The sequence below is a fragment of the Artemia sp. Qi Xiang Cuo genome, chromosome 4 (assembly GCF_049724085.1).
Source record: "Artemia sp. Qi Xiang Cuo chromosome 4, ASM4972408v1, whole genome shotgun sequence".
NCBI lineage: Eukaryota > Metazoa > Arthropoda > Branchiopoda > Anostraca > Artemiidae > Artemia > Artemia sp. Qi Xiang Cuo.
Window position 1 is genome coordinate 70,422,703 of NC_142797.1, and position 144,179 is coordinate 70,566,881.

Genomic DNA, 144,179 nt, shown 5'->3' on the forward strand with positions numbered 1-144,179 from the left:
TGACTTATAGTGTAAAAATTTATCGGAAAAATATTTTCTTTTAGCATATCTTATAATAGAATTCAGTTTATTTCTATAAGTTCTATATTCCTCATAAAATACATCAGATTGTGCAGCCAGATACTGTCGATGTTTTTTCCTTTTCATCTTAAGTGACGTCAAAATACCATCCGTAGTCCACGGGTAAAATTTTTTGAAAAATTTCCGCGCAAAAATCTTGTCGATGTTGCTTGATCTCGGAGTTGCGTCATGTCATGAATAAATTTTGAAAAAGCATCATTAACATCATTTGAATCAAAAATGGGGGTCCAGTCTTTTTATCAATCAGTTCACGCAAAAGCTTAAGATCAATCATTTTTTCTGTCGGTAAGAATTTTTATTTCCATGTTTTTTAAATGGTTGAGTTAACCTTTGGGCTAAATCTAAAACAACACTAACTGGAAAATGATCAGACATGTCAAATATACTAACAGAAGACTAACAGAAACACCAGAAAAGAAAATATTATCCAGCAAAGTTGCAGTAGTATTTGTTACTCTCGTAGGTAGCGAAATACTTGAAAAAAGGCCTGAACACAGCTTAATGTTGAGAAACTCTTTATGAAAAGCCACATCTAAATTCAACAAATCAAAAGTGAAATCACCTGCAAATTATTAGTGTTTTTTTTACATCACCAAGTTTTACAACTAGGGGCTCAAAAATCTCAGGAAAACTCTTTGGGGTTACTGGATGGCGGTCTATATACTGACCCAAAAATATAAGGTTTATTGCCAATGGGATTTAATTCAATAAAACGAGGATCACCTAAAGCTTCGTCCCAACCTGAAAAATCGTCAAGTAGGTTAACAGGATAATCCTATGAGACATGAATTAATTGATCACCTTTTACACTCTCAGACCTACACTTTGAAACAGATTTCATACCTGAAAGGGACAGCATAGACATTGGAGACTTTTGCGCAAAAAAAGTTTAACATACAGTTGCAATATCTTTAGGACTAGAATTTAATAAAAACTCACGTTTTTCAAGCTTGGACTCATTTTGAACAATTTTTACTCGTAAATCCTTGAGAGCCTTTCCAACCTGCTCAAACTTTGACTGAAACTGCATCTCAATTGCTTTATAAACCGCTTGCGTAATCGTGTCTAAAAAATCTTTTTTAAACTGCGACGGAGATATATCTAATTTGGAAAACTCTTCGTCCACTATACGCACTCTACAACCCTTGCGCATTAACATGTAATACCCTTATCGGGAATTCACAGCACTCAACTTCATTAGTTAAAGGGTCATCCAAAAAATCACAATCCCGTAGATTTTTGACATACTGTACATCTTTATCATTCCCAGTCGAATCGTATAGTATCGCTCTAAGTTTACGGGATTCCAAAAACGACTGAAATCTATCCATATCACAAATAAACAAAATGAAAACTAAATCAAACTCCAATTATTCAAAGTGAAGGTTCATTACCCAGATTGAGGATCTGAGCCACATCGGTTAATGTTTTGCATTGTATAATTTGCGAGCCATTTTTCACAAAAATCATGCCTCTCATCGTCCACAAATTCTTATTTTAAAATCTGTTGCGAGCAAGCTTGAAAACCTCCTGCCTCTCCCTAGTTAACGCTTCATTAACAAAGACTCGAGAAGCCTTCAACATTTTTCGATTTCGAAGTATTTCGACTGCTGCAGCTTCTGAGATAAATGTAAGTTCGATAGGGGCTAGAGCTTGATCATTAGCTCCTAGACGTTTAGCCCCCTTAATGATCGATTTTTCAAGCTGAAGTCCCATTTGCAAACTTAACGATCAAGAAATTTCTCACCTAGTACCGGGAGATCACGGACAGTTGTCTCGACACCAGCAACAATGGCTTTATTTAGAAGGGCAGACTGACCTAAGTCGTCCAACTTCGACTCACGTTTTTCAAGCTTGGGCTCATTTTGAACAATTTTTACTCGTAAATCCTTGAGAGCCTTTCTAACCTGCTCAAACTTTGACTGAAACTGCATCTCAATTGCTTTATAAACCGCTTGCGTAATCGTGTCTAAAAAATCTTTTTTAAACTGCGACGGAGATATATCTAATTTGGAAAACTCTTCGTCCACTTTTTTTCCGGATCTTGTCTTTTACATCGCCTCGCAATTCCCCCAGATCAGTCTGTATAGATAGCACGAATTCAGAAAAGTGAGCTGGCAGTCCATCCGAATCTTCGATACAAAGCTTAATCGCTCTTTGTAAATTTTTTCTCCCATCTTTTATTGCTTCAGAATACTTTATTGGGTAGCACCAAATATTATCAGACGTCACAACCTTGCTTTTGTCCGTAATTCTGGAAAACATTCATTCAAGGTCAATTTCTTCCTTGTCGTGCTAGACACTGCATTATCCTCACTAAAGGAGAGATTTGAGCTAATAGAGAACCATAGTGAAAGTTTTAAATTTCCCTAGGACATTCAAAACTTGCAGAATTTCGCGGATAAAGAAGAATTGAAGAAATCCTGTAAACATCTTCAAATCGTTTTGAGTGAAGGAGAAGACTGCGATGTGAACGGCGACGAGTTGTTTGAGGAGTTACAAATTTTCGCAGAAATGCTGCCTTTAAGAGCCCCAATCTCAAGCTTTGTCGCATATAAAAAAAACATGGTTATATGGACACATTTCCAAACATTTTCATAACACTGAGAATTGTATTAACGCTTCCAGTATCAGTTGCCTGTGGAGAAAGGAGTTCCTCCAAGTTAAAGTTAATAAAAACTTAGTTAAAATCTACGTTGAGTCAGGATCGACTGAGTGGGCTTGCATCCATGGCCAGTGAAATGACGTTCTAAGTGAATTCAATAGGGACAGACTGCTCAATGAGTTTTCAAACATTAAAGCTAAAAAATATTGTTTTTGATCATAAGAAGTTGTATGTTGGATTGTTTTATAAGTAGTATGTTCAACCGATAAATTGTGAATCATATTTTAACTCTCCATTTTGAATAAATCACCTTGTTGTTTATCGACATATTCCAGTTTAATATTGAAGTTTAAATTACGATACAAAATAAAAGTTTATTTATTTGTATTGTTATAGTTTTTACTAGAAAACCCTTAACACCTTACTTTAAGGGCATATAATTATATTTTGGTCTACCAGAGATGGGGGGGGGGGGCAAAAAATAGTCCGCTTACCCCCAAAAAACGTCTGAGCCGGCCCTGCTCAGAACCATCATACACGTGAACAGTAAATCATACTCGTATTACTATAAAAATAATATGAATATTCAATGGAATCAAATAATACATCATATATGAAACATATACAGGATTATTCACTATTCACTGAGAGGGTAGAGAACTTCGAATGATTTTTTCTCACAATTCGGGCCGAAGCCAACATTTGATAACAGGTAGCTCGGACAACCATAATTGGTAAGACTTTGGCGAAAATTAGAAATAATTAAGCAAATTTAGAACACATTCTATTGCTTGTTTTAAGACGGTCTTATTAGAATTTTTGTATGATAAACGTCAGAAGCCCAAATTTGAACTACGGTAAAACTTTGAAACCATCCCTAATTCATGATATCCCGAAATTAGATGGAGCGGGACTAAGAGCATGTTAATACTTCATGTTTGAAAATTTCCTGACTTGTATGTTTCCTTTTAAAGTTGTAGAAATCATGAGTAGAACTTGTTCACTGTAATGTATATAAGCAACTTCAAGTCCTGGTTATTGTTTCAATTGGTAAATTGTTTCAAGTTCCAGATCTTTTTCTTTATTTTTTTTTTTTTTTTTAGCGCTTAAGAAAGAACTAATATATAATAAGAATAGTCGTATTAGGAATATGTAAAAAAATAGCATTAACAAAAACTGAAGAAAACCAAAAAAAAAATTGTAGCGGATACTTTTTTGCGAAGATTGGAGAGAATTTGCTTCCCCCCCCCTTCAGTAAAAGCGTCCCTAGAATTTTCAATTCGACCCCATAGTCTTGAGACAAAACTGGTTAGACTCATAAAAATTATGTCTTTGGAAATGATCGCTTATGAGGAGAGAAAACCCACACCCCCTTAAATTGAATCTTTTCTATCTGGACGTGAGGAATCGTCCAATATCGGTATGCACAACCCCAAGATAGATAGTCTAATACTCTACACTCTGGGATACTAAGCCCACACTCTGGGCTTGCTTGTAAGCTTTACACCCATAGCTCATGCAATAATATTTTCAAATAAGTGTGTTTCCCAAAGATGTTTTTTTTTTAAAGAGTTATACGCATATACCAATAATACTAAGTACTAGCAGTGACCTCTGTCGGATGAAAGGGATAATAAAGAAATAAATGTATCGTAGACTCTTTAGGGAGGATTAGAAAAAAAAATTATTCCCCTAGCACACAATTTTTATTTGCCTTGTTCCGTCCCCAATCAAAACTGCTCCTGAAAGTTTCAATTCAATTCCCAAGCGATATGACAAAACACGGTAGTGGTAGTGTAACAAGATCTGCAACTTTGGAAATTTTCATTTACAAAAGAGAAAGACCTACTCCCCCGCCCCTCCATTCGAATTCTTTATCCTGCTTCGTGCATAAAATGTCTGACCACCAAAAAAAGGCCTGCTTAACAGTTATTTGTCATCTATCGTATCGTCAAACTTGTACTTCTTACATTTAAGTTCTCATTTGACTTGATTTCGTCTTTCAGAGAGAAGGAAACTGTAGAAGTAAACCTGTATTTCGGAATTAGTTGAAGAGAAAAGAACTGGAATATTGTGACAAATAAAAGACAATTTTAAGAATTATATTTTTGCGAGGGCGTGTCTGACTTAAGTTGATTCGGAGGAATTTTCACGTACATAGACAGTTTTGCTTATTCATTCATTTCAGAATTTAGAGAAAAAGATGCTGAAAGAATGTCAACTACTCTTTGAAGACCCAATAATAATATTTGTATGAGCCTCGTTAAACTTTTCTAGGAATAGGCCCTCTAAAATGACAACATATTAAATTTAGTTTCAATTTTTTAAGCGTCCGGTCCTAACTTCGCTTAATTTTTTTATTTCTGAGAAGGAAAATTGAAAGGAAAACGCTTGTTTTGCGCTTAAATATAGTAAATCTTCCTATAGTATATACGTATTTTGCAACCCATTTTTCGATAAGCCATAATTACAGGCTTCCACAGGTTCAATGAGTCAAACATTGGATTTTGTTTTGCGGAAAAAGGGAAATTCCCGACACCAAAATCTAAGTACTTTCAACAGCTGCTGATTTCTTTTCTGTTCGTTGTGCAATAATAGGGACCCATCCAACATGGTTTGGGCGAGCTGAATTTCAATCATGTATTTCCTCTCAATGCCCATTTTAAGCCGATTTTTGGCTTCTTCAAACATCCTCTCCATAGCATACTCTTTGTACCCAGCGGCTTATTTTTTTTCTTGTAATGAATTTTCAAGAGCCTTTATTCTTTGCTTGCTGTATAAAAGTTCAATGAGCATTTACTTTTTCTTCAAGCTTCCATCGTTCTTCTTCACTCTTTTTTTCCAGCTCCCTCTGGTTCTCAAGATAACTTTTGTCAATTGGAACGACTTTCGTGTTTCACAGTCGCTGTTTTGATTGGTGACGGGGAGAGTGCTTTACTGCTGAAGAGAATAGGTTGCCCATGTCCTACTTGCTTTGACCCCATTTGCAAAAAAATTCCGAGACTTGAATTCAAGACCTCACACTTATTAGTCTAGGCCCAGAGCAATATACCATGAGGCACTTTATAAGCATACCACTATAATACTACCTAAGTGCCTGGGGATGAAAATTGGAAACATAAGGATGCCGTCGGTTCGGGCTACAAACCTCTAATGAAGGATTTTCGTCCATGGCGATACCAGCGGTGTACTTTTCGATCTGAGGCCATTTTCGAGAGTACTCAGGCGTGTTTTTTTTTTTTTTGCATTATGAATGAAAAATTTCGGGACTATAACTTAATGTTGAGTTAAAAGTAAATAACAGTTACCACCCCTGGATTTCTTTTAATTGAGTATTTTTAGCATTAACTTTTTCTTAATTTTCAGTTACTATGGCCCGAGGATTGTTTTTTACTAGGCCACAGCTACCACTGCAATAATGATATAAAGGTTAGGTACGCAAGAGTTTGACATAAATGGCTACTTTAGTGACGTTATTAGTCAATTAAGAGCAAGCTGAGAAAAAATGTCGAATTTCCATGAATACATATCTAAAAGAACGAATACAAAATAGCCCGGCAGCTAAGTGACTCCAGAGGCAAAGGACGTCAAATCTATTCGTCCATCAATATAAAGAGGACGACACTGTAGCTTTGAAATTATTCTGCAGTCTTCAAGATTCTACAGGTCACTAACGCACTAAAAAGACTTCTTAGCTGAAGTATTGTCATGGCTTGACCTTGTAAAGAGGGACTTGAGAGTTGTTTTAAGGATTTTTAGGGACCTTCTCCAATTTTAGGGACCTTGTGGCTGCCCTGTAATTAAGGCTTAGCAGTAAGTAATATTTTAACTTTTAATGTTTCGTATGCTACTTCGCAAAAAAGTGTTACGGGAATCACTTTTGATCTTGGACAACTGTATATTCCAATCTTAATCTTAGATTTGTAATCAACAACCTCAGAAATCCTTCAATCGAACTATTGTTTTAGAAACTAAATTAGAAGTCATCAGAGCAATATGTAGGCGACATAGTAAAACGGTCTACATCAAACAGCACTTACAAGGCATCAGAACAAACTATAGTCGTGCAAATATTGTATGAACAGTTTTGCAAAATTTTTGTGCACCATTTCGTTAGTGCATTTAACCGATGACCCCTTTTTCTATGATTCTTTGTAGTTATAAAGAATACATAATTTACTAATTTTTTTAGCGCTACGATAGCTGGTTAATTAAACCTATACAAAATATACTAGTTGCTCCTTAATTGTCAGTGACTTCATTAAAAATACTCGTATTGCGTATGACTCCTAATAGAAGTCAATCTAACTGTAGAGCGCTAAGACGACTTTATGCTGCTTTTTGTGACCCTCTGGTATTTTATGCGTGTGGATATTCTCATCTCTTCAGGAAAAGAGATTGACAGAAGTTAAGAGGTAATTACTTCAGGTGTGCCAGGTTTCTTAAGCAAATTTCCCGACGAATCCCTAATCCATAACACATTAATTGTTGATTTTTTATTTATGCACCGCACATTAATGGTTGGTATAATGTGTGCACCAACACCACATACTAATGGTTACATGTGCACCAATGGCTATGCACAAATGCACCGCACATTAATGGTTGGTATAATGTGTGCACCAACAGCACCCACTAATGGTTACATGTGCACCAATGGCTATGCACCAATGCACCGCGCATTAATGGTTGGTATAATGTGTGCACCAACACCACACATCAATTGTTACATGTGCACCAATGGCTATGCACGAATGCACCGCACATTAATGGTTGGTATAATGTGTGCACCAACACCACACATTAATGGTTACATGTGCACCAATGGCTATGCACTAATGCACCGCGCATTAATGGTTGGTATAATGTGTGCACCAACACCACACATTAATGGTTACATGTGCACCAATGGCTATGCACTAATGCACTGCACATTAATGGTTGGTATAATGTGTGCACCAACACCACACAATAATGGTTACATGTGCACCAATGGCTATGCACCAATGCACCGCGCATTAATGGTTGGTATAATGTGTGCACCAAAACCACACATTAATGGTTACATTTGCACCAATGGCTATGCACTAATGCACAGCACATTAATGGTTGGTATAATGTGTGCACCAACACCACACAGTAATGGTTACATGTGCACCAATGGCTATGCACCAATGCACCGCACATTAATGGTTGGTATAATGTGTGCACCAACACCACACATTAATGGTTACATGTGCACCAATGGCTATGCACTACTGCACCACACATTAATGGTTGGTATAATGTGTGCACCAACACCACACATCAATTGTTACATGTGCACCAATGGCTATGCACTAATGCACCGCACATTAATGGTTGGTATAATGTGTGCACCAACAGCACACATTAATGGTTACATGTGCACCAATGGCTATGCACCAATGCACCGCGCATTAATGGTTGGTATTATGTGTGCACCAACACCACACATTAATGGTTACATGTGCACCAATGGCTATGCATTAATGCACCGCACATTAATGGTTACATGTGCACCAATGGCTATGCACTAATGCACCGCACATTAATGGTTGGTATAATGTGTGCACCAACACCACACAATAATGGTTACATGTGCACCAATGGCTATGAACTAATGCACCCCACATTAATGGTTGGTATAATGTGTGCACCAACACCACACATTAATGGTTACATGTGCACCAATGGCTATGCACTAATGCACCACACATTAATGGTTGGTATAATGTGTGCACCAACACCACACATCAATGGTTACATGTGCACCAATGGCTATGCACTAATGCACCGCACATTAATGGTTGGTATAATGTGTGCACCAACACCACCCATTAATGGTTACATGAGCACCAATGGCTATGCACCAATGCACCGCACATTAATGGTTGGTATTATGTGTGCACCAAAACCACAAATTAATGGTTACATGTGCACCAATGGCTATGCAATAATGCACCGCACATTAATGGTTGGTATAATGTGTGCACCAAAACCACACATTAATGGTTACATTTGCACCAATGGCTATGCATCACTGCACCGCACATTAATGGTTGGTATAATGTGTGCACCAACACCACACACGAATGGTTACATTTGCACCAATGGCTATGCACCAATGCACCGCACATTAATGGTTGGTTATGCACCAATGGCTTTATTTAACCACCCAGTGAAGATGATGCATTAAACGTTGAAAAGCTTACTCTATTAACTTACTGTCTAATTTTTCCCCGGTTCGTTTGTTTCCTGTCTAAATGATTTAGTTTTTTCTTTTTTTCTGTCTGTGCAGTGTTAAAATCGGAGTGTTGCTCGTTAAGTCCGTTTGCTGTGTTTTTTTTCCATTTATTTTATTCATATTGTTTTTTTTTTCCAATTGGGGAATATGTAGGCTTCATGTTTAGTTTTGGCTACAAACGAAACAATCAGGTTTGTTATAACAGCCAAGTTAGAACTGGGCTAATATAGTCTCTACCAAAGAGTTTGAGAAGCTTATAAGAGTGGATACTGGCGCTAGTGCCGAAAAGAAAAACTTCGTCGCCATCTAGCATTTGGTGTTTCTCATTTATCAAACCTCATAATTGTTTTTTTTTCTTTTTTTAGAAACTGTGATCAGACACTCATTAATTAACTAATTTTGCCTTTTTTTTGTGCTAAAAAATGCTAAGAAGCCCCACACGCCAGAATGCTAGTGTTTTTTTCGAAACCAGCGCCAATTTCCATTCTTGAGAGTTAAGCCATATCTTCATTGTGGCTTTGGCAGACGAAGTCGACTTTTCTGGCAACTCCCGTCTTCGTTCGTGATTTTGAAGGTTGAAAAGGCAAATCAGGTGCAATTGGAACTTTTTTTCTTTTTTTTTTTAAGGAAAAGTCAAATCGGGTGAACGATAGCTGTTTTCCCTCGACGTAATTCGCCTGCTAAAGCCACAATGAAGACCTGACTTTAACCTTACCCTTTCCCCTGGCCATGAGACCTTCAAACATAGGGGTTCAAGAGTCTCCAGGAAGTTCTATAAGTCTTTTCAACAACTGACTCCAAATAAGTTATTTTCAAGCATCAATTGACTTTTTAATGATTGTTTTCTTTTCTCAACAAACTCTCTTAAAGCTTGATTCCGTGAACTGTCGTTTAAGGTAAAAAACTCACGGCTCGTGAACCTAGAATCTCTGTCTAATTGGTTTAGTTAATTTGAATAAAAAAAAACTGAAGTCTAGACCTAAAAATTTACTACTCTTAAATCGAGAACTGTCTGACATTTCTAGAAAAAAAAGAGGAAAAAGGGATGATCCTCACTCCAGACGAATATACTCTCCCGCAGGCGGGGAAGAGAGGGGGCTACATTTTAACAAATAGGTGAACAATTATTTTTCAACAGAAATAGTGAAGATCTCGGGGTTTGGAAGGGAGAGAAAAACCAGTCCCATAAGGCAGTTTACAGTGATACTATATTGTCTAATTCACCAGTGTCAGTTCTGAACACCAACAGACATAGATTAACGGAGGGGAGGGGGTCTATGGTGTAGTTTTTACTTGATAGTAATACAGTGAATTGAAAAAGAAGTTTAAATTATTTTGAAGGCATCTGAAAATCGTCTGAATCCTTCTGTGGTATCGTCATCTGTCCAAAACTCGTAATTTGTCTAAAAAACACGAATGATTAATTCAAAACAAACGTTTTGTATTCAAAACGAGCGACTGAAGATACATCTAACCAAATCATTCTTCATTTTCAGCAGATTTCTTCTTTTTCTTCTTCTTTTTAACTGGTTCATCTACTCCTCTTTGTTGCATACTTTCATCTAAGAAAAGAAGAAAATTAAAAAAAAGACCTGTTGCGCATGAGAAAAAACAAGTTAAACAGAATATAACATCACCTTAAAGATAAAGACACAAAAACGAAATGGGCATGTAAAAGTAGAGAAGTGGAGTGTTACGAAAGTAGAAAACTGTCAGATATGGATCTATAGTCCCAATTCTTGTTCGAGGATGTATTCTTTAAACTTTTTCTAGAAAAATTAGGATTAAAATATTGTACATTGAAGGGATTTTTTTTGTCTTATTAGCATATCTTTCACAAAATCTCTGATAAGAGATTATCATAAAAACGGGTTGTGTGTTGCAATTCTAACCTCATTCAAGTGAACATGACTCTGGATGAACAATCAAGGATGAACATTCTGCCTTTTTTTACGTGGTTCTATCTTTATTTTCTTATTAATTCCCGCATAAATTCGGCATCCTGGGAGGGCTGTTGCTGAAATTAGTAAGGCCCCACTACTGGTAAGGGTTTTCCCTCAAGAGAATGCTCTAGATTAGTTTCTCATGACAAAATTCACATTGATTTCCGTGAAAAGCAACTATATGCAACTTTTATCACACCTTGACATCTGGGTTGACTTCTTGAACCTTGCATCAAAGAAATTTGTCAGTTAGTGTATGTTGCCAACAAGTTGAGTATGTTTCCATTACTTTTTCGCTGTTGTTGTTACGAAATTTTTGTTATTTATCGTGTGATATTATCGTTTATAATTATTTGCTTTTTAGGTAGTTCAAAACTGGTTTTTCAAATAGTTCGTGGTAGAGAACTGTAAGTAAACCGCAATGCAGCTCAATAGTAACCAAAACTCTAAAAATGTAGTTTTAATATCAATAGACGAAATCCGTGGTTTACTCTCTGATACATACAACCGCCCCCCTCCCCCCTCGCAGCTGGTTGGTCTCCAATCACTTTCGATTTAAAAAAGAAGGACTAGAACTCTCAATTTCTGATGCAATGAGCGCCCTCCGAAGTCTCTGCGACCACGAAGTGAAGGTGGGGATTAGGAAGGGACATCCCAAATTTAGTGTTTCAAAAGCTGTGCCCCCCCCCCATAAAAAATTCGTACCTTTAGTTTCTCGACACATACGCAGCACATTAACTACCAAAGCTAAATGAAAGTACCCCCCCCCCCAAATCAGCAAAGTTTACAGTTTCATATTTTTAGTATTTTTAAGCTTATAATTAACTATGAAGAAGAAAGAGTTCCACAGCATCGTCTTATCGATATGCATATTGACTTTTTCCCTGATAAAAAATAAATAATGAAATATAAACATGCTTTAATAATTAATATACTTAAGCAAGGTAAAACATCCTAAGATAACTCGCTGCGCAAACACATAGAAAAAGAAATACGTAAATGTGCTTCTTCATAACACAAATATAAAATCAAGGATTTGTTTTCTACTAAGTCAAAACAGTGGTAAAAAAGGATAAAAAAGTAAATGTGAGAAGACCCGAAACAGTAATTTCCATCTCTAGCCCTTAGATACACCCAACAAACCAGAAAAATTTATTTCCTCCTTAGTACATATCCTCCCTCTCCTCTCTCTAGACCCGTGATTCCAAACGTGGGGCACATGCCCCACAGGTGGCGCATGGCAATACATCGGCGGGTCATGAACAGGACGTGCAAACTTCGGCTAGCTACACTTTAGAGCCTTAATTTTGAAAAAAAAGATGTTCATGTGAATGACAGTGCAGCACTTTCCCATTTGACATTCTGTTAAAATAACGTATAAAAAGGTTGTTCAGGGAACGTACATATTAACTCAAATTCTATTTTTATTTTTCATTTTTCTTTACTTTTTGCGCATAGATGCACCTATTTTGGTTCATTTAAGGTGGCTGGTTTATCTAATATGTTGCATGTAACAAACCTTACGACAAGCATATGTACCGTATTCAGAAAAAACAGCTAGCTCTCTCTTAACTCAAAATTCTCACGTTATTTCTTGATGATTTGATGCAAAATTAAAAAACTAACTTATCAATAGAAAAGCCAAACTAAAAAGTTCTATTTTATCTTAAAGTTTTAAGTTTTTCTCTCCCATGGTTTGAAACAACAAGTAAAAAATTGAACTAAAAAGCTCTAAATTATCTTAAATTTTCCCCTTTTCCTCCCCAGTGATTTAATTTTTTTTTAATAAGCTCAACTATTTCTTCCCATGGTTTGAAATATCCAAAAGTCCCCAGCTTTAAATAATTTAAGTACGTACACGAAAACATCATCCATTTTATATCTACACTGAGAAGCAGGATTTCTGAAAAAACACTACTTCAGTAAGTTTAGTGCAATTAATTTAAACTGGGATGCTTTAACTTCAAGCCAACGTTCCAACAGAGACCCTCCAAGGAAACTGAAAACACTCGGCCTAAAATGCAAATTTCTGAATCACCGTGTATTTCTGAATCCCATGTTAATCGTTAACGAATTTAACTTCATTATGGGCAATTAGCCAATTGATTGACGCCAGCAGACCTAAAATGCATTTTTGGTTGCAACAACCATTTAGCATTATCTTTTTATGTTAGAAGTCCCTGCTGTTGGATTTATTTTCTCGACATAAGCAAGTAACATTTGAGTTCACTTGTAATCTTAGTACTACCCTATTTAAGAGGGTAGTAGTGACGCTTGTAGGGGGTAGTAGGATGATTTATTATCCTCTAAAAATACGCTACAACCTTCAAATAGATTCTCAGGCTCCGCACCTCCTAACACCACGTTTTTTTAGTATAGGAGGATTGTATGGGTAATTATGTTGTTTAACTCCCTACTAAAAATATGCATAAGTATTCGCAAAGATTCTAAGTATCTTATAATAACATCATACCACCACGATTTTTTAGGATCGAAGGATGATTGGATGGGAGTAAATGTTTTACTAGCCTCTAAAGTATGCTACAACCTTCCAAAAGACTCTCAGTATCTTCTAAGAACATCCAACCACCACATTTTTGGGATAGAAGGATGTTTAGGGGTAGTAGGATGTTTTACTAACTTCTAAAAATATGCTACAGCACTTTACAAGTTTATAAGTATCTTCGTCGAACAACACCCAATAACATTTTTTTAGGATAGAAGTTGAGATGTTTGGGGAATTGGAATGTATTAATAGCCTCTCGAAGTGTACAAAAGTCCTCACAAAGATAATATGTATAGTCTAAGAACCACAAAACACAATGAATTTTGAGGATATAAGGATGTTTTACTACCTTCTAAAAATATGCTAATACCTTCAAAAATATTCTCAGTATCTTCTAAGAACATCCAACCACCACATTTTTTGAGGGTAGTAGGATGTTTTACTAGCCTCTAAAAGTATGCTACAACCTTCAAAAAGATTCTCAGTATCTTCTAAGAACATCCAACCACCACATTTTTTGAGGATAGGATGTTTGTAGGGGGCAGTAGGATGTTTTACTAACTTCTAAAAATATCCTACAACCATCAAAAAGATTCTCAGTATCTTCTAAGAACATCCAACCACCACATTTTTTGAGGATAGAAGTATGTTTGTGGAGCTGGATGTTTTACTACTCTAAAAGTATCCTACAACCTTCAAAAAGATTCTCTGTATCTCCTAAAAACATCCAACCACCACATTTTTTGAGGGTAGTAGGATGTTTTACTAACCTCTAAAGTATCCTACAACCTTCAAAAAGATCCTCATTATCTTCTAAGAAAATCCAACCACCACATTTTTTGAGGGTAGTTGGATGTTTTACTAGCCTCTAAAATATGCAACAACCTTCACAATTATTCTCAGTATCTTCTAAGAATATACAGCTACCACATTTTTTGATTTTAGAAGGAGGCTTGTATGGAGTAGTAGGATAATATACTATCCTCTAAAATATACTAAAGTCATAACTTAAAATAAAAGTATTTTCTAATAACATCCAACCACCACATTTTTTGAAGATAGAAGGATGTTTTACTAACTTCTAAAAGTATCCTACTACGTTACAAAATACTTTCAGTATCCTAATCTAACATCCTACCACCACATTTTTTGAGGATAGAAAGATGCTTTACTACCCTCTAAAAATATCCTACTACCTTCAAAAAGATTCTCAGTATTCCCTAAGCAAATCCTACCACCGCATTTTTTGAGGTGTGAGTAGGATGTTTTACTAACCTCTAAAGTATCCTACAACCTTCAAAAAGATTCTCAGTATCCTCTAAGAACATCCAACCACCACATTTTTGAGGGTAGTAGGATGTTTTACTAACCTCTAAAGATATCCTACAACCTTCAAAAAGATTCTCAGTATCTTCAAAGAACATCCAACCACCACATTTTTGAGGATGAGGATGTTTGTAGGGGTAGGATGTTTTACTAACCTCTAAAAGTATCCTACAACCTTCAAAAAGATTCTCAGTATCTTCTAAGAACATCCAACCACCACATTTTTTGAGGGTAGTAGGATGTTTTACTAACCTCTAAAAGTATCCTACTACCTTCAAAAAGATTTTCAGTATCCTCAAAGAACATCCAACCACCACATTTTTTTAGGGTAGTAGGATGTTTTACTAACCTCTAAAAGTATCCTACTACCTTCAAAAATATTCTCAGTATCCTCTAAGAACATCCTACCACCACATTTTTTGAGGATAGAAGGATGTTTTACTACCCTCTAAAAATATGCAACAGCCTTCAAAAAGATTCTCAGCATCGACAGTAACATCCTAAATTAAAGATATCTGATTATAGAAGGAGGGTTGTTTGGGGAATTTTTTATTGAAAATCGACTGTCACAAAATGCAAAAGCATTCAAAAAGTTAATAAGTCAATACGAAGAACATCATACCACCAAATATGTTGAGTATAGAAGGATGTTGGTATGGGTAATTAGGTTGTTTTTCTCCCCAGTAAAAAATTTCACACGCATTCTCAAAGATTCTCAGTATCTTCTAAGAACATGATACAACCCTATTTTTTGATTACCGAGGGTGGTTTGTAGGTGGTAGTGGGATTTTTTACAAGCAACTAAAAATATGATACAAACTTCAAAAAGGTTCTCAGTATCTTCTAAGAACATGCAACCACCACATTTTTTGAGGGTAGTAGGATGTTTTACTAACTTCTAAAAGTACCCTACAACCTTCAAAAAGATTCTCAGTATCTTCTAAGAACATCCAACCACCACATTTTTTGAGGGTAGTAGGATGTTTTACTAACCTCTAAAAGTATCCTACAACCTTCAAAAAGATTCTCAGTATCCTCTAAGAACATCCAACCACCACATTTTTTGAGGGTAGTAGGATGTTTTACTAACCTCTAAAGTATCCAACAACCTTCAAAAAGATTCTCAGTATCTTCTAAGAACATCCAACCACAACATTTTTTGAGGATAGAAGGATGTTTTACTAACCTGTAAAGTATCCTACAACCTTCAAAAAGATTCTCAGTATCATCTAAGAACATCCAACCACCAAATTTTTTGAGGGTAGTAGGATGTTTTACTAACCTCTAAAAGTATCCAACTACCTTCAACAAGATTCTCAGTATCTTCTAAGAACATCCAACCACCAAATTTTTTGAGGATAGAAGGATGTTTTACTAACCTCTAAAGTATCCTACAACCTTCAAAAAGATTCTCAGTATCCTCTAAGAACATCCAACCACCACATTTTTTGAGGGTAGTAGGATGTTTTACTAACCTCTAAAGTATCCTACAACCTTCAAAAAGATTATCAGTATCCTCTAAGAACATCCAACCACCACATTTTTTGAGGGTAGTAGGATGTTTTACTAACCTCTAAAGTATGCTAATGCCTTCAAAAATATTATAATTCTATTCTAAGCAGATCCAACCACCAAATTTTTTGAGGATAGAAGGATGTTTTACTAACCTCTAAAGTATCCTACTAACTTCAAAAAGATTCTCAGTATCCTCTAAGAACATCCAACCACCACATTTTTGAGGGTAGTAGGATGTTTTACTAACCTCTAAAGTATCCTACAACCTTCAAAAAGATTCTCAGTATCTTCAAAGAACATCCAACCACCACATTTTTTGAGGGTAGTAGGATGTTTTACTAACCTCAAAAGTATCCTACAAACTTCAAAAAGATCCTCAGTATCTTCAAAGAACATCCAACCACCACATTTTTTGAGGGTAGTAGGATGTTTTACTAACCTCTAAAGTATCCTACTACCTTCAAAAAGATTATCAGTATCTTCTAAGAACATCCAACCACCACATTTTTTGAGGATAGAAGGATGTTTTACTAACCTCTAAAAGTATCCTAATACCTTCAAAAAGATTCTCAGTATCTTCTAAGAACATCCAACCACCACATTTTTTGAGGGTAGTAGGATGTTTTACTAACCTCAAAAGTATCCTACAACCTTCCAAAAGACTCTCAGTATCTTCTAAGAACATCCAACCACCACATTTTTTGAGGGTAGTAGGATGTTTTACTAACCTCTAAAGTATCCTACAACCTTCAAAAGACTTTCAGTATCTTCTACGAACATCCAACCACCACATTTTTTTGGGAAAGTTTTATGTAGGTATAGCTACAGAAAATATGCTACAGTATACACACAGATAATAATTATCTTCTAAGAACAAGATACTACCACGATATTTTAGGTCAGGATGTTTGTATGGGCAAGTATGAGGTTTTAATACCTACTAAAATATGCACAAGCCTTCAAAAAGATTCTCAGTATCTTATAATAACAACAAGACACCACATTTTTTGAGGATAGGATGTTTGTAGGGGGCAGTAGGATGTTTTACTAGCCTCTAAAGTATCCTACAACCTTCAAAAAGATTCTCAGTATCCTCTAAGAACATCCAACCACCATAATATTTTATTAGAGGATGTGTGGCTGGGGATTTTTTTATAAGGAATAACTACATACAATATGCTAACGCATTCCAAAAGATTCTCAGCAATGACTAAGAGCTTCATGAAACACCGAAATTTTAGGACCGAAGGAGGTTTATCTGGAGAAGTTTGATGTTTTAATAACTTCTAAAGTATCCTACTACCTTCAAAAAGATTCTCAGTATCTTCTAGTAACATCTAACCACCACATTTTTTGAGGATAGAAGGATGTTTTACTAACCTCTAAAAGTATCCTACAACCTTCAAAAAGATTCTCAGTATCTTCTAAGAACATCCAACCACCACATTTTTTGAGGATAGTAGGATGTTTTACTAACCTCTAAAGTATCCTACAACCTTCAAAAAGATTCTCAGTATCTTCTAATAACATCTAACCACCACATTTTTTGGGGGAAGTATGATACTTTACTACCTTTTTAAAAATATGCTAAAGCATTCAAAGTATCTTATAAGAACATCCAACCACCACATTTTTTGAGGATAGAAGGATGTTTTACTAACCTCTAAAGTATCCTACAACCTTCCAAAAGACTCTCAGTATCTTCTAAGAACATCCTATCACCAAGTTTTTTGAGGATAGAAGGATGTTTGTAGGGGGAAGTAGGATGTTTTACTAACCTCTAAAAATATGCTACAGCCTTCAAAAAGATTCTCAGTATTTTCTAAGAACATCAAACAACCTCATTTTTTGATGACTGGATGTTTGTTGGGGGTAGTTTGTTGTTTTAATAGCTTCTAAAATATGCTACTGCCTTCAAAAAGATTCTCATTATTTTCTAAGAACATCCAACCACCACATTGTTTGTAGGGGTAGTGTGATTAATTTCGAGCTTTTTAATATATGCTAATGTAAACAAATAAATTCTAAGTATCTTGTAATAAAATCATACCACCACATTTTTTGAGGTGAGAAGGTTAAGGGTATGGGGAATTAGGATGTTTTAACAGCTTCAAAAAATATGTAACAACCTTCAAAAAGATTCTCAGTATCCACGAATTACATCAAACCATCCCGTTAGGTTAGGATAGAAGGAGAGTATTAGGGGGTAGTAGATATTGTAATCCATTCAGAAAATATGCAACAATCAACACAAGGGATAAAAGCATTTACTATTAATATGATAATATCGCATTTTTTGAGGACAGGAGGTTTGTATGGGGGAAGTTTGATGTTTTAATAACTTCTAAAATATCCTACAACCTTCGAAAAGATTTTCAGTATCTTCTAAGAACATCCAACCACCTCATTTTTTGAGGATAGAGGATGTTTGTAGGGGTATGATGATTTACTAACCACTTAAAATATGCTACAGCATTCACAAAGATACACATTATTCTCTAAGTACAACCTAACAAAACATTTTTTGAGGATAGAGGGCTGGGTTTCTGGGGAAGTTTGATGTTTTACCAACCTCTAAAGTATCCTACTACCTTCAAAAAGATTCTCAGTATCTTCTACGAACATCCAACCACCACATTTTTTGAGGGTATGTAGGATGTTTTACTAACTTCTAAAAATACCCTACAACCTTCAAAAAGATTCTCAGTATCCTCTAAGAACATCCTACCACCGCATTTTTTGAGGATAGTAGTAGGATGTTTGTAGGGGGTAGTAGGATGATTTACTAACCTCTATACACATCCTACGCTAATTTCTAAATTTTAAAGAATTTTAATTTCTATCGAACACATGAACTCGTTGTTGATCCTAAACGAATAGGAAGAAGACACTAATGGTGGAATTTTATTTGAGTTTCCTCGACACGAGCATGAGACATTTAGGAGTTTTCCGCTCAGCTTACCCTAAAGACGATAGATATATTCCAGTGAAAGAGCCTGAGAGGGATTGAAGGTAGGCAGTGGTTTGACTTTGTGAGTAACGAGAAGCTGCTGCAGCTCGCCAAACAGTCTCGGCTTCTGACCCGAGTAACTTACGACGGTTTACACACTTACTTCGAAAGCCCCTGCATTTATCTGCAAAGACGATCTTTGACTTTGACCCCACAAAAGTCGGTTAGAAGCAGGGCCGTATCCAGGGGGGGGGGGTTTACCCGAATTGAACCCCCCCCCCCGAAATTTTTGACCGAGTCGAAAATAAGTCAAAAATTAGTAAAACTTAGGTAAAAATCAGTATAATTAGTCGAAAACTGAGTAAAAAATTTGTAACCCCCCGAAAAAATCCTGGATCCGCCCTTGGTTAGAAGTGACCTCGTGGCCGACCGAAGAAACGATGAGTTGACAGCCTGTCCGGGTTCCTGACGATGGCAAACATCGGACCAAGTGAAAGGCGCAAATGCTCTCCATAGACCGAAGCGGATGGAAGGGGCAGAAGTGACTCTTTACGCCCAGCAGCACCCGGCAGGAGACATAAGTCAAGTAAGTCAAATCAAGTGCTCAGCTTACACGAACAGGAAGAGGATATTTTTCAACAATGCTGAAAGCTTGTTTAAAATTCAGGTACATGTTCACTCTCAGACAAGCGATTTTGCAACAAGCCTGCAGCTATAAATTCCATCAAAAGGACAAGAAACTTGTATCATTGTATTTTTTAGTCTCAATCTATCCTCTCACAGTCACAATTTTGATATTCCTTCTTGTGGGAGGACCTATACATGCTTAAAAACTAGAAAAATCGTCTCTTTTCAAGCGAATTTTCAATCGCATATTTTCACTTTCAAAGTGAAAATATTTTTCCTACTTATACGGTAGGTTTTCCAACTTAAAAAATAGAAAAATCGTCCCCTTATCAAGCGTATTTTCACTTTTGAGGTAAAAATATTCTTTTCTACCTAAAAGGTAGGTTTTCCTACTTAAAAAGTAGGAAAATCGTCCCATTTTCAAGTGTATTTTCAATCACATATTTCATTTTTCAAGGGTATTTTCATTCCAAAAACCATGTACACTAAATTTCAAGCAAATTACTCGGTAGATGGATAGAGCTGAATCTCAGCCATGGAACAATAGTATAATGGCTGTCTATTGTTGATTTACTAGAATCTTAGGAGGATAGAAGAACATAGCAAAAATTACACAGGGAACATTAACCCTTAAGTTTAAGACGTTACCTGCTATAATGGATTCATCGGCTTCCTCTACTCTCTTCTTTTTCTTCTTCTTTTTTCCAGGAGTTTCGTCTGCTTCTACACCATTTTCAACAGGTTCTTCTTCTCCTTCCATTTTTTGCTTTTTCTTCTTCTTCCCAGGTGTTTCCGCTGCTACAGACTCATCGTGAGTTGTTTCCAATGTTCCATTCAAGCCAGCTTCACTCTCGCGCTTCTTTTTCTTCTTCTTTTTGGACAATGATTTGAATACCTCCTAAAAATAACAAGGAAGAATGAAGAAAATGAATACGGAAATTTGTAAGCGATAGATTAAAATTCCAATCAAGACATTGAATAAAATAACCGAAAAGCCCAAACATTTCGGCTTTACACAGTGGCATCAAGTAAGGAGTGGGGGGGGGGCCTTAGATTTTTGAAAATACCATGTAACAAGGTGTGATTTGTATGTTTGCTGTTTTAGGTATGTTTCCTCATTCTTGCTCAGTTTTTTTGCTGCATCTTCAATTAAAAGAATCCCCCTTCCCGCATTTTTCTCGAAAACTGCTCAATATTTGTTCTGAAATTTCGCACAATAACATTTTTCTGGCGTGAGAAAACGACATAGATAGATCACGACTAAAGAAAATCCTTTTTCCCAACCCCCATACCAGGGCCGTATCCAGGATTTTTGTTCGGGGGGGGGGGGGTTTACCCGATTTTTTCCCATGGACGATGTATAACATCCCCGCGCACCATTACGTTTGCTCGAGACCGTTATGCTGCACCGGGCGAACGAGGACGCGTCCACTAGTCATACTTTCGTATATAAAAGGGGAATTTTTTTTTTTTTTTTTTTTTTTTTTTTAGTAACGTAAACACAATACAATTATTTAAATACATTTAAATAATACAAGCTTTTTTTTTTTTTTTTTTTGCGCAAAAAGAAGCCAAATAGTAGGCTAGAAGTAGTCTATATATTTTTTATTTTATTTTTTTTTTTTTTAGCTAAAAGTAAGGGCGAATATCTATAAAACGAAATCCAGGCGACGATTTTTCTTCCCTGCAAAAATGTCGATGACCTTGTCAGGCCAGATGTCAACGTCCCTATGAACTACAAGGAAGGCTAAGCCACTCAATCGTTCTTCTCCTGTTGAATTTCTCAGCCAGGTTTTGAGCCTTCTGAGCGTTGAGAAACTTCTTTCCGGAGTAGCAGAGCTAACAGGTAACGTCGCAAGAACAGCCAGAAGCAGAAAAATATTTGGAAAAAAGGTAGCGTCGCATGCCTGATACGAAGACACAGCACAAGTAGCCCTCTCTGATACCGGAACATTCTCCCACTTGATGCGCCATAGCTCAATTTCTTGCTTCAGACAGTCTGGCTTGGGAAGAATATCGCCATACAATTCAACCAATAACTCCAGGTTTAATGCCTTCAGATCGACAGAAACAATTTTGGCAGGAGAAAGGACGCTGAGATTTGACAAATTTGGAAGTTTCTGGTAAAGTACAAATCGTTGTTTCAGCTGGGAAGTGAAGTGGTCCAGGAAAGGAATAAAGAGCGAGGTTCTATAGTGGTTGAGAAGGTCTGGATCGTCTGCGTGCATACTCCGGCCACCTCTCGTCCTTGGACGAGTCATCTCCAGTCCTAAGTCGCTGGCAAAACGCTGAGCTTCATGGAAAATAGCCGTGAAAGCAGTAGCAGTATTTCCTCGCATTTCCTTTGTTTTTGAAAGGACAGTTTCCACGTGCCTGCATGCAGCTGCCAAATCATAGTCAACTGACTGAAGAGTCTTGCACAATGGAAGCGTAAGGAGAAAAGCCCTTTGACCACACGGAGACACACAACAAATCGCGACTGGTTCATCGTGTCCAGCAACTGCGCCGCTTTTGCAGAAGTTTCTGCATTTCCGTTATCTTCTAGAGCTTCCAGGGATTGCTGGAATGGTCGGTAAAGCTCCAGAAAACGCACGACTGAATCGTGGCTCTCCACCCATCTTGCTTCGCAGAGTCTGATTAAAGTATGTTTCCTCGAATCCGGTAGTATTTCGTTGATCTTCTCTTTTAAATTCTGTGTCCTAAGTGGGGAAGTATGGTATAAACTGTAAACTTGTGCCAAGATACCGTAGAAATGCTTAAACGCCAGAATAGAGCATACAGAATAGTTGACCAAGTTGAAACTGTGCGCACTACAATGGACGTAAAGCGCCTTCGGATGCTTTTCACGTATAACAGCCTAGAAACCCCTAAGATGCCCACTCATCGTTGCTGCACCATCATATGCCTGACCAACCATCTTGTTCAAATTAAGACCAAGGCTTTCGAGAAATTGCAGGATTGATGAAGCCAGATCTTGCCCAGTCAAATCAGAAACTGGGCTAAAACCAAGGAAGTCCTCATGCAGGTTCCCTTTGAAAGTGTAGCGGATGCAAACAGACAGCTGCTCGGTATTCGAAACGTCCGCTGTTTCATCGGCAAGCACCGAAAAGCGTGGACTTGCGTTTACTCTTTCCACAATAGACTGCTGAAGAAGCTCCCCGGATGCGGCGATAATACCATTCTGGATGATGGGAGAAAGATATGTGGCATTTCCGGCCGCAGAAAGTAGGTGGTTCTTCAGAACATCGTCACCGTGTCTCGCCCTCAGCCGCAGTAGTGCTCGGAAGTTGCCATCATTGTGAGAAGGTTCTGGATCCGAGACTGAAATTGGGCCGGGATCGTTGGTACCACGAAGGGCAAGTTGTTGCCGCCCACAAAATATCACCGTCTCAACAATTGGTCGCCCTATTTAATAATACGCCCTATTATTAACCCTAATTTACTATGCAAGGTCAGGTGAACATAGGGTTACCTAATTGCGTAAGCTGATCAGAGCGCATATTATTAACCCTAATTTACTATGCAAGGTCAGGTGAACATGGGGTTACCTACGGTTACCTAATTGCGTAAGCTGATCAGAACCGTTAACCCACAAAATGCAATAGGATTTAGTGTGGGAGCATATTTTTTTTTGGTAAGGTTTTGTCTTTACAGGTTTTTTAGACTAATTTTCGACTCGGTCAAAAATTTCGGGGGGGGGGGAAGGGGGGTTCAAAGCGGGTACCCCCCCCCTGGATACGGCCTTGCCCCATACCCTTAATATATTTTCCTTAAATCCTTTTGCAAAGTGAAAGAAAGAGACCAAAATACCGGAAAGGACTGTCAAAATGAAGTTTGACATAATTCCTGTTACGCATATCAACCTCTGACGAAATTAGGTTCTCTGACGAAATGTAATTTTGCATGGATTGATTTTTTACATCGATTGCATAAAATGATCCGGTTCTAAGCGTCTACCCCCCACGGAAAATACCCCCCCTCCAGGAAAATACATCCTCGTTGAAAGGAAATTATTTCCGAAAATTTACTCCCCACTGAAAATTCCCCTGCGGAAAATGTTCCTATGTTTCCAATGGACAAATTACAATGGACAATGGTCATATGTAAAGCAATGGACAAATTAAAAAAAAAACTTAAAAAGGCACTTAGACTTCTACAATGGTGTTCTCTGATGGTTTTTTAGATTGGGAGGGAAGGAGATACGTTAAAGGGTGCATTTTAAAGCAAAACATCCCAGCTCTCATTAAGCCATCAGATAAATACAGAATTAGTTCGAAGGGAGAGACGAGAAGAGGACTGAAGGCAGAAATTGATATATAATCCCCAGGACCGTAACCAAGTTTTTTTTTGAGGGTGGGAGGAGGGTTTCAGGGGGTTGGGTGAGTGTTTTCCAAGAAAGCATTTTTGGCGGGGGGGGGGTATTTTCCAGGGGAAGGGGGTAAGTGCCGGCCACACAATAATCCAAACTTATAACTGTGCCCGATTGATGATTAAAAATCAATCTTTTTAATTGACAAAAAAGAGAGCAAGTACAAAACGAAAAAGACCACATTTTCTTTCCACAACACAAATAAAAAAAGGTAAAGCGACGAAAAAATTATTTTAAGACAATGAAAATTTTACTAAATGAATATTTCGGCTCAATATCCAAGTTGCCGTTATTAGCAAACACAAACAGATAAAGTTAGACTTGCGATAGAATACTTGACCCTTAAAACTAAAAACAAAAGTTAAAACAGTTCCAGCATCATCACTTAAAGGAAGTTCAACCAGACCTGAAAAACAAATACGAAACCAGATAATTCATTCAGAAAAAAAAAAAAATAAGAAGCAAGTCCACAAAGCAATTCTTGCTTTTTATACAGCTCACTAAAAATGTCTTTTAATGCAGGTTCATTCGTATTAACTATTGGTTTTACTATGTAATATATCAGGTTATTTTTGATGTAAATTTGTGTATTCTTAAGTAATTCACTGAGACTCTCCCAAATTTCTATTTAACGAAGTATTACTGCATAACTTAAAAATTTCTATTGCCCCCCGAACAAACTGCTTAATACCCAAATTATCAAACAGTTCGTGGTAACGAACTGTAAGTAAGGAGCGACCCGGCTCAATGGTAACCGAAACTCTAAAAAACGGAATTTTGATACCAATAGATACATCAAAAGAACCAGATTTTAATGCTGATTTCAAATATAAAAGTTTCATCAAGTTTAGTCTTACCCATCAAAGTTACCCGCCTGAGAAAATTTGGCTGATTTTAGAAAAAAGGGGAAAGACCCCCTAAAAGCTAAAGGTTCTATAATATAAATTATAGAACCTTAATGAAAATCACACCATCACATTCAGCGTATAATAGAACCCTACTGTAGAGGTTTCAAGCACCTATCTACAAAAATTTGGAATTTTGCATTTTTTACCAGAAAAAAGATCACGGATGCGTGTTTATTTGTTTTTCCCCAGGGGTGATCGTATCGATCCAGTGGTCCTGGAATATCGTTGGAGGGCTCATTGGAACGGAAATTAAAAGTTCTAGTGCCCTTTTTAAGTGACCAAAAAATGAAGGGCAACTAGGCCCCCTCCCACGCTCATTTCCCCCCAAAGTCACCCGATCAAAATTTTCAGATAGCCATTTTGTTCAGCATGGTCGAAAATAAGATAAATATGTCTTTTAGGATGACTTAATCCCCCGAAGCCCTCAGGGGGAGGGCTGAAAGTTATGAACTTTACACAATGTTAACATATAAAATTGGTTATTGGGAAGTATACAGACGTTTTCAGGGGGGATTTTTTCTGGTAGGTGGGGGTAGGGGGGGTCGGGGACTATATGGGAGGATCTTTCCATAAAGAAAGTTTTCATGGGGGAAGGGACATTGCTATGAACGGGGCGCCCAATTTCCCAGCATTATTAAAGAAAAAGATCAGAAATTAAATAAAAAAAAACAAGTTTTTCAACTGAAAGTAAGGAGCAACATCAAAACTTAAAACGAACAGAAAATATTACGCATAATATTGGGTTCACCCCCTAGTAAATACCTCGCTCTTTAAGCCAAAGATTTTTTAGTACTTTCATAAGAGCTATATATTCTAATTAACGGCCTTTGTGATTAAGGGGTCATTTTTAATGAATTGGGACAAAATTCGAACTTTAGCTTAAAGAGCAAGGTATTGACTAGGGGTGAGCCCCCAAATATACGTATTAAAAATCTATGAATATAGAAGTTCGTTACGTAATTTAATTCGTAAGTTACGTATATTTATTACTAATAAAAACGTTCGTAAACAAAATTAAACAAGTTTCGAGAAAGCCATTTAACCAAATAAAAGTAAAATTAATATGCAATTTTTTTTTAATTATTCGTGTACGGTGAGCCAAAACCAAAACCTACATTAATTCAAAAACGTTCAAAAATTAAATAAAAAAAAAGTCTTTTTTAACTAAAAGTAAGGAACGACGTTAAAACTTAAAACGAACAGAAATTATCCCGTATATGAAAGGGGCTGTCCCTTCCTCAACGCCTCGCTCTTTACGCTAAAGTTTGACTTTCTCACAGCTGTATTTTTTTTAAGCAATAAAAAACTTTAGCGTAAAGAGCGAGGCGTTGAGGAGGGGACAGCCCCTTCATATACGGAATAATTTCTGTTCGTTTAAGTTTTAACGTCGTTCCTTACTTTCAGTTAAAAAAACTTGTTTTTTTATATTTAATTACTAATGAGGGCGGTGTTTTCAAAAAGTGATGCATGGTTAGTTTCCGAAAATATAGCTGCTTCGAGCCGAATCAAAAGAATCAAGTCGATAGTCTAGTTATATAATCCTTATATTTTTGCAACTTTTTTCCGAATTTTGGTGGGTTCTATCCACATAATAATTACCGCAGTCACAAGATACGGTACATAGATACACCCCTCTTTGACGAGCAACTGGGGTCTTATCTTTACCAGAGTTAAAGAAATTCGTGATTTTTAAATTACAAGTAGAAACTACATACACCCTTTTTTCAATTCCTCAATAATTGTTGGTATGTAAGGAAGTTAAATTATATTTGAATGTTTATTATAAGCTCTTAACACATCTAAAAATGGCATTTTACTTCCATTTCTAGAATAAACTGCAAGTATCTATCGTAAGTCTTAAAGCAGACTTATCTTTTGATCTTGACACTTATCTTGTGATCTAAAAAGCACACAAGTTAATCTTCACTTTGAAACAGGATTTGCCAATTATTGCGAATTCGCAAACAAAAAATCTACAGACATGAGCGAATCGTAAAAGACATAAGCCTTTAGGGCGGAGATAAATTTTTTCCCTCCAAAGTTCCCTTTCTCCGTATCTGCCTACTAAGAAACTCTTTGCACCTAATTAAGAGGAACTATTGACCGAATTCAGCCAAGAATTTCTCCCTTGGCATTTTTCAAGACGGGTAAAACATTAAAAAAAAATCTTTCACTCCTTATGTTGGTCCATATATGTTACCGTGAATATCCGAAATGCCTTTTTTTCACCTTGGATTTAGTCAGCGCTGCCAGTCAACTTTTCATTTAATACAAGGCTTGATGATAACAGGCTAGGTTAGATTAGGTTAAGTTTTTAACCCATTTCTGATATTTACAACCAAATTTAACCTAACATAATCTAATCTAACCTAGCTTTTACCAACGTAGCTTGCGACACTGACTCGCAAAGCTAATTGAATTCAAGCAGAGAAAAAGGAATTTCGGACATTCACCAGTGAAAGTCGACATTAGCCAGATTTCGAACTTTCACTGTAATATATATATACACATATTTAAATATACGATCTATCATTGAAGGTTTTGTGTCATATTCGATAGCAATAATATCTTTTTTGAATTACCGATCTGTTGACGCATTTTCGGACAAATTTTAGTAGAACTCACGCTTAAGCCACTCTCCTCCATTATTATCCAGTGCTTCCAAACCAAGCGTTCCCTAGTGCTTGGAAGAGAGCGTACGTTCGCGTCACACCGAAAGTGAAAGGTCCCAAATCTTTCGACCAACTCCGACCTATCTCAATAACCCCGAACCTGTCTAAGGTGACAAAAACGTTTATATACTGCCAGCTGATGTCACAGATTTCTCTTTCTCTTGACCTATATCAGTACGGATGCTTGAAAGGAAAAAACACAACTGTTTACTTAGTGAGAATGTATCACCTTATTGTCGAGTGACCAAGGAAGTGCGATTGTCGATTTGCTCCTAGTGGATTACCACTAGGCCTTTGACTTTATTCGCCATTTCATAGATGTGACAAATTTACGCGCAATAGGTGCACGCGAGTATATTCTACTTTTAGTGATTCATTTATTGCAAGACTATTTCCAGTGCGTCTACAGCCTTTTCCCTGAAGACACCAACTCCAAATGGGCTGAGCTCACGTATGGTGCTCCGCAAGGCAAGAAACTAGCAGCGCTGTTGTTTTCAGCAGTTATAAACTTTGTCCTTTCTGATTTTGAGGACAGGTTTAAGTACGTAGACGACTTGTCAGTTCTTCTGAAATATCTTACTGAAAACTCTGAGGCAGCTCCCCAGTTCAGCGATGCAATAATGAGCAACCTTAAAGACCAATGTACTATCAACAGCCTTCAAATCAACGAAGGAAAAACCCAAATTCCTTCGCTTTAATCCTTTTAAAAGGGACTTTGTCAGTCATCCTCCACCGTATCCAAGTGCTATTCTCGGTGTCACATATAGCGTTGACTGCTCGTTTAGTGATCATGTTGATACAATGACCATAATTATCTTGCTACGTCGTTTCGGTTTTTCTAAAAGCCAATAACAACGTAAGCCAACAACACAAGTTACCTAGGCGATCAACTTGAGTCACTACAAAAAAGAGCCTTTAAAACTATTCTTTCCGATAAATATGTAAGTTATGGATTGGCATTATCTGTCCTAAAACTACCGTCCCTCCACGAACGTCATTTGGGTTTGATCTACAAATTTGGCCAATTTATTCTTAGCAGTGAAAAATAGAGATTCTACGACCAGTCATGAGGAATAAAATAAACACAAGGTCAGCTAACAAAGTGAGACTGCAATTGCCTACTCCGAGAACAAATCGTTTCGCCAATTCGTTCATTCCTTTTTACATGTCAGTGTTTAATAAGTTATAGTCTCGCGTTTTTCTTGTTTTCGTTGTAAGTACTTGCGCCATTTAGTTGGAATTTTTATTCTAAACTATGATTGCCTGTATAAATAAAACTATTCTATTCTATACCAATAGAAAAACTACAAAATAGATCCGATAGGAATGAAATTAAAAAAAGGAAACAACAGATAGGGGGAGAGGCAGAGAGAATGGGCGAGGGAAAGAGACAGAAAGAGAGGGGGGGTGAGAGAGAGGAAAAGAGATAGAGAGCAATTTCTGTTTCCTGACCTCAGCTTCTTTCACTGCTTCACACATGACATCAACATTCTTTCTTGGAAGCTCACCGTCCTCATAAAATTTCAGCCTTTCTTCAACTTGGTCTCTGGGAATTGAAGAAGAAATGAATTATAATCTAAGAACAAACTTGACATAATAAGGATACTTTTCTATATATATATATATATATATATATATATATATATATATATATATATATATATATATATATATATATATATATATATATATATATATATATATATATATATATATATATATATATATATATATATATATATATATATTTATCAGCATCACATAAATAGAAGGGATGAAGGGTTTCATCTCCAATAGGAAATATGCGCTTGCATAATTTGCTTTAATAAAGCAGAAAGGAATGATTTTAAGCAATACGAAAGAATATAAATATGCTAATTTCATTAAAAATGTATATTAAAACCTCGTAACTACCTTTTTAATCAAGTAATTTGCTGCTTGTAGTCACTGTAATTTTACCCAACAGAAAAAGATTTATGAACATAAAAAAAATAAAAACAGATAAAAAATAAAATAAACAAAAAGCAAACGATGAAGAAAATAAACAACAAAAGAAGGGTCAGGTATAAACAGGTCCTAGTCTTTGGAGGAGAAACGAGGTGCCAGACACAGTAACTGCTTTGTTAGGCCAAAAACTAATATCCCTCTACGGTTCCCTGTTCAGTTTTCAAAAAGTCTGTTGTAACATACCGTAAGTAAGAGCGATACGGCTCAATAGTAACCAAAACATTAAAAATAGAATTTTGATATCAATAGACATATCAAAAGGATCAGCCTATTATACTGATTTCAAATGTGTAAGATTCGTTAAGTTTAGTTTTGCCAATCAAAAGCTACGAACTTGAGAAAATTCGCCTGATTTTTGGGAAGGGGAGGGGACACCCCTTAAAGGCCAACGAATCTTGATGAAATTCACACCATAAAATTCAGCGGTTCAGATTACTGTGGAGGTTTCAAGCTCCCGTCTTCAAAAATGTGGAATTTTACATTTTATAGGCAGCGCAATAGCACTGCCTAAGTAAAGAACGATGTTGGCACAATGTATTATTTTTTTTTTTGGTTCTCCATAGCCGGGCACTTCGTATCGAAGGAGATGTCGTAGAAACTTCAAAAAGGACTCATTTAATTAGAAATTGGGGTGACTAGTGTCCTTTTTAATAGTCGAAAGTGATTGGAGGGCAACTAGCCCCCCCACGCCCATCATTCCCCCAAACACATCCAATCAAAACTTTGAGATAGCCACTTTGTTCAGCGTAGATTTCCAGATAGAAAATATGTTTTTGAGGAGGACACTCCACCAAAACCCTCGGGGCAAGGGTTGTAAGTTATGCCCTGAGGGCATATAAGAACGATGTTGGCACAATGTATTATTTATTATCTTTTCCTTTAGAGCAGGGCACTTCGTATCGAAGAAGTTGCCATAGAAACTTCGAAAAGGGCTCATTCAATTAGAAATTGGAGTGGCTTGTGCCCTTTTTAATAGTCGAAAGTGATTGGAAGGCAAATAACACCCCTTCCACGCACGCCGTTTCCCAAAACACATCCAATCAAAATTTTTAGATAGCCATTTTGTTCAGCGTAGTTGATTTCCAGATAGAAATTATATTTTTGAGGAGGACACTCCCCCACAGCCTTCAGGGCAAGGAAGGGTTGTAAGTTATGCCCTGGGGGGCATATAAGGTTTTTTTTTAGAAAGCGTTGTCGTAAAAACTTCAAAAAAGGCTAATTCGATTGGAAATTCAAAGGGCTAGTGCCCTTTTTAATAGTCGAAAGTGATCGGAGGGCAACAAGCCTCACTTCCACGCCCACCATTTCCCAAAACATATCCAATCGGAATTTTTAGATAGCCATTTTGTCTCACGCAGTTTAAAGTTCAGGAAATTATACCTTTGAGCAGGACACTCCCCCCATAGTCTTCAGATCAAAGGTTATAAGTTATGCCCTGGGGGCATATAAGGTTTTTATTAAAATCTTTGTTGTAGATACTAGTAAAAAAGCTCTTTTGACTCGGAATTCAAAGGGCTAGTGCCCTTTTTAACAGTTGAAAGTGATTTGAGGGCAACTAACTCCCTTCTTATGCCCACCTTTTTCCCAAACCCATCCAATGAAAATGTCTAGATGTCAATTTTATTCAACGTATTTTAAAGTTTTGGAAATTAGGTATTTAAGGATGACAACACCTCCTCCCCCACAACCCTCAGGGCAAGGGTCTTAAGTTATGCCCTACGGGTATATAAGGTTTTTATAGAAAGCGATGTTGTAAAAACTTGCACTTTTAATAGTCGAAAGTGATTGAAGGGCAACTAACCCCCCTCTCACGCCCAACATGTCCCCAAACACATCCAATCAAAGTTTAGAGATATCCATTTTTTTCAACGTAGTAGAAAGTTCTGGAAATTAGGTATTTTAGGATGATAACCCCCCCCTCAGAGCCCTCAGTGCAAGGGTTGTAAGTTATATCCTGGGGCATATAAGGTTTATATAGAAAATTGTTGTAAAAATATCAAAAAGGGTTCATTTGTTTGGAAATTGAAATTGCCCTTTTTAATAGTCGAAAGTGAGTGGAGAGTAATTGAGCCCCCCCCCCTCTCACGCCCACCATTTTCCCAAACACATCCAATCAAAATTTTGATTAACGTAGTTGAAATTTCTGGAAATTATGTCTTAGATGATTACAACCACCCTCACAGCCCTTAGGGTATGGGTTGTAATTTATGCCCTGGGGGCATATAAGCTGTTTATAGAAAGCGTTGTCGTACAAACTCAAAAAGGGCTCATTCGATTGGAAATCAAAAGGCCTAGTGCCCTTTTTATTAGTCAAAAGTGATTGGAAGGCTTGCAATTTTTATAGTAAAGATCGATGTGGGTATAATGTGTGATTTTTTGTTGTTGTTGTTTAGATCAGGGCACTTCGTATCGAAGGAGTTGTCGTAGGAAAGTGTATCCACGCTATCAAAGAAAGTAAGCAGATTTTTTTGCGAATGGTATCAAGTTTTCCATTTCAAGTCAACTGGAGGAGGTATGAAACGAAATTAAACACAACTATTTGTGTCCAGATTTTTAAAAGGGTGTATGTTGTTAAAAATTGCAAAAAATTTTCTCCAGCATACAAATAGCAGACCAAACTATAAAGTCTTAAAAAAACCAAAAGATTTAAAGCATTATTTTCTTCTTTCCTGAAAAGACTATGTCAATATAAAACGTACAGAAATTAATTACAAAAACTTTTTCCACAGAAATTATAATGAATAACCGAGTCAAACTCAAAACGAGCAGAAATTAACATAAGTTGGGCGTAAAACCCCTATGCCTTCCCAAGGCCAGGACACAATTTGCACTTTACTGAAAAAAATATAAGTGTTTTTACTTTTACAACTTTAATAAATCAAATAATATTAACATTGTGATTACTAAATATCAGTATATGTATATTAAACTGACAATGCACATTCATTTGTATTTTTTTCAGTAAATATTGCTTAGCATATTGCTCAGCATAGTTGAAAGATCCAATAACTATGCATTTGGAGATAAAATGACACTCCACAGCCCCTTGGGAAAGGTTTTTTGAGTTATGAAATTTGCCCGTGGTTTACGTATAGTATTTATTATTGGAAATAATGCATACATCTTTCGGGTGGAGGACGGTAAATTTCCTGCAGGGGATTTTCCACAGGAGGAACTTTTGCCAAAATGCCTATGCGACATTCTTTTTATTTGTCTTACTTTCTTTTTGCCTACTCAATTTTACATGTTGAGATGTTAATGGTAATTATACAGGGGAAATTTTCACCGGGATTGTATTACCTAGAGTTTTTTTTTTGTGGAGAGGGAGCCGGATATCCCTGCATTATTTAAAAAATTATCAGGAATGAAATAAAAATGTAAGAAGCAGTAACGAGCAACATTAAAACTTAAAAGAAGAGAAATTATTACGTATATGAGGAGTATAACATTTTGTCCCAATTCTTTAAGAATCCCAATTTGTCCCAATAATTTTTTGTCCCACTCCTAAAACACAAGGGTCGTTTAATTAAAACAATAAGAAGCTTGTTTGAAAGTACGAAAAAACCTTAAACTTTTAAGTACAAAAAAAAATAAACTACTAGATTATGTTGCCATGGCTAGCGTCATCCAAAAAGCAAAAACATTTAAGGAACATAATATGATAGCATCACACCAACAAAAATCTCTATCGTTTCAAACTAGAATCAGGTTATGATAAGAATGGTTACCTTCTTAAGGAGATTAAGGAAATGATTTTTCGCTGAAACGAGACTTGTTCGCTCACAGATGTAACAACAATTGCAAAAAAAAAAAAAAACTTACCTCAGGGCTTTACCAAAGACATCAGTTTGAGCTTCATTGAAACAATCAATCCTGGTTGCAATTGAACACTTATTTGCCAAGTACCGACTGATTCGTCCCTTGTTCTTAGCACCGGCTCGTCCAATAAAAGTGGAATGGAAAATCAAGCCATATTTTGGAGTATTGCCACGTGTTTTCAAAGCTCTAGAAATAGGTCAAAGAAATTATATAAGAGAGGAGAGAGAAGACAGAGAAAGAGAAAGAAGGAGAAAGAGTGAAAACAAGAAAGGGGGAAAAAGCTTCATTGAAACAATCAATCCTGGGTGCAATTGAACACTTATTTGCCAAGTACCGACTGATTCGTCCCTTGTTCTTAGCACCGGCTCGTCCAATAAAAGTGGAATGGAAAATCAAGCCATATTTTGGAGTATTGCCACGTGTTTTCAAAGCTCTAGAAATGGGTCAAAGAAATTCTATAAGAGAGGAGAGAGAAGACAGAGAAAGAGAAAGAAGGAGAAATAGAGTGAAAACAAGAAAGGGGGGAAAAGCTTCATTGAAACAATCAATCCTGGTTGCAATTGAACACTTATTTGCCAAGTACCGACTGGTTCGTCCCTTGTTCTTAGCACCGGCTCGTCCAATAAAAGTGGAATGGAAAATCAAGCCATATTTTGGAGTATTGCCACGTGTTTTCAAAGCTCTAGAAATGGGTCAAAGAAATTCTATAAGAGAGGAGAGAGAAGACAGAGAAAGAGAAAGAAGGAGAAATAGAGTGAAAACAAGAAAGGGGGAAAAGCTTCATTGAAACAATCAATCCTGGTTGCAATTGAACACTTATTTGCCAAGTACCGACTGATTCGTCCCTTGTTCTTAGCACCGGCTCGTCCAATAAAAGTGGAATGGAAAATCAAGCCATATTTTGGAGTATTGCCACGTGTTTTCAAAGCTCTAGAAATGGGTCAAAGAAATTCTATAAGAGAGGAGAGAGAAGACAGAGAAAGAGAAAGAAGGAGAAATAGAGTGAAAACAAGAAAGGGGGAAAAAGTTAGACAGTCTCAAACATCTGATTAAGACAGCGAAATTCCAGACTGAAGACTTTTTTTTTCAAAAAAAGGTCTCATAATAAAAAACGAAGAAGGTAGATAGAAGGATAAAGGAGGTTTAAAGAAGGGGGACAAAAATGAATTGGAAAAAAAACTGAGCATTTCCCATTTACATTCCATCTTATTGCTGTGCGACGTCCGCTGCTAGCTGTCGGCATTTATGCCGATAAAAGCAATTATTATTATTTCTATCCAATCAGTAACTGTTCTTTTTTCATAACTTATAGGGCAGATTGGCTGCTAAAACGCAGAAGAATGACTGCTAGCATCATTTCTTAGCAAGATAGGTCTTTATAATTCCATTATTATGTCTTTTATTAAAAATGTAAATTAGATATTGGAATCACTAAGGAGCAAAAGGGCAATGAAAAAGAAAACGAGAAGCTTTCCTTAACGCTAATGTTTCTCAATGGTGGTATCTATGGCTTTTTTAAGTCTAAGCTTATTTGTATCCAGCCTATTTTTTTGGAAGGAAGCGTATTGAATTATTTTAAAGAAATTATTATTAATTATGAAGATCATGTTATTTCACGTACGTTAAGTTCTTTCGTTTTTGGGCCTAATGTAAAGCAAAACAAGATTTATTAACTCTATGATTTTGCTGAGTAATGCCAGATAAAAATATGTTTTTTCTCTCTTAGACCTAAATTTCCCCTCCATTACTCTTACTATGGAGATACGGCTACTGTAAAGCCATTTGTCTCCAATATAAACGTAAAATAGTATCACCAAAAAAATCATAAGCACATAGTTTTTGGTAGGGAGAGGGGGGGGGCGGAGCTCAGTGATCTTTTTCTAAGTATTTATATTATAATTTCCCAACTCTGTGAGCAAGCGTGTAAATACTATTTTCGTTTTTTTTTTTTTTTTTTTTATTTGTTGTTTTGTATATTTATTTTTACATTCATCAGCATACGTTGCCCCTTATTCCTTCAGCACTCCGTCACTATTTCTCCAACAGTTAGCATAAATTGTTAGTATGTCTACGAATTTATATTTCTAATATGGTATAAAATTGCAGAGCAACACTAGGTAGTTCGGTTCTTAGCAATTCGTAAAGATACGAATTGCAATTTGTAAAAATTTGCAATTTGTAATTCGGTTCTTTGCAACAAGTTGTTAATTTTCTTTCAAAAGAATCTAGTTCAATCTGTCTTAGAATAATGACATTTTTTTCCATTATATCCCGAAAGTCAGTTTTATAAAGAACAGAGACTATCAGAAAGTGTCAAAAGTTAGAGCTGTGATACCAATGCCAAGAGTTTTTATTAAAAAAAAAAAAAAAAAAAAAAAAAAAACAAAATGGAAATACCAAAAAAGCATTTTTCAGAGTCTAACGAGCGGGGACAAAAAATCACGGGGAGAGAATAAGTGTCACCTGCCCAAAACCGTATACTTAACGAAGATGTGGGGGGGGGGGATTTTTTTTTTTTTTCAAATAAAAATACCAAAAAGTGATATAAGAAAGTTGTAAAAGTAATAGGTGGTGTATCAATGGTGTATGTTGGACCATCGCAAAGATTCTTGACTAATACCGAATGACAGTAGCCCCTTCGTCATTATTTTAATATACATCCAAAGAAAAGGAGAAAGTCACAAGAGATGGGGCTTCGGCGGTTCAACATGTCAAGATATGACTTCTAGCACCAAACGCAGTGTAGAGTCTGGCGAGTATAATCAAAAATAAAAAATTCAAAGGAAATTGAGCATTTGGTACGATTAATCTGAAAGGCAATAGGACTAAAGTTGCAATTTCTCTGTAAGTGATAACTAACCAGCATCTTATATTTAAACGAATTACTTAAAGTCAAGATCCATTCTGCACAAGTTAGGCCATGGGAAAGTCTAGGCGGGTTAAGTAGGGTTGGCTTTAGGTTTATTGGCCAAGTGGAAACACAATTACGCTTTCAGTAGCCTCCCCCTCCTTTTAAATTACCCAAAAAGACAAGTATACAACAGTTTTGTGTCAAACAAATTCCCCAAATCCTAGATGACGTAGTGGTATTTCTCTTCGACACTAGCAACGGTTTCGACTCTCAGAAGTTTCCCATACGCTTTGGTCGACACCAATAACACTTCAGTTCGATTTACAGTGTTTTGGAAGCACATGATTAAGTAATAGATTTTAGGACAAAGGCAATAAATAAACATAACTAATATTTCTATTGCTTGAGGGAAACCATATTGTTTAATCATGTACTTCCATTAATATTTTTGGCCAAGAAAGTCATTTTAATAGTGTCTGACCATTTTTAATATGTTGATGCTAGAACCTATTGAAAATATAAAAGGTACATAACCCCCAAAAATGGGAATAATTCAATCCAAAACTAGTTTAATGGATAGCCCTATACATTTCATCAAGTCTTTCCAGTCCCCATTGGACTTTTTAAATATTTCAGTGTAAAACAAACTAACCCCTCTCCCCTCAGAACAAAAAACCAGACGATGACCTCTGTGCATTTATGGTTGCTACTACAGGCTCATCGTAGTGTTAGGCCACCAGAGACCAACACACTGGCCAACGCTCATCCTTCCTCTCATCCCCTTCAAAGTCTATGCTTCAAATTCCATCTAAAACGGATTCAAATATTTTTATAGGCTCTTAGTCTCATTCTAGCCTAACCTGGGGTATCCAGCCTTTCTTATATTCTCTTCCCGGCTCTTACATTCAGACGGCCTTATCTTTTTCAACCCCCCACGGCTTGAAATGCTAATGCGTGGTCAAAGTTACGTGATGGATCCCGATTCGGTCTTAGCGTTGCTGCATCGCCAAAACAGTTTTTGCCAAAAATACTCCTCCAAAATTTCTAAATATATATATATGTATATGTATTGTATATGTATTGTATATGTATTGGCTCAATTTGAAAATGTGTATTAAGATTTAAAACTAAATTTTTTCAAAGACTTGGACCTATTAATTTTTTTTTTCATATATTGAATTTTGGCCATCAAACAGAACTAAGTTGCCTTTGCGAAAGTTTCATAATGAAAACCAATAAAGGCATTCAGCACTAGTGATAAAAACGAAGTGATATACAGCTAATTTAAAATGTTGTGTATAAGAAAAAAAAAGGAAGACAAGCAGCTTACCTGAAGAGCGCCTTTTCAGCCCCAAGGATTTGAACTGTTGAGGCCGGATACTTTGCCAAATTAGTCAATGAGCCAGCATGGGAAATGAGGCGAGCACCAACTTGTTCACCTATCAGTGTTGCCAAGTTAGGAGCAACCTGGTGCATTTTCGATTTCAAATATTCTGCCAGCTCCAAGCGATATTCAGCCAAACCAATAACACGCTTTGCAAATCTTTCTATATTAATCAAATCAATCGGAGATATGTCCATTCCTAAAAAAAGCATAATGCTTATAAACAATCGTTCATTCAGAATCCTGAAAGCCCAAATTCTGCCATACAGTGAAGAGCATTGGTTATTGACTTCACAAAAACACAGTAATTTAATAACAATTATAAGTTTAATAGGAACTGCATTACAATAAAAAATAATAGCTTTTTGGTTGACCTTAATCAAACAATATCACTGAAAAAGCCTTGTTTAAGGATGTAGCATTTCCTATTTCCAAAGTTCCAAGAGGTTCTTATTCATTTGTGGAAAAAGGGCAATTAGATTTAATATGGAGAGGTAAATAAACAATCGCCGATCAATATATCAAGAAAGAAAAGGAGCTTCACTCCCCAGATTTATGACGAAATTCAAACATCAATAGATTCAGAAATACTCTCACTGCTAACTATGAACAATTATTACTATGGTCAAATCAAATGCAGTTTATTTTTCATTTTAAGCTTTCATATTTCATTTGATAATCTTCCAATTGCGTAATCGGTAATTATTTCGTAAGCAAAGCTTTTTTAAATTCTAATTTTTAATTTAAAACTTGTTTTTGTCCATGACTAGTAATGCCTCCTTCATTCAGTAGGTTTAAAGCTTACTACTACTACTAACACCTAACAGCAGCACAAAGCAGCCCGAGGCCAACACAGCTACGCACACCCCATCCTCCAGCCTAATGTAATTCTTTATATTTGCTCTTTCTAGCTTTCTTTTTACTGTTTTCTGTTATTTTAACTGTTACTTTTTATCACTTCGCTCTTGTGCAACAACACTCATTTCTGAAAGCACCGAGGAAAAAAGTAACTATAACATCAAAAGTCGGGGCTGAAGGGGGCTTCAGACAGAGTACAAGTTTTTTTTCTCTAGACCAGCCATTTTGACGTCTTTCACTACCATACAAGTAAACGGAAGGAGAGGCCACAGTTCTTACCCACCCCAACCAATCCCAAAATGTATCCCCCATAACATGTGAGGTCGGAAGAAAATATTTAAGGGAAGTTGGAACTTCATAGAGGGTGTAAAGAGGGAGGTTTTAAATAGATTGGGATGCAAGAGGAGTGTGCGTAGCTGTGTTGGCCTTAGGCGACTTGGTACTGCAGTTAATTGTTAGTATTAGTAGTATAACACTCTAAGTTTTTCATATAACTTGTAAGTTTCGTTGTCCAGAATTGCCTGATACCCCTCTCCCCCTGAAATTCATGCACGTGAGCCAGCAGACGTCTGCCTAATTAACATAGAATCTTATAGGGTAACACACACAAACACACATCCTAACGATCATGGTAGTGCTATAACACTGCCTAAGTAAAGAGCAAAGTGAGCTCTATGTACTGTTTTTTCTTTCCCCAGGTAATTTCGAATGGAAGAAGTTGTCATGGACATTTCGGGGGGGGGGGACATTCCATTGGAGATTGAAAGTTCAAGTACCCTTTCCAGGAATCCAAAAGTGAGTGGAGGGCAACCAGACCCCTTGTCCCCCCCCCCCCCCCAAGAAAAAAGATCAAAATTTTATAATTTTATGTAGGCATCCCCCAGCCCAAGGCAGCAGATGTAAATTATACAATTTGCCCATTGTTTACATAAAGTTTTTATAATTGGGAAAGGGTGAATGTTTCATCCCAAGCTTGTCCGAAAAGGCCAATTGTATTAAGGTGAAACTCCAGGGAATGTTGAGGAAAATCTCAAGACACTACCTGCATCCTGTTTATCAAAAGAGTTCAGGGAATGTTGGGCAAAATCTCAAGACACTATATTGTATATCTACAATATCTTAGGAGCAGCTAAGAGTATTAAGTTGAAACTTTCGCGGCTACTACTACTAAGACTACTTGCGCAAGTGATGTTGTGCTCTTTCTCGTTTTGGTCTCATTTATTAATTGATAGTGATTTTAATTAATCATAGACTGCGCAATGGCGCTGCCTAAGTAAAGAGCGAAGTGGACACAATTTATTATTATTTTTCATAAGAAAAAAGGGACTTTGTACAGTATATCAAGCTTAGGAGAAAATATATAAAAGCAAGAATTAAAAAAAATACCCATAGACATTTTAGCTGCGTCAACAATAGCCACTGCTCTGCTAGAATCCATAAGGAACTCTTCTAATTCAGGTACTTTCTCTGCTGTTAGTTGTTTCCTATCACCAATCATTTGAGCACATCGAGCGTAGGCATAATTATCGGGAACTATTTTCACAAGCTCCGGAAAATGATACGAATACCATTCCCTGTAACGAAAACGAGAAGCATAGAAAATACTAGAAATAAAATCCCAAAATTACGACTGTACAACAAAAACTGACAAATATCTGTTTTTTCTTGCTGTTTTAAGTTAGGTGTGGCTGGTTCTACCCCTTCCCCCTTAGCGTGTGAGATAGTTCTCGGCTGTTCAAAATTGAATCGGTTTTATTAATGGGTGTTCTTTATGCAACTAAAGAAAAAATCACGCTTCTGAATCGATACTAACAAATGGATATAAAAACATTCTAACATATTCTAAAAAATGGGTTTAATATCTCTGGAGAATAACTGACTAACTTCTTAAGCTTTGTCATTCATATTATGTCAAATAAAATATGTAAAGACGGTTTTGCCTCATAAAATGACCTAAAAAAAACACACCTGAAATCCTTTTAACTAGGTTATGGACAAAAATAGTATAAACAAAGAACTCGTTTCGATGGACCATAAAACGTTCCAAAATCTTACCTGTTTTCCCTCTAAAAGCGCTGTCAAGTTTAACCAATTAGTTTTACCTATTTATTTTCACAGTTCGATGTAACAATGCTAACGAAAATGTGCTACTGTCTTAAAAACTTCTAAATTATGAAACAAACAAAAGTAAAATCTACGAAAACCCCGGCTTTAATGAACGAATAGACCTAAATCCAGAGAACTAACATAATATTTTTATTTTGATGCCCTTGATACTTTAACCAGGACTGTGGGACTTTTTTTTTTACCAGGACTGAGGAGTCGGTTATAAGTTATAACCAATGTCTCTACAGCCCTGTTTCAAGGCTCCATTTAACTAGATTTTATATCTTATAACCAGATCCAGACATTTTCAATATACCCACTCCAACTCCATGCATCAAAAATTTACTAGAACTCCGACTCCATAGCCCTGTTTTTTACGCGGCGATAGTATGACTACAGCATTAAAATTAAAGCCTTCAGGATGATTGATCCATGATTAATTTTTACACTTCAAAGTCATCCTTAATTAGTTAAATCCAGATGTCTCGTTTAATATTCTATAGAATTTTCCTAGTTTTTATACGCTTGTTTAAGTTATTTTCTTTCCACTATTACATTTCTTATACTGAATAATCTGACCAGACTACACAAAAAAACAAAAATAGTCTGACTTTTTCTTTATTTGAACACAAATAGCTTATGAGTTGATGACTAAATAGCTGGTGACTTAACCTAAAAGCATTCTCTTGCTTCCTGTTTGATACATAAAAAAGAACATGGTTATGTTGTGTTGAAATAAGGATCAAGTGAGGCGAAGACTAATGATGTTTCATATTACCTATAAGTATATTTTACTCACCCGGGGTTCAATAGATTACTGCAATGACCTACATTGAACGCAGGATAGTTAAAAAAAGAGTTAAGAATGAAAAATCAAATAATAAAATTAAAAACAGGTTTCGCAATTGACTTAAGGCCTGTTTCCACCATCCCAATTGTTAGTAACAATTTCCTGTTAGCTCAAAGGAGAAAATTCACTAGTAAATTTTTACCCACATTTATTTTGCAATGACAACAGAAACAGACCTTGCATAAAAATTTTTACCCATATTTATTTTGCAAGGACAACAGAAACAGACCTTGCATAAAAAATTTTACCCACATTTATTTTGCAAGGACAACAGAAACAGACATTGCATAAAAAGAGGAAGAACAACGTAACATTTATAAGGTATTAAAAACAAAACAATAGCTTTGTTGATTTACAAAATCACACAGCTAATCAAAACAGAAACAAAATTATTATATTAAAGAAAAAATCTACAATTTCAAATAGGTAATGAACGGTGCCTTATTTAATGCATAATTACCGTTGCAAAACAGCTATTTATTATATAATATATTTAGCACATCCTAAACAATTATTAGACACAGAAACGATTGCCTCCTTGTCTCTGCTGGAATTTCCATACTTCTTATACTATAGAATTTCAATACCTTTTTTAAACAATTAAAATGCAATGGTATATAAAAAATAACTTAGTAAAAGTTTAACAAAGTGTAAACAGTGAAAACATTTCTGAAATGTCCAATGTTTCTAAGAGATCGGGGTTGCCAAAGAATTCTTCCTGGAAAAAGAAAGCTTCAAGAAAAAAAAAGTAAAAAATATAAACGTTTTGTTTACAAATTTCATTAACGACATACTCCTAATCTCAGTAAAAGAAATACACCCAAACGAGCATTGTAAACCATAAAAAAATCTATAGTCTGCTTGGACTTTTCATCTAAGACCACCTAGCAAACTCCTGAAAAATGAAAAATTAGGGAAAGAAAGAGAAAATTAACAACCCTGCCTACAAAGAGAGAGGCGAGGCTGATATTTCAGAAAGTGCTATCACACTATTGACTTTCATTCAGTTCAACCTGGCTTTCTCAAAATTTTCTGAAACTCATGTATCTCACAATGAGATGAGCATCATCACTTTCAACCAATCTATATTCCCTTTCCCTTTTAAAAGTAGCCCTGATAGTCTAAAACCCCTGTAAACTGGTATGATGCTTTAACTGTACAATCCTATGAAGTCGGAATTTAGAACAACCAATTTACACTAAATGCAGCCATCTAAGATCTCAATCCCAAAATTTAAATGAAATAAAAAAATAATACTTTTCCATTCTTAAAATACCTCTACACAGAATGAGGGAGGGAACGACTCTGTCCAGAAACATGGAAAGTTGGCTGAAATTGCACTTTTTTTATTTTTGAATTTATTGTCCCTTGCCGTATAAAAAGCTCCGAGGGTCCATAACAATTTTAGCTGAATCCTTAAACCATTAACTTTTTTTTATGTATATTCTATATCATAAGCAAGATTTAATATTGTCAATAAATTAAAAAGGGTTCAAAAATAAACTCAACAATTATGGTTCCCTATTGAGCACTATACACAGGAAAGAAACACACAGATTCAATCTTTAGAAAGAATAGGGACTGTCAAAGGATTTTCCTTGGGGTAGTTTGAACGAATGTTGCCCCCCTCCCACTATGTGCAACCTTGATTTACAGGACGAAACTGATTGACATTTTAGAACTTTTTCAATTGATGTTCCAAAGGAATGATGTCAAGACTTCCAAATAAAACCTATTTATTTAGAAAGCGCAAGAGAGAGAGAGAGAGAGAGAGAGAGAGAGAGAGAGAGAGAGAGAGAGAGAGAGAGAGAGAGAGAGAGAGAGAGAGAGAGAGAGAGAGAGAGAGAGAGAGAGATGATTACCCCAAAGCTCAATAGCACCCTAATTATAAAACAAATATAATTCATACACGAACTTACCTAATCCTCATGGCAAATGTGTTGATATCTTTATCCAGTTGATCTAATAGGGCAATTGACTGTATAATCATATTGTCTGCCCTGTGGACATTAAACTTCACTTTAGCACGTGAATAACTATGGCCCAGACCAAGCTGAGCAACAGAAGCTGATTGTGGAGTAAATCCTTTGATCATAGAAGCAAAATGACACCTAATACCTCTTACGACTTCTGGGACAACCCCTGTGTGCTGGCAATTGATGTTCACCATTTCATTAATTGCTGCACCAAGCTTAGGCTCAATAACACCAAGGACTACATCATCCTTTGGTAAATTTGTCTCAAGAAACAAGCGGAGATCGTCTGTCAGGACACCTATAATTATATGATTAAATATTTAGGTACTTATGCATCAGCTGGTACCCACGCGAGAATTGGATAATGCTAATGAAATAAAATATGATGAAAACAAATTGGGGCTATATATTTGCACATTAGGGGGGGGATAAAGCATAGCATATATTAAATACGTAACCTAATCTAACCTAGGTACCTTACCCCCCCCAAACCCCAAAAACCAATAGTCTAAATATTATAAACGCAATGCCAAACCATGGTTTGCAATCCAATTCTCTATTGACAGATACCCGTTTGACTAGTTTCCTATAGCACAATATTTATTAATTAAAACTGTGATTATTATTAATCATCTATTATTATTAAAGAATATAAACATAATGGCTATGGAAAGTACAGACATGAGAGGAAAAATAATAAACTGAGAGATATACTGTATTATAACTCTAGCTGACAGGTATATCAGTGAAAACTTTCCTATTAAATTAAGCATAACAACCAAGGTTACTAACCTTACATATTTCCTGCAGAAACTACATTAAGGATTCCTAATTTTGCTTTTAGATACACGTCAGTTTTCACTTTTAACAGCTGGTTATTTGAACAAAGCTTTTCAGAAATTCAGCATGAAAATCCTACAAATAAATCTACAAATATAAAATCTAGACTCCAGAGAAAACAATGAGTTGCTTATAGAAACAATAAACATAGATGGATACTTTTCATAACAAAATGATGGCGGCCTTAATACCGAATTTGTTAATTGAATATGTTTACGACTGAAAATATGATGGACTTTGAAACTAATAAACAGGCATGCAGTGCCAGTAAACATGCATCCATCAAAAAGTAATGGCTGACCTGAATAAAAATCCAAACTGTTACATGGAAACTGCTGCTAGCCTTGGAATTGAGAAGGAACTACGGCTTGAGATTTCTGAACTAAGAACGGAAATTTCGCAGGCTAATGACTCAATTAGTGATCTTGTTAAGCAAAATATAGCGACGGAGCTCGGTAAGGTCAAACTCTCACAAGATGCCCTTGAGAAAATAACACAAACTGTTTATTCATCCATTATATGGGAACTTAAAAGTAGCCACGAAAAATTGGTGGACGGAATCGCAGCAACGGAATCAATTTGGACAAGTGTTCAAAGATTTCGAAGTGTTCAAGATTTGAGTAAGAAGTGTCCATTACTTTAATCCTAATTCATCACTCTCTAGTGTCAATAACTATTTATCATTATACTTATAATATATATGTTATATATATATATATATATATATATATATATATATATATATATATATATATATATATATATATATATATATATATATATATATATATATGTAATGCTTTGATTATATGATTACGTTTGCTAATTATTCCTGTTGGTTTGTTATTAATATTCTTAGGTTTAGTGAGAAATGTTTGATTGATAGTTCATTATTTTTTTTATGTACTTGTACCACATACTTACTAATAGTTTAAGTTCTACTATTTTCTATTATTAAGTTCTCCATTCTATATTCTAATAGTGTATCGTTTTTACTACTGAACAAAACAATTACAGTAGTTGCAAAGGCATATGTATTAATTTTTTACAGAGGTAGGTGGGGAGGTTAAGATTTTTAAAATATTATGTTTTACCAATGCTATAATGAAGAGAATTCCACTCTCTGGATCAATGTGGATATATGTAAACAATAAATACAACATTGCTTTTTTTTTGCTTGTGCTATATACTGACTATTCAAATTAGTAAGTGATACTTTCTTTCCTACGACTGAGTAATGTTAAGGTATCTGCAAAAGCAACTACAAAAATTAGTCAATTGAAGGGAGAAGGCAAACAAGACACTTTTGGGGGGAGCTAAGACTTTAAAATTGTTTTCATTTGATAATGGGCAAAGGGTACCTCTTTCTCTTAATCAATGTGGATAATTATATGGATAGGATAGTGTGATATAGACATGCTTTTATACAGCCATAAATGACAGCTTCAACTAGAAAGAATCTTGAAAAGGTATTGGAAATCAACCAAATAAATGCTGCAGATGTAACAGAAGCACAGTTCCACAAACTGGGGCCATCGTTTTGTCAAATTATTTCCTGTTTATTAAGCTATGTCCCAAATGACCCACTTGAAAAAAGATGGTGGTTTCCCCAGATGACCCACTTGAAAAAAGATGGTGGTATTCAGCAGCGCCAATTGAGCAGGGGTGGCATCTGCTCCCATACTAGATTTTAAAAATGACCATTGAATTTTTACAGAAAAAATGGCCTTTTTGGAAGATTTTCATTGAAAAAATGAAAACAACAGCAAAATCCCCCCCCCCTCTCCCCAGATTTATACAAATTAATTTTTGCTGCATCCCTCTATATCTCTGGGATTCAAATTCCTGTCAATCTACAAAAAACACTTGTCATGTCAATCACAATCAATCAGTTGGGAAGAATTCTCTCCAAGGCCCCCTCCTATTTTGTGATTCGAATTATTTAGCAACCTTACTAACAATTGGATGGAAATGTATGATGACACAGAAGCCATAGAAACCTGTTACCAAAACGTAATGGGCAACCATCAATCAATCAACTGTAGTCAATCGAGGCATGCGTCCTGAAAATCAGATCATTGGCCCCTCTTCTTTCTGAGTTGGGTTGACAATGTATCCCAATCTTTGAATATTTCTTCTTCTTCTTCTTCTTCTATTTCACAACAGGTGGGCTTTTCAGTTGATGCTATTTAGCCCTTTTCCTTTTGCTTCACTCTGTGGGCTACAGAGCTACTGGCTTGGTTGTCTCTTATTTATTAGATATTCTCAGATATCTTTCAGTAGATCTTTCGACTCAAGGAGTTCAAATATAAGATGATAGATATCAATTTCTCTGCTCTGTGTGCAGGTATAGTCAGCTAGGCTCTTGGCTGTTAGTGAGATTTTGTGGTGTTTGAAGCACTTTAACAGTTTACAATGCAAGGAATGCTGTGCAGACGTCAGCATATCAGAGGCAACGCTGTAGCGTTGCCTATAGTAAAGGCCAGACGGCTCCAATGTTTTATTATTATTATTTTTTTTTTCAGAGGCACTTCATATGGAAGGGTTCGTCGTAGAAGCTTCAAAGGGGGCTCATTCAATTGGAAATTGAGAGTTCTAGTGCCCTTTCTTATAGCCAAAAGTGATCTGAGGTTAACTAGCCCCCCCACACCCACCATTCCGCCAAAAACATCCATAAAAAATTTTGAGACAGGTATTTTCTTCTGCGTAGTTGATTTCTAAACAGAAAATATGTTTTTAAGGAGGACGTTCCACCCCAACCCTCATGACAAGGGTTTTAAGTTATACCCTGGGGGCATATAAGGTTTTTATAGAAGGCGTGGTCCTAGAAACTTCAAAAAAGGCTCATTCGATTGAAAATTCAAAAAGATACTGCCCTTTTTAATAGTCGAAAGTGATTTGAGGGCAACTAGCCCCCCCCCACGCCCATGATTCCCCAAAAAACCTGCAATCATACTTTTGAGATAGCCATATTGTTCAGCGTAGTTGATTTCCAAATAGAAAATATATTTTTTAGAAGGACACTCCCCCACTACCGTAAGGGCAAGGGTTTTATGTTATGGCCTGGGGGTATATATGTTGTTTTTAGAAGGCCCAGTCGTAGAAACTTCAAAACAGGCTCATTCATTTAGAAATTAAAGGGCTAGGTCCCTTTTTAATAGTCAAAAATGTTTGTAGGGTAACTAGCTCACCCCCCCCCCACGCCCATCATTTCTCCAAACACATCCAATGAAAATTTTGAGATAACCATTTTGATCAGCGTAGGTGATTTCCAGATAGAAAATATACTTTTGAGGATGATACTCCCCCAAAAACCCTCAGGGCAAGGGTTTTAAGTTATACCCCGGGGGCATATAAGGTTATTATAGAAGGCGTTGTCTTAGAAACTTCAATAAAGGCTCATTAGATTGGAAATTCAAAAAGCTAGTGCCCTTTTCAATAGTCGAAAGTGATTGTAGGGCAACTAGCCCCCCACGCCCATTATTCCCCCAAACGCATCCAATCAAAATTTTGAGATAGCCATTTTGTTCAGCGTAGTTGATTTCCAGATAGAATATACGTTTTTGACGAGGACACTCCCCTAGAACCTCCAGGGCAAGGGTTTTAAGATATGCCCTTGGGGCATATAAGGTTTTTTTATAGAAGGTGTTGTCGTAGAAACTTCAAAAAGGCTCATTCGATTGGAAATTCAAAGGTTGATTTCCAGATAGAAAATATACTTTTGAGGAGGATACTCCCCAACAACCCTCAGGGCAAGGGTTTTAAGTTATGCCCTTGGGGCATATAAGGTTTTTATAGAAGGCGTTGTAGTATAAACTTCAAAACAGGCTCATTCGATTGGAAATTAAAGATCTAGTGCCCTTTTAAATAGTCGAAAGTGATTGGTTTGTAACTAGCCCCCTCCCCCCCCCCCCACGCCTATCATTCCCCCAAACACATCCAATCAAAATTTTCAGATAGCCATTTTGTTCAGCGTAGTTTATTTCCAGATATAAAATATATTTTTGAGGTGGAAACTCCGCCACAACCTTCAGGGCAAGGGTTATAAGTTATGCCCTGGGGACATATAAGGTTTTTTAAAGAAGGCGTTGTCGTAGAAACTTCAAAACAGGCTCATTCGATTGGAAATTAAAGGGCTAGTGCCCTTTTTAATAGACGAAAATGATCGGAAGGCAACTAGCCCCCCCCCCACGTCCATCATTCCCCCAAATACATTCAATCAAAATTTTGAGATAGCCATTTTGTTCAGCGCAGTTGATTTCCTGATAGAAAATATATTTTGAGGAGAATACTCCCTCACAACCCTCAGGGCAAGGGTTTTAAGTTATGCCCTGGGGGCATATAAGGTTTTTATTGAAGGCGTTGTCGTAGAAACTTAAAAACAGGCTCATTCGATTGGAAATTCAAAGGGCTAGTGCCCTTTTTAATAGTCGAAAGTGATTGGAGGGCAACTAGCCCCCCCCCCCACGCCCATCATTCCCCCAAACACATCCAATCAAAATTTTGAGATAGCCATTTTGTTCAGCGTAGTTGATTTCCAGATAGAAAATATATTTTTGAGGAGGATACTCTCCCACAACCCTCAGGGTAAGGGTTTTAAGTTATGCCCTGGGGGCATATGAGGTTTTTTATAGAAGGCGTTGTCGTAGAAACTTCAGAACAGGCTCATTCAATTGGAAATTAAAGGGCTAGTGCCCTTTTTAATAGTCAAAAGTGATTGGAGTATAACTAGCCCCCCTCCCCCCCTCCACACCGATCATTTCTCCAAACACATCCAATCAAAATTTTGAGATAGCCATTTTGTTCAGCGTAGTGGATTTCCAGATAGAAAATATATTTTTGAGGAGGACACTCCCCCACAACCCTCAGGGCAAGGGTTTTAAATTATGCCCTGGGGGCATATAAGGTTTTTATAGAAGGCGTTGTCGTACAAACTTCAAAACAGGCTCATTCGATTGAAAATTAAAGGGCTAGTGCGGTTTTTAATAGTCGAAAGTGATTGGAGTGCAACAAGCTCCCCCCCCCCCCCGACGCCCATCATTTCCCCAAAAACATCCAAAAAAAATTTTCAGATAGCCATTTTGTTCAGCGTAGTTGATTCCCAGATAGAGACTATATTTTTAAGGACGAAAATCCCCTATAACCCACAGGGCCAGTGTTTTAAGTTATGCCCTGGGGACAGATAAGGTTTTTGTAGAAGGCGTTGTCGGAGAAACTTCATAACAAGCACAGTCGATTGGAAATTAAAGGGCTAGTGCCCTTTTTAATAGTCGAAAGTGATTTGAGGGCAACTAGCCCCCCCCCCCCACGCCCATCAGACCCCCAAACACATCCAATCAAAATTTTGAGATACCCATTTTGTTCAGCATAGTTGATTTCCAGATAGAAAATATGTTTTTGAGGAGGAAACTCTCCCACAACCCTCAGGGCAAGGGTTTTAAGTTATGCCCTGGGGGCATATAAGGTTTATATAGAAGGTGTTGACGTAGAAACCTCAAAACAGGCTCATTCGATTGGAAATTAAAGGGCTAGTGCCCTTTTTAATAGTCAAAAGTGATTAGAGTGTAAGTAGCCAACCCCCCCTCCCCCCCACACCCATCATTTCCCTAAACACATCCAATCAAAATTTTGAGATAGCCATTTTGTTCAGCGTAGTTGATTTCCAGATAGAAAATATGTTTTTGACGAGGACACTCCCCACAACCCTCAGAGCAAGGGTTTTAAGTTATGCACTGGGGGTATATAAGGTTTTTATAGAAGGCTTTGTCGTAGAAACTTCAAAACAGGCTCATTCAATTGGAAATTAAAGGGCTAGTGCCCTTTTTAATAGTCAAAAGTGATTGGAGTGCAACTAGCCCCCCCCCCCGACGCCCATCATTTCCCCAAACACATCCAATCAAAATTTTTGAGATAGCCATTTTGTTCAGCGTAGTTGATTTCCAGATAGAAAATACGTTTTTGAGGAGGACACTCCCCCACAACCTTCAGGGCAAAGTTTTTAAGATATGACCTGGGGCATATAAGGTCTTTATGGAAGGCGTTGTCGTAGAAACTTTAAAAAAGGCTCATTCAATTGGAAATTCAAAGGGATAGTGCCGTTTTCAATAGTAAAAAGTGATTTGAGGGCAACTAACCCCCCTCTCACGCCCACCTTTTCCCCAAACTCATCCAATCAAAATTTTAGACAGCCATTTTATTAAACGTAGTTTTAAATTCTGGAAATTATGTCTTTGAGGATGACAAATCCCCCACAGCCCTCAGGGCAAGAGTTGTAATTTAAGGATTCTCCGAATCCTTCCCATTATTTCTTATGGAAGGGATGCTTGTATAAACTTAGGAGATGTCTCATTTGACTGAAAACTGAAAGTTCTTGTTCACTTTTTAAGAGTCAAAAGAGTTTGGAGGGTAAATAGCCCCCCCCCTCCTACACGCCCTAAAAGCATAAAAATTTTGAGATAGACATTTTGTTAAAATAGTTCAAAGTTCTGATAACAAAAACTCCGGTGTCGACACAGCCCTACCAGGGCCCGGGGGTGGGCGTTGTAAGTTATGCCCTGGGGCATAACTTATTAAAGAGGGTTTATAACTTATGGGAAGGGGTTTTGTATGGGAAGAACACATAGGAAATCTATTATAATTATCCAATTATAAGGTTAAAATACATACTCTGAGATATATGAAAAATTGCCTTGGCACACAAAATACTATTAAGGTCAATTCAAAACAGTCGTGATCCCTTTGTGTCAGCAATTGAAATAGTCTAAACCCCCTTATTGGGGCTATTTTCCAATCCATTCATTGTTGTCAATCGCTGTCCACAAGTTATGCAAGCTGTTTATTGTTCATATATAAGGTTTTTATCAAAGAGGTAATCGTACAGACTTTGAAAAAAGCCTCATTCGATTTAAACCGAAATTTCTAGATCCGTTTTTTAAAGTCAAGAATTATCGGACAGTAAGCATTCCCCCCATGCCACAAAAACTTAAAATTTTTTGCAATCAATAACGAACAAAAATTAATTAAAAAAAACTTTCCGAAAAATAAGTTTTTCAAAGAAAAGTAAAGGCCATTTTAAACTTAAGCTCAGGAGATACAAATACTTGTTAAAATTCAAGCTCAAAACGACCAGAAATTACTACTAAAGAATAAATGAAACCCAAAACGAACAGAAATTAAATAAACAATCATAGCAAAAAACATACAACAAGTAATAATATAAATGAATAAATAGATCATAAAGTGAGTAATGCTTAGATTGAATATGAAAATCAAGCTTAAAACGAAAACAAATATTTTGATATTAAAGTATAAATGAAACTTAAAACGAACAGAAATTAAATAACAATCAATTCGAACAAACATATAGTATATATTAATGTAAATGAATAACTAAATCTTAAAACGAGTGAAACTTAAATTGACTATACAAAGCCAGTTTGGATCGAATAAGAATAACTACAAATATGAGTTTGGTTATTGCTTCAATGCAAAAGCCTAAATCCATCCGCGTTATTGGCGGCGCATTAAAAACGAATTATATTACAAATGTTTTCTATTGTACTTAAAAATTAAAATAAGTGTTTCAACTACAGTAAAATTCTGAAATAATAAGCTTTCATCAATTAATATCATTATGCATCAAACATTCAGTTTAATTTAATAGTTCTTTTCAAGATTAGTCAAGACAAATATAATTTCACTACAAACAAAATTTGGATACTGCCCCCTTCTCTAACTGTAAAAACCTAAAGCCTTCTGCGTTATTGGTGCTTCACTGAAAACGAATTACTCGTATATTATAAATTTATTATTTTCCAGTTCTTACAGCATTGAAAATGAAAATAAAATTACAGTGAAAAAAAAATCTTGAACTGATGGATCTTTCAACAATTAATATCATTATATATCTAATATTAAATTTGATTTTGTTTATACTTTCCAAGACTGTTCAAGACTCATATAGTTTTGCCATTTTTTTTAATTCTGCCATTTTTTCTAACTAATCGTGTTGGTTTGTTATGAAAACATTCTATGGCTTCTAGGCATTTCTATTTGAGCGGAAAACTGCACCTCAAACTTTGTGGAACGTGCATTTTCTTGCATGAAACACCAAAATATAACAAAATGTCAAGTTTCGGAGTGTTCCACCACTCCCAAGCAAGTGCCATTGGTATTTTTCAATCCGCATGGTCAATTTAGGGGGTGGAGGGTAGGCTAATTCTCGTAGCAGCCCCATTCCGTCGTGGTATGGTTCACATTTTCAACACCTGGCGTCAGGACTATCATATAATCTACCAAGCATATAACTACCCCAAATCAGTATCAATAAATAAATGAAACCCAAAACGAACAAAAATTAAAATAAATATTAGAGTCAAACCCAAAACGAGCATAAATTAATATGAGTAGGGTTCAAAACCCCTATGCTTTCTAAAAGCCAGAATATAATTTGTACTTAACTGAAAAACAAATTCAAATGAGTTAACTGAAAAAAAAACTAGTATTTTCAACTTGATATAAATATTTTGATATTTATTCCCTAAAATCTTAATTAATAAAAAAATTTTTTTCATTATAATGGCAATGACGCAGTAGGTCTCAAGCTTCTGCAGTGAGAAGATACCCAAACTCTTGTTTGTAGTTATTTTTATTCGATTCAAACTTGATTTGCATATTCAGTTTAAGTTTCACTCGTTTTAAGATTTATTTATTCATTTATATTAATATATATTGTATGTTTGTTCGCATTGATTGTTTATTTAATTTCTGTTCTTTTTAAGTTTCATTTATACTTTAATAGCAAAATATTTGTTTTCGTTTTAAGCTTGATTTTCATATTCAATCTAAACATTACTCGCTTTAAGATCTATTTATTAATTTATATTATTACTTGTTGTATGTTTTTTGCTATGATTGTTTATTGAATTTCTGTTCGTTTTGGGTTTCATTTATTCTTTAATAGTAATTTATGGTCGTTTTGAGTTTGAAATTTAATACGTATTTGTATCTCCTGAGCTTAAGTTTAAAATGGCCTTTACTTTTCTTTGAAAAACTTATTTTTCGGAAAGTTTTTTTTAATTAATTACATTCAAATAGGCAGTGGTCAATTGTTTCATTATTCCTAATACAATACCTGCGAAGAGGGGACAGGAGAACTGAAGCAATTGAATTAGGAAACTGATACGAGAATGCAAGAAAATGTAGTTCATTTGTACCAAAATAAATTCTACGATAAATTTTAGAAAAGTATTTATTGGGAAAGGGGGAAAGAGTAGAAGTTTTCTTATTGAACATAATAACTGATATTCTCCATCGGTAAATATCTCTAATGGTGATTGGTCTCCCACTTGGCTGGTCAATATTTATAGCATTTTTTGCTATTTCATCAACCTGATGATTTCCACTTATACCAGAGTGGCTGGGAATGTGCTGAAAATAAGTTCTTATGCCACTTGAAGCAAGATTATCTATAATACTGAGACAATGATAAGTGTCAATGTCCAACTTATATTGAGGAGCTGAGGCCAGCAACTCAAGGCTTGATAAAGAGTCGGAATATACAATAATATTATTTGAATTTGCAATCAAAGGTTTATTTTCCTTAAGATGTTCTAAAGCCATGAATTTGACATTTAACTCAGCAGACATTATAAATACGCTATTATATAAACTCTCTCCCAGTGCTATTTTCAGATGAGGACGGATAGCACTAGATGCGACGTCCTCATTCATTTTTTCCACATCGAACATGATTTGGAAGTGGTTTTATAGGTAATTGTATTAAATTCAGCAAATTTTTTCTGGACAAAAGCAATGAGGGTTAAATCTTTATTTCACTTTGAGAAATCAGTATTTATTATGGGAATTGACCCATTCCATGGAGGGGATTGGGGGAAAGTAGGTGCAATAGACTTTGCCGGTACGGGGAACTTCTTCTGAATATTGGCATATTCATCTGCAATGCCTCTATACATGGCTGGAGTTCCTAACCAATTATGTAGAGTGTGTGAGCTATTTGATTCAATTTTTGTAAGACGTTTTATCAAGAGAAAGCTACGTCTCACCCTTTTTGTTGTTAATTCACTCTCCATAAGCAGAAACTTGATACTTGTGGGTTTTTTAAAACCAAATATGTCGTGTATTATATACTTTTGTATTTTTTAAATTTTTTGCCTCCCTACCTTTGCACATACACAATGTATGATGAGCCCGATGTCATGGTGGGGTCGAGTGTGTAATTTATGAAGATCGAGTAAGGTTGTCTCCACACAGCCCCAGGGCGTGAAAAGAAGTGTGGAGGTGGAAATTGAGTTTTTGGTCAAGCATGAGACCAAGGTAATGATTAGGGTTGTTTATTAAATGGTTTGTTCAATTTGGAGTTGGTCTTACAATCTTATGGTTCGCATTTAAAGGAACTGAATTATTTTGGACTTGCTAGGTGTAATGAATAAATCTGATCGTTTTGAGAATTTTTCCAATTGGAAGTGACTTTTGCAGATTTGACTGTGCTATCTCGAAGGTGTTGCCAGATGACCATAGCACCAGATCGTCAGCATATTGTAGATTCGTGTGGGGGAGGTTCATGTCCCAGAGATATAGGGCAAAGAGGAGGCAACTGAGGACTGCTCCCTGAGGTAGGCCTTTGGTTATTGTCTTTTGGGGTGAAGAGGCTGAACCAACACAAACAATGAAACTTCGCACTTCTATAAAGGATTTTATAAAAGATACTAGCGTGGGGGGAAGTCCAAGGTTTGCAAGTTTGTTTAAAAGAATTTGGTGGTTCAAATCGTCATATGCCCCTTCAAAATCTAGGAAAGTTGCAACTAGGATATTATTTTTTGAGAATGATTCATTTATTGCATTTGTTAGCAAAATGAAAGCATCTGTTGAGGAGTGGTGTTTCCTGAATCGAGTTTGAGTGTGAGGGATCATATTATTTTTTTTTCAACAAACCAGAGGAGTCGGTAATAGATCATTTTCTCCATTATTTTCCCCATCACAGGAGTAATCATTATGGGCCTATAGGACTCAGGGTTATCTTCGGGTTTATTTTTCTTTAGGATTGGTAGAAGGGACGAACATTTCCATATACTGGGGGACATAGAAGATGCCAAACCGTGACTATAACACTTTATCAGTTCCTGTTTGCATGAAAGGGTGAGTTTCTTTATCCATATAGGCTGCATACTGTCATAGCTGCGTCTAGTTTTAGTTCTAACATGATGTTTTTCATTATTCGTTTCCTGGATTGAAAATGGACTAGTTATATACTCGGATCCTGGGCGTGGTTGGTAACTTGAGTTCATAGGAATTGGGGACATTTTGCTTCGATTATTTGATGTTAGTTTATTAACAAAAAGAGTGGCAAATAGCTTAGCTTTTTCATTATCATTATCATAATGAGTATTATTATGTATAAGCTCATACAGGAGTGGGTTGGGAGAAGTCTTTTTCCCACAGATATGGCTTATGAATTTGTGTATAATTGGCTCTTGTGTTTCTCTGAAGAGATTATTTGCAAAATTATTCCGGTAGTTATATTTAGCATCTATTATAGTCCTTTTTAGATTAGATTCTGCTTGTAATTTTTTTAAATACGCAGTAGGTGATGGTTTTTTTTATGAATGCTCTCCTAGCTGCCTTTTTTGTTCTCAATTTATGTGAGCACTAATTTCTCCACCATGCTTTAGGAATGTGATTAGGGAAGGTTTTCTCGGGTGTTGTCCTGGGGATAGTATGATTAGCTGTATTTATTAGTAAAGATGCCAAGACTTCAGGATGTGTGTCAACTGTTGTGTTTGAAATGCATGAATTTTGGGTGAAACTTGTAATTTCATCATTTAGCTTATTTTGGAACATAGACCAATTTGCTTTAGTGTTGATATATTTGGAGGTATGTGATAGAGTTTCAGCAGGTTCATTTAGGGAGCAAACTATAGCAAAGTGGTCAGTACATAGACTATCAATTTTATTTATATAAACTTTATTCAAAATGTTTAATGACACAATTTGTAGATCAATTGTGGAGAATCTGCCACTTTTGGGGTTGAAATATGTATTCAGGTTTGGAGGGGTAGCAACAGCTAATTCAGTATTATTTGAAGTCATATGCTCAATCAATTTACCAGCTTTATTTGCTGGTTTATTCCCCCACAAAAGGCTGTGGGCATTGAGATCTCCACAAATAATGATATTTTTTAACATATTAGAATTATTTGTATATTTCAAGAAATCCATGGCATCTGTAGTTTGGCCATTAGGGTTATAAAAGCTTATTATGTAGGTTTTTGTATTATTCAGCAAAACACTGATACCTATTGCATAAACATAATTTGCAAAATCCGGAAAATTGATGCCACAGAATTTTATATTATTTTTAACTATTAAAGCTACACCACCTCCTTTTCTCTCTGATGATCTATCCTTTCACGGGATAGTGTATCCCAGAGACTTAATTTGTTGATTTTGGGTTAAATGAGTTTCCTGGAGGCAAGCAATATTAATGGAATTATTATTCATAAAAGATATTAGTTCATTTAGCTTATTTTCTGTGAGTGATCTTACGTTCCACTGGAGTATTGATATGTGTTGTCTTGTTGATTTATTTTTCATATGACTGTGTATCAGTGTTCAGCTTTGTTAAAAGTAAAGCAAGATCTTTTTTTGCTTGAATGAGCATATCATCAAGGATGTAGATTTTGGCCAATTCTGCAATGATTTTTGTTTTCTGTAGTTGATGTATGTTCATGGCCTGAACTGCATTACAGTTTAGAATGAATAAGCATATATTTGGGAATTGCATGTTTGGTTGTGCATCCTGTTTGTCAGTTAAGGGAAAAATTCCTGGCAGTGTTTCTGGTTTGTTTCTTCTTGGGAGGGGGGGGGGGGGCAGGCGGACCACATCTCACAAGACAAGGAGGCTTGTTTACTTGGTGATTCCTTCTGTTAGGGATGTGAGCTAGGGGGCTTAGAGGATGGTGTTTTATACGGGGTACTTGATACATTGGGGGCGTTTGACTTGGGGGTTTTGTTTGGTTTCATTACGGGCTTTATTTGGTATTGTTGGGCAGCATTTGCTTCCATTGCTGCAAAGGTGTATGGAATGGCCTTCTCTGTTGCTATTTGGTGTTAATGATCTTTTCTTATCTGCAGGGCATGATAATTTGCGTGTAGATTCCTGTAGGCCTTTGCAATTGATACACATAAGCTAAGTGTTACTGCAATTGGCCAACTCTTTGGGATGGATTGGTTTATAATCGCTATACATCCTGAGACACTCAATGCATTTGTTTGTTGTGTACTCCGGCTTGAAGCACTTTTGACGCTGGATTGGCTTTGGTTTCTATTCCTTGTGTGATTTCATTTGCCCAAATAGGAATAACTTTTCTGGGATGTTAATATTTTCCTTCAGTGTAAATAAGAAGGATCTGCTTGTTTTTAAGCCATTAGAGTTAGGTTTACCAAGTTGGGTAACATTTTCAACTGGGATTTTGTTTACAGCCCTATCTGAGAGCCCTTCTTTTAACTCCTGAATGGGTATTTCTGGGGGAACATTATAAACTACTATTTTTGTTGGGGATTGTTTTGGGTTCCATTTAGATGCAGTGAGCTTGACCAGCCAAGATAGGTATCAATTTCACTGGTATTTGGGGTGGAATCTGGGGGCACATTTTTTTGGAGGACTTCTAAGCATTGTCTATTGGAATAAGCTTTAAACTAAAACAAGAAAAGATATTACAATGATAACAGACCTTCTGCACTCTACTGAGGGGAAATTTTCACCATCCACAAAAGAAACACCACAGTATGGCCCTGAGGGAGGATTTGAGCACGATTGGTTCGGTACAACTACTGATTAATTGAGATAATAATTCACAAGAAATTTATTTTAAATTTCTTAAAATGTTGCTGCTGGGGGGCAACATTTCTTAAAATGTTGCTTATTTTAAATGTTGCTGCATGTTATTGTAAAAATTTTGGTGTATGCTCTTCTTCTTCATAAACATTTCTACCAGTATGGCATAGTGGTCTATTAGTAGGTGAGGGACTGTACTTATTTCTGAGTATCTAAATAGTTTATTTGGCATTAGTTGTAGGTCGATGGTGGAAAAAAAGGTTAGTTTTGCAGTCATAATAGGTATTCATACCATGTGGTGTAGCTATTGACATTTCTAGGGATTCATTTAAAAGGTTTTCTAAAAATTGGCCTGCCTTGTTGGTTTTCTTTCCTCCCCAAGTAGGGCTATGAGCATTGAAGTCTCCTGCTATTATTACTTTCTGATGAATCATCTTAGGTGCAATTTCTGTAAGGTATTCCTTAGCTTCCTGGTTACCATTGGGATTGTAAAAGGAGCCTATTGTTAGTGTTCCTCTATCTTTAATACTTATTTTTCCTCCAACTACATCAACCTCGTTAGGGTATTCCTTTGGTATTATGAAGTTGTGTTTAACATCTTTCCTTACAAGAATAACCACACCCCCTCCTTTCCTTCCTGATGATCTTTCTTTCCTGTAGAGCTCATATCCTTCTACCCATAATGTACTTTCTTGGTCAAGAAGGGTTTCCTGGAGATATATAACATGTGTATCTTCTACTTTGATTAATTTAAGAAACTTTCCACAAAATAAGTTTTTCAAAGAAAAGTAAAGCACTCCAATTTTTTCTGGCCTTGGGAAGGAATAGGGGTTTTGAGACCAACTTATGTTAATTTCTGCTCGTTTTGAGTTTGACTTGGTTAATTATTGTAATTTCTGTTCGTTTTGGGTTTCATTTATTTGTCGATGCTGATTTGGGGCAGTTTTACGCTTGGTAGATTACTTCATTTTATTTTTGCTCATTTTTTGTTTAAAGGAGTGCTTTACTTTTCTTTGAAAAACTTATTTTGTGGAAAAAGTTTTTTTTTAAATTAATTTCTGTTCGTTTTATATTGACATAGTCTTTTCAGAAAAAAAGAAAATAATACTTTAATTCTTTTCGTTTTTTAACACTTTATAGTTTGGCCTGCTATATGTATGCTGGAGAAAAATTTTCAGCAATTTTTAACAACATACACCCTTTTAAAAACCTGGACACAAATAGTACTGTTTAATTTAGTTTCATACCTCGTATGGTTGACCTCAAATGGAAAACTTGACACCATTCGCAAAAAAATTACTTTCTTTGATAGCTTGGGTACCCTTACGCTATTTTGATTTGGTTAAACTTTAAGAGCAGAAATGGGAGGGTGGGCGTGGGAGGGTGGGAGTGGAAGGGGGATTAGTTGCCCTTAAATCACTTTCGACTATTAAAAAGGGCACTAGCCTTTCCAATTTCCAATCGAATAAGTCCTTTTCGAAGTTTCTACAACAGCTCCTTCAATGCGAAGTGCCTGGGTATGGAGAAAAAACCAAAAACACATTGTGCCCACATCGTTCTTTACTTAGGCGGTGCTAGCGCGCTGCCTATGATATGCATAAACAGCTGGTCTAGCTTCTCTTTTGATAGTGAGCGTGTGTTCCATTGGAGGATCTTTAGTGTTGCATCCTCAACGGAGGATCCATATAAGCATCCTCAATGACAATCATCTGATTCCTCAGACTTATGGACAAGTCAATTGCTGTAAATTAAATACAGAACCAAAGCGTTTTCTCAAATCATTATGCCTTTTTATTACTTCTGTTTCTTCTTGAACTTACCTAGGCATTGCACTATCTCCTAATATAAAGTGAAATATCCATACTAACAGCATCATTCTCAAAGCTAACGATTTTGTTTTCCTCCTTAAGCTTCTTGATAAACTAGGCGCCCCCTTCTCACTCTTTAAAGATTTATACCTCCTTTGTTCGAATATGCTTGCTCATTTCAGAATGATTGGCATTACACAGGAGGAGTAGAATAAAATTTATTCCATCTAAACATGAACCCTGTCAATAGATTTAAAGAGTTGGAAGTCCCATAAACTCTGCCCAGATAATCATCCAGTCATAAATAGTCCATACTGTCTGCCCAAATAAAAAAAAAATTATATTAATAATAGTAAAAAAAAAACAAAAAAAAAAAATCAGAATTGGGAATATGAACTATCGACAATTCTAGATTAGAAAGCAGAGTATGACTTTTTTAAATCATTATTACTCAGGTTCATGCATAAAGATTTAATTTTAAACATTGGAATTTCAGTGGGAGTTTACTGGAAAAAACTCTAGCTTAACTTTTTATTATTATCAATAATTAAGCCAAAAATGATAGCTTCCATTAATCTGCATATTAATATTATCAGTTTTTTGTTACTACAAATTACCATTTAAAAAAATGGGATTGAATACCATTTCCATTCTATGCTATTACAAAAAAAATGGTATATCTTCCAATACACATGAATTGAGTCTACAGAAAAAAGCATTACACTAGTACATCAAGGTTTTACTGCATGTAGCAGTTTAGCTAGGTGTGTACAAAAAGGTGCTAACATCACCTGGCAAAATTAGAAAATATTCCACAATCTCAACATATGCCATTTTAATCCTAATGTTGCTGATAATGGAATAATTCATGGACTGGCTTCTCAATATATTTTCTTTCTTGGCATTATATTAAACAGCAACCTTATGTTTGAGTAATATGCTAAACTTGAACATCTAGAACATTAGGCATACTTGAAAGTCAAAGCATATTTTTAGAGGAGAAATTCGAAAAAAAAATTTATTCATTGATTCAACAGTTTCTGTAGCTACTTTTTTTTACATAAACTGAACCACATTCTTTGCAAGGATATGCAGCAGAGTGAAGGGACTAAGGGATTAAGGTCCACAAGTTTCTTTACACCTTTGAATATGGACAAATCAGTTGCTCTATACAAAATAGTGAATTAGAATGCTTGTTTTCAAGTTTAGCCCCCATCTGCCTCTTCAAAAAAGAAATACCCTGGTCCTGCTGTGGAAAAAGTGGGGTAGCTTAGTAGCAATGCTACTTGGCAGTTTCCATGGCCTAGTGAAATTTGTTGAGAGATTTGGCAGCTTTCGGAATTCTGTTGAATTATGCTACTGGCAGCTTTGGAACTTTTTTCATACCTGCCCTGGTCCTATACGCTCTCTTCTCTTTAAAAAAAAGTCAATATTAAAATTTGTCTTGGTTCTAATAATTTATCTGAATCAAAAGCCTTGTCAAAGTCTTAGAATGTAAAAACATATTGTGCAGCACCAACATGAGCATTTCAATTTTCAACATTTTTTTTTCCTTTATCTAATGATCAAATAACCCTACCTTCTGAGACAGCATTCATATTTTCCAATGCATGTGCAGCTGATTTGAAAGGGCTAAAACCCATAAGTTTCACTACACTGTTGAATCTGGACAAATCAGTAACTGACTGTTCCACTTGGGGAAGGAATGCACCAGCCTCTTCAAACTCACGAACTTTGAACAGAGCATATCCAGCTGCATGCTCATAGAGCACATACAAGTTTGACTAAAAATGGAATATTGTCATTCCTTGTGTAAGCACAGTGGCATCAATTCACAAAAATATAGAGGGGGGGGGCAAGCCATTTATTCAAACTCAGGGGGAGATTTGTTTTTGTTTTTCAATTTATTCAAAAATTGGAAGTACCAAAAAAAAAGAGAATACCAAAAAACTGTTTTTAAAGAAAATGCCAAAAAGGGTATTTTATTAATATGGAGCAGGAGGGAAGCCAAGAAAACCAACACAATTCCCCCTTTGATTGACATGCTGATTAAACAGTCACTCCAGAACATAGTGTTAAAATGAAACAGCTAATATTTAAGAATACAAACAAAACATAAACACTTCAAGGAACAAAGAGAGCAAAAATTAAATCTGACGTTTTGAATAGGTTAAATAGAAACTTACATAACCATACATATCTTTGAAAATTTTGGAAAAAAACAAGCCCTTAACAAAATATCTTTTATGCAATTAGGCAGTTTTTGATAGTAGTGGGTGCTGAATAAAACTGAAACAGATGTGAAAAGTCAGAAAAAAGAGATTAAAAACATATGGCATTAAACAGCATTAGAAGTTTTTGTATTCCTTTGAAGTTAGAACTGTCTTCAGAAATCATCAGAAAGCCAATATTTGAATTTTTACACACAAAAAACGTTGTCAAATTTAACTAATTAGTTGCAACTATATATCTTCATGGTTAAACAAGGCAACACTGACAGAAATGTGACACTGCACTAGAAACTTCATACTTTTGAATGGACCAAACAAAAAGACTTAACAGACTTTTATGGTGTGAATTTCCTTAAATGGGTCTCAGGGATAATTTTCTTTATTCTTTATGTCCTTTGCATTTTACAATAAAATAAAAACATTTACGATTATGGATTATCTGAATTAAAAATGTAGGTAGAACATATAGTTCTTCTGATCCCTTACTGGAAGAGGGAGATGTTTCTAATATTCTACTTAATATTAACATCATAGATGTAGACAGTTGATATTAACTAACTTGATATTAACTCCCATTTGAAAAGTTGAAAAAGAGTGACCTAAAAATGAATTTACTATTCCCCCTAGCTGTGTCAAGGCACAGCCCCAGCTCACAAAAATGAAAAATTTCGTTTTTCATTATGCTGAGGTGCAGTTTCATTTTTTTCTATTGACTGAAGAATTCATTGTCAGATCTTTTACGACTTTCTTCAATCACATAGAAAAGTTAGTATTATTGAATCCTAGAGCACACGATCATTACCATATTTACATTTAATCACCAAAGTTGCTTTTTTCATAAACAGAACTGCTTATGAAATAAAATATGGCTACCAAAACCAAGTTTTTGAAAATTTGGAGACCAAGGTGGACTAGTATACCTGTTACCAGCATACTAAATTTTCAAATCAATGTCTTATTGGCATGCTACCTATGACCAGGGAATTGACATTTTACAACCTTGGTGCTTGCAGATGGCAGTTTACTATAAAAGTGAACCATTGAGAAATAGATGCACTGCTCAAATGAAGACAAGGGAAGTGTTTTGAGTCTCATACCTTTGCTCAATCCGTGATTTTTAAGGTTTTATATATTTCAAAACTTGACATTTTAAGCCTTAGATTTAGGAAAAAGCCTAAATATAGCTTTAAATCATGTTGAAACAATAGGGTTGCATTTTCAAAAACTACAGCCAATGAAAATGAGACTGAAACCAATGACTAAGGTAAATTACTTTTTGTAAAAATTTTGATAAATATAAACCTGCCATTTATGCAATCTTCAAAGCCCTAGAAATAAAGTAAGGGCAGATTGTAGCTTGACAGCACCTTCAATGGGTATATTTTAAAAGAAGCCCCTCAACTAGAACTTAACCTGAGATCTTAAAGTTAGAACGAAGTTTCTAAATCAAAAGACAGACTCTCATCACAAATATATTCAATCCAAGGCAAGTGTTGTGAAACAGAACAATTGTATTTAAATAAATCAGTTTGTTTAAATCTTTCCTTATGATTTTCTCTGACCCCATTTGGGAACAACCTGTCATTCTTCATCCATAGAACTTTTCCTATCACTCTCAACATTTCTCTCTTCGGGTTTGTAGTTCATTTTTAAATTCTAGTGCCAATTACTATGAACCCTTGTGTTTGAACTTGGTACTAAAACAGGTTCCAGATTTGAGAAACCTGGGTTTGAACACGATGGCTGAAAACAATTGATAGCAGACTCGTGTAGAACCCAGACTTCTGAAAACGACTGATGCAGAGCTGAGCCTTAACCCATGTTGGAACCTGGTGCCCGAAAACGCCGCTCAGGACTGGTACATCAAGCGAATTGAAAAAAGACAATGCATTCAAATGGAATAAATAACATTTACAAACAAGCTCTTAAAGCTAAGCTTGTCTTTTTGGCAGCCAGCCTAGAAGGTCTATCTGTAACAGGTTGAGTGGAATTGTTCACTGTTTTTTTTTTAATATAAATAGTTATTCATTTTTAATTAAATTTGTATATAAGGTGAATGTTCCCCCAAATCCCTATTTAAAGGAGTATTACTGTTTATTTTGATTATAATTTCAATTGCCTCCCAAACAGCCTGTTTTATGCCTAAATCATTACTAATAAGGGAGGTTTTTCAAAAACCATTTTATGGCTAGGATTATCAAAGATACGACTGCTTAAAGCAGAATCATAGGCAGCGCAATTGCGCTGTATTATTTATCTTTTCTTTTTTTTTTGGGGGGGGGGGAGGGGGTTAGAACAGGGCACTTTGTATCAAAGGAGTTGTTGTAGAAACTTTGAAAAGAGCTTATTCGATTGGAAATTGGAGTGGCTAGTGCCCTTTTTTTATAGTCAAAAGTGATTGGAAGGCAACTAATCCCCCTCTCACGCCCACCTTTTCCCCAAACACATCCAATCAAAATTTTAAGATAGCCATTTTGTTCAACGGAGTTGAAAGTTTTGAAAATTAGGCCTTTGAGGATGACAACCCCCCACAGCTCTCATGGAAAGGGATGTAAATTATGCCCTGGAAATTGGAGTGGCTAGTGCCCTTTTTAATAGTCAAAAGGGATTGGAAGGCAACTAAACCCCCTCTCACGCCCATCTTTTCCCCAAACACATCCAAACAATATTTTAAGATAGCCATTTTGTTCAACGTAGTTGGAAGTTCTGGAAATTAGGTCTTTGAGGATGACAACCCCCCACACCCCTCTGGGCAAGGGCTATAACCTATGCCCTGGGGGCAAATAAGGTTTTCATAGCAAGCATTGACACAGAAACTTCAAAAGGGGTTCATTCAATTGGAAACTGAAATGGCTAGTGCCCTTATTAATAGTCGAAAGTGATTGGAAGGCAACTAACACCCCTTCCACATCCACCATTTATCCAAACACATCCAATCAAAATTTAGAGATAGCCATTTTTTTCAAAGTAGTTTTAAACTCTGGAAATTAGATCTTTGAGGGTGATAAACCCCTCACAGCCCTCAGAGAAAGTTTTATAAGCTATACCCTGGGGGCATATAAGGTTTTTATTGAAAGCTTTGTTGTAGAAACTTAAAAAAGGGCGCATTCAATTGGAAATACAAAGGGATAGTGCCCTTGTTAATAGTCAAAAGTGATTGGACAGCAACTAACCCCCCTCTCATCCCACCTTTTCCCCAAACAAATACAATCACGATTTTTAGATAGCCATTTTGTTCAATGTAGTTGAAAGTTTGGGAAATTGTTTTTTAAGGATGACACCCTCCCCACACAGCCCTCAGGGCAAGGGATGTAAGTTATGCACAGGGGGCATACAAGGTTTTTATAGAAAACGTTTTCATAGAAACTTCAAAAAGGGCTCATTTCATTAGAAATTGAAATGGCTAGTGGCCCTTTTAATAGTCGAAAGTAATTGGAGGGCAACTAACCCCCCTCTCACGCCCACAATTTTCCCAAACACATACAATCGAAATTTTGAGATAGCCATTTTGTTCAATGTAGTTGAAAGTTTGGGAAATTGGGTTTTAAGGATGACACCCTCCCCACAGAGCCCTCAGGGCAAGGAATGTAAGTTCCGCCCTGGGGGCATATGAGGTTTTTATAGAAAGCGTTGTCATAAAACTTCAAAAAGGGCTAATTCAATTAGAAATTAGAGTGACTAGTGCCCTTTTTAATAGTCAAAAGTGATTGGAAGGCACCTAACACCCCTTCCAGTTCCACCATTTCCCCAAACACATCAAATCAAAATTTTGAGATAGCAATTTTCTTCAGCATAGTAAATCTTCAGATAAAAATTATGTTTTTGAGGAGGACACTTCCTCACAGCCCTCAGAGGAAGGGTTGTAAATTGTGCCCTGCGGGCATATAAGATTTTTTATAGAAAGCATTGTTGTGGAAACTTCAAAAAAGGCTCATTAGATTTGAAATTCAAAGGGCTAGTGCCCTTTTAATGTTCAAAAGAGATTGGAGGGCAACTAGCCCCCCCCCCACCTCTCATGCCCACCTTTTCCCCAAACATATTCAATCAAAATATTGAGATAGCCATTTTGTTCAACGTAGTTGAAACTTCTAAAAATTAGGTCTTTGATGATGAACCCCCCCCCATAGCCTGCAGGGCAAGGGTTATTAATTATGCCCCGGGGGCAAATAAGGTTATCATAGAAAGCGTTGTCATAGAAACTTCAAAAGGGGCTCATTCAATTGGAAACTGAAATGGCTAGTGCCCTTTTAAATAGTCAAAGTGATTGGAAGGCAGCTAACACCCCTTCAATGCCTACCATTTATCCAAACACATCCAATCAAAATTTTGAGATAGCCGTTTTTTTTTAACATAGTTGAAACTTCTGGAAATTATTTCTTTGAGGATAACAACCCTCCACAGCTCTCAGGGCAAGGGTTCTAAGTTATGCCCTGGGGGCATATGAGGTTTTATAGAAAGCCTTGTAATAAAAACGTCAAAAAGGGCTCATTAGATTGAAAATTGAATAGGCTAGTGCCCTTTTTAGTAGTTGAAAGTAATTGGAGGGCAACTAACCCCCCTCTCATGCCAACCATTTCCCCAAACACATCCAATCAAAATGTTGAGATCTTCATTTTGTTCAATGTAGTTAAAGTTCTGGAAATTTGGTCTCTTAGGATGACAACCCCCTCAGAGCCCTCAGGTTAAGGGTTGTAAGTTATACCCAAGGAGGATATAAGGTTTTTTATAGAAAGTGTTGTTGTAGAAACTTCAAAAAGGGCTCATTTGATTGGAAATTGAAAGGACTAGTGCCTTTTTTTACAGTCGAAAGTGAATGGAGAGCAACTAACCCCCTTCTCACGCCCACCATTTCCCCAAACACGTACAATTGAAATTTTGAGATAGCCATTTTTTCAACATAGTTGAAAGTTCTGGAAATTAATATTTTGAGGATGACAAATCCCCCCAACCCCTCAGGGCAAGGTTTGTGAGGGCATAGCCATTTTGTTCAATGTAGATGAAGTTCTGGAAATTTTTGGAAATTAGGTCTTTGAGGATGACACTCCCCCCAGAGTCCTCACGATTAAGGTTGCAAGCTATGCCCTGGGGGCATATAAGGTTTTTTATAGAAAATGTTGTCACAGAAACTTCAAAAAAGGCTCATTCAATTGGAAATTGAAAGGGCTAATGCCCTTTTTAATAGGCTAGTTGAAACTGATTGGAGGGCAACTAACCTCCCTCTCACACCCACCATTTCCCCAAACACATCCAATCAAATTTTTTAGACAGCCATTTTTTCAATGTAGTTAAAAGTTCTGGATATTATGTCTTTGAGGATGATCAACCCCCCCCCCACCCTTCAGGGCAAGGGTTATAAGTTATGCCCTCCACCCCTCAGGGCAAGGGTTGTAAGTTATGCCCTGGGGGAATAGAAGGTTTTTTTTTATAGAAAATGTTTTCATAGAAACTTCAAAAAGGGCTCATTCCATTAGAAATTGAAATGGCTAGTGGCCTTTTTAATAGTTGAAAGTAATTGGAGGGCAACTAACCCCCCTCTCACGCCCACAATTTTCCCAAGCACATATAATCGAAATTTTGAGATAGCCATTTTTTCAATGTAGTTGAAAGTTCTTGATATTATGTCTTTGAGGATGACAACCCCCCACAGCTCAAATCAAACACATCACATCAAATCAAAATTCTGAGATAGCAATTTTGTTCAGCAGAGTAGATCTCCAGATAAAAATTATGTTTTTGAGGAGGACACTTCCCCACAGCCCTCAGAGGAAGGGTTGTAAATTATGCCCTGCGGGCATATAAGATTTTTTATAGAAAGCATTGTTGAGGAAACTTCAAAAAAGGCTCATTAGATTTGAAATTCAAAGGGCTAGTGCCCTTTTTAATGCTCAAAAGTGAGTAGAGGGCAACTACCCCCCCCCCCCCCTCTCATGCCCACCTTTTCCCCAAACATATCCAATCAAAATATTGAGATAGCCATTTTGTTCAAGGTAGTTGAAACTTCTGAAAATTAGGTCTTGGATGACGACAACCCCCCCACAGCCCTCAGGGCAAGGGTTATTAATTATTCCCTGGGGGCAAATAAGGTTAGCATAGAAAGCATTGTCATAGAAACTTCAAATGGGGCTCATTCAATTGGAAACTGAAATGACTGCAAACTGGAAACTGAAAAGTTCTGGATATTATGTGCCCTGGGGGAATAGAAGTTTTTTTTTATGGAGCATTGTAATAAAAACTGCGAAGGGCTAGTCACCTTTTTAATATTCAGAAGTGATTGGAGGAAAACTAACACCTCTCCCAAGCCCACCATTTCCCCAAAAACATCCAATAAAAATTTTGAGAGCCATTTTGTGCAACATAGTAGAAAAGTCCGAAAATTATATCTTCGAGGGTGACACTCCCCCCACAGCCCTCAGCGCAAGGGGTGTAGTTATGCCCTGGGGCCATATAAGGTTTTATAGAAAGCATTATTGTAGAAACTTCAAAAAGGGCTCATTTAATTGGAAATTGAAAGCGCTAGTGCCCTATTTAATAGTCGAAAGTGATTGGAGGGCAACTAACGCCCCTCTTAAGCCTACCATTTCCCCAAAAATATCCAATCCAAATTTCGAGATAGACATTTTGTTCAACGTAGTTGAAAGTTCTGGAAATTAGGTCTTTACCAGCTTTGTCGTAGAAACTTCAAAAAGGACTCATTCAATTGGCAATAGAGAGGGCTAGTGCCCTTATTAATCGTCAAAAGCGATTGGAGGGTGAATCCCCCCCTCCATACCTATCATTTCCCCAAACACTTCTGATCAACATTTTGATATAGCAACTTTGTTGAGCGTAATTCAAGGGTCCAGAAATTATAGGGCTGTTTATAGCACAAAAATCTTTCACCTTTCAGCAAAGATTATCGTTTTTTCAACTCATCTTTGTTCCAAGATCTTACAGCTCCCTGATGTTAGCAAAAAGTGTGAAAGACGCCATCTTTCAGCCATATAGAACAATGATGAGAGAACTTTGATGATATAGAACTTTGAAGATGTAAGATCTTAGTTCAAAGATTTCACTTTTAAGCGTTTTCTGACAAAAGACGTAAGAACTTAGCACATTGATGAGTGAAAAAACGGCCCTTATGTTTTTGAGTATGACAACCCCCAACGCCCTCAGGGCTAAGGTTGTAAATTATGTCCTGGGGGCATATATGTCATATAGAAAGTGCTGTTGTAAAAACTTCTAAAAGGGCTCATTCGATTGGAACTTGAGAGGGCTATTACCCTTTTTAATAGTAAAAAGTAATCAGAGGGAGAATCAACCCCTCCCCCAATGCCCATCATTTCCCCAAACATTTCAGATCAACATTTTGATATGGCCATTTTGTTCAACATATTTGAAAGGTCTGGAAATCATGTCTTTGAGGATGACAACCCTCTCCCCATAGACCTCATGACAAGGGCATATAACGTTTTCATAGAAAAATTTGTCATAGAAGCTTCAAAAAGGTTCATTCAATTGCAAATTGAGAGGACTAGTGCCTTTTTTTATTAGTCAAAAGTGATTAGAGGGCAAATGTTCTCCCTCCACACCTATCATTTGCCCAAACACTTCCAATCAAAATTTTGATAAAACCATTTTGTTAAACCTACCAGAAAGTTCTGGAAATTATGTCTTTGAGGATAACAAATCCTCCCAGCCCTCAGGGCAAGAATTGTGAGTTGTGCCCTGAGGACATATAGGGTTTTTATAGAAAGTGTGGTCATATAAACTTCAAAGGGGGCATTGGATTGGTAATCAGATGCTCTAGTTCTCTTTTTAAGAGTCAAAGTGATCAGAGGGCAGCTACCCTATTACCCCTACACACACGTCATATTGTCCCAAGATGCATCTAATATAAATTTTGATATAGCCATTCTATTCAAAATAGTCTAAATATCATATATTAAGGCTTTTGGACTGAAAAAATTCTTTTAAATGTTTTCACTTATAACTTTAAGAAAACAAAAATTAATTAAGATTTTAAGGAATTAATATCAGCGTGTGTTAAACCGACATATGTGTGTTAAACTGACATTTTTTCAGTAAATTCTTTTGAATTTTTTTTTGTAAAATACAAATTATATTCTGGCTTTTAGAAAGTATAGGGTTTAGAACCCTACACAGATTAATTTCTGCTTGTTTTGAGTTCGACTTATTTTAATTTGTTTGTTTTGGGTTTCATTTATTTATTGATACTGATTTGTGGTAGTTGTATGCTTGGTAGATTATTTAATTCTATTTTTGTTCATTTTTGGTTTAATGGAGTTCTTTACTTTTTTTGAAAAACTAATTTTGTGCAAAAAGTTTTTTTGATTGATTTCTGTGTTTTATATTGACAAATAAAAATTATATTCTGGCTTTTAGAAAGCATAGGGTTTAGAACCCTAATCAGATTAACTTCTGCTCGTTTTGAGTTTTAGTTATGTCATCTTTGTGCTGCTGTAGGCCTTGGCATTTTTCTAAATTTTCATGGGTTCTACCAACATAGTAGTTGCCACAGTCAACTACACAATGTCTTATATACAAATTTAACTAAAAATGAATTAACTAATTATATTAAAAAACCAGTAAACAATTTCTCTCAACCTGTTACAGATAGACCTTCTAGGCTGACTGCCAAAAGGGCAAGATTAGCTTTAAGAGCCTGTTTGTAAATATTTTTTTATTCCATTTGTATGAATTGTCTTTTTTTACTTTTCTTGACGTACCAGTCCTGGTTGAACTTCCTTGAAGTAATGATACTAAGGCTGCTTTGAAAATATTTTAGTTTTAAAGATTGAATTTTAATGTGAATTCTTTTATATTCCTTTTTCCTTCATTTGTTTTGCTGACGATGACCCTTGGATATAGGGTCAAAATATTCATTTAGAGTTGAGTTCCACTGTCTTATATAAAAAATATCTCTATTGTTCTACTTGTTGTTATGAAGGAGTGGTCTTATGCAGTGGTCCTCATGCAAAGGCAGCGTGGTCTTTGTTGCTATCTGTGCAAACATACAGCCTCTATTTTGCTAGGTTTTACTTTTGTAGGCTAACACAAAGATTATAGAAGGTCAGTATGCTATAGAGAGAAGGAGTGGTGATAGATACTTTAAAACACCTCCCAAGGGGTCATTAAGGCTCTGGGTACATTCCTGGGAGTTCTATTCAACTATCTCAACTACCTTCCAAGATCAGCAAAAGTCCCTAAACTAGAACTTTACCCTATCCTTTTACCCTTTACCCTATGGATAGGCTAGGCCTGAAACCAATCTAAGGCAGGTGTAATTGCATTTAAATAGGTATGGTCATAAAGGTAGCTTTTGTTCAAGTCTTAATGTTATGCTAGCCTACCTAACATTTGAGTTTTCATACCTACAAAAATGGCAAAAAGCTGAGCTTATTAAACTCACCATCACCCACCCAAAAGCTTGTTTACAGTACACAACTGTCATCAGCAGCAACTCATTGCTGACACCCTTAGTAAAAGCTGAGTCCACTACTTAATCTATATTTGATGCATGTACAATGTTTATTTATGTATTCTGTAATGTTTTTGAATTTAATTGAGTAGCATCTTTGCTAAACAATAAATTTCCTTTGATATAACTTGTAGAAAAATGTCCTATTGAAAACTTGGGGAAATAATAGGCTATCTTTACCTTTTAATGGTTGGGTACATCCCCCCCCCCTTCAGGTGGAAGAGTGCATGTACATGTGGTCACAGTATTGGAAAAGCTGGACTGAAACAAATTCTTTAAATTATTAATTCAGAATAAGCACATCTGTAGGCTCAGCAATGTAAGATTGTCAAACTTTTAGTTCTTTAACCACTCTCCTCTGTAAATAATGAGCAAGATCTTGGTGTCACTATTGACAATGAACTAAAACTAGGCACTCATGCTAAGAGGTCTGCTGCTGGGGCTAGTTTAACCTTGGGACTGATTAAGTGTACTATTTCCTCTTGTTCCCCTAAAGTCATCAGTCTTCTTCATCAGGGACTTGTGCATCCTAAGCTTGAAGTTGGAACGTCTCTTGCCTCTCCATTTTTTAAAAAAAGACATAAAAGTTCTTGAAGATGTGCAGAGACATACCACTAAATTGATAGTGGCGTGCAAGAGCTTTTCTAATCTGTAACACTATCAAAGCTGAATCTCCCTACTCTTGTAAGGAGAAATAGGGGAGATGCTATTTTAGCCTTTAAGTTATTGAGGGCTAATATTCTCCCAGCATTATTCCCTACTGTTGGTACCAATTCAAGAACTAGAGGTCATCACCTGAAACTTGTCAAGCAGTCTAAAATATCTGGAGTCCATACTCAATGCAAGAGTCCATACTCAATGCTTCTCAACATGTATTGTCATCAATTTGAGCAAATTATCCAATGAAATAGTTACTGCTGAATCTGTTGATGTTTTTAAACAAAGGCTAGATGCTGAGTGGTCATCCAGAGAGTGTAAACTCAATTGGGATGCTACTGAAGATGGAACAGCACCTGGTCACCAGTAAACCTTGCATAAACTAGTCATCATTCTGGAGCTTGGCAAGGAGAAATCCTTAGATTGCTCCTAGCTGCAATTTAAGGTAATAAAGGGCAGAGCTCCTGACTTTCTTCCTTTGGCTCATAACCAACTTTTAAAAAAGCAACAGAAAGTAGAGTAAGAAGAAGGTATTGAAAAGGGACTTTATTCCCCCATCTACATCTTCTTATAGTAACAAATAACAGAAAGTGAGGACAACCTTAATAGTGAAAGGCTCTCAGCTTTGACGAAATCCATCATAAACATGATGCAATTAATGGTCCAGCCTCAGCTTTGGTTCATATATGTGATGGCCGCTTTCAACTGAGACTTGATTGTCCCTTAGACTAATGGAAGAAAATTCAGAACAGAGTCATCACAATTTTCAGACATCTTTAAAACACATTTAGGCTTGCATTTTTCACAGGTTTTCTAAAAACCCCTTTCTCCAGAAGTTGTTTTAGAGGAGGGGGCTGATGGGGTACTTGCTCCAGGCATATAAATTTTAGGGGCACAAATTTGAAATAAATAATCTATCATATATAATCATTTTGTAGTTTTTTGATATTTTATTATTATTAAAATAAAGAACAGGTTGTAGTTGGAAGTAAGTATAAGCAAATTAAAGAGGCCAAAACTACCACTGCTTTTCCCTGAAGGACAGCACATGCCCATTGACTACCTAAATGTGGACCTTCTTGTCTGCTCCCCTAATACACAAATTGCTCTTCAAATGACAAAGATTATTGACCAACCAACATGATTCAGGCAACAGCAACAGCCCCCCTTACTAAGAGTGACCATATTTATATCTCAACTGAGATACAGGTGATGTTCAAGAAGGAAAATAAAGAAAAAAAATCCTTTATAGATCATGAATTGATATGGTAGGATCTGTCAAAGGTAAAATGGGAAATTGTGATTAACAATGGTAACATAGAGAAAAAGTTGAGAGGCACAAGACAGTAGTTCTAGCTGTACAAAACATACATACCTGGGTATACTGGATGCCCCTGCCAAAAACACTCCCCTTGCTACCCAAAGAATCAAAAGGGCTAGAAGGGAGAAGAAAAGAGCATGGACCAAACATGTAAAGTGCAACCATGATAACCACTGTGACACATTCAAGAAAAGAAGAAACAGATTAAGAAATTTGACTCAGAAGGTTGTAGAAAACTGTGAGGAGGAAATTGCAACTGACACAAAGTACAATCTGAAGAGGTTCTAGTGCCATGTCTCAGCAGTTAATCTGTCTAGACATGCCATTCCAGATTTCATGAAAGAGGATTATACAAAGCCCTCAGAGGCTAAAGAAAAAGCATATTTTGTCAACTCTAGCTTTGGTACAAATTTCTCCACTCAGCCCATAGCTAACCCTCCACCCACTTTACCAGAGCAACCAATCCTAAACTCAATGTACATGACAACTATAAGTATAGAGTGTTCTGAAAAGGCTTATAAGAGTGGATGCAAACAAAGCTGCTGGGCCAGATAACCTACAACCCAGACTATTAAAAGAAGCAGCTGAACAAATTGCTGAGCCAATAGTAGTGATGTTTGAGATGTCACTCACTTCCAAAGTGTTCCTAAGTGACAGAAAGTAGGGTAGCATCCAGCCCCTCTTCAAGAAAGGGAGAAAGGATCAAGCCAGTAATTTATCACCCTATAAGTCTCACTTCCATTGTATGCAAGGTCCTTCAGAGTACCAAAAAACGATGCGCTTGTCTCTCACCTTGAAACAAATCAGTCATTTTCAAAAAGTCAGCATAGTTTCTGTAAAGGTTGCTCAGTCAACAGAAAACTCATTGAATCATACAACTTTGTGACAAAACTCTTGGATGGCAGCCTTCTGGTGGATGTCATATTGCTTGATCAAGCAAAAACCTTTGATAAAGTACAGCATCAACTTCTTCTCCTGAAGCTGGAAGCATACAGGGCACATGATCACAAAGTTCCCTTTCTTACTGGAAGAACTCAGAGGGTAGTAGCATATGACAATACCAGTAAAACTGTCTATTCAGACAAAATTCCTGTCATTAGTGTAGTTCCACACTGGAAAAAGTCATTCACCAACGTTTATACAACCATCTCACAATATTGTCTACTAGGTGAAACCCAATTTGAGTTTCAGAAAGGTTATTCAACTAGTCATGCTGCCATTCATGTTGTTGATTTTGTAAATAATTGTTTTGAAAAAGGTGAGATTTCCTTAACAATTTTTATTTTAAGAAAGCATTTGATACAGCTGATTTTGAATTTTCACATTAGAATGTTTAGGCATTAAAGGTGTGAGTTTAAAGTGGTTTGAAAGCTATTTGTGTGGATGATCTATTAAAGCAAGGGTTGATGATGTTTCTTCTTAGCTATAGTCGGTGTCTTGTGGTCAGCCCTTGGTCCACTTGTTTACCTGGTTTATGTAAACAGTATGAGGTTTTATCTTCTGGATTGGTGCCTACAGTCTTGGTGCACTTCAATGCTTTAAGAACTTTTTACCTCCAATGGTATTATTGGTATTATACCATGCTTTGATTCACCCACATGGCAAAATCCTGGGACCCACATTGTTCAGCATGTATATTAACAACTGTACAACTCACCTGAAAAACCCAGTAACATTACATGATGATGATTACAAACTCCTAGGACAGCCTAAATTAGCCCTGATTAATCAACAATGCAAGAAAATTTAGATGAACTATCTAGATTATCATCTGAATGACATTTGCAATTCAATGGATGAAAATACAAAGTCCTGCATCATGGACACAACAACCCTAGACAACCTTACCATATTGGAGATGACCTACTTGAAGCTGTAAGTGAGAAGAAGGACCTGGGGGTTATTGTTGATGACAAACTCAAGTTCCAAAGCCACACACAAGCTCAAGTTGCTAAAGCAAACCAATCCCTAGGGCTCATAAAACAAACATTTACTACCAGGAAGCCATGCACAGTCAAGAAGCAGTACAAAGCTACTGTACATCTACATGTGGAATTTGGAATGATCCTGGCATCTCCCCAGTATAAAATGGACGTTAAAGCACTTGAGTGTCCAAAGATAAGCAACCAAGCTTATACCAGCCTTGCAGGAGAAGCCAAATGAGGAGCACGTTGTGTCCTGAGTAGACGAGATTAAACTGGTTGGATATGTTGACAACAGCCTGTGTCTTACTCAAAGTGTGAATTCACTCACCTGTTCTTTGAAGTTACCTGGAAGATATTTTATTTTTTATTCCCATGAGAATTAATCCATTGTGTTTGAATTCTAATTGAATTCAAATTAAAACAAACAAAGGATTGTAAACAAATAAAGGATAACTTCAAGTACACCTGTTTCTTCTGGAAACACATAGTTGCCAAATATAGCCAAATATTATATTTTTCGATTATCATAGATTAAATTAGCTCAGCCGTTTTTACGCACTTTCGACGTTAAAATTCACGCTGCATTTTTTGGAGACAGCCTGTGCAGAAGGGAGCAACAACAAACATTCAAGAGCTGTATAGTACTAGCGGGAATTTGTGTCCTTAAACTGCTGGGATCAGGTGATTTTTGTGATGCACTTCCCATGGGTATTGTCTAACTTAGAATCCTTAAAGCTTGAATATAATGCCACCAAAAAGACCTAGTCAGAGCCCCAAAAAAGGGGCCAATATGTGCACAACATGTGATGAAAATTTAGATATAAATTCAAGTGCTAAGAACTATGACAGATGTAGCCTCTGGTTATGCATTGATTGTCTGGAAATGTCAGAGGCTGAATACTCTCTACTAACTAAAATGACATGGCGAGTAGGCTGCAAGTGGAAATGCCCAGTTTGCAAAGGTAAACCACAAGTGACAGATGCGGCGTCTTTGAACAATATTCAAAACTTATGGACAAGACTCTTGAACCATTCTGGTCAACTCTTAGCACAGTAAATGAACTGGACACCAAAGTTAAAGATGCGGTGAAAGAAGCATTTTCCGAACTTCGAGAACAGCTAACCAAAGACATTGAAAACCGTTTTGGTAATGTTGAGAGCCGTTTGACAACCCTTGAACAGTCTCCCTTGTTTGACAAGGATGCTGCTCAGAATTTGGTTGAGTTGGAGATTCAGATGTTGAAAAAAGATCTTGAGATGCAGCTTGAAACCAAAGTTAAACAGATGGTTGAAGATGATAGAGGCCATCAGCATTGCAAGCTAAATATCAAAATCCTTAAAGATGAATATTCAAAAATTGGTCTGTCTTTTAATCCTGAGAAATCTGAAGTTATCATTTTCAATTGGCGAAATCCCTCTACTTCTCTCCTAAATCCGGACAGTTCTCTTGTTAAACCCGCAGACCATATTACATACCTGGGCCTTCCAATTGGCACATCTATAGGCCACACACATTGTTTGTTGATTTCTCACGTTGAGCATAAAATTAGCATTTCTTATGCTGGAATTGTAAAAAGTAAACTACATTTCAACCATTACCTTCTAGCATCCATTTACAACACCACAGCCCTTCCACATCTGCTTTACATTGCTCCTTTCTGGAAATTCTTTACAGTTACAGATAAAAAGCACCTACAATCAATCTTCTTCAGATTTACTAAATATCTTCTACATTTGCCCCCTTGGACAAGAAACCATAAAATTATTCATTTGTATGAGCTAGCTGACCCTAATATTAGCATTAATAAATCTCTATCCCATTTTTAAAGTAAGTTTTTTCATCCATGGTCACCAATTTGTTCACAATAGTTTTTTGTATTAATGTAATGTATGTAATGAATTTTTTTGTCTCTCTATTTTTTTTTTTTTTTTGTCATTTTAGTGATTATTCCATATATGTACCTTTTTTTTGACGGGTAATAAATGAATAATAATAATAATATTAGTATTAATAAATCTCTCTCCTGTTTTAAAAGAAACTTTTATCATCCTTTCATTATCATCATTGTTCATATTAATGTAATGAAGAGTTTTTTTTTTGTCATGTATAAGAATTTTAAATGTGTGTTTGTGTCCTTCTTTTTCTTCTTTTTTTTCTTTTTGTTTTCTTTAGTGATTACTCTGTCTACTGTACCTCTTGTACCTTTTTTTGACGGGCAATAAATGAATAATAATAATAATAATATTGTTGTTTTTGGTGTCCCCCCTCAGACAAATGATGAACTCTACATAAAAAAATATCTTGTGAGTCATTATGGGCTCACAAACATAAGCGTCTCTAATGTCTGTCATCTGAGGAGTCAGCAAAGCCAAGTTGTAACCACCATTACCAAAAAAAGACCTGTTCCCATATTATTCTCAGTCCCAGATTTCAAGACTAAGAAGCAGATTCTGCAAAAGTCTTATGAAAGAAAACGGTTAGGTATGATTCAGTTCCAAAATGATGTCTCCAAGACAGACCACCATAAAAGAGCAAAGTTATATGAGGAGTTGCAGGTCAGGCATGCAGAGGGCAACGCTGATTTGGTTATATGTAGGAACTCTATAGTTCCAAAAAATGGTCAGATTTGTGCAGCCCTTTCAGCTGCAATGTAACATTAAACGTTTTACCCTACAATGTAAACAGTATGAATAGACAGTTAGAAGGTAACGTGTTTCAAAGAAACATTAGGGACATGCAGCCCCCTCCAGGCATGAAATGGAAGAATAATCTTTCTGTGTTGTATACAAATCCTGATGTACTTTCAAACAAACTTGACAAACTTTATTCTTTGGTAAGTTTGCAGAAACCTGATATAGTTATCATGACTGAGGTGCTTCCAAAGCACTGTCTCAACCCCAAAGCACATTTCTTTCAACTGAGTGGCTACAATATTGTGTACAACAAACATTCAAAAAGGGGAATTTGTGTTTATATTTCATCATCATGTAAATTAAAATATGCAGAAGTTGATGTTTTGTTTACTATGGAATTAATTGAAGTAATTAGTGTGGAAATTAAGTTGCCAGGGGTACCCCAAAATGCGAGGATTGTAGGCATATATCAAAGCCCATCCAGAAATGAATTTAGTATGTTAAATTAATTAAAAAAACTTTTTCCACAAAATTAGTTTTTCAAAGAAAAGTAAAGAACTCCATTAAACAAAAAATGAGCAAAAATAAAATCAAATAATCTGCCAAGCATGAAACTACCACAAATCAGCATCAATAAATAAATGAAACCCAAAACAAAAAGAAATTACAATAAATAACTGAGTCAAAATCAAAATGAGCAGAAATTAACATAAGTTGGGCTCAAAACCCCTATGCTTTCCCAAGGACAGAACACAATTTGCACTTTACTGAAAAAATTATAAATGTTTTTACTTTTATAACTTTGATAAATCAAATAATATTAAGGTTTTATTACTAAATATCAGTATATGTATATTAAACTGACAATGCACATTCATTTGTATTTTTTTCAGTTTTTAAACATAAAGTCAAATGGAATGCTGGGAGTGGAAGGGGGATTAGTTTCCCACCAATCAAATTCAACTATTAAAAAGGGCACTAGCCACTTCAATTTCCAACTGAATGAGCCCTTTTTGAAGTTTCTACAACAACACGTTCAGGCCTTATATGCCTCCAGGGCATAACTTACAACCCTTGCCCTGAGGGCTGTGGGGGAGTGTCCTCCTCAAAAACATAATTTCTATCTGGAAATCCACAACACTGAACAAAATGGCTATCTAAAAATTTTGATTGGATGTGTTTGGGGAAAAGGTGGGCGAGAGAGGGGGGCTAGTTGCCCTCAAATCATTTTTGACTATTAAAAAGGGCATTAGCCCTTTGAATTCCCAATCAAATGAGCTTTTTTTGAAGTTTCTAAGACAACACCTTCTATAAAAACCTTATATGCCCCCAAGGCATAACTTAAAACCATTGCCCTTAGGGTTGTGGGGGAGTACCCTCCTCAAAAACATATTTTCTATCTGGGAATCAACTATGCTGAACAAAATGGCTATCTCAAATTTGTGATTGGATGTGTTTTGGGGAATGAGGGGCATGGGGGGGGGCTAGGTGCCCTCCAATCACTTTTGACTATTAAAAAGGGCACTAGCCCTTTGAATTTCCAATCAAATGAGCCTTTTTTGAAGTTTCTATGACAATGCCTTCTATAAAAACCTTATATACCCCCAGGGCATAACTTAAAACCCTTGCCCCAAGGGTTGTAGGGGAGTGCCCTCCTCAAAAACATATATTCTATCTGGAAATCAACCATGCTGAACAAAATGGCTATCTCAAAATTTTTATTGGATGTGTTTCGGGGAGTGAAGGGCGTGAGGGGGGGGGGCAGTTGCCCTTCAATCACTGTCAACTATTAAAAAGGACATTAGCCCTTTGAATTTCCAATCGAATGAGCCTTTTTTGAAGTTTCTATGACAACGCCATTCTATATAAATCTTATATGCCCCCAGGGCATAACTTAAAACCCTTGCCCAGAGGGTTGTGGGGGAGTGTCCTCCTCAAAAAGATATTTTCTATGTGGAAATCGACTATGCTGAACAAAATGGCTATCTCAAAATTTTGATTGAATGTGTTTGGGGAAATGATGGGCGTGGGGGGGGGGGGGGGCTATTTGCCCTCCAATCACTTTTGACTATTAAAAAGGGCACTAGCCCTTTGAATTTCCAATCGAATGAGCCTTTTTTGAACTTTCTACAACAACAACTTCTATAAAAACCTTACATGAACCCAGGGCATAACTTAAAACCCTTGCCCTGAGGGTTGTGGGGGAGTTCCCTCCTCAAAAAGATATTTTCTATCAGGAAATCAACTATCTCAAAATTTTGATTGGATGTGTTGGGGGAATGGGGAATGAGTTGCCCTCCAATCACTTTTGACTATTAAAAAGGGCACTAGCCCTTTGAATTTCCAATTGAATGAACCTTTTTTGAAGTATCTACGACAACGCCTTCTATAAAAACCTCATATGAACCCAGGGCATAACTTAAAATCCTTGCCCTGAGGGTTGTGGGGGAGTGTCCTCCTCAAAAAGATATTTTCTATCAGGAAATCAACTATGCTGAACAAAATGGATGCCTCAAAATTTTGATTGGACGTGTTTGGGGGAATAAGGGGCAGGGGGGGGGGCGAATTGCCCTCTACTCACTTTTGACTATTAAAAAGGGCACTAGCCCTTTGAATTTCCAATTGAATGAACCTTTTTTGGAGTTTCTACAACAACACCTTCTATAAAAACCTTATATGAACCCAGCGCATAACTTAAAACCCTTGCCCTGAGGGTTGTGGGGGAGTTCCCTCCTCAAAAAGATATTTTCTATCAGGAAATCAACTATCTCAAAATTTTGATTAGATGTGTTTGGGGGAATGATGGGCGTGGGGGTGGAGGGCTAGTTACCTTCCAATCACTTTTGACTATTAAAAAGGGTACTAGCCACTCCAATTTCCAATCAAATGAGCCCTTTTCACAATTACTATGACAAGTCCTTTGATACAAAGTGCCTGGGTATGGAGAAGAAAAAATAAATAATGCATTGTGCCCACATCATACCCCACAACCCTATTTGAATGAGCCTATTTTGAAGTTTCTACAACAATCTCAAAATTTTCCATCAGGAAATCAACTATGCTGAACAAAATAGCTATCTCAAAATTTTGATTGGATGTGTTTGGGGAAATGATGGGCATGGTGGGGCTAGTTGCCCTCCAATCACTTTTGACTATTAAAAAGAGCAGTTTCTATGACAACGCCTTCTATAAAAACCTTATATGCCCCCAAGACATAACTTAAAACCATTGCCCTGAGGGTTGTGGGGGAGTGTCCTCCTCAAAAACATATATTCTATCTTGAAATCAACTATACTGAACAAAATGTCTATATTAAAATTTTGATTGGATGTGTTTAGGGAATGATGGGCGGGGGGGGGGGGGGCTAGTTGCCCTCCAGTCACTTTTGACCAATAAAAAGGGCACTAGCCCTTTGAATTTCCAATCGAATGAGCCTTTTTTGAACTTTCTACACCAACAACTTCTATAAAAACCTTATATGCCCTTAGGGCATAACTTAAAACCCTTGCCCCAAGGGTTGTGGGGGAGAGTCCTCCTCAAAAGAACATTTGCTACCTGGAAATCAACTATGCTGAACAAAATGGCTATCTCAGAATTTTGATTGGATGTGTTTGGCAGAATGATGGGCATGGGGGGGGGCTAGTTGCCCTCCAATCTCTTTCAACTATTAAAAAGGGCACTGGCCTTTTTAATATCCAATTGAATGAACCTTTTTTGATGTTTCTACAACAACTCCTTCTATAAAAACCTTATATGACCCCAGGGCATAACTTAAAAACCTTGCCCTGAGGGTTGTGGGGGAGTATCCTCCTCAAAAAGATATTTTCTATCAGGAAATCAACTATGCTAAAAAACATGGATACCTCAAAATTTTGATTGGATGTGTTTGGGGGAATAATGGGCATGGGGGGGGGGCTAGTTGCCCTCCAATCACTTTTGACTATTAAAGAGGGCACTAGCCTTTTGAATTTCCAATTAAAAGAACCTTTTTTGAAGTTTCTACAACAACACCTTCTATAAAAACCTTATATGAACCCAGGGCATAACTTAAAACCCTTGCACTGAGGGTTGTGGGGGAGTGTCCTCCTCAAAAATATATTTTCTATCAGGAAATCAACTATGCTGAACAAAATGAATACCTCAAAATTTTGATTGGATGTGTTTGGGGGAAAAATGGGCATGGGGGGGGGCTAGTTGCCCTCCAATCACTTTTGACTATTAAAAAGTGCACTAGCCCTTTGAATTTTGAATTGAATGAACCTTTTTTGAAATTTCTACAACAATGCCTTCTATAAAAACTGTATATGAACCCAGGGCATAACTTAAAACCCTTGCCCTGAGGGTTGTGGGGGAGTTTCCTCCTCAAAAAAGATATTTTCTATCAGGAAATCAACTATGCTGAACAAAATGGCTACCCCAAAATTTTGATATGATGTGTTTGGGGGAATGGTGGGTGTGGGGGTTGGGGGGCCAGTTGCCTTCCAATCACTTTTCACTATTAAAAAGGGCACTAGCTCTTTGAATTTCCAATTGAATGAGCCTTTTTTGAAGTTTCCATGAAAACACCTTCTATAAACCTTATATGCCCCGAGGGCATATCTTAAAAACCTTGCCTCCTCAAAAACATATATTCTATCTTGAAATCAACTATGCTGAACAAAATGGCTACCCCAAAATTTTGATATGATGTGTTTGGGGGAATTATGGGCGTGGGGGTGGGGGGCTAGTTGCCCTCCAGTCACTTTTTACTATTAAAAAGGGCACTAGCCCTTTGAATTTCCAATTGAATGAGCCTATTTTGAAGTTTCTACAACAATCTCAAAATTTTCCATCAGGAAATCAACTATGCTGAACAAAATGGCTATCTAAAAATTTTGATTGGATGTGTTTGGGGAAATGATGGGCATGGTGGGGCTAGTTGCCCTCCAATCACTTTTGACTATTAAAAAGAGCAGTTTCTATGACAACGCCTTCTATAAAAACCTTATATGCCCCCAAGACATAACTTAAAACCATCACCCTGAGGGTTGTGGGGGAGTGTCCTCCTCAAAAACATATATTCTATCTTGAAATCAACTATGCTGAACAAAATGGCTATATCAAAATTTTGATTAGATGTGTTTGGGGGAATGATGGGCAGTGGGGGGGGGGGGGCTAGTTGCCCTCCAATCACTTTCAACTGTTAAAAAGGTACTAGCCCTTCAAATTTCCAATCAAATGAACCTGTTTTAAAGTTTCTATGACAATGCCTTCTATAAAAAAACCTTATATTTCCCCAGGGCATAACTTAAAACCCTTGCCCTGAGGGTAGTGGGGGAGTGTCCTCAAAAGTATATTTTTTACCTGGAAATCAACTATGCTGAACAAAATGGCCATCTCAAAATTTTGATTGAATGTGTTTGGGGGAATGATGGGCGTGGGGGGGGGGGCTAGTTGCCCTCCAATCACTTTCAACTATTAAAAAGGGCACTAGAACAGGACAGCTTTCAGCACCAGCATGTTGTGGATCCCATAAGACTCAGAAGCAATTCCACTCCCCATGTACTAGATTTGGTATCACTAAATCTCCAGATGACATACTAGACCTTAAGATGCTGCCACCTCTAGGTAAAAGCAACTATGTAGTTATGTCTCTATCAATGAATGTAAGTGCAACAGTGAACTCTGGTTCTAAACTTTATTACAATTACAGCAAGGGTTGTTATGATGAAATTCAGCACTTTATCTGTTCTGTTTCTATTGTTGAGGAGCTTCAGTCTAGGAATGCATATGTGGATGTTGCTTTTGAGTTCATCCAAAAGGTTATAAAAGATGCATGTTATAGGTTTGTTCCATGTTATTACATAAAAGAAGGTTCAAGAAAAAGAAATGACTGCCATAATTTGTAAGTGATGCTATTAGTGATAAAAATAAACAATGGAGACAGTATATGGTGGAAAAAAAATGAAGACTTATGGTGTGCATATAAAAGGGCTCAGAATCACGCCACTCATTCTCTATGCATTAACTGGGAATTGATGCATTAACTGGGATGATCTAAATCCCAATTTGGAAATTATTGCCCAATTTCAAACACCTCAACTTTTTCAAGAGTTCTTGAAAAGATTATTGTATTTTGGATACAGGATTACTTCAACCAAAACAAATTATGGCATCTGTCACAGCATGGTTTTAGAAAAACAGGTCATGTAATACACAGTTGCTAGAAGTTGTAAAATATTTCCAAAATATGGCTGATCTCAGTTTGAAGTTTGATTGTTTTTACATTGACTTCAATAAAGCATTTGACAATGTTTCAATTAGTTTGTTGCTTGAAATATATGATAAGTGTAAGCTAGGCAGTAGAACTTTTACATGGATTACAGATTATTTATCAGGCTGTTCCAAGCAAGTTATAGTTGGTAGTGCATTTAGTCAAGTGAGAGTCCAATTTTGAGTGGTGTGCCACAGGGCAGTTTTTCAGGCCCAGTGTTATTTTGTTTGTTTGTCAACAATTTGCCTGAAGTATGTTGTCACTCTATTGTCAAACTGTTTGCACACAATATAAAACTGTATAAAAGTGTTACCTCCCCAGTAGTTGTCACCCTTATTCAAGAGGATCTGAATGCCCTAAATGATTGGTGTAAATTGAACTCCATGTTTGCAAACCATCAAAAATGTTTTGTACTCCATAACTTTTCAAAAAGCTCAACTTACCATTATTTTCTTGGTGATACACCTGTTTCATCAGCAGATTCAGCAAGGGATTTAGGTATCCACTTTGATAACCAGTTGAAGTTTCACAAGCATGTGTCAATAATTTCATGAAATGCCAATTATTCTGTTTTGGATTAAGAGAAGTTTCATGAAATTTAACCTTCACACTTTTATGACACTATACAAGACAATAGTATGCCCAGTGGTAGAATATTGTTCCTTTGTGTGGTATCCTACATGGAAATGTGACTCACAGCAAATTGAAAGGCTTCAACATTGGGTGGCAAAGTGTGTGCCATATTTGAGCCATTCACCATATCAACATTGACTGGAGTGTTTGAGACTTCGTTCTCTGGAGTTTTGATGGGATAGGATTGACCTGATCAATACATTCCTTATTATGAAGGGTGTTTATAATGTGGACTGGGTTGATTTCTTCAAACTTAGTCATTACTCAGCCACTTGACAAAACTCATATAAACTGTATCAGCCACAAGTGCACAATAAAAGAGGCCAATGTAGCTTTGTTAACTGTGCAACAAAACTTTGGAATAGTTTACCTGATACCATAGTTTCTACATAAACAGTGCAATCATTTAAGAGTGCTCTTATTGATACTGAGTTCTATGAAAAACAATTTCTGTAATATAGTTGTTTTTTACTGATGAATATTTTTTTGTTTTATTTTTCATTTTGTGTTTGGCAGTGTTGCTGTTTTGAGCTGTTATTTTTTTGTGTTTGTTATGCAACAAGCCTATGGCTTCCTCCTTTATTGAATAAAATAAATAAATAAAAATATAAGACCTTTTTCTTGAACTTACTATTTTCTTGTGATTGGTGACTTTTTGGATTTTGTTGAATTTTCTGACTATATTGAAACTTTAAACAATTGTGATTCTAGCTGAATTTTTTATATACCTGACCAGGGTTTGCCTGGTTCCACCCAAAATTTCCACACCACTAACACTCAACTGTGTCCTCCTTAATGGAAATTTCCACACCACTAACACCGTGTCCTCCTTAATGGACAAAGTATAATAATTTTTGGTAAATTGTTCATTATTCATATTATTGACTTACAAATAAAGTAAACATACCACTCACTGCCTTTTTTATGCTCTTTCCAAATATAATAATCATTTTTGTCAGAAATGAATTTTGCCCCCCTCCCTATAGGCTATATACCAATTCAGGGTATATATTTCCACATTAGGGGGGGGGGGGGGTAAATTTTATTTCTGATGTAAATGAGATGTAAGTTTAAATTTTTCCCCCACCCCCTAATGTAGAAATATATACCCTGAATTGGTATATATATAGGGGTGGGGGTTAAAATTGATTTCTGATAAAAATGATCCTTGTTTTTGGAAAGAGCATAAAAAAAAGCATTGAGTGGTATGTTTACTTTGTTCATAGGTCAATAATATGAATAACAAAAATTTAATCACTTTAGTTGGACATGAATTTTAGCCCCACCCCTATATATACCAATTCAGCATATATATTTGCACACTAGGGGCATAGGGGTAAATTTGATCTCTGATGTAAATCAGAGGTAAGTTTAAACTTTCTGCCTACCCCCTATTGTGCAAATATACACCCTGAATTGGTATATATAGGAGTGGGGGGGAGGGTAAAATTCATTTCCAAAAAAATGATTCTTATATTTGGAAAGAGCATAAAAAAGGCAACCCTGAATTGGCATATAGGTCAATATATATTCTTCTTCTGAATTTGCAGTCAGGAACGGAGCACAGTTGCCAAACGATAATTATTAAAAACGCCACAGATTACGTTGGCCTTCCGTTTTCTGCGTACTTTTGGTGATGATTTGTTCTGCGTACTTTTGGTGATAATTTGTGCAGAAGGGAGCAATCTCAAACAAACAAGAGGCCGAGTTGGTACCAGCGGGATTTAATCCTTAAACTGCTGGGAATAGGTGATTTGAGTATTGCACTTCCCACATTTTGTCTACCTCAAGAACTTTCAGGGCAAAAAGAACTTCAAATTAGAAATTATATTGGCTGAGATGTGTATTTAGAAAGCATATTGGCATATTATTCGCCAGGACCACAGAATACGAAGGTGTGTAACTTGTAGAAATTACATCCTTTGTGTTGACCTTGGCGTCCTTGAGAGTGGATCAAGTGAAATCTTAGAACAGTTTTTTGGAAATATAAATAGGACATAGACTATTTTATATACTTGCTGATCAGTTTTGACTATTCTTTTCATCGAATCCTGTGCAATTATCGAACTTAAGCTCGCGATAAAAGTGCCTACGTGACCGCCCGCCCACGTGCCCTTTTAAATTTTAACCCGGGCGCCAAGTTTTGATCGCTTGGCGTTGTACTGTGGTTTTGTTCTCAGCCGAGTTCTCAGCGAAGAAATAGAAGAAAATGCCGCCGAAAGTGTCAACAAACAAGAGAACCCGGGTAAGCCCAAAGAAAAATGAAGATGAGTGTGGTAGCTGTAGACGCGAACTTGATGAACAGTCCCAAGCTTTTTCTTGTGATGGTTGTGATAAGTGGCTGTGCATAGATTGCGTTGGAATCTCAAAATCAGAATACCAACTATTTTGCAAAATGACTGACAGCCTCACCTGTGAGTGGTTCTGTCCTGTGTGTAAGGTTACTGGGAATAGCAGCCTTGGCTCAAATGTTACACAAAAGCTTATCGAAGCTACCGTTTCAAAAGCTGTGACCTCTTCTCTGGATCAGTTTCAGCAAGATCTTAAACAAGAACTGGGGAACATTAACAGCAAAATCTCTAACTTGGAAAGTGAGATCGCAGGCAAGTGCACCCTAGCAGAAGTTGAATCCAAATTAGAAGATATAGTTACTAGCAGGCTGAACCGGTGTCAGAGCGATACTACCAAGAACTTTGAAAGTGATGTTAGACGGATCATCCGTGAGGACAGAGAGAGACAGAAAAGGCAGCTCAATATCGTAGTTTACGGAGTTCCTGAATCATGTGAAGAGGCAGCTGATATTCTGATGTTTATTCAGGATCATCTTGCCCAGTCATACAATCTGCCCTCTGTCAAAATCTTGAAGCCGCAGCGGCTCGGGAACAATCCACCAAAACCAGGTGACCGACCTAGACCTGTCCTCTTCCTCACTGATAACTACAAGATAAAAAAGGAGATTGTGACTAAGTCGAGGGAGCTGAAGGGTGCTGTGCAGTTTCACTTTGACCGCACAAAGGCGGAAAGGGAGAAACGAAAACAAATCCAAACTTCAAAAAACGGGGCAGCGATGGAGCACTAAAGTGCCCACTGCCTGCTGAGGATAGCCCATATGTAAATAGTTTCCACAGTTGTAGTAGTGTCGATGATAGTGATTCATTTAAGAATGGCAATAATAGTTGTGCTTTCCATTCATGCTCGAGCCCTAGCTCATCAGACATTAGTTTCAAGAGTTTGCCAAAAGTGATTCATTATAGTAACCCTCCACAGACTAGTCAAAAGAAATTATTGAAGCTTTTTTACACGAACATTGATACAGTGACAAATAAGCTTCCTGAACTAAAACTTACAACTACTGCTGAAGAATACGATGTGTTGTGTATCTGCGAGCTGACCCCCAAGAACTCTACTACCCCACTGGAAGATGATCATATCATGATCCCCGGATATCGCCTGTTCTCGAATCTCTCAACTCACCCCAGAAGAGGCGTTGCTGTTTATGTGAAGGATGTATTACAGGTCAGAGATTTGACTTTGAATCAGGATTAGTCCCCATGGGTTGAGAGTGTTTTTGTTAATATTGTTATTGGGGGGAAGCCACTTCTAATAGGATGCGTTTATAGAAGCCCAAGCAGCCCAGATGCCGCTGCCTCTTATGGGGCTCTTACTCAATTAGCTGATCATGCATCTAAGCATTGTAACCAAGATTTTATTTTAATTGGAGATCTAAATATGCCTGATATTTTGTGGGTGGATGGAGCAGGTTACCATCAAAGTTCAACTGCAACTAACCCGTTTGTGGAATATTTAGGCAACAATAATCTGTACCAATTAATTGATCAGCCAACCCGTTACAAAAACAACCAGATACCATCTCTACTAGACTTGACAATCACTAACAACCCAGGACTGCTAGTGAATACTGATTACCTGCCCCCCATTGGCGCTAGCGATCACCTCTGTATTTCCCATGACTTGCTAATAAGTCAACCACCAAACAACTGCACCAAACGAACGTATACCGACTACAGCAGGGTCAGGGAAATACTACAGGCGGTTGCATGGGATCAAGTGACTAACAGTGATGATATAGAGCAAGCCTGGCTAAATTTCAAGAACGCCGTCCTCCATGTTGAGCAGCTTTGTACTTCAACGTCTTTTGTCAAGGCACCTAGAACACTGCCTCACATAGATCGACCCATTAAAAGAGCCATGAACAGGAAGAAAAAGGCACTTTCGAAGTACAAGAAGTGTGTATGCACACGACACTGGGAGCATTATGCCAGAGCCAGGAATAAGTTGAGACATCTAACTAGGCATTTTCTGGCAGAATATGAGGAGAAGATAGCCTTTAGTATAAAGGAAAACCCTAAACGATTTTGGAGGTATGTGTCCAAGAAAGATAAGAACAGGCGATCAATACCATTCTTATTCAACGCTGAAGGGAAAAAGTTGGAAGACCCAGAAGCTATAGCAAACTTGCTTAACACTACCTTCGCTTCGAACTTCTCCTCAGACACATCAGCTGAACCCTCATGTCCTGACCCCAGACATATCGAACATCTTATGCCGAAACTCATCATCACGACTGAAGAGGTTAAGAAAAGACTATCAAAGCTGGACCCTAACAAAGCCAAAGGACCAGACGGCATCCATCCCAGGCTGCTCAAAGAAATCTCTGATATAGTCACCGAACCGCTCTGCTCCTTGTATAATCTGTCTTTGAAGACAAAGAAACTACCACCTGATTGGCGTACAGCAACAATAACTCCAATATTTAAGAAAGGTTCCAGAAGCCAGCCAGAGAACTACCGGCCCATAAGCCTTACCTCAGTCGTTGCTAAGCTGATTGAAGGAATTGTCAATGATGCCGTTATAGCTCATATGACAAGGAATGGTCTCCTTTACAGCGGCCAACATGGCTTTAGAAAAGGAATGTCCATTGAAACGAACCTGATCCAAGCTTATGAATCAATCACTGAGGTTATCGAATCGGGATCCCCTGTAGACGTGTTCCTACTGGACCAGGCAAAAGCCTTCGATAAAATGTCCCACCGGTACCTGATGATTAAACTGTCAGCATATCACATTGATGTAGACGTAGCCCAGTGGATCCATAGCTTTCTGTCTGATAGAATCCAGATTGCTGCAGTCTACGACCACAACGGAAACCTCGTGTACTCGGCACCAGTAAATGTCAGAAGTGGTGTGCCACAGGGAACTAAGTTGGGCCCGACTTTATTCAACCTCTACATTAACGATGCTCCTGAGGTTGTCCAGAATCTGCTGGAACTATATGCAGACGATTCCAAACTCTTTGGACCTGCCGCTTCTGACGAAGACTGCAATGCCCTGCAACAAGACTTAACAAACCTCTGCCAATGGGCCTCAACTTGGACACTAGAGTTTAACCCAAGCAAATGTAAAGTTTTACATCTTGGACTGAACAACCCTTGCCATAGCTACCATATGTTGGACTCTACTGGTGCTATAACACCCATCCAAAGCGCAGAGGAAGAACGTGATCTCGGGGTAATCATAGATAATAAGCTGAAGTTCCATAGTCACTGCCGAACTCAAGCCGCAAAGGCAAACAAGATCCTAGGCCTAATCAAGCGATCAGTGACTAGTCGCCACCCCAGGGTCATTAAGAAGCTTTACACAGCCCTTGTCCGCCCTCATCTTGAGTTTGGGATGGCAGTTGCAAACCCCCACTTTAAATGCGATGCAGAGTTGCTGGAAAAAGTCCAGAGAAGAGCTACTAGGCTCCCATTTGCCAACCAACAAATCCCATATGAGCAACGCCTAGAAAAGCTTGATTTGCAAACTCTGACCTACCGTAGAAAAAGGGGGGACGTAATTTTGGCATATAAGTTGATGAACAGCAGTGTTATCAAGCCCATTCTCGAACAGGACCAGTCTAGCAGAGCGCGAGGTAACCCCATAAAACTCCGCCAAAGATTCAGCAGAAAGCGTGAGAAATACAACTTCTTCACCAATCGCGTTGTTCCGTTGTGGAATTCACTGAGCGATTCAACTGTTTCCGCAGCTTCAGTTAACAGCTTCAAGACTGGCGTTGACCATGACTGGAGGAACAAGCCATGGAGGACGCAGTGGGATGAGCCTGCATCCACCACTAGGGTCTATTAGTGTGTGATATTCAACTGTCCTGTATACGTGTAGGATGTGATGATCCACTAATGAATTGTGCAACGAACTCCTGTCAATACTACCTGGCGACATCTACAGGTTCCTGCAACCTTAGTCGCTAGAAGATGCGATTTAAGGTAATTTAAGGTAATCATATTATTGAGTTAGGACTATAGTGAATACACCATTTGATGCCTTTTTTTATGCTGATTACGAATATAATAAGTATTTCTATCGGAGATGAATTTCAGCCTCCCCCCTATATATGCCAATTCAGGGTTAGGTATAGCCTATATAGGGGGGGGGGGGCTGAAATTCCTTTCTGATAGAAATGCTTATTATATTCGTAATCAGCATAAAAAAAGGCATCAAATGGTGTATTCACTTTATTTGAAACTCAATAATATGATTTGGTATATATTGACTGGCATATATAGGGGGGGGGGCTAAAATTCATTCCAATAGAAATGATTATTATGTTTGTAATCAGCATAAAAAAAAGGCATCAAGTGATATATTCACATTATGCATAAGTCAATAATATGATTTGGTTGAAATTTACCCCTTTTAGTTATATAATACCTCCTACTTATACAAGCTATGCCATCCCAACAATAAACAAATATTCTGTGCTCAATGAAGAGAGCTGCCAAGCTTTGCCCTCTTTTGACAGTGATGAAGTGCTCAGAATAGCTGGAAATCAAATGAAAATAGAAGGTACTGTACATGAAAATGGATCAGTATTAGCCTACCAACACTCAACAGAATCTCAGCATTGGAACATGAACCAGAAACTTGTCCCCAGACAATAAAAAAGGTCCAGCTGCAGTAAAATAGGGGTGGTCTGAGAACCCATCTCTTTTTTTCTAGAATGCTGAAGAAAAGTGGTCTTTTACCCTACTTTAAGTCCAAGTCTGACCTCCCAGCAGTCACCTAGCCTATAGGCCTATCCTCAAATGTCAAATTTGATGCTAGTGAAAACATGTTTTTTATGAATAATACTATAACCATTAACATACCATTTCAGAACGCAATATCAATTGCTTAAATTGTATTAATACAATTCATAAATTTCTAAATAGCTACACACCATGCTTTATTCAAATGCTGTTGAGTAGTAAAATATAAATATCACTGTTAGTCAGCGTTGCCAGAAAGTCAAACGAAAAACAAGCCCGAGCTTTTGAAAAACAAGCCAAAATACGCCCGAGGCTTTGAAAACCAAGACTGCCATCATGATCAGTTCATTAAGTTCTAAAATTGCCCAAATTTATGTGTTTCACAACTTTTTTCCGTATTATTTCATCCCAAGATGAAGTAATACGGACAGATAAAAAAATAAAAAAACTTAGTTCCTTAAGGAACTAAGAGATTCAAGACTCAAAGGAGGCTAGGATATTATCTAGATCGACTAGATCGGTTATTTGGTCAGTTTCTTTGACTTCAAATAGCACTATTGAAAAGTAGTTGCAACACAATATTTAAAGATAACTTTATGATTAAAGTAAAGCCTGAAAAAGCGTTAGAACGGGGTTAATACAAAAGCCATCGTAATCCCAAGATGAAATGATATGGATGGATAAACAAAAGAAAAAAAAGGCACTTAGTTTCATAAGGCACTAAGAGGTTTAAGACTCAAAGGGGGCTAGGATATTGTCCTAGGAATTAATACAAAAGCCTTCGTAATCCCAAGATGAAATAATATATACAGATAAAAATCAAAAACAAAAAGAAAGGCACTTAGATCCATATGGCACTAAAAGATTTAAGACTCATAGGAGGCTAGAATATTATCTAGATCGACTAGATCAGTTGTTTGGTCAGGTTCGTCGACTTCACAAGCCTTATGAATATAACTATTGAAAAGCAGTTGCAACACCATATTTAAAGTTAACTTTATGACTAAAATAAGGCCTCAAAAAGAAACGTGAGAACGGGGTTAATACATAAGCCTTCGTAATCCCAAGATGAAATAATACGGACAGAAAAAAAAGGCACTTAGTTCTAAAAGTAACTAGGAGATTTAAGACTCAAAGGAGGCTAGGATATTATCTATATCGACTAGATCGGTTGTTTGGTCAGTTTCTTCGACTTCAAATATCACTATTGAAAAGCAGTTGCAACACAATATTTAAAGACAAATTTATGATTAAGCTAAGGCCTAAAAAAAATGTGAGAACGGAGTTAATACAAAAGCCTTCGTAATCCCAAGATGAAATAATACGGACAGATAAAAAAAAAGGCACTTAGTTTTATAGGAAACTAGGAGATTTAAGACTCAAAGGAGGCTAGGATATTACCTATATCGACTAAATCGGTTGTTTGGTCAGTTTCTTCGACTTCAAATATCACTATTGAAAAGCAGTTGCAACACAATATTTAAAGATACATTTATGATTAAGGTAAGGCCTGAAAAAAAAACGTGAGAACGTGGTTAATACAAAAGCCTTCGTAATCCCAAGATGAAATAATATGGAAAAATAAAAAAAAAGAAAAAAGAAAGGCACTTAGATCCATAAGATACTAAGAGATTTAAGACTCAAAGGAGGCTAGGATATTATCTAGATCGACTAGATCAGTTGTTTGGTCAGCTTCGTCGACTTCACAAGCCTTATAAATATGACTATTGAAAAGCAGTTTCAATGAAATATTTAAAAATAAATTTATGATTAAAGTAAGGCCTCAAAAAGAAAGGTCAGAACGGGGTTAATACAAAAGCCTTTGTAATCCCAAGATGAAATATTACGGACAGATAAAAAAAAAGAAAAAAAAACAGCACTTAGTTGCAAAGGGAACTAAGAGATTTAAAACTCAAAGGAGGCTAGAATATTATCTAGATCGACCAAATGGGTTGTTTGGCCAGTTTCTTCGACTTCAAATATCACTATTGACAAAAGCCTTCGTAATCCTAAGATGAAATAAAATGGACAGATAGAAAAAGAAAAGAAAAAAGAAACACACTTAGATCCATAAGGCACCAAGAGATTTTAGACTCAAAAGAGGCTAGGACATTATCTAGATCGACTAGATAAGTTGTTTGGTCAGCTTTTTCGACTTCACAAGCCTTATGAATATCATTATTGAAAAGCAGTTGAAACACAATATTTAAAGATAACTTTATGATTAAAGTAACTTTATGGTAACCAAGATAAAATAATACGGACAGATAAAAAAAAAAGCAAAAAACAAACATAGTTCCATGAGGAACTAAGAGATTTAAGACTCAAAGGAGGCTAGGATATTATCTAGATCGACTAGATCAGTTGTTTGGTCAGTTTCTTCGACTTCAAATATCACTATTGAAAAGCAGTTGCAACACAATATCTAAAGATAACTTTATGATTAAATAAAGGCCTGAAAAAAAACGTGAGAGCGGGGTTAATACAAAGCCTTCCTAATCCCAAGATGAAATAATATGGACAGATAAAAAAAAAGAAAAAAGAAAGGCACTTAGTTTCCTGAGGCACTAAGAGATTTAAGACTCAAAGGAGGCTAGGATATTATGTAGATCGACTAGATCGGTTGTTTGGTCAGTTTCTTCGACTTCAAATATCACTATTGAAAAGCAGCTGCAACACAATATTTAGATATAACTTTATGAATATAATATGGCCTCAAAAAGAAACGTAAGAACTGGGTTAATACAAAAGCCTTTGTAATCCCAAGATGAAATAATACAAACAACTAAAAAAACAAAAACAAAAAAGAAAGGCACTTAGATCCATAAGGCATAAAGAGATTTAAGACTCAAAGGAGGCTGGGATATTATCTAGATCAACTAGATCGGTTGTTTGGTCAGTTTCTTCGACTTCAAATATCACTATTGAAAAGCAGTTGCAACACAATATTTAGATATAACTTTATGAATATAATATGGCCTCAAAAAGAAACGTGAGAACTGGGTTAATACAAAAGCCTTTGTAATCCAAAGATGAAATAATACAAACAACTAAAAAAACAAAAACAAAAAAGAAAGGCACTTAGATCCAAAAGGCATAAAGAGATTTAAGACTCAAAGGAGGCTGGGATATTATCTAGATCAACTAGATCGGTTGTTTGGTCAGTTTCTTCGACTTCAAATATCACTATTGAAAAGCAGTTGTAACACAATATTTAGATATAACTTTATGAATATAATATGGCCTCAAAAAGAAACGTGAGAACTGGTTTAATACAAAAGCCTTTGTAATCCCAAGATGAAACAATACAAACAACTAAAAAAAACAAAAACAAAAACGAAAGGCACTTAGATCCATAAGGCATAAAGAGATTTAAGACTAAAAGGAGGCTGGGATATTATCTAGATCGACTAGATCAGTTTTTTGGTCAGTTTCTTCGACTTCAAATATCACTATTGAAAAGCAGTTGCAACACAATATTTAGATATCACTTTATGAATATAATATGGCCTCAAAAAGAAACGTGAGAACTGGGTTAATACAAAAGCCTTTATAATCCCAAGATGAAATAATACAAACAACTAAAAAAACAAAAACAAAAAAGAAAGGCACTTAGATCCATAAGGCATAAAGAGATTTAAGACTCAAAGGAGGCTGGGATATTATCTAGATCGACTAGATCGGTTGTTTGGTCAGTTTCTTCGACTTCAAATATCACTATTGAAAAGCAGCTGCAACACAATAATTAGATATAACTTTATGAATATAATATGGCCTCAAAAAGAAACGTGAGAACTGGGTTAATACAAAAGCCTTTGTAATCCCAAGATGAAATAATACAAACAACTAAAAAAACAAAAACAAAAAAGAAAGGCACTTAGATCCATAAGGCATAAAGAGATTTAAGACTCAAAGGAGGCTAGGATATTATCTAGATCAACTAGATCGGTTGTTTGGTCAGTTTCTTCGACTTCAAATGTCACTATTGAAAAGTAGTTGTAACACAATATTTAGATATAACTTTATGAATATAATATGGCCTCAAAAAGAAACGTAAGAACTGGGTTAATACAAAAGCCTTTGTAATCCCAAGATGAAATAATACAAACAACTAAAAAAACAAAAACAAAAAAGAAAGGCACTTAGATCCATAAGGCATAAAGAGATTTAAGACTCAAAGGAGGCTGGGATATTATCTAGATCAACTAGATCGGTTGTTTGGTCAGTTTCTTCGACTTCAAATGTCACTATTGAAAAGCAGTTGTAACACAATATTTAGATATAACTTTATGAATATAATATGGCCTTAAAAAGAAACGTGAGAACTGGGTTAATACAAAAGCCTTTGTAATCCCAAGATGAAATAATACAAACAACTAAAAAAACAAAAACAAAAAAGAAAGGCACTTAGATCCATAAGGCATAAAGAGATTTAAGACTCAAAGGAGGCTGGGATATTATCTAGATCAACTAGATCGCTTGTTTGGTCAGTTTCTTCGACTTCAAATATCACTATTGAAAAGCAGTTGCAACACAATATTTAGATATAACTTTATGAATATAATATGGCCTCAAAAAGAAACGTGAGAACTGGGTTAATACAAAAGCCTTTGTAATCCCAAGATGAAATAATACAAACAACTAAAAAAAAAAAAAAAAAAAAAAAAGGCACTTAGATCCATTAGGCATAAAGAGATTTAAGACTCAAAGGAGGCTGGGATACTATCTAGACCGACTAGATCAGTTGTTTGGTCAGTGTCTTCGACTTCACAAGCCTTTCAAATATCACTATTGAAAAGCAGCATACGCTTTGTAGACTCAAACGTCGAGCAAGAAGAGCCACATGCTGACAACCACAGCCTGAACACAAGTATTGAGTTCAACATGGGCAAGAGCATGTGGTTCCGGAGCTTGCTCTTAATGACATTCATCATAGAAAAGGACCGTTCAACTATCGCATTGCTAATTGGCAAAATCAACAGGGTCGATGCCCACTTGACTAACTTACGAAAAGGAAATGCCCCAACAGCATCAATATAATGTAGGACAGCTATCCAGAACTGAGAGAGGAGTCTTTGGGTATTGTTCCTCCACACACAAATGACCAATTAACGTTCAACAGTTTCCTCCACTGATTCTCCAAGGTACTGAGTTCAGTGGTAGCAACAATTCTCAATGGCAAGTCTCCAAATCGGGGTCAAAACTAAAACAAGCAAATCACAGGGGATAAAAATTTCAGCTTTAAGAGCGAATCCAGAGCAGGAGGCATTCGTTTAAGCACCACTTTAGCCGCAGTTTTCAGGAACACAAAACACCGTATTTTGATTTCGCTGTTCTGTGTGTCTGAAAGTTTAGATTTGGCCAGTTCAATCAGGAACTCGTGTCCGTAATCAACTTGATATGGCGGCAAATAATTGATTTCGAAGTCCATACTAACCGTCAAAGACACTGCAGATGAGCAGAGTATCCTAGGCAGGACACTTAGTATCGAACCCTGCAGATCTTCAAGAAGAAGAAATTGGTCAGCGTGTGTGTGCTGAAAAAGCAAGTTAACCCTTTGAAATTCGGACAGCAATGGCTTCAAGAACACAAATGAAAATTCTGTTTTGCTCATCTTGATACATAGCGTGTAGCACTCTGGCAGTATAGCAACGTTGTTTCTCTTTGGCTAGACTGAAGTGTGTGGTGAGCTCCAAGTACTGCTCATGTATGCGAACCAAAGTATTGTACCGAAAGAGCCAACGAGTATTTGAGGAAGAGATAATACGTAAGGGTGAATTTCAATCGTTTCAACTTAAACTTAAATACATGTTGATGTGTCTCTCTTCTAAGGGTGCTTACATTAAACCATTTATTTGTTTCGGACATCATAAAATTAAGGTACAAAGGGAGTTCACAGACCACCTCTGAAACACACATATGGAGTGAGTGGCAAATACACTCGAAGCGCTAAAGATAGGGTAAGACATTGTCTCGTAGAAGGGTAAAAAGGGAGTGGTTTACTCCGAACATGTTACTAGCACCATCTGTGCCAATATAAATAAGGTTAATGATAGGTACTTTGTAGATATCAAGGAACTCTTTGAGTTTCGCATACAGTATAACAACGGTAGTCGAAGGTACTTCAATCAAGGGGGGGGGCGCCTTCACCTTAGTACTCTTAGCATCATTAGTTGCAGTAACTGTAGGTGTAGTACTAAAAATATACACATAGTGCCTTCTGGCTAGTTTAAAATCCCCCACAATATACTCTTAAAGATATAGCTTATTAATATAAGTTGTTCTTGAGATATTGCTTTGTCACCTTTTTGATAGTCCATAGGCTCATAGTTTTTTTTGATTTAGTTCAACGTCTGCCTAAATATTTCTTGTATTTGATTACTGAGGATGTTGTTATATTCTATTTGGACTAGTGCTCTGAGGGTTATGGGGGGGGGGGGGTTGGCATTCTCAAAGTCATAATTTCTGGACATTTAAACTTTGCTCAACAAAATGGCTATCTCAAAATTTTGATTGGAGGTGTTTGGGGAAGTGATTGACGTGGGGGAGGGGTGATGGTTGCCCTCCATGAGCTCTTTTTGAAGTTCCTATGACATGTCTTTCTATAAGAAGTAACCTGGTCTAAAAAACAAAACAATATATAGCACCCGTATTGCTCTTTACTTAGGCAGCACTATTGTGCTGCCTATGATATTTTGCCTTGATATTTTAATTATAAAGCACTAGAAGCGCCAATTACACCAGATAAGCCACCCCCCTATAATTCAGCTTATGGGCGCTAATGTATATTTGCACATTATTGGGGGGGGGGAGGTAAAGTAAAATAAACTTGCAGTTAAAAATTTTTTATCACAACAGTCTAGAGAAGGACATGTAGAGAAGGAAACATGTTAAGAAAACAATTCATTATATGCAGAATAATTGTAGATAACACATATTGCATTTAGGTCAGCTGTACTTTATCCCTAACTCTTTCTCCTAATGTGCAAATATATAACCCAAGTTATTTATTTCCAATGCATTTTGCCTCCCATCAGTAACTTGTTTTTCTGGTTTTTGTTTTGTCACAGTTGATTAAATTTAGTGGTACAATGGATGAATTTCAGCAATGTATTCGCAAATTAAGGGGGAGGGCCTGGGGGTAATGTATAGCAGGGTTACAAGCAATATATCGGCAACAATTATTTCTGTATATTAATTATCAAGTATGAATTGTTTTCTTAACATGTTTCCTTCTCTAGGTGTATGCCATTACAAGTAGGGAAATCTTCATATTACAAAGTATTAATTGTTTTCTTAACATGATTTTTTCACAACAGCCCCAGTTCTAGACTAAACCTAGGCCACAAAAAGGTTGGGCCAGATCTGTCAAATATATCAAAAAAGGATAAATCTGCATAAAATTCAAGTCTCGCCTTAATCTGAGCAGCAAAAAAATTCCTTGTAAGACTCCTAACGCAGAGCCATCTCAGCATGCAGAAATAAATTCCTAATGGGGAAGCGTTTCAGAATAGAAAGTGTTCCACGCGGTAAAGGAGGGCTCTTGTCTTTTTGGTGCATAGCCACGGCTGAGCCACCGTGCTTTTGGAATTTTTGTCTGGTTCCAACTTTCAGTCAAAATAAGCCCAAAATAAGCCCATTTTTTTTTAAAGCCCACGTTCCCGCCACACGGCCCCACGCCCGCTCCAAAATTCAGCCCGCTCCTGACGGCTAAAACAAGCCCACGGGGCGGAAAACAAGCCCATCTGGCAACACAGCTATTTCGAAGCAAATAAAGTAGATTGCCATAGTTATGGTGGTTTGGACGGGAAGCTAAAATTCTTTGGGACAATATGTCAAATATGTCAACCTGTCAAAATAAGCAAATAAGGCACATTTTTGTGTCCCTCCGGGAAATTTGTTGGTCTAAGAATTACTTTCACATGTCACTCCACAAAACCATAGTTTTTATCCCCCATGGGGTGATTGTAAAATGCTTAGTGTCAAGCGATTTCCTTGTGTGGGGGGGGGGGGTAGTTGTACATGCTTATTTACGATTATTCCAATATTTCTAGTTTTAATAGTTTTAAGAGCTTATAGATTACAAAAATACTGAAAACACACATTTTCAGAACCTTGCTTAAACTCATTATCTTCAATTTAATATATGGAGTTTTTTTTCAAATAGGTTTTAGGCAAATGCAGCATTTTTCATATTGTTCAATTTTTTCTCTAACTCAAATTTAAACAAAAATAAGCCAATTCTAAATCCAAACAAACTTGGAAATGAGAGTTGTATATTATTGTTTTTATGCAATGACAGTTGTTGTATAAGGCCTGTTTTTTGCACTAAGATCTTACATCTAAGATCTCACATCTTTCTGCAAAGATTTCAGGTCTTTTAACTCATCTTTGTTCTAAGATCTTACAGCTCACTGATTTTAGCAAAAATTGTGAAAGACGCCATCTTTCTGCCCATTAGAACAATGACGAGAGAACTTTGATGATATACTCATCATTGTTCTCAGACCGCTGATCAGAGCAGAATGATGAAAGACGTTTGTAAAAGAACGCCATAAGATGTAAGATCTTAGTGCTAAGATTTAACTTTTAAGCGTTCTTTGTCAACAGATGTAATATCTTAGCACACATATGATTAAAAAACGGCCCTATAATACTAATTCTTATCTAAAGATTTGCCATCATGAAATAGTTTAAACCACAGATAAAATTTTGTAATGGCAAGAGAACTAGAATGTTTTTGAAATAATAAAAAATAAACAGCACAGCATAGGTCTAGCATATTAAAAGGAACTGAGCTCCCCACATTCTCAATACAAAAAGGACGTTATTAAAAAATGCGGAATATTCTTTCACTATAGTCAGCGCTGAAGCAGAAATGGTTTCCAGAAAACGACTAGGCAACCCTAAATGCTTTGCAGTTTTTAACAACTCTGCTTTGTAAATCTGGGATAAACTAGTCCTTAGCCTAAGCAAACACTCGGCTAAGCACATCCTGTAAAAAATGTGTATTAATGAATAGGTTTTCCTAAAATCGTTAGTTACTTCCTCTTTTTCAAAATCATATTCATGATCTTCAATAACTTATTTCTAACCTTAGAGCCACCATACTTAAACAACTCATTTACCACCATATCAGCACCTGGAGCCTTATTAGTTTTTAATCCTTTTAGTACTGTCGCTAATTCTTCCTCACAAAACAAATCTTCTTTCACATCCAAGGTATTACGAACTTTTCCATTTTCCTCTACATCTTTTCCTGCGCCTATGTCTTGGTTTAGCACTTTTTCAAAATGTTCTGACCATCTCTCTTTAGTTCTTTCCTTATCGCTAATTGTGGCTCCATTCCTATCTTTAACTGGGCCAAGCCAGGATTGACTGCTCCCTCTCAGTTTATTAACATGCCAGAACAATATTTCACTATTATGCCGTCTGGCTTCATCTTCCATATCCTCGGCAATTTTATCCATGGCCTCCACTTCGCACCTCCTTAGTTCATATTTTAATACTTTCTCCACTTTCTTTACATCCCTTTTGTTTTCATATGATCTGTCACTCAGATAATTCTTGCACAAGTTTGAAAATTAATGTTAAGAAGACTAAGTTGCTTAGTCTAAGAAAAAATGAGAGTAACGAGGCAATGTTGGGTAACGAGAAGATAGATCAAGTAAATAGCTTCACTTACCTAAGTAGCATCATAGGTAGCGCAATAGCGCTGCCTAAGTAAAGAACAATGTTGGCACAATGTATTAATTTTTTTTTTATCCATACCAGGGCACTTCGTATCGAAGGAGTTGTCGTAGAAACTTCGAAAAGGACCTCATTCGACTGGAAATTGGAGTGGCTAGTGCTCTTTTTATTAGTCGAAAGTGATTGGAGGCAACTAGCCCCCCCACGCCCATCATTCCCCCGAAAACATCTAATCAAAATTTTGAGATAGCCATTTTTTCAGCGTAGTTAATTTCCAGATAGAAAATATGTTTTTGAGGAGGACACTCCCCCACAACCCTCGGGGCAAGTGTTTTAAGTTATGCCCTGAGGGTATATAAGAACGATGTTGGCCACCATGTATTATTTATTATTTTTTCCCTTTAGACCAGCGCACTTAGTATCGAAGAAGGTGTCGTAGAAACTGCGAAAAGGGCTCATTCAATTGGAAATTGGAGTGGCTTGTGCCCTTTTTAATAGTCAAAAGTGATTGGAAGACAACTAACACCCCTTCCACGCCCACCATTTCCCGAAAGACATCCAATCAAAATTTTGAGATAGCCATTTTGTTCAGCGTAGTTGATTTCCAGATAGAAATTATGTTTTTGAGGAGGACACTCCTCCACAGCCTTCAGGGCAAGGGTTGTAAGTTATACCCTGGGGGCATATAAGGTTTTTATAGGAGGCGTTGTCGTGGAAACTTCAGAAAAGGCTCATTCGATTGGAAATTGAAAGGGCTAGTATCCTTTTTAATAGTCGAAAGTGATTGGAGGGCAACTAGTCCCCCCCCACGCCCATCATTCACCCAAACACATCCAATCAAAATTTTGAGATAGCCATTTTGTTCAGCGTAGTTGATTTCCAGATAGAAAAAATGTTTTTGAGGAGGACACTCCCCCACAACCCTTGGGGCAAGGGCTTTAAGTTATGCCCTGAGGGCATATAAGAACGATGTTGGCACAATGTATTATTTATTTATTTTTTTCTTTAAAGCAAGGCACTTCGTATCGAAGAAGTTGTCGTAGGAACTTCGAAAAGGGCTCATTTAATTGGAAATTGGAGTGGCTTGTGCCCTTTTTTATAGTCCAAAGTGTTTGGAAGGCAACTAACACCCCTTCCACGCCCACCATTGTCCGAAACACATCCAATCAAAATTTTGAGATATCCATTTTGTTCAGCGTAGTTGATTTGTAGATAGAAATATGTTTTTGAGGAGGACACTCCCCCACAGCCCTCAGGGCAAGGGTTGTAAGTAGTGCCCTAGGGGTATATAAGGTTTTTATAGAAAGTGTTGTCGTAGAAACTTCAAAAAAGGCTCATTCAATTGAAAATTCAAAGGGCTAGTGCCCTTTTTAATAGTTGAAAGTAATTGGAAGGCAACTAACACCCCTTCCACGCCCACCATTTCCCCAAACACATCCAATCAAAATTTTGGGATAGCCATTTTGTTCCACGCAGTTTAAAGTTCAGGAAATTATACCTTTGAGCAGGACACTCCCCTCAGAGTCTTCAGGGCAAGGGTTATAAGCTATGCCCTGGGGGCATATAAGTTTTTATTGAAATTTTTGTCGTAGAAACTTTGTCGTAGAAACTGATTTCCAGATAAAAATTATGTTTTAAGGAGGACACTCCCCCACAGCCCTCAAGGCAAGGTTTTTATCTATGCCCTGGGGACATATAAGGTTATTATTGAAAACTTTGTCATAGAAACTTGAAAAAAGGCTCATTTGATTGGAAATTCAAAGGGCTAGTGCCCTTTTTAATAGTCGAAAGTGATTTGAGGGCAACTAACACCCTTCTCACGCCCACCTTTTCCCCAAACACATCCAATCAAAATTTTTAGATAGTCATTATGTTTCACGCAGTTTAAAGTTCAGGAAATTATACCTTTGAGCATTTCTTGGCCATTTTGTTCAGCGTAGTTGATTTCCAGATAGAAAATATGTTTGAGAGGAGGAGACTCCTCCCACAGTCTTCAGGGCAAGGGTTTTAAGTTATGCCCTGGGGGCATGTAAGTTTTTATTAAAATAATTGTCGTCGAAACTTGAAAAAGAGCTCTTTCGATTGGAAATTCAAAGGGCTAGTGCCCTTTTTAATATTCGAAAGTGACATGAGGGCAACTAATCCCCCTCTCACGCCCACCTTTTCCCCAAACACATCCAATCAAAATTTTTACATAGCCATTTTATTCAACGTAGGTGAAAGTTTTGGAAATTAGGTCTTTAAGGATGACAACCCCTCCCCCCACAACCCTAAGGGCGAGGGCTGTAAGTAATAGCCTGGGGGCATATAAGGTTTTTATAGAAAGCGATGTTGCAAAAACATCAAAAAGGGCTCATTCAATTGTAAATTGAAAGGATTAGTGCCCTTTTAATAGTCGAAGGTGATTGAAGGGCAACTAACCCCCCTCTCACGCCCACCATTTCCCCAAACACATCCAATCAAAATTTTTAGATATCCATTTTGTTCAATGTAGTCGACAGTTCTGGGAATTAGGTCTTTTAGGATGATACTCCCCTCAGAGCCCTCAGGGCATGGATTTCATGTTATTCCCTGGGGGCGTATACAGTTTTTGTAGAAGGTTGTTGTAAAACTTCAAAAAAGGCTCACTCGGTTGGAAATTGAAATTGCCCTTTTTAATAGATGGAAGTAATTGGAGAGTAATTGACCCCCTCCCATGCCCACCATTTCCCCAAACACATTCAATCAAAGTCTAGAGATAGCCATTTTGTTCAACGTGGTTGAAAGTTCTGGAAATTATGTGTTTAAGGATGAAAACTCCCCAGAGCCCCCAGGGGAAAGGTTGTAAGTTATGCCCTGGGGGCATATAAGGTTTTTATAGTTAAAGTTGTCGTAAAAACTTCAAAAGGGGCTCATTCAATAGGGAATTGAGAGGGCTAGTGCCCTTTTTAATAGTCGAAAGTGATTGGAGGGTAACTAATCACCGTCTCATTCCTCTAAACACATCCAATGAAAATTTTCAGATAGCCATTGTGTTCAATGTAGTAGAAAGTTCTGGAAATTAGGTCTTTGAGGTTGACACCCCCCCAGCCCTCAGGACAAGGGTTGTAAGTTATACCCTGGGGCATATAAGGTTTTATTGAAAATGTTGTCGTAGAAACTTCAAAAGGGCTCATTTGATTGGAAATTGAAAGGCTAGTGCCTTTTTTAATAGTTGAGAGTGATGGGAGAGCGACTAACGCCACTCTCACGCCCACTTTTTTCCCAAAAATATCCAATCAAAATTTCGAGATAGCCATTTTGTTTAACGTAGTTGAAAGTTATGGAAATTATGTCTTAGAGGATGAAAACCACCCTAACAGCCCTTAGGGTGAGGGTTGTAATTTATGCCCTGGGGGCATATAAGGTGTTTATAGAAAGCGTTGTCGTAGAAACTCAAAAAGGGCTTATTTGATTGGAAATCGAAAGGCCTAGTGCCCTTTTTAATAGTCGAAAGTGATTGGAAGGCTGGAAATTTCTAGAGTAAAGATCGATGTGGGTATAGTGTATGATTTTTATTTTGTTGTTTTTATTTAGACCAGGGCATTTCATATCGAAAGAGTTGTCGTAGGAACTTCGAAAAGGGCTTAGATCAAGTCAATAGATAGATCAAGTAAAGATGTGATAGATTATTAGTAAAGACGGTGGATGCAATGAAGATTTGATAAGTAGAATAGCCAAAGCCAAGATGTATTTCAGAGTTGAAAAAGCTTTAGAAGAATAGGAAGATAAGACTTTGAATACAGTCTAGAATATCGAAAGCTACGCTAATGACAATGGCAAAGTATAATACTGAATGGTGCTCCAAAAGTCAGTGGGAGATTTATGAAATGTTTTCCAGAGGAAATATCTATGGATAGTTTTTAGCTACCCGTATGACTTACCGTATGTCAAACAACAAGCTTCAAAAAAGATGTGGCTCTATTCAAATTTTTAGGTTTATAATGAAAGAAAAGTTGAAATAGCCACAGCACGTTTTACGGATGAAGGATGACAAATTCCAAAAACTTGTTCTTTTTGGACAAACATCTAGGGCCGAACGAAAACCAGGTCGTCCTTGAATAGGGTGGCAAGTGGTCATAAGGATGTAAACTGGAACTTTATGGGAGAGGATAAAGATTGAAGGGTACTCCTTGAATATACTCCTTGGGGTCGTCCTTGAATAGGGTGGCAAGTGGTCATAAGGATGTAAACTGGAACTTTATGGGAGAGGATAAAGATTGAAGGGTACTTTGCATTATATCTTACACACGAAATAGTCAAGTATGGTTAATGCTAATGAAATAAAATAAAATAAGATGAAAATATAATAGTTTAGAAACAATTTTGGGCTATATATTTGCACTTTAGGGGGGGGGGAGGGGGTTTAGGTAAAGCATAGCATATATTAAATACTAACCTAACCTAGCTACCTACCCCCCCCCCTAAACCCCAAAAACAATAGTTTAAATATTGTAAACGCAATGAGAAACCACGCTTTGCGATCCATTTATCAGTTGTAAATACCCGTTTTACTGGTTTCCTTTAGTATTTTCCTATACAGTCTATAGCAGTGTGTAATATATAATGCATAAGTACCTATTGAAGCTTGGAATAAATTTGGGTGGAAAAAGAGCTTGCGCAATTATGTTGGTATCAGGCGGATCGGTGCTGCAGTGAGTTTTTAATAGTAAAGGTAATTAGTAGGTAAACTAAATGTAGGTCGCATTTTCCGTTCAAGGTACACCTTGATTTAAGCGGATCTAGGTTTAAGGCGAACTTTTGATCGAGATCTGAGGTTCGTTGGTACCTGAATGGGAAAATGTCCCTGCTGCAGTATCCCTCCGGGACGAGTGGAGAGGCTTTGTCGACGCCCTATATGTCACTAATGGCACCGAAGGAATTAAGGTCTAAAGTAAGGTATGCATCCTGTGAAACATTATTAAGCACTGCTAAAAAAGAAAACATTTCTGCAATTCAAAGAAGCTTTATAAACATAGATGTAAATGATATAAAAAAGTATGTAGAAAAAAAAATGAAAAGTAAATAGTTGCACACAGGGAACGGAATAATATATATAGGAACACTAAAAGAAAATAAGTAAAAACTGGAAGACGGCCACCTCTCTAATGGTTTTGCAATACAAATAAAAATATTGACTTTCTTTAACCTGTTGAGATGCCACATGAAAATTTGAACATCAAGTCAATGACCTTAAATCCCATATGGTTATCAAAGAACTGAGAATTGTACATAAATACAGTCCGCACCTCAAAGGTTTGTGCTGTGTTATTCCAAGTGTGCGTATAATGTAGGAATTTTATTCTTTTATTACATAATTTTATTATAGGAATTTTATACTTCGAACACTCAACTTGGATTCAAGGAACATATATACCTGACGTAGCACAACGCATTTATAAGAGACAATATGTGAATCCAGATGCTCTCTAAAGGCATTTTCGTTTTTATACTTTGAGAAACTGGAAGTTGAAAATTCACTCCAAACAAAAATATAGTTGAATTTTTTCCACAGTAATTCCTTAGAAGAGTGGTTCTCAAACTGTGGTAATCGTACCTCTTGGGGGTACGCAAAAATTTTTAGGGGGTACACGGCCAGCCAAAAAAAAAATAAAACAACCCTTTAACTCTGGGACTGGCAATTTTATTTACATTTAACTGTAGTTTACTTAGTACCGGTAACTGAGAAAGGTTACCTAAAATGTTTTGTGGGTAAAAAGGGGTACAGTGTCTGAATAGTTTGAGAACCACTGCCTTAGAATATCCGCTAGAATAATCCTGCTGGGGTGGCAATCATTCTGTTTATAATTACTGTATACTCAACGTATGTATTTTGCTGACTGGAATAATTGGGGTAATATATTTGTGAGTAAAAGCATATTAAGAATTTGGCGTAACAATTTAAATTTGTTTAGTAAATCTTTTGTATCATATTTCAACGCATGAACTATTAATGGTTTGAATTAAAGAGCATTTTACTCCTTCTTTCATTAGTATGTAATATTACAGAATGGGGCCACTTTCAAAACGATGCTGCCCACAAAGAGACTATTCTAGTTGAGCCAGTCAATAATTTCGTTATCTTTTGATATATCGAAGGTTTAAGAGCCGCTAATATAGATAGGGCATCGAAGAGCATAAATAGGGTGTTTGGCACCAGTCGCAGCCTGGGAGCCAAATTGTCTTAATGCTCAAGGGCTCATTCTGTGAGAAGCGTGAATGAAAATATTAGAGTACGAAGGATATCAAAATGAGAACATATTTGCTCCCTGGCTCAATCTTAGGTCTATTTATACCGGAAAACCAGGGCTTTCTATGATTTTCTGTTGGTTGCTATAAAAAACTGAAGGTCAATTTACGTGTGGAAAAAGTTTCACCAGCGTTTCCAAACTGAACCGTGCAAAAGAATATGTGGAAACTTTTGGTAAACTCAATATTATTTTTTGCAGTAAAAATAGAAAAATGTTACAGAAATTTGTAAATAAATTATTTAAAGACTTGTCTTGAGCTTTCATCACGCAATATTTCATATTTATCCTCAATGGTGTACTCGAATTGTTTATCTTGCATCAACTGCTAGTCAAAGGAGGATTTCAACCTTTCTTTGTTACTACTGTTAGGACGCTCCATGTAGTCCAATTGAGACATGTGAACCAGCTTAATTTTTTTTCACCCAAATACGACAGTAAAGACAAATAGGCGGGATAGGATAATTTTGCTATCGGTAATAGTGCTGGCGTGTCAATTATAATGACTGAAGTTTTTGTTGCTAATCCTCAAAGGGGTGTATGCCAATGGAGTCCCCACATTGATTATTTGATAGAGTGGATCTTTTTTGTGAAATGGCAGAATACCTCCAAAATTCACACTTAGGTCAAGCAGTGTATAATTTTGGATTAATTTATATATTTGAAGTATGTTATATTAAATATAATTCTATTAAATTCTTCAGATTTTGTCATTTCTTATTCTCCTCCAACAGCACATGCAGTGTTTTTGCATTTTGATTAAAAAATATGGCAGAAAAAAAAATTCTCTGTTGCTGCTTCGATTATGCAAGTCAGCCATATACTTTCTAATTAGCCTCTTCGACTAGATTATTTGCTCCTACTTATTTAAAACCCACACTTAATGTCAAAGACACTATTCGGCGATGGTAATTCAAAAAATGTTAAATGACAATTTTGGAAGACATATACTTACATCAATCCTATTAAGTTAAAAAAGCTCTATTAATTGGTGTTTTTTCTATCTGATTTGGCACTCGAAATATTCAGAAATTTTTCGTTTTTCCCAGAATATATTATATTCTCTTTTGTTGTTTACAGAAGTAACCTGGTATATCTGCAATGCCTCAGGAACAGCTAAAAGCTTTAAGTTAAAACTTTCAAGGGGTGCTGAAGGGGCTGTTGGACAAGATCAAAAGAAACGATCTGCATGTAGGTTGTCAAAAGAGTGCATCTACAATACCTCAGGAATGGCTAGGGTCGGTAATTTTAAACTTCCAGGAAATATTGAGACTGGGTTCAAATCAAAAGAAGCTAACTGTAACCAGGTTGCCAAGAGGGCATATCTTCAAAATGGAATTGTTCAGAGAAATGTGTTTTCCCCGTATTTTAAATACCGAAGAAAAATTCTTGTTGAAAAAACTGGTCCTAAATTACAGTGAAGAAAGCCAAAACATAATTTCCAATTTTTCCATACTCCTGCAAAATTCATATTACCTAAAAAGCAGCCTTTTTAATCACTAAACCTCTATTCGAGGGCTTATCCCTCAATATTCTAAAAAAGCGTTGCAACCTCAAATGAAAACCGTATTGCCTTTACATCTCCTATCACTTAAGCAGCGGAAATTTGGCGTCTTATCAACGAAAATACTAATCAAAAATGCTAATTCTTAATCTTCGAAGAATTTTACCAAACTGTTCCCTTTTCATGTTAAAGTAAACCCAGCCCCCCAAAGTAATAAGCTGCATAATAAAACCAACGACTAGTGATCCGCCAAAAATAATAGCATAATACTGCCATGCTTCCTCGGCTGAAATAGAAAGCGTTGAAAGAGCAATTGACCAAGGGAGAACCCAAAAGAGGTTGCCCAGTAATGACTTCACAAAAAAGAAAACGGGCAGTGTTGAAAGCAGAATGGCACTTAATTGGGTTGAAATAGAAAATAAAACATAAGTCCAGTCGATGGATATCCACATCATTTTGACAAGTGCTGCAACCTCGAGACTCTCACTAAGAAAATATGCAAATGGCTCCACAAGCCAAAAAGAGAAAGTAATTGCAAGTACTATTTCAAAGATTAAAGCGAAAGCAGCAGATGCCCTTGAATACTTTGTTATACAAATCACATCACTCCAAGTCAAACAACTTCTGTCATCTGTCGGTTTGGACACGGCCCACTGGTGACCTAGAAAAGAAGATATTAGAAATAGAAAGATAAGTTAATAGGCTATGCAGGCTTTAATATGTTTTAATTGGGAGAATAATTTTGTGTAAAGCTTGAATTAGGCTAAGTTCTTTGCTTAGTTAATTCTGGCAGATCAAAAGTAGGCAATAAGCCTAAATTTAATTTAAAGTAAATCTCAAGATAAGTTAAGGTATCTTTAAGACAAAATATCGATCCCAGTTAAACTGATGTCTTCTTTGAAAAAAAAAACACGAAACATATATCTTACTTAAAAAAATCAGAAAAGTTCTGTAAGTTTGATTTCAAGGGGGTTATCAGCTAAGGCTACGACTGAGAGATTTATCTTTTTATAAGAAAGGAATTATTGGTCGTAAGGATCAAATTAAGGCACGGGTCGCTACAGAATTAGCAAGCATCTACCCAAAATTTAGATGCTTGTAGGTCCCAAAGTCAGCATATTGCTACTCTGACTTTTATATGGCTTTGAACACCCGGAATTAGAAAGATGCCACCCCGAATACTATCCAAAGGAGCACCATCCCGGGCAGTATGTGCATCATATAATTCCACGTCGAAAATTTTTGGTTGCCTGTTGGTTTTGACAGGGACTACTGATGACCTAGGAAAGAAGATATTTGAAACAAGTAGAAAATTATTTTTTTATATTATGTTGCATTTAATTTTTTTTCCAGGAAATAAACGTGTTTTGAGTTTGATTTTAAAAACATTAGGTTGTGTTTGTTTGATCTCTGGAACATCTAGATTAGATTTTATTCTCTAGGATTACATTAGGCCAGAATGAAAAGGAAGCCCATGAATGAATTTCTTTATTATTTTTATAAGTTGACGAAATGAAATTAAAATAAATTTTCTGCAAGAAATGTGTGCATATTTTAACATATATATTTCCCTAAAGAAAATATGGCCACTTTGAGATCACTTTGTCTGGTCTCAGAAAGGAATTTCTTGAAAAGGTATGTGGAAATACTTGTGATAAAATTGTCGACCTAAAGCCGAATAAAGTAACCTGGCGTGTTGTCTCTGCATCAAAAGCAGATGCAGAAGCTGTACTACAGGCTCTCGCGAGCGGTAGCCCGAACATCGAGGCCAAGATTAAAAGTAGTGCCTACTTCGGGATCATTAGAGGTATCCCGGTTGATTTTCTAGAAGATGATATACAAACCCTAATTCCTAAATGCATTATTGCCAAGTAAATCGGTCACTCCCGCTCGTTCAGGTTGCAGTTCAAGTCAAAAACTGATCTAATGAATGCGATAGCAAATCCACCAGCGATTGGTTTCGAGAAAATTCGGGTTTCAGAATTTTTATTTCTTCCTCCAAGGTGCTACAAATGTCAAGCCTATGGGCATATTTCTGGCACGTGCAAGAATTCTTATATTTGTTCAGTTTGCGGCGAAAAAGGACACTCTAGTTCTAAAAATCTTTGTTCTAGACCGACAAAATGTGCACTATGTAAGTCTACTGATCATCCCTGCTATAGCTACAAGTGTCCCGTAGCTCAATCTCTACTAAAACAGATTTTGAAATAATGCTGCGTTCAATTTCGATTCTATCATGGAAGATAAATGGAAAAGCTTCTGATAAGATTCCTATTTTGACCCAATTACTCAAGGAATATGATATTACTTGCCTCCAAGAACATTTTTTGTCAACAGACAAAGGGGAATTGATTAAAATCTCGTCGGATTGCACAGTGTTTTTCTCTCCGGCAAAAATAACGGCAGCTTGTGGTCGCCCTTCAAGCGGCATTGCGATTCCGATTTGCTTACCCTGTAAGTCGATTAAGGCAGGGGTTCATATTCTTGCAGTGTCATATCTGAACACGTCCATAATCAATCTTTACCAACCAACAAGCTGCCGTAACGAGAAATTCGACCCGAAGTTTATGGAGGCTTGCAAGAAACTATGTAAGCTGTTCAAGAAAAACACAAAATCCACAGTCACTCGCTCGATATCAATAGGTGACTTTAACTGTGATTTGACTGATAAAATGCTCCCCAGAAGTCAGCTCCTTTGGAGCTCCATTCCTCCTTTGTATTCATTAACTGACAAAAATGAATCCTATACCTATGTTGGCCCCGGCTCATCAACTTCGAACCTCGATCATGTTGTTTTTCCTTTTCGATCAAACAAGCCACTGTATTTCGTGAAGGCTACTACTCTGACCACTTACCTATTTGTGCGACAACTGAGTGCAATGTCGAAAGCAAATCTCCGCAAGAGGGAAAGTGGTTTTATGTTCAAGAATGGAGTCACCTTGATCGTCAGTTATTTATGTCCGAGTGTGACACGTTACTCAACAAAATTAAAGTTCCCTTTCACCTGCTTAGTTCACAATGCAGGTCTTATATTAGTGAGTACGAGATCGAAATACAGCTTACGATTTATCTTGCAGAAATCAACCACGCGCTTCGATGCGCAGAAAAGTGTGCAGTCCCATCTAGACGTTTTCGCAAAAAGACAGAAATCACCGACTGGTCTAAAAATTAAAGTTTTGTTGCAGCTTGTAATTCAGCTAAATTGTGGCTCCGAATATGGAACGAATTCGATAAACCGCGCTCCGGTATAATAAACGAATTGCGTCTGAAGACAAAAAGAAAGTTCACAAGAGCCCTTAAAGACCACAAAATAATTTTGATTCATAAAAACGTTGATAAGATAGCTAGTGATCCTTCACTTTTGTGGAAAAGTTTTAAACGCAGTGATTGGACTTCTGTCGGTAGTATTCCAGAAAAAATCTGGATTGATTATTATAAAAGTGAGTTTTCGTCTCCTGACCTTGTTGCAGAAAGTAAATATGAAAAAAGAGCTTGACCGTTTGCTTGCTAATTCTATTCGTTCTGCTTTTATAGTGACGCCGACCAATATTCAGTTTAATCTAAAGAAAATTAAGAAAAATCTTCTGCCGGTATTGATTTAATATCTGCTAAACATTTTGAACATTGTAGTAGTCTTTTGTTGCAGCACCTATCGTTACTTTTTCAAATATATATTTCTTCTGGTATTGTGCCTCAACAGTTTTGTATTGGCCAGATTACACCTATACCGAAAAAAGGGAAAAAGGGTCTCCATGATTATCGATCATATCGGCCTATAGCCGTCTCAAGTACCACTTTTAAAATATTTGAGTCCATTTTTCTTAGAGATTTTTCCCAAAAGCGTTCTGCGCCTGCGCATCAGTTCGGTTTTCGGAAAGAACTTAGTCGTGAGCATGCTCTTTTTCCCCTTTTTATGGTTCTCGCAGATTTGGAAGGTTCCGGGGATTTTATTGTTCTTTGTGCACTGGACATTGCCGTTGCATTTGATTCGTGTATTTTTGCCCAGATTTTGGTAGAAGCTCCAAAGAGAGGGGTTGACTTCTCAGTTATAAGGTGTCTTCGATGCATGTATAAACATCTTCTTGCCAAAATGAAGCGCGGTTCAGAGCTTTTTAATGTGCTAGAGGTCGTTAGACAAGGAGGCCTCACTTCACCCACTCTTTTTAATAATTCAGTCATTCCAGCTCAAAGTTCTATTGAGTCCACCTGTATTTACGGGGGTTTAGACGTCTCTTTAATTGCGTATGCTGATGATATCCTAAATCTGAGTCACACTTTCTCTGGTTGTGAGAGCACTTTTTCGAAGTTAAAACTAGAATATCAGCAGATTGGCTAAAGTTTTAATGTGGATAAAACTGTAGCTGTCGGTTTCAACCTCAAAGGATACTCTGATAAATCCCTCCAACTTATTGAAGCTTGTATCCCCCTTTCTAAAAGCCTTATTTACCTGGGAATGCCCATTGGAAATTCAATTAAGGAAACTGTTAAGCTTGCCATTCAAAATATTGAAAAAAAGACAAGTTTAGCTTATGCGTCACTTGTCTCTAACGTTACACTTCTTAGTCGTTTCCATCTTTCTAAACTTTATGATAGTCTAACTGTGCCTCATCTTCTTGCTTTGTCTCCTATTTGGCAATTTATTCCTGCTCCAAAAAAAAACAACTTGTTCATCGGATTTATTTTAAATTTGCTAAATTCCTTTTACATATGCCCGCTTGGACTAGTAACTCTTTTTTGTCTAAAAAATTCAAGCTAATTTTCCCTTCGACAATTATTGATAAAAGAGTAAAAGATTTTAAATCTTCCACCAGTAAACTAAATCATGATTGGTCCTCTTAATTTTTATAAGTTTTTCTTATGTCTTTTGATTTATTTCTTATCTTGTGATTATGATATATGATTTGTGATTATATCTATGATTATTATGATTGTAAAAACTACTTATTTTTTTTCAGTGTATAAGTTTTCTTGTCTTTTTTCTTTTGTTTCTCTTATGTACTCTGTCATTTAGAGGATTTGCGCCCTTTTTTGTTTTTACAGGTTATAAATAAATTGAATTGAATTGACATAGTCTTTTCAGGGAAAAAGAAAATAATACTATAAATCTTTTGGTTTTTTAAGACTTTATAATTTGGCCTGGTATTTGTATGCTGGAGAAAAATTTTCAGCAATTTTTAACAAAATACACCCTTTTATAAATCTGAACACAAATAGTAGTGTTTTATTTAGTTTCATACCTCCTCTAGTTGACCTGAAATGGGAAACTTGATACCATTCGCAAAAACATCTGTTTACTTTATTTGATAGCTTGGTTACACTTACGCTATTTTGCTTTGGTTGAATTTTAAGAGCAGAAGAAGCCCCTAAAGTTTGAATATAATACCCTCAGTCGTCCTTGGGATACTGCTGAGATGCCTTGTTGGGAATTATCATTAACACAGTGCATTCTCATTTAATCTTAAGGCAACATTTAGTTTTTAAACATAATGGGCAAATAAGGGGGTGGGCGAGAGAGGGGGATTAGTTGCCCTCCAATCACTTTCGACTATGAAAAAGGGCATCAGCCCCTTCTATTTTCGATCGGGTGAAACCTTTTCGAAGTTCCTACGACAACTCCTTCGATACGAAGTGCCCTGGTCTTAACAATAACAACAACAAACAATAATACATTATACCCAAATCAATCTTTACTATAAAAATGTCAAGCCTTCCAATCACTTTGGACTATTAAAAAGGGCACTAGGCCTTTCGATTTCCAATCAAATGAGCCCTTTTTGAAACGATAACGCTTTTTATAAACACCTTATATGCCCCCAGGGCATAAATTTCACCCTTACCCTAAGGGCTGTCAGGTTGGTTGTCATCCTCTAAGACCTAATTTCCAGAACTTTCAACTACGTTAAACAAAATAGCTGTCTAAAAATTTTGATTGGATGTGTTTGGGAAAAAGGTGGGCGTGAGAAAGGCGTTAGTCACTCTCCAATCACTTTCAACTATTGAAAATGGCACTAGTCATTTTAATTTCCAATCAACTTAGCCCTTTTGAAGTTTCTACGACAAAACTTTCAATAAAAACCTTATATGCCCCCAGGCCATAACTTACAACTCTTGCCCTGAGGACTGGGGGGGGGGGGGTTGTCATTCTCAAAGATCTAATTTCCAGAACTTTCTACTACGTTGAACAAAATGGCTATCTGAAAATTTTGATTGGATGTTTTTGGAGGAATGGTGGGCGTGAGAGGGGGATAAGTTAACCTCCAATCCCTTTCAACTATTAAAAAGGGCATTAGCCATCTCAATTTCCAATTGAATAAGCCCCTTTTGAAGTTTTACGACAACTCTATCTATAAAAACCTTACATGCCCCAGGGCATAACTTACAACCTTTGCCCTGGGGGCTCCGGGGTGTTTGTCATCCTTAAATACATAATTTCCAGAACTTTCAACTACGTTGAACAAAATGGCTGTCTCTAAACTTTGATTGAATGAATTTGGAGAAATGGTAGGCATAAGAGGGGGGTTAATTACTCTCCACTCACTTTCGACTATTAAAAAGGTCAAGTTTAATTTCCAACCAAATGAGTTCTTTTGAAATTTCTACAACAACTTTCTATATAAATCTTATATGCCCCCAGGGCATAATATACAACCCTTGCATTGATGGCTCTGAGGGGGTTATCATCCTAAAAGACCAAATTTTCAGAACTTTCAACTACTTTGAACAAAATAGATATCTCAAAATTTTGATTGGATTGGGAAAATAATTTTGTTTGGGAAAATAATGGGCGTGAGAGGAGCGTTAATCACTCTCCAATCGCTTTCAACTATTAAAAAATGTACTAGCCCTTTCAATTTTCAACTCAATGAACCCTTTTGAAGTTTCTACGACAACGCTTTCTATAAAACCATTATATGCCACTAGGGCATAACTTACAACCTTTGCCCTGGGGGCACAGGGGGGGGGGTTGTAATCCTTAAAGACCTCATTTCCAAAACTTTCAACTACATTGAATAAAATGGCTATTTAAAAATTTTGATTGGATGTGTTTGGGGTAAAGATGGGCATTAGAGGGGGGTTAGTTCCCCTCAAATCACTTTCGACTGTTAAAAAGGGCACTAGCCCTTTGAATTTCCAATTGAATTAGCCATTTTTGAAGTTTCTACAACAAAGATTTCTCTGAAAACTTTATATAGCCCCAGGGCATAACTTATAACCCTTGCCCTGAAGACTGTAGGGGGAATTTCCCGCTCAAAGGTATAATTTCCTGAACTTTAAACTGCCTGAAACAAAATGGCTATCTCAAAATTTTGATAGGATGGGTCTGGGGAAATGGTGGGCGCGGAAGGGGTGTTATTTGCCTTCCAATCACTTTCGACTATTAAAAAGGGCACTAGCCATTTCAATTTCAAATCGAATTAGCCCTTTTTGAAGTTTGTACGACAAAGCGTTCTATAGAAACCTTATATGCCCCAGGGCATAACTTACAACCCTTGCCCTGGGGGCTATGAGGGGTCGTCATCCTCAGAGACCTAACTTCCTGAATTTGAAACTACGTGGAACAAAATGGCTGTCTCAAAATTTTGATTGGATGTGTTTGGGGAAAAGGAGAGCTTGAGAGTGGAGTTAGTTGCTCTCCAATCACTTTTGACTATTGAAAAGGGCGCTAGCCCTTAAAATTTCCAATCGAATAAGCCTTATTTGAAGTTTCTACGACAACGCCTTCTATAAAGACCCCATATGACCCCAGGGCAGAACTTATAACCCTTGCCCTGAGGGCTGTGGGGGAGTGTCCTCCTCAGAAACATAATTTCTATCAGGAAATGAACTACGCTTAAAAAATGGCAATCTCAAATTTTTGATGGGATGTGTTTTGGGAAATGGTGGTCGTAACAGGGGTGTTAGTTGTCTTCCAATCACTATCAACTATTGAAAAGGACACAAGTCACTCCAATTTCCAATTGAATGAGCCGTTTTCGAAGTTTCTACGACAACTTCTTCGATACAAAGTGCCCTGCTCTAAAGGAATAAAAACAATAAATAATACATTGGCCAATATCGTTCTTATATGCCCCCCGGGCATAACTTAAAATCCTTGCCCTGAGGGTTGTGGGGGAATGTCCTCCTAAAAAACATATTTTCTATCTGGAAATCAACTACGCTGAACAAATAGGTTTTTCAAAATTTTGATTGGATGTGTTTGGGGGAATAATGGGCGTGTTGGGGGGGGGGGGGCTAGTTGCCGTTCAATCACTTTCGATAATTAAAAAGGGCACTAGCCACTCCAATTTCCAATCGAATGAGTTATTTTTGTAGTTTCTACGCCAACTCCTTCGATACGAAGTTCCCTTGCATGGAAAAAGAAAACAAAAAAATAATAATAACTTTCACCAATATCCTTCATTACTTAGACATCACAAATGCACTGCGTATGGTTTTTACGAAAACTTTCTATATAAGCCTAATATGCCCCCAGGGCATAATTTACAAACCTAGCAGTGAGGGCTCTGAGGAGGATATCATCCTAAATGACATAATTTCCAAAACTTTCAACTACGTTGAACAAAATGGATATTTTAAAATTTTGATTGGATGTGTTTGGGGAAATGGTGGGCGTGAGAGGGGCGTTAGTCACTAAAACCTTATAAATAAATAAAATCCTTATATGCCCCCTGGGCATAACTTACAACCCTTGTCATGAGGGCTCTGAGGGGGAGGGGCTGTCATCCTAAAAGACCTACTTTCCAAAACTTTCAACTACGCATAACTTATCACCCTCGCCCTGAAGACTGTGGGGGGAGTGTCCCGCTCAAAGGTATAATTTCCTGAACTTTAAACTGCGTGGAACAAAACGGCTATCTCAAAATTTTGATTGGATGTGTTCGGGGAAATGGTGGACGTGGAAGGGGTGTTAGTTGCCCTCCAATCATTTTCGACTATTAAAAGGAGCTCCAGCCATTTCAATTTCGAATCGAATGAGCCCTTTTTGAAGTTTCTACGACAGTGCATAACTTACAACTCTTGCCCTGAGGGCTGTGGGAGGGGGTTTGTCATCCTCAAAAACCTTATTTCCAGAACTTAAAACTAAGTTAAATAAAATGGCTATCTCAAAACTTTGATAGAATGTGTTTGGGGAAAAGGTAGGCGTGAGAGGGGAGGAGGGTGGTTATTTCGACTATTAAAAAGGGCATTAGTCCTTTTAATTTCCAATCCAATGAGTTTTTTTGAAGTTTCTACGAAAACGCCTTCTATAAAAACCTTATATGCCCCCAGGGCATAACTTACAACCCTTGCCCTGAGGGCTGTGGGGTAGGGTCCTCCTTAAAAACACATTTTCTATCTGGAACTAAACTACTCTGAACAAAATGGCCACCTCAAAATTTTGATTGGATTTCTTTCGGGAAATGGTGGGCGTGGAATGGGTGTTAGATGCCTTCCAATCATTTACGACTATTAAAAAGGGCACAAGCCACTCCAGTTTCCAATCGAATGAGCCCTTTTCGAAGTTTCAACGACAACATCTTCGATACGAAGTACTCGTCTCTAAAGGAAAAAAATAATAAATAATATATTGTGCTAAAATCGTTCTTATATGCCCCCAGGGCATAACTTAAAACCCTTGTCCTGAGTGTTGTGGGGGAGTTTCCTCCTCATAAACATATTTTCTATCTGGAAATCAACTACGCTGAACAAAATGGCAATCTCAAAATTTTGACTGGATGTGTTAGGGGGAATGATGGGCGTGGGGTGGGGTGTGGGGGGGGGGGCTTGTTGCCCTGCAATCACTTTCGACTATTAAAAAAGGCACTAGCCACTGAGCAATGAGCCCTTTTTGAAGTTTCTACGACAACTCCTTCGATGCGAAGTGCCCTGGTATGAAAAAAAAAAAATAATACATTGTGCCAACACCGTTCTTTACTTAGGTAGCGCGATTGCGCTTCCTACATTAATATCTATTGTGTGTTTGTCTGCATTGATTGTTTATTTAATTTCTGTTCGTTTTAAGTTTCATTTATGCTGCAATAGCAAAATATTGTTTTTCGTTTTAAGCTTGATTTTCATATTCAATCTAAGCATTACTCGCTTTAAGATCTATTTATTCATTTATATTATTACTTGCTGTTTGTTTTTTGCTATGATTCTTTATTTAATTTCTATTTGTTTTGGGCTTCATTTATTCTTTAATAGTAATTTCTGGTCGTCTTGAGTTTGCATTTTAACAGGTATTTGTATCTGCTGAGCTTAAGTTTAAAGTGACCTTTACTTTTTTTTGAAAAACCTATTTTTCGGAAAGTTTTTTAATTAATTTTTGTTCGTTTTTGATTGCAAAAAATTTCAAGTTTCTAAAAACTTCTTATTTCAAAATTAAACTTAAAAAAATAAAATGTTCATCAAAGTATCAAAACTGGAATCAAAGTAACAATATCAAAGTGAATGGGTTTGTGTCAACCTATGAGATTTTATTATCTGTTTTTTGGACTATTTTTAACAAAATGGCTATCTAAATTTTTTTTATCTGATGGGTTTGGGTAAACAAGGGCGTAAGGGGGATGCTAATCGCTCTTCGGTCTCTTTTGACTCTTTAAAAGTGAACTAAAACTTTTTATTCTCAATCAAATGTGCCCTCTCTGAAGTTTATACGAGCATCCCTTGTATAAGAACCATATATACCCCCAGAGTATAACTTACAACGCCTGTCCCTGGGCCCTGGGGGGGGGCTGTGTTGATCCCGGAGTTTTTGTTATATAGTCTTTGAACTAATTTTAATATCTAAGTTTTAATATCTGATGTTTGAACTATTTTTAACAAAATTGTCACCTCGAATTTGTGTCGGATGGGTTTATCCATCCAATAAGCCCAAAGGCGTGGAGGGTGGGAAGGGCTAGTTGCCCCCAGATCTTTTTTTACTCTGAAAAAATGAACTAGAACTTTGAATTTCCATTCAAATGAGCCCTCTCTGAAGTTTATGTGAGCATCCCTTTCATAAGAACAATATACGGCCCCAGGACATAGTTTACAATGCCTGCCCCCCGGGCCCTGGGGGCTCGCGTTGACACTGGATTTTTTTTTCTGACCTTTGAACTATTTAAAAAAAAATGGCTATCTCAAAATTTGTATCGGATGGGTTTGGATAAAAAAGGGCGTCAGGGGGGGGGGGGCTATGGGCCCTCCACGCTCTTTTGAATCTTAAAACTTGAACTAGAACTTTCAAATTCAATTCAAATCAGCCTCCTCTGAAGTTTATACGAGCATCCCCTCAATAAGAAGCATATGTGCCCCCAGGGCATAACTTGTAATGCCTGCTCCCGGGCCCTGAGGGTGGTGTTGACAACGGAGTTTTTTTTATCTGACCTTTGAACCATTTTTAGAAGAATGGTTATCTCAAGATTTTTATTGGATGCATTTAGGGGAAAAGGGGCGTGGGGGGATAGTTGCCCTCTAATCTCATTTGACTTGTAAACACTGAACTAGAACTTTCAATTTCCAATCAAATGAGCCCTCTCTGAAAATTATACAACCATCACTTCCATAGCAGCTATATATGCCCTCCAGGCATAACTTACAATGCTTACCCCGGGCCCTGAAGGATTGTGTCGACCCTGGAGTTTTGTTATATGATCTTTGAACCGTTTTGAAAAAATGGCTCTCTCAAAGTTCTTATCGGATTAGTTTGAGGAAAATAGGACGTGGAGAGGGGGGGGGGCTAGTGGCCTACAGATCTCTTTTGACTCTTAAAACTTGAACTAGAACTTTCAAATTCAATTCAAATCAGCCTTCTCTGAAGTTTATACGAGCATCCCCTCAATAAGAACCATATATGCCCCCAGGGCATTTCTTGTATTGCCTGCTCACGGGCCCTGGGGGGTTGTGTCGACACCGGAGTTTTTTTTATCTGACCTTTGAACCATTTTTAGAAAAATGGTTATCTCAAAATTTTTATCGGATATATTTGGGGGAAAAGGGGTGTGGGGGGATAGTAGCCCTCTGATCTCTTTTGACTCGTAAAAACTGAACTAAAACTTTCAATTTCCAATCAAATGAGCCCTCTCTGAAAATTATACGAGCATCCCTTTCAAAACAGCTGTATTGCCCTCCAGGCATAACTTACAATGCTTACCCCGGGCCCTGAAGGATTGTGTCGACCCTGGAGTTTTCGTTATATGATCATTGGACCGTTTTGAAAAAATGGCTCTCTCAAAGATCCTATCGGATTAGTTTGAGGAAAATAGGACGTGGAGAGGGGGGGGGGGTTGGTTGCCTACAGATCTCTGTTGACTCTTAAAAATTGAATGAGAACTTTTAATTTCCAATCATATGAGCCCTCTTCGAATTTTATAAAAGAATTCCTTCCATAAAAGGTATATATGCCTCCAGAGCACTACTTACAGCGCCAGCCTCCAGGTCTTGGGGGGTTGTGTCAATAATAAAGTTTTCTTATCTGACCTTTGAACAATTTTTAATGAAATGGCTATTTTGAAAATTTTATCGGATGGGCTTGGGCAAAAAATAGTGTGTGGGGGGACGGGGCTAGTTGCTCTCGGATATCTTTTGACTCTTAAAAAGTGAACTAGAACTTTCAATTTCCAACCAAATGAGTTCTCTCTGAAGTTTATACGAGCATCCCTTTCAAAAGAACCATATACGCCCCCAAGACAACACTTACAACGCCTATTCCCCGGGCTCTGGGGGGTTGTGTGATACCAGAGCTTTTGTTATCTAATTTTTGAACAATTTTCAAAAAACCTGGCTATCTCAAAATTTGTACCAGTAGCGGATGGGTTTGGGAAAAAAGGGTGCGTGGGAGGGGGGGTCTAGTTTCCCTTAAATCCCCTGAACCTTAAAAAGTGAACTAAAACTTTCGATTTCCAAACAAATGAGCCCTCTCTGAAGCTTATACAAGCATCCCATTTATAAGAACCATATATGCCCCAAGGGCATAACCTACAACGCCTGTCCCCGGGCCCTGGAGGGTTGTGTTGATACCTGAGTTTTGTTATCTGACTATTGAACAATTTGTAACTTAGTGGCTATCTCAAAATTTTTATCGGATGTATTTTGGGAAAAAGGGGCGCGGGGGGGGGGCTAGTTGCCCTCCAATCTCTTTTGACTCTCAAAAACTGAACTAGAACCTTCAATTTCCAATCAAATGAGCCCTCTCTGAAGTTTTTAAAAGCATCCCTTCCATAAGAGCCATATATACCCCCAGGTCATAACTTACAACGCCTGCCTTCAGGCCCTGGGGGGGGGCTTTGTCGATCCCGGAGTTTTCGTTATATAGTCTTTGAACTATTTTTAAAAATGGCTGTCTTAAAGTTCTTATCGGATGGGTTTGAGGAAAAAAGGGTGTGGAGGTGGGGCTAGTTGTCATCCAAGCTCTTTTGACTTTTAAAAAGTTAACTAGAAATTTCGATTCCCTTTTTGAGCCCTATCAAATAAGCCCTTTTTGAAGTTTATACTAGCATCCCTTCCATAAGAACTATATATGCCCCCAGGTCAGAACTTATAACGCCTGCCCCTGGGCCCTGGGGGGTGGTGTAGACACCGAAATTTTTGTTATATGATCTTTGAACTATTTTTAACAAAATGTCTATCTCAAAATTTTCATTAGATGGGTTTGGAAAAAAAGGCGTGGAGAGGGGGGATAGTAGTCGCCCTCGGATCTCTTTTGAATATTTAAAATTGAGTTCGAACTTTCAATTTCCAATCCATATATGCTCCAGGGCATAACCTACAACGCCTGCCCCCGGGTCTTGGGGGTAGTGTCGACACATGAGTTTTTGTTATCTGACCTTTGAACAATTTTTAACTTAATGGCTTTCTCAAAAAAATTTTTGGATGCATTTGGGGGAAAAGGGGCGTGGGGGGCTAGTTGCCCTCCAAACTCTTTTTATTCTCAAAAAATGAACTAGATCTTTCAATTTCCAATCACATGAGCCCTCTCTGAAGTTTTTACGAGCATCCCTTCCATAAGAACCATATATTCCCCCAGGTTATAACTTACAACGCCTATCCTCGGGCCCTGGGGGACTGTGTCGATCCCGGAGTTTTCGTTAAATAGTCTTTTAACTATTTTTTACAAAAAATGGCTGTCTCAAAATTCTAATTGGATGGGTTTGAGAAAAAAGGGCGTGGATGAGGGGGCTAGGTGCCTTCCAATCTCTTTTGACTCTTAAAAAGTTAACTAAAACTTTCAATTTCCAATCAAATGAGCCCTATTTGAGGTTTATACGAGCATCTTGTCCATAAGAACCATATATGCCACCAGGGCATAACTTACAACGCCTCCCCCAGGTCTTGGGGGGTGATGTCGACACCGAAGTTTTTTGTTATATGATTTTTGAAATATTTTTAACAAAATAGCTATCTCAAAATTTTTATCGGATGCCTTTGGGAAAAAAGGGCTTGGGGAGGGTTGGTTATCTCGTGATATCTTGTGACGCTTAAAAAGTGACCTAGAAACTTCAATTTCCAAGCAAATGAGCCCTCTCTGAAGGTTATACGACCATTCCTTCCATAAGGTTCATATATGCCCCCAGGGCATAACTTATAACCCTTGCCCTGAAGACTGTGGGGGGAGTGTCCTGCTCAAAGATTTAATTTTCAGAACTTTAAACTATTTTAAACAATATGGCTATCTCAAAATTTTGATTGGATGTGTTTGGGGAAATGGTGGGCGTGGAAGGGGTGATAGTTGCCTTCTAACCTCTTTTGACTATTAAAAAGGGCACTAGCCATTTAAATTTCCAATCGAATGAGCCCTTTCTGAAGTTTTTACGACAACGAGTTCTATAAAAACCTTATATGCCCCCACGGCATAACTTACAACCCTTACCCTGAGGGCTGTGGGGGGGGGGGGGGGTGTCATCCTCAAATACCTAATTTCCAGAATTTTCAACTACGTTGAACAAAACGGCTATCTAAAAATTTTGATTGGATGTGTTTAGGGAAAAGGGGGGCATGAGAGGGGCCTTAGTTGCCCTCCAATCACTTTCGACTATTAAAAGAGCACTAGCCCTTTGAATTTCCAATCGAATGAGTCCTTTTTGAAGGTTCTACGACAAACGTTTCCTTAAAAAAAAACTTACATGTCCCCAGGGCATAACTTTTAACCCGTGCCCTGAGGGCCGTGGGTGGAGTGTCCTTCTCAAAAGCATAATTTCTATCTGGAAATCAACTACGTAGAACAAAATGGCTATTTCAAAATTTTTAGTCTAGCTCATATCGCTTCTGATACAGCCTTATAAATAGCATCATCTTACGTGTCACGTTTTAGCTTCCAAGCGATATTTTATGAGTGAATATAGCCAAGTTTATTTCTGAGATTTTGATTTACTGCCCCAATTTATTTCGTTCTATGTGGCTGTATTAATGGTCTTTATGTTAATGCAAAAATGACAAAAAACAAACCAGAAAAGGGTATTTTTTTTGTTACAGAGAAGCTTTACGGCGAAATTCTTTTATTAGCAAAAAAAGGAAATTTTAATACTATTCCTCACCTGTGAACGCACAAGCAGCATCGTAGAGAGCATTTGTTAACACCATCACAGCCCCCCATCTGATAGTATTGAATACGCCCCAAGCAGTAGCATAATTTGCTCCAAGGCTTACAATCCCAGCAACAAGCCACAAGTAAAGTCCATTCCGAACAAGCGTTTCTGCAAAAGTATATATCCCTGGAACAATCAAAGATTTAAGGCTTGCTACCTTCAACTTTGGCTTCACCTTAACTGTTGTAAAGTAATAAGTAATACCAGCTAAAGAGCCACAGAAGTCACACACCAACCGTGTTGCGGCTTGGGTCTCCACATTTACAGACTCAGTCACTCGAAATGTAGACAAGAACAGAAAATCTAACACAATATTAGCCAGTGTCTTTGACAAGCTTATAACTAGTGGCACATCAGGCCTATCAAGGGCTCTTAGACCAATCCCAAGTGTAAAATCAATCACATTAAAAAATGTGGAAAATGAACTAATGCGAATATAGTTAATGCTCTGGGTAACCGTTTCCTCTGGTACGAAAGTGTTCGCGAAATGGGGTGCTAAAACCAAAAATAGGAGGGATAGTATAAGGCCACCCATGGCTTGACATCCAATAAGTGTATGTAAAGCATTAAGTCTTTCATTTCCGGACACGGTAACATCACCAATCACCAAATAAGAAGCCCTTGGCAAGCCTTCATTCCATATTTCAACTATAACACCCATGTAAGTATATGCATCGGTAGTTGCCACAATGCCAGCATCGATTTTAGCGATCCATAGCTTTGAAAGAGTTGAATAAATTGCTGGTATTAAATACGTTGCTATGTTGAAGCCAACAGCCCCAAAATAGGATTTTCTAGAGTACCATTTTGATGTTTTCCTTTCTCTATCAGATTCTACGATATCATCTTGTCGCCTGGCTGCTGAGAACGTGGGATCCTCCATTGTTATCTGAAAAAGAGAAACAATATTTAATGTTGCTTAACTGAGAATCCTAGACCCTTTAACGACCCAAAAACCGAAGTATATTGTCCCGAATGATTCTAGTTCCTCTTCATTTGACTGTTGGTCGTTAAATTAAACTGTAATTTGATAGCAAACGAAAAATAAAAATAAATGGGAGTACTGCTACCGTGCTCCAACTCTTCCATCTTTTTGGATTCAAATAGCTTCAGAGATCCCCAAAGACAATTAGGAATCTAAGAGAATATCGTCAACTACATTGTAGAAACCGCAAAAATATAGCAAAGATAGATACCAGATTATAAAAAAATTCTGGCTAGATTTTGCAGATAATCCAGAGCCAGGCTGATAATTAAAATTAAAAAATGAAATAAGTAGCAAAAATTAGCAAAAACCTGGCCTCTGTATCTTTTTATGTCTCCATAGTTGAGATGCGGTATAAAATATTTTAAAGAGCAGGCGTAGAGCGTGTAGAGGGAAAAGGCCATGATACTTCTAGGACAAAGCTTGGTAAGGGCTCAGTAGAACCCGCCATTTTATGTTTAAACTTAAAACACAGGGCTCTACTCCGAGATGTTTTATAATGCATACAAAAGCATTGTCTTGTTGGTGACAGGGTTGAGCAATCCATCTGTTGGAATCAAACTTCTGCACAAAACATTTAAATTCATAAATTGTTCGGTTTTTAAACAGGAACAAGCAAATAGAATAGGATTCTAATTTCCTCATCAATAGATCTGACAGTTTTACAGTTTATAATTACCTTGGAGCACTTGAACTTCGAGCAGTTTCAAATGATTACCAACTGACAAGTAATCAAGTCTTTCTACATAAAACTGAGAGGACGATTTATGTTTGTCTTTGAGCACCTTCGAGTAAAGATATTAACGAAAAAAAATGAAAAATCTCTAGTTGCCCCTAGATTTTTTCCCGTCTAGATGTTTACATTTTTTACGTATTTTGATAAAAATACGGCTTATTTTATTTTACTATTGAAAAAAGAGAATTACCACCCCCTCGATACACTTTTGTGGATTGATTCCCCTGATCTAAGTTACGCTAAAATGTTTTAGATAATAAACATTGGTCATTTTTCTTGACACAAAAAAGATTCTGTATATATTCTACCCACAAGGGATTTACACTTTGGACAGTTCAGAAAAATGATTTTTAGAATGATCCTTGATCAAGTCATTCCCGAGATATTACAGATGCGCCTTTTTTGTATCCTGTGTACACAAAAAGCTTTCAAGTTTATCTTTCCACTTCGATATGAATATAAGATTCCCAGGGACTCATGGCTCAAAAACTTTAATACTCATGGAAGACGAAGTTGACTCGCGTAGTATTTTCTCATTTATCTAGTTACTTTACAGCAAATATATTCTATTTCTCAATGGGGCATATAGTGGTAAACGTTCAGAATATTCATTTGAAAATGATTTTACCCCCCTTTCCCATCCCATCAGTTCAATATATGAGATCCAAACGCCTCTAACACTCCCTTATATTTAAACTCATTCCTCTAAGCTATTCTCATTTTTTTTTTCTTAGACCGACTGAAGCAAACATTTTTCGGGATCCGGCGTACATCCTAAAATATTTCCCTGGATAATTCCTCCTTGGAAAATTCCCTACAAGCAAAATTGAGCAGCCACAGAGAAAGTACAAAATAAGTACCTAAAAATGATGATCAGATGTCCCAAGGGGTAACAAAAGGACCAGATATAAAAAAAAGTTTTATGACAGGGCTGGTTGGTCTCCAATGAGCATCCTCCGATGTTCCTAGAACCACAAGGGGAGGTTGGGGATGAGGAAGAGACAGCTCCTCTTGTATAAGGAATGAAATTTGCGAATTTTGGGTTTCATGTTACTCTTTACTTTGATAATAACAGTGTAGACCAGAAACATTCCAAAATATTAAGAGGCATTGAACATTAGTTTTCCCTCCACCTCCCGCTCCTTCCTTAGAGCTAATTCTGCATTTACCTAAATCTTCAGTGAGCGTCCGGATGTTTTGGCAAGAAAATGCGCTCTTTGAGGCATCTGCTCCCTCCCTAACAACAAAACAATCAAAGAACTCTACTGTAGAGGTGTAAAGCTCTCATCTATAAATGTTTAGTGTAGTTTTTTTTTTACCAAAGAAAGATCACTAATTTTTGATCACTTTTCAAATATTAAAAAGGACTAGATATCAAACACAAGTCTAGGACAGGGGAACTGGTTAGTTTTCCAATCACTTTTGATAAAAAAAAACTCCCAATTTCAGATGAAATGAGCAACCCCTGAACTTTCTACGACCATGTGGAGGGAGGTCTTGAATGAGCAGTGAGCAACCACCCTCCTATGCTAAATTAATTTTGCTTATTTTGGGGTTTAATGTTACTCTTTACTTTCATAATAGCAGCATGGACCAGAAATATTTCGGAAATCAAGAGGGATTGTTCATCGATTTATACCTCAACCCCCCGTCCTTCCTTAGGGCTAATTCTTTATCTATCTGAAATTTCAATGAGAGTTACGATGTTCTGGTGTTAAAATGCACGTTTTTTGACCTTTTGACTATTTTGTACAAAATGGCTATCACAAAATTTTGATCGGATGTGTTTGGGGATCAGCGGCGTAGACAGTGGCTTGTTGCCCTCTAATCACTTTTGATTCTCGAAATGAGCAATAAAACTTTTAGTTTCAATCGGATGAGCTCCCTCCAAAGTTTTTACGACCACTCCTTCCATATGAAGTTTTAACAAATAGACACGCCTTCAGAATCGGAATTTCACCCTGAATCAAAGTATATGGATTCATTGGGTCAGAAACTAACTTTATCCCCCCTCCCCTGATATATATATATATATATATATATATATATCCTGAATCGTGTATATGAAATAAATTTTCCATTATTCTGAAAAACTTTTAGATCAAGTTGACGAAAAAAAGAGGCTTATACAGAATTTAGCGCATATGTACAGCTCGGGGTATATATTTGCACATTCAGGGGAGGTGGGGTTGTAAATGTCATTTCCGACGCAATTGAGTGTTATATTTGGATGCAGGATAAAGTTCTGATGGTACAGGTATGTCTATTTCTTAGCTCTCATTAGTGAGTAAACCGATAAATTTACCCCCGTTTTTGTTGGATCCGTGCCCCCAAATAATTTTTTGCATGTTAATTGTCCCTTCCTGTTTTTTCTTTTTTATGCCTGAAACCTAGCGGGTTTTGCTTGCAGTAATTTCCCAACTTTTTTGGCAAAGAGCTTTAGCACTCCCTAGTCTAAGGGGCCGATACCTGTCATAAGTGGTGTCCAAGGTAGATGAGTCTTAAAGATACCAGTTCTAGATTTAAAGATTGTGCAGTCTAAGCATAGGGATTTGGCGCTTCTGTCTAATTCCTCTCATTTGAACAATATCGGTAAATTGCATTTCAAAACGTATAGTTTGAATATGTTACCGTGAGTGTCCGAAATCTGGTTAATGTCGACATTCACCAGTGAATGTCTGGAATTCCCTTTTCTCCGCTTGGATTTAATCATGGTTGCAGCATTAGCAGCAACCTAGTAAAGAGTGAACCACAGCCCATAGTAACCATAAGCTAAAACACGTTCAGAAGAAAACTGTCGAGGGAAAAAAATTGTTATATGACAATTTTGCAATATGACTGATTCAGGAATAGTCGTTTCGGTTCGTCTCGAAAGTAAAAGTTTATTCCGAAAAGAAATTTATGTTGATTTTTAAAAAAGCCTCAAAACCCTCAAAAATGGCGTCAATTCAAAATGAAAAGTGTACCATTGGAATCAGCATGGTCGAAAACCTAGCTGCAGTGAAATTACGGTCCCCCTCCTTGAACAATATGGAAAATCATTTTTTTGCATGGGTAGCACTGATCTGTCACTCATTTTTTTTTCGTTTTTTTTACCAGGGCTAGCGGGTGACTAGAACATCATAGAGAGATGTTTAATGGCTCATTCGAACTGAAATTAAATTTTATAGTGCACTTTTTAAGTGACTAAAAATTCGGAAAATAATTGGATGTGTCGTTAGCGGGCGTATTGGTATCGGATTCATCGGTATTGTGTATTTTTTTTTCAATTATGGTTTTGTGCCTTCTATCATGGTTGCAGCAGTAGCTGCAATCATGGCTGCAACAGTAGCTAGTAAAGAGCAAACCGCAGCCCCTAGTAATTAAAAGTGGAAAGACACATTTTGAAAAAAACTGCCTAGTGAGAATAGATCTTGGAAAGATCTTGGAAAGAATTTTTCGTCTTGTGTTGCGCCCCACGTTAAGTTTTTGTCGGGAATACTCTTCCCTACAAGAAGAGATACGTCTCGTCTTAGAAAAAAATACTTTAAATTTATAAATACTTCCTATACCTTCTTTCTAGGCACAGTAATTCTAAAATAATTCAGAATTTTCAGGTCCGTGATCCTTTCCATCATTAAGATAGTATTGAACTCCGTGCTAAGCATAAATCGGCATCAGCAATGTCGTGCCTCATACCTCTTTTTTGTGAATAGTGTTTAAAGGGATTTCTGTTATCTAATTTTTTTTTCTTATTTCTTATGCACTCCACTTTTTCCTTTGTGTTTATATAGTGGGTCTGTAAATAAGAAAAAAAAAAAAAATCTAATTTTATCTCGTAAACTTAACTAAACCAATGACCAAGCTGATGAAAACTCACGGTCAGCTGTCAGCAAATTTATGGTGATTTTGAAAAGACCCTGAAACTCATCAAAACTGGTGTCAGATCAGACTAAAAAAAAATGCACCATTGGAACCAATACGGCCAAAACCTTGTATCATGACTGCATCAGTAGCTGCTATCTAGTAAAGAGCGAATAGCAGCCCATAGTATCCCCAAGTTGATAAAAAATGCCGTACGACACTGATTCAGGAATGCTAACCATTATATCGGTTCGTCTTAAAAGTAAAAGTTTATTGTGAAAATAAATTTATGGAGAATTCGGAAAAAGCCTAAAGCTCCTCAAAAAAGGGGTCAGATCAAAATGAAAAGTATACCATTGGAATCAGTATGGTCAAAAACCTTGTACAGAGAAATTACAGTTCCCCTCCCAGAACAACAAGGAAAATCACTTTCTTGCATGGGTAGCACTAATCTGTCTCCTGTTTCTAATTTCTTTTTGTTTTTTCCAGGCTTAGCGGGTTACCAGAACATCATAGAGAGATGTTGAACGGCATCAGTTTTATGCTCATTTAAAAACTGTTTATCATATCTACGTGCTTTTATAAATTCTATCATTCATAAGTGCCGTATAGCACTAAAAATGACACTTTTGATGCGATGTCTCGGGTGGAAAAGCTGGGTCTAGTGGGCTATGAGAACTTTTAGAGAGTTGTTTAATGGCTCATTTAAAGTTATTACTCATTTCTACGTGCTTTTATCAATTATATTATCCATAAGTGCCGAACAGCACTTTTGGCGCCAGTTCTTAAGTGGAAAAACTTGGAAGCATAAAACGGTACAATTGTAATAATTATAGTCCAGGCCCTTAACTGGAGGTTTATAAGAACGCCCCCCCCCCCACATGTAATCCCCCTTAGAAATCTCTTAGTAAGTTTCATAAAACTTTTACTCACCTTAAAAGTAAAAGATTATTCCGAAAATAAATTTATGGTGATCTTCCATGAAAAAGAGCCAGAAATCCCTCAAAATGGTGTCAACCTTTGTAATTATGTGGCTTTTGCATTTGTTTACAGCCATATTCTCTAGGGATTGTTACCTTCAAACATGAACAATTTCGGACAAACCAGAAAAATTTGTTAGAATTTTTTGAAAAACAATCAGAGATTAAAATTTTTAAAATAAGTTTTTCAGCTGAAAGGAAGGAGTAATAATAAATTTTAAAACACACGGAAATAATTATTCTATATATGACGGGGCTGCATCTCTCCTGGGGAAAAAAAATTATGATTGCATTGTTGCCTCTTACATTAAATAAAAAAAAAAAACAGGGACAGATTAATTTAAAAAAATAAAGTTTTTCTAAGGGAAGTAAAGAGCGAAGTTGAAACTTAAAACGATCCAAAATTATTACTTCATAGCCTATCTACCATATATCGACAAAAATAGTGCAAATAAATCTACTGGTGATATTTTTCTGTGTTTGTAGGATTATAGAAAACTAGCGCTTTGCTGAAAACACAAAAACCGAGCATAAGAAACAATAATATTGATTTGGGAGTCAAAAGATAGCACGTAGCTTCACAACAAAAAACTAATCTATAACATTTGTCATAGTCTTACACGAGCTGTGATATCAGTAAAATTACCTACACAATCGAAGTTCTCTTAAAAACTTAGGCATAAAAATAAATATTATCTAAATACGTCATTAGACACCATAAAAAATATTGGATTGATTTATCAGGTAAAATGTTGGTCTCACCTAGTGTTACTCGAAATAAAGAACAAATAAACTATAATATGAACTCTGGAAATCCGGTTGTTTCTCTCTGTACAACAGAGAATTTTAAGTTATAATACGAATTCTAAAGCGAGTCTGTAGTCCTAATGCTACCAAGATTGGTTCACTTCGAACTCGTCTACAAAGTAACATAAAGTGTCCTTTTCAGACCCAAAACAACAGTCAATCATTGGAATAAGCTCATTGGGCAGAAGTGATGCCATACCAAACGAAAAAATAAGCAACAATCATAAAATGCTTTATTTTTATACTGATAAAAGTGTCCTTAAGTGGTTTTCTTTACTGTACCAAAACTTCTATATTGTTTTGTGTTTTCAGTAAAGCGCTAGTTTTCTGTAATCATACAAACATAGGGAAATATCAGCTGTTGATTTGTTTGGACTAGTTTTGTTGATATATGTTAGATAGGTTGTGAAGTAATCATTTTTTTTTTCATTTTAAGTTTAAACTTTGCTCTTTACTTCCCTCGGTAAACCTTTTTTTTAAAATTTAATTAGCTTTAGGAATCAATTTTTTCAGTCTTAGGGACAGTACATATTTCTAGATTTGTGTACTGTAGTCTTTTACAAGCTTTGATGGTACTAAACAAATGATTTTACCGGTACTAAATAAAACAAACAAAAATTATTACGTATATGAGGGGGGTTACCCTTTCCGCAACAGCTCACTCTTCAGGCTTAATTTTATTTTGTACTTTTAAAAAAGCTTCTTGTTGTTCTAATTAAACGACCCTTGTGTTTTAGGCAGGGGCAGATCCAGGATTTTTTAGGGGGTGGGCAAAATAGGTTGATCCTATAAAAAAAAATTAGGAGGGGGGCAAAATAGGCTGATCCGATAAACTTGCGTTAGGAGCAAGTTTAATTAACGAAAACTTGAATTAATTAAGTAAATTACGCTACTATAGACTACGCTAGGGGGGGGCCTCGCCCCCTGGATCCACCACTGGTTCCAGGTGTCGTTCTTAAAAAATTAGGACGAAATTCAAACTGGAGCGTAAAGAGCGAGGTGTTAAGGAGGGGGCAGCCCCCCTCCATACACATAAAAAGTTCTGTTTGTTTTAAGTTTTAATATTACTCCTTACTTTCAGTTGAAAAAACTTGTTTTTTTTGTTTCTGATCGTTTTTTTTAATAGTGCCAGGAAATCTGGCCCTATTTCTACGAGAAAATTCCTCCTTCCCATAGATATATCCTCTAGACAATTCAATCCCGGTGAAAACGTACCCCCGGTAATTATCTTTAACATCTCCACGTGTAAATTTGAGTTGGCAAAGAGAAAGCAATACATAAAAAGAATTTCGTATAGGAATTCTGGTAAATTCCACCAGTTTAAAATTTCCAGTGAAAAGTTCATCTCCTGGAAACCACCCTGCCCATGGAAAGTTACCCGTGGAATACCTCCCAGCAGAAAATCACTCCTCCCCCACCCGAAAAATGTACGTTACTTCCCAATAACAAATACTATACGTAAATGATGGACAAATTTTATAACCCTTTCCCCTGGGGCCGTGAGGAGTCATGTTAACTCCAAAGGCATAGTTATTGGGCCTTTCAAATTTGCTTAACAAAATGGCTGTCTCAAAGTTTTGATCAGACAATTTTGGGGAGAAGAGGGCGTGGGAGGAGCCCTAGTTGCCCTCCAGTCCTTTTGGCCACTAAAAAAGGACATTAGAACTTTAAATTTTCGTTCGAACGAGCACTCTCCCGATATTCTATGACAACTGAGTCGACACAATCACCCCCGGAAAAAAAAGAAAGCAAACAAATAAACACGCATCCGTGATATTTCTTCTGGCAAAAAATACAAAATTCCATATTTCTGCCGAGAGAAGCTGGAAACCCCTACAGCAAGGTTCTCTGATATGCTTAATCTGAAGGTGTGATTTCTATTAAGGCTCTTTGAATTTTAGGGGGTGTTTCCCCCCTTTTCAAAAATCAGGTGAATACTCTCAGGCTCTTAGCCTTTGATGGGCAACACTAAAATTAATGAAACTTATATATTTTGAAGCAGTATTATATGCCAATTATTTTGTTATATCTATTGGTATCAAAATTCCGTTTTTTAGAGTTTCGATTACTATTAAGCTGCGTCGCACCTTACTTACAGTTCGTTACCAAAAACTGTTTGAAAAGTTAAAGTTAGGTTACGCTGGGTTAGGTTAGGCTTAACAAGGCTATTAGTCTCAGAAATTGGTTAAAAACCTAACCCAACCTAACCTGTCACCCGCAAACCTTGCATAAAACTGAAAAAGTTGACTGTCAACGCTGACTAAATCCAAGGAGAAAAAAAAAGAATTTCGGACATTCCCCTGTGAATGTTGACATTCACTAATATCGGACGTTCACGGCAACATATCGATTAATAGGCTACAATAAGGGCGTTTTTTTCACTTATCAATGTGCTAAGATCTTACATCTTTGGTCCGAAAACGCTTAAAAGTGAAATCTTTGAACCACAGTTCATATAATTATCCAGTATGATCATTCCCAATCTTACCCATTATAAAAACCTGGACTGGGGTGCGAGTGCTCCGGAGAACGTTTTCGCAGATAGAAACATAAGCGGTGTCAGATCTTTTCACGGGTAGACAAGTCAGATTTCCCTTGGACGCAAAACTTGGGCTTCAACGTTGGAACACTAATTTTGAAGAAACTAATTTTAAATTAATTTGTTCCAATACATACATGAAAATTGGTAGTTAGTAGTGTAATGTTATTATTAGATGTTTTTAGGAATAATAGGTTTCGAAGTCTCAAGTTGGTTTCAAAGGCATTTGAGAAAGTTTCTGCCAAAATACGTGTTCCAGGGTAAATGGACCGCTGATGGCAGATCAAATGAGAGGAGCTGTTTGTACGCGCCGATATAAATATAAATATATATATATATATATATATATATATATATATATATATATATATATATATATATATATATATATACACTACGAAAACTTTACGAAAAAGAAAATTTTTTTAAAGAAAAGTAAAGACCATATTAAACTTAAGATCAGTAGAAATAGAAGCCTACAATAACTCAAACTGAAAACGACCAGAAATTATTATTAAAGAATAAAAAAAGAAAAGGAGAATAATTGGTATGGCGGTAACACTGCATATAAATTTATATGAATGTATATATTCAATATATACAATATTGAATATTGTATATACAATATACAATATTGGCTGTAATAATGCAAAAGGTAAATATAACTAGACCCCGGCACCGCGCCGATGAGGGAAGACCGGCGGTGGCTGGGCAAAAAACAGCACGCCGCGCCACGACGCCTTTAAGACGGCGGCGGCGCGCCGCCGGTAAAATGTCGGCAGCGCGCCGCCGGCGGGATAAATGTTGACCGCAAACATTAATGTTTCATCAGTCTTTCTCAAATCACAGCTTAAATTTACAACAGATTCGAGCCTATTCATGAGTTCAAAAGTTCGCTAGCGCTGGCTGAAAACTTGTCTTCTACGTTATTCATCTAGAGAAGTAGAATTCTGGTAGAAACGAAATGGCTGTGGCGTGTTAGAACCCCTGTATAATACGAGTAGTTGAAGTATCTATTAGCTATGTATTCTTAACATAAATAATTATCGAAATTAAAAGTTTTTTTCATTGAGCATTACTGCATATAAAACTTCAAATACCGTGTCACAAAATTCGTCAGTTATCTGGGTAAAAACTTTGAATATAACTTTGAAATTAAAAGCTTAATTTTTTCATAATGCCCTTTGCCTATATCTGTTTTGTCATATTTAAAACAGTTGAAATGGGCGACTTTGATATTGATTGTTTTTTTTTTTGGTCTTTTGGATTCCTAAGAAGCCTTTTTGTTTTAAAAACTGGTTTTTAATAACAATTTAAAAAAAAATGCATTTTAAAGTTTTTTTTTGGCTTCTTTATAGAATATATGTCATGTAGGCTAAGGCTGAACTGCTGCTTTTTTTATCGCCTTTGGCTGCTCTTTTGGATATTATTCATTTTTTCTTTTGGGAATTCATTCCAAATTATACACTGATAAATACCTAATATCAGTCAAATTATAAACTGTATCTAAAAGGAGTAAATTTATCAAATTGAAAAATACACGATGAACACTTCACATGAGAACACTTCAATTACAATGACACAAAAAACACTTAATAGTTTATTCGCTATGAAGAAAAATGAAGTGCCAGCTATTTTCTTAGGTAAAAAATGAAAAGCTCATCCTTTTTAAGTGTAATTAAATGAAATAATATGCACACTGAAGTAGCTCCAGGAAGATGTTGGAAATGTTCATCCTAGTTCGTCACCTACCCCCCCCTCTATAATACCTCCCTACCCCCCTACCCCTCTGGATACCACCTTGATAGGATACCGTCTCAGCTTTAATTAGAAAAATAATTTACTTAATAAATAAATAGGTCACTATATGGTTGAAAAAAAAATACGCAAAATAACATTAAACAGCTTAGTGTTCCTTGAAAAAAAATTTGAGGGTATGAGTAAAGGGGCACGAAGACAACAACAAAATAGTTAAAATTATTAAGATATACCTCAAATTATGGGAAAACTGAGTGACAGATACGCCATGGCATTCCATAAGATCCAAAGAATCGAATTAAAAGGGAGCACACACAAAAACCAAATTAGGCCAGTAGCCTATGAGAAATCGCAAAATACCCAAGACAATGAACAAGTCCTAATGGAGGGCCCTGGGTCTATCAAAATGTTTCAATAGTTTCCCAGGGAATTTGATATCATTTTCTTCTATCTCCACTTTAAATGAAAAAAATAATTATCTTTTAGGCATCCCTGCTTTCAATAAAAAAAGAGGTATTATCATTTAAAAATGATAGCCCCCTCCCCTATAGGCAATAATTTATAATTTATTTATGAATCATATTTTTGGGGTAACTTCCGGTTAAATCTTTAATTCCCCAACCTTGTACATAGCTTAGTCTATAGCTAAATTTTGTCTGAACCAAAGGCTGTTTTTTGGAGGGGGGGGGGGGTAAAAATGTTACAGAAAGAAGATTTTATTTTCTATCATGTGTTCAATAATTGAGTATTAAACATTAATAAAATATTATCTAAAAACAGAAAAAAAAAAATCTGCAAACTTACGATTCAGCTGTAGAAACAATCTGTCGGCTGTCAATTTCAAAATCCAACAAAAGGCTGAAGCTGTATAGTAGTGAATGCGTTCTATAATTCTATTCAACTTGAAAATAAATTTTTTGACTAAGAATGATGTAAGAAATAACGATTGGGGAACTGCATTCGAAATGATTTAAACTCATTTCATAAAGACGATACTTTTTTTGTCAACATTTGAAGAACTGTGTATATTGCAATATTGGCAATAGCATATTGCATCTGTCTGGTTTTTATGCAAAGTAACAAAAGAGACGAAAATTAATGAACAAGAGAGCAGTGAAGAATTATGGTATACAAAGTAATATTTGGCAGGGAAAGTCACTGGTGATAAATCACTAGGGGTGGCACCTTGATTGCGTGATTTTCGGGGATTCGGGGAACCAAATTTTTTTTCGGGGTGACGCATAGATTTTCGGGGAAATACCCGAAAATTCGGGGATGGTGCAAGCTCTGCTTGATTTCTAATCAGGAAAATCGAAATACTAAACCACACGAGAAGGAAAAGCTCCAACTTTGCGGTTGACGCAATAAAGAATTGCCGTAAAAATAATTTAAAGTCGACCAAACGCCGCCGCCTCTGCCGGCGGTGGCGTGCCTGCGGTGCGCCGGCGGCGTTACGACACTTCGGCGGCGTTCAGCCGGGCCTCTCGTCGGCGGCGTTCCGTCGATCCGCCGGCGCGGTGCCGGGGTCTAAATATAACATTGGTTTAAGAATGGAAAGAAAGACAAAGAATAAATTTACGACGATAATCAAGTAAAAAATAAGTTTTATTTGAACAATGCCATAAAGCGATGACATTTGGTTATGATATTTGGTGCTTCGCATTGATATTTCAGTTTTAAAAGTTTTATCAATATTTTCTCAAAGGGAAATTACGTGGTGGGCATGAATGTAGACTTGCAGCTAAATTAAATATAGTCACTTCCACTTTTCACATCTGTTTATTGATATTGGTTTGATTTTTATTGTCTGTAGTACTGAGGAGCCCATTAAGGAGATAATCAAACACAAATTTAAAAATTTTTTACCCCTTTGTTCAAAAAAACAGATAATCAAATATTTAAACTACTAAAACTAGAATAATTATTTGCTAGTTCATTTTCCGTGATAGGTACGTCTCTCGATTTCCTGATTTTTAAATTTTACTTCGTAATATGCACGTGTGCGCAAATAAATCTTATGAATTTTTCAAGGGGGATGACCTCGCAGCCAGTTTCCCAGTTCAGGTCTTTGCACTCAAGCCATATTCGATTGTTTATTTCCGGTTTTTATTCCCGGCAACTTTTACCACAACAAACCAATAATTAGAACCCAAGTCCTAAAATTGGTCTCAATCAGGAACCCTAATCGCTATCTAAATTCACAAAGTGCAAAGATTTTTAAACAGAGATGTTTATTGTTTAAAGTTCAGGAAAGGTCTGCTTATTTCATATGAAAACATTGATTGAAAACAAAACTAGTCTTATCTAGTCTCTCCGCCAAAACAGGTAACTAGATTTTTCAAATATCACAGCAACTACAATCTGAGAAAATGAATATCATGACGTGAAAAAAAAATGATAAACTATCCAGTTGCGGATCCAGAGGGGGAGGGGGGGCGAGGGTTACCCCCGTAAAGTAGTCTAATTTACGTAATTAACGCAAGTTTGCATTAATTAAACTTGCTCCTAACGTAAGTTTGTCGGATCAACCTACTTTGCGCCCCCCTCCCCTAAAAATCCTGGCTCCGCCCCTGAGACCATCACACCTATTCCACCAGTTATTAGAAGAAAAAAATTCCTTATTTTCACAAATTTCATCAACCCCCCGCCTCCTTTTTTACAAAATCCTACATAGGCCAATCATTTGAGCCCACTGTATGTAAATAATAGATTAAGTCATAATTTGTATATAAATTAAGTCATACCTGTGAGATGGGACACTTGCAAACCACTTGGCTGGCTCACCAAGTTTTTTCTGCTTTCGCAATTACGAATAATGCACGTTGTAACCATTTCTCATTGAGTCAACACACTAACCCGCTAATACAGAAGGAAGTGGGAGGAGCTTTTTGTTCGCACCGAGAACGAAGACCAGAAATGATCTGCGATAAGCTTACTGGATAATTATATGAATTGTGCTTTGAACTAAGATCTTACATCTTTGGTCGTTTTTGCGCAAACGTCTTTGTTTTATATGGCAGAACAGTGGCGGTCTTCACACTTTTTGCTAACAACAGTGAGCTGTAAGATCTTAGAACAAAGATGAGTTAGAAAACGATAATCTTTGCAGAAAGATGTAAGATCTTAGTGCTAAAAAACGGGCCTGATAAGTAGCTTCATTAAAAGATGACATATTTTACGCTTAGGTTGGGCCTGTTTTGTCTTACCCTTGGGAAATTGGGATTAAAGTCTCAGGATTTTATTTTGGGAGGGGGACTTGCAATTATGTGTTTTGGAGAGGGGGTGCCACCTTTTTTTTCTCAGGCACTCACAAAGAGTGTAAATATACTTTTTTTTTATGGCTCTCGTCCGTAAAACAAAGTTTGTATATCTACTTTTTTTTGGGGGGGGGATTTCCAATAGGGGATATGGAGAGGGCAGAGGAATTGAAGAAGATCTAAAAACACAATAATTATATAAAAACATCGTGAAAACCAAGACATTTCATAGCGGGATATCGGCAGTAATTTCTGTTCATTTTATGTTTAATTTATTGTAAGAAGTTTTTTTTTGCTTCTTTAAGGTTTTTATGTTGCTCTCGATTTTTTTTTAACGGTTATTTTTGGAAATCCACTTTAATAAGTGTATGTTTGCAGTTAAGAAAAAGAAACCACGGAGGATCTTTGAAAAATGCATGGGAGCCGTATTCTTTCATGAAAAATTAATTGAAAATAAAAACAAAACAAATGTAAAGTGCATCTTATTGAAAACTATAACAATAAAATCATGGAAAAACTGTCTAGTCTCAACTTTTTTTTAGGGGCCCGGACGAGAAGCCGCCCCCGCCGCTTGCCTATATGTCTGATGGCTCATCGATATTTGTCTCCAACGACAAGTGCTAAAAACAAGAAACAAAAGGAATTTACCTGTTTTTACAATCTTCCATAAGAGTATGAGCTAGCTGTTTACCATGCAATTCATATCCCAATCTTCAAGAACCTAATGTACTTTCACAGAAGGAACTAACTATTTTTCTTTAATCCAAAAATATGCTCAGTATACAAACTTCAAACCCTTTGGTGTGATTAAAACTTATTAGCTGGTTCCTTATCATTTGAGAAGATATCTTATCGTAGATCGTATAAATAAAAGTTAGTTTATGCAACAATATTTATCTGACAGATTATCTATAGTTTGAATATTTATTGAAAGAAATAGCCTAGATAATGTTTTGATTGCAGTTATCCATTGAATTGACCTAGGTTTTAAATTTTTATCCATAAATATACATAAATATATTTATAGCAGTAAATTAATTAAGATACTAGAAATTAACGCCACAGAAGCTTAAAACAGAGAGAGAGAGAGAGAGAGAGAGAGATACAGAGAGATAAAGAGAGAGAGAGAGAGAGAGAGTGAGAGAGAGCAATTCTGTTTTTGAAGAGTAGAAAGTATTTCAAGAGCAACCAGCCCCCCTGTGTGCCAATTGTTTGCACATAGACTATACAATGGAATAAGGGGGCTTGTTTGATGGCGGGGCTGCAATTGGCTTGAAATTTTCAGTGATCGTTTACTGGCCCGAAAGAATAAAAAATTTTGTTGTGAGAGGGGGAAGTGATTGGGACCAGAAATTGAACAACAATTTGAAACTTTCAGCCGTAAGTCTCTGGTTCAAGAGGGACATAACTCACAAAAGAAATTGTTCTATGCATGGTCTTCCCCAAAATTGGGGCTCTAAAAAGGGTAAAAAATATATTTCGATTGACTCAAAACTTATATACCTATGTCCAGGGCCGTATCCAGAATTTGTTTCAGGGGAGGGACTTATGAAAGATTTTTTTTGGGGAAGGGGGGGTTACACAAAATAGCCTAAAAACGAATTAAAATTTGTGAATATTCATTTTTGTTACGTTTTTACGAGCCAGAAAAACGTTTTGCAGGGGGGTTCAAACCCCCTACCCCACTGGATTGGGCCTTGATCAAGTCCTTGGGATAAAGGAACCCCAATGAAAAAGGATAAAATATCGATTCCCCCTAAAATAGGGGACGACAAAGTATAACAATTTTTTTTTCTCCAGTCACTTCATATGGAAAGGGTGGTTGACAAAACTAGGGCTCATTCGATTAGAAACTGAAAGTTTTTGTACCTTTATCCTAAGGGCTGATTGTGATTGTGGGGCAACCAGCCTCCCTCCCATGCTCCTTTCCATTATCAAACTCACCGTAAACACCATGATATTGGATCAAAATTGTGAGCGTCGTTTTGTTCTGAAACATCGAAAGGCCTGATAAATATGCCTCTGGAGTCAAAATCACACCCACAGGCCAAGAGGTAAGAGCCCTAAATTATATACATTACCTTTTATTCTGATACTGGGTTTTAGTAGAAGTGGCAGCCCTGTTTAGTCTCGGCCGTTGAATCTGCTAGAGCTTCTTCGGGATCGTTTGCCAGGACAAGAAATCCATATTCTATAGTCTATGGTCTGGAAACGAAATACACACATACCTCAGCAGATCAAAAGAGGTTAGGTGATTCCATGTTTTTGAATCTGCAATGGCTCAGGATCATCTGAAGGGATAATATTGCAATTTCCATGGAGTGTTGGGGAGGGCCATAAATTTTAAGGGAGGAAAATAGGTGAATTAAAAGACATTTTGTGTATCCAGATCATCGAAATAGTGTATCAGAAATATCTCAGGAATAGCCTGGGTATTAAGTTGAAACTCTCATGTACTGTTGGCTAAAGAAAGGGAGGATGGTGTTGCAAAAGAACTTCAAATTTGTTGCTGGGAGTGGGTCTAAAGAATTTTGTATCTGATCTATCGAAATGTTTTTTAACTATAAAATTCTATGGGGCTTACAATCTGTGTATACTTAGGTAGGAAGGTTAATAAAAAGAAAGTAAGTACTGCTAAGTTAGGGCTTATCTGAAATATCTTAGAAATGGATTCAGGTATTAGCTTAATCTTTAAGGGAGTCTTAAAGGGAAGGGAGGCTAATGGAAGTTGAGCTATGACATGGGTAAGAGGATAAAGATAAATAAAAAGACACTATATGCATCCAAAATATCAAAATACTATATCTGCAACATCTCAAGAAGGGTTCGGAGAATGGATTTGAAAATTACAAAGAAGGGGTAGGGGGACTTTAAATTTTTTGTTCGGGAGGAAGGGAGGAGAATGGCTAAAAATCATATGTCTCCGGTCCACTTAAACGTTTTTTGCTCTGATCGTTCGATCACTTCTTAAAACCGAGGTAAACCAAATAGCACTCGATCACTTCTTAGAAGCAAAGTAAACAAAATGGCACTGTGCTGTACGATGTTATCCAATTAGAGTATCTGGAACGGCTTGAGGTATCAAGTTGAAATTTCAAGGAGTGTTGGGAAGGGGGTAAGGGAGCCTCAAATCATGGTTTGAAGAGGGATAGATGTAAATTTAAGAATGTATCCAGGTTATCAAATTTGCATATTCAAAAAGTCTTGGGAATCACCAAACTGGATAGAGCTGAAACTTTCGGAGTGTTGGGGAAAGGAAGCAAAAATACTTTGTATTTTGTCCTTAGAAGAAAAGGATATAGGCAGCCAAAATTGAGCCTGTTTCCCATCCACCCAAACAGTTTGCCACTATTACTCCCTTTGGAAGTTTCAATTTGTTTACGGTGGAGTACGGTGGAGTAACCCAGGCCAACGAAATATCGGTCTGTAATATTTTAGGAACTGCTGGTGGGATTTAGTTAAAAGTTTTATAGAGCGTTTGGGAAGGTGAGAAAGTGGCGGATCCAAGGGGGCGAGGGGGGTGCGCTCCCCCCTAACATAGTCTAAAGTAGTGTAATTTGCTTAATTAACGCAAGACTGCGTTTACTAAACTTGCTCCTAACGCAAGTTTATCGGATCAACCTATTTTGCCCCCCCCCCCAAAAAAAAATACTGAATCCACCCCTGAGGTGAGGGGACTTAAATATTATGTTTAGGGAAAGAGAAAATATTGGCATAACAATTTTGTTTCCTTGATGTTGCTTCACCCAAAAATGGGGCGAGAACTTTCTTTTCCAATTAGAAAGAATTTATAACACTTCTATTCAGCGTGGTTACTTGACTTTGGGTGTTTTTGAACATTTCAGACCAAAGAATAAAAGACTTGGGACCCACAATACGGGGATTTGTATTTCATCTCTCAAATAATCTTGAAAATGACATTAGTAGAAGGGGGGGGGGGGGGTACCAGCGCCCCGCGGACCCCGGGGCT

The 144,179-nt window shown here is 36.8% G+C and overlaps 2 protein-coding genes across 2 annotated transcripts; both read right to left on the reverse strand.

Moving 5' to 3' along the window:
* Positions 1-10,371: 10,371 nt before the first annotated feature.
* Positions 10,372-92,523, reverse strand: Nop56 (Nop56 ribonucleoprotein). The gene is made up of 9 exons (XM_089088515.1): positions 92,420-92,523; positions 61,701-61,905; positions 43,562-43,916; positions 40,073-40,260; positions 37,775-38,027; positions 33,597-33,779; positions 29,220-29,313; positions 20,467-20,716; positions 10,372-10,513 (listed from the first exon to the last, which is right to left on the reverse strand). Exons 1-9 carry the CDS (start codon positions 92,420-92,422, stop codon positions 10,431-10,433), a joined length of 1,614 nt encoding a protein of 537 aa, XP_088944641.1. The 5' UTR covers positions 92,423-92,523; the 3' UTR covers positions 10,372-10,430.
* Positions 92,524-106,962: 14,439 nt separating this feature from the next.
* Positions 106,963-141,016, reverse strand: LOC148953387 (uncharacterized). The gene is made up of 3 exons (XM_089088517.1): positions 140,858-141,016; positions 125,254-126,193; positions 106,963-110,420 (listed from the first exon to the last, which is right to left on the reverse strand). The coding sequence occupies exons 2-3, from the start codon at positions 126,185-126,187 to the stop codon at positions 109,885-109,887; spliced, it is 1,470 nt and encodes a 489-aa protein (XP_088944643.1). The 5' UTR covers positions 126,188-126,193; positions 140,858-141,016; the 3' UTR covers positions 106,963-109,884.
* Between the last annotated feature and the right edge of the window lie 3,163 nt (positions 141,017-144,179).

Bases quoted from the DNA above. Each gene is read 5' to 3' on its own strand.
- Nop56 (XM_089088515.1), bottom strand. The intron at 38,028-40,072 runs GTATTTTTTTTA...TGCTTTTTTTAG, and splicing joins CGCAGCTAAAATGTCTATGG to GAATGGACATATCTCCGATT. The intron at 20,717-29,219 runs GTCAGGAAACAG...TGTTATTTTTAG, and splicing joins AAGCAGTGAAAGAAGCTGAG to GAGGTATTCAAATCATTGTC.
- LOC148953387 (XM_089088517.1), bottom strand. From the start codon at position 126,187: ATGGAGGATCCCACGTTCTCAGCAGCCAGGCGACAAGATGATATCGTA. The intron at 110,421-125,253 runs GTGAGGAATAGT...CTTCTTTTCTAG, and splicing joins TGCTGCTTGTGCGTTCACAG to GTCACCAGTGGGCCGTGTCC.